Source organism: Peromyscus maniculatus, chromosome 18, assembly GCF_049852395.1.
Source record: "Peromyscus maniculatus bairdii isolate BWxNUB_F1_BW_parent chromosome 18, HU_Pman_BW_mat_3.1, whole genome shotgun sequence".
NCBI lineage: Eukaryota > Metazoa > Chordata > Mammalia > Rodentia > Cricetidae > Peromyscus > Peromyscus maniculatus.
The window spans coordinates 10,130,907-10,275,085 of record NC_134869.1 but is presented as its reverse complement, the minus strand read 5'-3'; the positions used below and the strand labels follow the sequence as shown (position 1 = coordinate 10,275,085).

The window sequence follows — 144,179 nt, the reverse complement described above, 5'->3', positions numbered from 1 at the left end:
GGTTGCAGGACTTCCCAACTATGAAGCAAAGATTTGGCTGCACTGGACATTGAGTATGTCATGAACTGTGCAACCATAGGATCCTGTGCCTTGAAAGAGGAACAGGAAGTGCTGTGGGAGACTGGAGGATTTTAATAAACTACAAATTTTCTAGATTTGTGTCTAATGTGGAAGGACCCACCTGGGAGAGTTTTTTCTCTCTGAGTCTTTTGATGTCTGAACACCCAGTAGGGTAACTGCTAATGTCCTGAAGCCTAGCTGAGTGATCCAGCTAATGAGGGGCTCTGGGAAGGCTTAGCAATCAGGAGCACCAGCAGGAGGTAGTTTACAGGTTCTTTCCAGGATTCTCCTCTGCCTCTGCTGTCGTGAGTTGTGAGGAAGTCCACAAGCTATGTCTTGGTGAATGTTGAGTGATCAGAGCAGGTCTGCTGAACTGTCATTTATGCTGGGACTTGGATGGACCATTAGCCAAAGTGTGGGTTTGTTGGTCCATGTGGTGACCTGGGCAGTAAGTAGAAAGATGGTAGAAAGATGGTGATGTGGACAATCTTTCAGCAATACATGTTTAGAATGCTTCTACCTTTCTGCTACCATCAGCCCCAATGGTGTGATTTAGTTCTGAGGGACAAAGGGAGTTTCTTTTCTGCAGAGATTTCTCAGGAGTGCATGGTGTTGGGTAGATGCACAGGGAAGAATCCACATCTTGTGCCACAATCCATATGATAGGAACCATTTATAACTAATAAGAAGTCTCTGTGTCATAATTTGGGAGCTGGTTGGTGGCTCAAAAGAGAGTTTTCTATATGCCCGTACTTACTCCATCTCAAACTGGTTATCTTTTGCTATTACTATTGCATATATATTTATATGTCTGTGCACATAAATAAATATGAGCTACTGAGTCCATTTGCTGTTTCTTCTATTTATATGATTACAGGGCAGACCACTTTGTTTTGAATAACCAACTAGGGAACTTGTTGCTGGATGGCTTCTCTCCAGGTTCCCCAAGCCCTGCAGTCCCACAATCCACTTATAAAATAATCATTCAGACACTTATATCACTTATAAACTGTATGGCCGTGGCAGGCTTCTTGCTAACTGTTCTTTTATCTTAAATTAACCCATTTTTATAAATCTATACCTTGCCACGTAGCTGGTGGCTTACCAGAGTCTTTACATGCTGCTTCTCCTGGCTGTGGCTGCAGTGTCTCTCCCCTCAGCCTTCTGCTTCCCAGAATTCTCCTCTCTCCTTGTCCCACCTACTTCCTGCCTGGCCACCTACTTCCTGCCTGGTCACTGGCCATCAGTGTTTTATTTATGTAGAGCAATATCCACAGCAGGGACTCATCCCTGGGAAAAACAATTCTCCCCCTCAATAGTCTGTAGTTTCCTGTAGTACTTGGTCTAGGGAGAGGGTCTCATTAGATCCCCTCACACCTTCTGTGTTAGTATGTGTACTGGCCATGATTTGTCTTCCACATGAGATCTTCTTGCAGGGTTCAGAGTCTATCTACTTTGTTAGCTGTGGCTTTGACTTCCCACTTCCTGTATGAATGCACCTCTGGAGGTTCAGGTCTCCTCTTCCAGAGGCCTGTGGTTGTAGTCGATGGGCTTCCATGCTGTCTCCCCAGGCCTTGATCTTAAAGCAGCTCTCCAGTTTAGCTTCCAATCACTTCACACTCCACCTCTTCCTCAAATCTGAGGTCACCACAGGATTCCCAAGTTCTCCAAGTCAGGCTAAAAATAATGTCTGGAAGGGCATTTCCAGAGATAATGAATATTTGTGAGCATGTTTTATGGGTGTGTCTGTGAAGGACTTGCCTGGAGGTGCATCTGATGATTGCTGTTGGGTTTGCCTCAGGGAGAGGATCTTTTTCCCAAGTGATTGGCAGGCTTGGCCCAGGGAGGCAGGGAGGCAGGGAGGCAGGGAGGCAGGGAGGCACGGAGGCAGGGAGGCAGGGAGGCAGGGATGCACAAGCTCACAGGCCCTGTGCACCAACCCAGTTCTTGCCTTGCCTATCTCAAATATCTATGAAGCTGAATGGGGTGTTCATGGAGTGTCACCTGCCCTGATCATTTGCAGCCCTCGAACTAGTCCCTGGAAACTCCCAGGAACTGGATCTAGCTGAAAAAGCAGTCCAACCAAAGCTTTTGATGAAACCCAGATAGGTGGATGTCATAGTGCTGCTACTGTATCTGTTAGGGATAGCAGGATGCTGAAAACAGCACAGGAACAGCTGGCCATGGTCATATATGTGAGAACCTGATGAAGGAAAAGTGAGGCAGGCATCCAACTAGTCTTATTCAGGACCTTCCTGCCACAAGGTTTCCTTCTGAGTCTTTAGTCTCTAAGCCACTCTACAGACCCTTCTTTGAGTCCAAAAGCCTTCCAAATACTTCCTGGTGCCCAGCTGCTTTACAGAGCTTTCCAGGATGGCCCCATTGCCTTCTGAGATTTCAGGTACTGCAAGAGTCTTGGAATGTTCCAGAGACAGCGTGGGTGATATTCATAGGTAAGCTCCTTGGTAAAACTGGAAATGTTATAAGCTAAACAAACTCATAAGTATATTTTGAATCATTATTAATTTTGTATTTAAAAATCTAGTTATATTTGCTAATATCAAAATTATGGAGCTTGTTGATATTATAAATTGCTGCTCTTCCTATAGATTGTGGTTAGACTTTTTGGAAGCTCCCTCTTATATGGAAAACTGTCATGTTTTGAATAATGATTCAATGATATAGAATAAAATGTTTATTGGAATTTTTTTGTTTGTTTTTTGAGAGGGTTTCTCTGTGAAACAGTCCTGGCTATCCTGGAACTCACTCTGTAGACCAGGCTGGCCTTGAACTCACAGATATCTGCCTGCCTCTGCCTCCTGAGTGCCTGGATTAAAGGCATGTACCATCACCACATGGCAAATTTGTCTTATGTTCAATATATATTATTTTATATTTGTTTTATATATTCCATATTTTCAATATGCATTATTTATTAAACTATGCAGTGTAAGTTTTAGACTAACTGGAATTTCTAATGGGACCTTGTCTCAAAAAAAAAAAGTAAGATTATAATCAACATTATTTGTGTGTGTGTATGTGTGTGTGTGTGTGTGTGTGTGTGTGTGTGTGTGTGTGTGCACTATGTAGACCAAATTGAAAGAGATCTACCTGACTCTGCTAACATACTCAAATATATTCATTTATGAAAATGATTTTTCAGAGATCAATGGCTCACACCTATAATGAATTTGAGATATTGTCCTTAACCTGAGGACCTCTGCAGTGGTTAAGCTGGGACCCTTGAGTGCATATTGGAAAATGTTTTCAGGGTGAGTCAATACAAATCAGAGTTGGAATTTTATTTTGAGACAGGGTTTCTCTATGTATCTCTAGTGGTTCCTGAATTCAAAATGTAGGCAAGATTGGCCCCAAACTCACAGAACTGTCTGCCTCTGCTGTACAGGTATTGGAAAAAAAGTTATTTGCTACATCATCCAATTTTAATTTTATTATCTATTTACTTATGATTGTTTGTATGTATGTGCTCATTTATTTGTGGAAAGGTGTGCATATATGTCATGGTTTGGGTGTTAAAGTCAGAGAACAATTTGGAGTGCTGGTCCTTTCCCCTCAGCATGTTTGAGATGGGGTCTCTAATTTGCTATTACATGTAAATAGGCTTGCAGGATTTCTCTTGTCTGCCTTTTCTCTTGCCTTAAAAACACTGGATAAGCCGGGCAGTGGTGGCACATGCCTTTAATCCCAGCACTGGGGAGGCAGAGCCAGGCAGATCTCTGTGAGCTCGAGGCCAGCTTGGGCTACCAAGTGAGCTCCAGGAAAGGCGCAAAGCTACGCAGAGAAACCCTGTCTCGAAAAACAAAACAAAACAAAACAAAGAAAAAAAAAACAAAAACAAAAACAAAAAAACACTGGATAAAAGGCATGCACTCTTGAAACTGTTTTTGTAATGCAGAAGTAAAGGGATGGTTGCAAAGTGAGCACTTCATGTGTTGAACCATTTTCACAGCCCTAAAGTTTATGAAACAGAGAATTTTGGAGTGAGTCTGTTTTGAGACAGAGTCTCACATTCTAACCTTGTCTGGCCTGGAACTCACTATGTAGTGGATGGGCTAGGCCTGGAACTTGAAGAGGTCCACCTGCCTCTGCCTCATGTTATGATACCTGGGTAAAAAGTAATTTTTATTATGGATTTAGCACAGATATTAGTAGAAATATGTTTGGGAAAGTGTAGTCTTGTGAGGGAGAGCCACAGTTAATTGATAGAAAGCCATGTGACAGTGTGTGCCTTTCTAAGATCCATTTCAATGGGTTCTTAGGGAGTTTTTCTCTGTGTCTCTCTTCTTGGTGTCTTTCTTTCACCTTCTCTTTCAAAACAAGATCATAGTTCTGTTCCTGAGGATTCTTGGGTGTGATTCTGTTTTAATGAGGTAAAAGCATGGGTCAGAAGAGTTCTGCACTGTGCCTTACTCTACATGAGGTTCATATTTCTGCCCTGCAATCCTCAGACAATTGCTGCTCATATCTGGGAAAGGAGTAAGTCCTTATTCAAAAGGTTTTACATACTTTGGCTCTAAATATGGCTTATTTGTATTTGAGATATCACTTAAAAAAGGAAAATTTTCTATCTACACAGCAAATTTTATTAATTTTGTGTGACAGTTAATATTGATTTTTCAATTTGATAAGATCTAAAATAAGCCAAGGGAGACTCCTCCAGGCCCACATTTGAGGACTTATCTAGATCATGTTTTTCTCTGGGGTGTGGTTATGAGAGATTATCTTGTATATGAAGTTCATTGAGATGAGAAATCTTTTGTCCCTTCCAGGAGTGATAGCACAATTTCATCCCATTGTCTTGGTACTGGATTATGTAATAAGAACCAACATTTACCATTCTCTGACTCCTGACTGTGGATACAAGGTGATCAGGTTAATAGGAGAATTAACATACAATAGGTTGAAGGAATAGAAACTACCCTTGCTTGCTATCTGACTATAGCCCAGATATTAGGGATTTTGCTGAGATTTTTCTGCCTTGGTGTCTTGACTGCCAATCCAAGATTGAAGGGCTCATGGAGAGCTGATGACCATGTCATAGAATCGAAACACCCGCAGAAAGGTCCTGAGAGGACACTGTTTACAGCAGACACCCAAAGCTGTGGTGGATTCTAGAACCATAGGATAAATAAGGAGAGTTGCCAGTATGGAATAGTATTGGCACTGTAGGAAAGTTGTGTGTACTAGTGTGGTGGTATTGTGTTCCCCAAAATATTGTGTACTCTAATAAATTTATCTGGGGTCAGAGAACAGACAGCCACTAGATACAAAGGCTAGAAAATGGTGGCACTCACACCTTTAATCCTAGCATTCCAGAGATAGAAATCCCTCTGGATCTCTGTGAGTTCAAGGCCACATTGGAAAAAGCCAAGCATGGTGAAACACACTTTTAATCCCAGAAAGCCAGCCTTCAATCCCAGGGAGTGGTGGTAGAAAACAGAAAGATATATAAGGCGTGAGGACCAGAAACTAGAGGCATTTGGCTGGTTAAGCATGTGGCTGGTTAAGCATTCAAGCTTTGAAGCAGCAGTTCAGCTGAGAGCCATGGGGATGAGGACACAGAAGCTTCCAGTCTGAGGAAACAGGACCAGCTGAGGAACTGGCAAGGTGAGATAGCTGTGGCTTGTTCTGTCTCTCTGATCTACCAGCATTGACCCCAATAACTGGCCTCGGGTCTGATTTTATTAATAAGAACTTTTAAGATTCCTGCTACATACTAGGGATGGCAAAATCTAAAACACGGAGCTTCCCTAGTCCATGAGATCCCAGAATATCATTAACAGGCTTAGAATTTGCACAATGTGATACAGGAAGCTGTTCAAAAAGGAAAGAACAGAAGTATTGCTTCCTGATTTGTTTTCCCTTAAATGTGATTGATTATTCCCTATGCTCCTGTTCTTCCCTTTTTGAGAACAGTGGGATGTTACTTATTGTTTTCACAGAATATACATTTAAGAGACTGTAGATTTTTTAAATGTTGGAATTTTTAAAGCCTATGGGACTTAAGAATTTGGAAGTATTTATATTATGATTAACACGAGACTCTGGGGAACAAGGATGGAAACATTTTGTTTGATAGGGATGTATTGTAAAATTTTGAGTCAAATGAATATTATCCGCCAAAGTTACTTTGGGTCAGGTTATTTTATCTTCACCAACCTGTTTGCTGCTCAAAATGAAAAGAAACCAGATTGTCAATTCATGGACATCTACCAGACCTTTAACTTGAAATACATTTTTTTTAAAAAAAGATTTATTTATTTATTACGTATACAGTGTTCTGTCTGCAGCCAGAAGAGGGCACCGGATCACATTACAGATGGTTGTGAGCCACCATGTGGTTGCTGGGAATTGAACTCAGGACCTCTGGAAGAGCAGCTAGTGCTCTTAATCGCTGAGCCATCTCTCCAGCCCCTTGAAATACATTTTTAATCGTGATCTATGAGACACAACTTTGAGTCTTTTTCTGTGTCACTATTGTATAATTCCTTAATGCTTTCATCCCTGCAACCATGTACATAAAAGCTCCAAAAAGTGGACTTAGTAGATTGTCTTCATATATATCAGCATACTGATTCAGACATAGTTTACAAGGAAGAAGTTGGAATGGAAATATTTGAGAAGTGATGGAATGAAGAGAAAACAGGGGAAAGTGGTGTAATATCTTTTAAATAAAATGTATAGCAATATATTTTAAATAAAAAGTGGGGCTAGAGAGATGGTTCAGCAATTAGTAGTATTGGGGGTTGTTAGAGAAGAGCAAAATTCTATTCCAGGAACCTACATAGTAGCTAACCATTTGCTGTAACTCCAATCCTAGGCATCTCCTCTTTTTTTTTTTTTTCCTGGACTCTGTAGATACTGTTCACAGACACATGTAGGCAAAACTCTCACATAACTAAAGTTAAAAACCAGTTAAAGCCGAGCGGTGGTGGTATATGCCTTTAATCCCAGCATTCGGGAGGCAGAGCCAGGAGGATCTCTGTGAGTTCGAGGCCAGCCAGGGCTACAGAGTGAGTTCCAGGAGAGGCACAAAGCTACACAGAGAAACCTTGTCTTGAAAAAACCAAAAAAAAAAAAAAAGTTACAAACAGGAAAAAAAAAATTTCTCTTCAGTGGTTTCAAAGTCCCGAGACAGACAGCAGACAGAAATAGTTATAATGAACTCCTTTTTTCCTGAATGGAAGGAGCTGTGGTCTTCTTCAGAGCCAGCTTCCACAGAGCAAAAGCAGCCTTGTTCTGAGCTGAAAATAGCTCAGCAGAGCCATCCAATTAAGAGCAGTGACCACAGTGCTGATAGGTGACTTTTCCTTGAAGTTTTCTGTTTTTGTGTTCTCTATCTTTTCTGTGAGAATTGTTACATGGTATGTTGTGCCCAGATCGTGACCCCCAGAGAGACCACCGAGGACAAGCATACCATAATGCAAAAGCAGGATTTATTCTGTTTAAGTTTACAAGCTGGGGCAGGGAAGCTCCTTCCAATGCACTCACTCATAGCAGTGAGGCCTGGAGGATCTTGCCCTTTCTTTGTGAGGCTAGTTCTTAAAGGCACAGACCACGTAATTCATTCCCCACAACCCACCTCCCTCTCCTTGGTTAGTATCTGTGGTGGTATTGTGTTCCTCAAAATATTGTATACTCTAATAAATTTATCTGGGGTCAGAGAACAGACAGCCACTAGATACAAAGGCTAGAAAATGGTGGCACTCACACCTTTAATCCTAGCATTCCAGAGATAGAAATCCCTCTGGATCTCTGTGAGTTCAAGGCCACATTGGAAAAAGCCAAGCATGGTGAAACACACTTTTAATCCCAGAAAGCCAGCCTTCAATCCCAGGGAGTGGTGGTAGAAAGCAGAAAGATATATAAGGCATGAGGACCAGAAACTAGAGGCATTTGGCTGGCTAAGCTTTCGGGCTTTGGAGCAACACAGTTCAGCTGAGATTCATTCTGGATGAGGACACAGAAGCTTCCAGTCTGAGGAAACAGGACCAGCTGAGGAACTGGCGAGGTGAGATAGCTGTGGCTTGTTCTGTCTCTCTGATCTACCAGCATTGACCCCAATAACTGGCCTCAGGTTTGATTTTATTAATAAGAACCTTTAAGATTCCTGCTACAAGTATCAGTTTCCTTTTTTCAGTCTTTCATGTTATCTTTATCTTTTGTTTGTTCAGCAACCATGTTAGGAGTTTTAGGAGCTGTCTCCTGGGTTTGAGAAGTTTGGGATGTTTTATGGCCAATTAGCCCCTATCAGTTGTCCGAATATCCTGACTCTGTGTTTTTAAGTCCCTGTAGCTCCTATTACTATCTGGGAACTTGAAAGGGTTCTAAGTTCTTATCTACACTCAGGAATCCTGGTTTAAGCTTCTCTTTGTAGGGCATAGAGTGGGTTTTTTTTTTTACTGAGGTTTCACAGGTACAGATATATCTTTAAGTTCAAACATCAAGATTAACAGATATCATAGGCTCCAAAGCAATCTAATTCCATAGTGTCTTTTCTGCAATTTTCAGCTAAGACCTTGTGGTACACTCTCTGTCAGTTTGAGAATACTCTATTGTATACATTGAGTTCCAGGACAGCCAAGTTGATCACACAGATAAACCCTGTCTTTAAAAACTAAAAGAAAAAATAATATTAATTATACTAATTAAGTAATTATAATAAACTAGGTCATGGGAGACCATGGGGAAAAAATCACTGAAGACCTTAGAGAGGCATGGCTTGCCCTCATGCTTCTTGGCCCCAAACACCTAGGTTTTTCTCTCTGTTGAAATACTTTCATCTGCATCTACTCCACAGAATTTGTCATCCTCAATGGAAGCATCTATGTTGTTTTAGTCAACCACCAAAGAGAAAGAGAATGTGAGGGTCCTCAAGGGTCCTTAAGGCTTCTGAATAACCCCTGTGCTGAACCTCCATTTGAAATGCCCAGCTGGCTCTGCTGGGTGTAGCAGGTTAATTCAATCACATTCCCATATCTATACTAAAGTCCTTCATGATGCTGCTCTGAATGCATGGGAAGAGAACCTTCAGTTTGTTCTGCCTCTGAGAGCCAATAGTGCTCTATATCTTGGCTCTGCTATACAACAGGGAATGTGGTTTGTGATCCTTGGCATCCAGTCTCTGTGTGCGGTAGCAACCATAGGGGGTTGTTGGTGTTTTGGAATCTGAAATATTATCAGGAAGATGAAATTGTAAAATAAAGTTTCCTGAGAGGATCCACATATAAGGGAAAGAGAGATGACATAGTCTCAGGTAAACATATAAATGGAGATGAGATGTGTTGACTGTTGTTACAGAAATGCTTCATTTGCAGTAGCCCCGAATGTTTAATTTCCCCCTTAGTTTTGACATGGCTTTCTTTTTCTTTTTCTCAAGTGGCTGTGGAAGTAAACACTTTTGAACGCATGTCACCTATATGTGTTTGCCCACTTTTCATAGTTCTCTCACCATTTTAGATTTTCTAGATAAATTCTCTCAATTAATACATAATGTATATTTTTTATATTACACTCAAACATGGATACTCACTTCCTACTTATAATGTAATTGGGTCATTTCAATCAGTTAGAAAGGAGACATGTTATATGACCCTTCTGCCCAGGAATCAATTGCTCATTATATAAAAATCAAAGAAAGAAGTACAAAGAAACAGGAAGGAATGTATGCCCAGAAAAACTTAATGTTTAAAGTGGAATTGCTATAAAAGACATACTGTATCATATAGTAAGATGAAGTATTTAAATGTGATACAAACTTCCAAATGGAATTTGTCAGTCATAAGGTGGTGAGAAATTATACTAACAAGAGTCTTTTGTTCTTTTTACTTTACTGTTTTGTTTACTAGATTTAAAGAATCTATTCCATCGTTTCTCTTTGTTAGCTACTCACCTCCTTGTCAACCTGCACTCCCCTTCAGTTGTGCTGACACCTGCTACCAATCTCTCCCACAGGGGCTGATGCTGATTTTCTTGCCCTGGCTGAGCAGAGTCACATTTGCCTTCATCACTTAGACTTCACTGTCTTCTCTTTAGCACTAGTGACAGCTCTGAGGAAATTTACAGAGGAATGTGAAAATTTAATCAGAATTAATGTAGAAACTGAAGTTTCTCTTCAGGTATCATCTTTACTCCCTGTGACACAGGAGGAATGTTCCAACATTCTGTACATGCACTCTAGCTGTTAAAGGCAGAGATGCTGAAGCAGGCCTAAGTTCTATGCCTTTACATTTGTGTTGCTTACTCATGCCTGAAATGAGTCCTACATAGCTCAAAACTCATCCAAGATGAACAACGTCCTTTATGAAGGCAAAACTTCTAATTCTTTCCTAAAGAGACCACCTACTAAGAGAAAAGCGGTCAAATAAATGAGCCTATGGGGGCAATTCAGTGGAAGCCCACACACTCAAAAAGAAGTAAGCCATGCCTTTCACTGGCCCTTTCATTTGATAGGTTGTGGAAATCTATCCCCAAAGAAAGAGGAAGTGCCACTCATGTAGGTCATGTCCACTCAAACTGTGTTTTATACATGTACATACATGTAGATAAGAATATTTCTAGGGTTGGGAGGGGCAGGAGGAGGGAAGAGGGAGGATCTTTGATTGGTATGTAAAATGAAAAAAGTTCCTAATTAAAGCCATTATTTCTGTTGTGCTAGATTTATATTTGTGCCTAGAATCATTATTCTTCCATATAGTTTCTCAACTCTCCTACTCTCCCATCACCCATAAGATATGTAAAAATTACAAACCTTAAAAAAATACTATGCTACGCCAGGGTGGTGGGGTGGTGGTGGGGGGTGGCGCAAGCCTTTAGTCCCAGCACTCGGGAGGCAGAGCCAGGAGGATCTCTTTGAGTTCGAGGCCAGCCTGGGCTACCAAGTGAGCTCCAGGAAAGGTGCAAAGATACGCAGAGAAACACTGTCTCGAAAAACCAAAAAAAAAAACAAAAAAAAAATACTATGCTATCACTAAGTATTTGTTGATGAAAGGATTGGTTTCAACAGCTTTATCTTTCTGTGAAGTACCATGCTCCAAACTGTTTCTGGGAAAGAAGCAGTTGAAAACAGCAGTTCACATCTGAAAATACAGATTGTTTTCATTATGAAACCAGTTTGCAGTCTCCTGAAGGGTTTAGTAATGTTAGATGTTTACTGGATTCTGGATATGACTGTCGAGCATAGCTTACTCCTTTAAAAGAATGTATCAAATCAGGTTATGTTAGAATAGTAACAACAGTTATCTGAAAGCCTGAGATTCTGGTAAATTGAGGCTGGGCACCTCAGCAGATAGAGTAGTCCCACAGTGGCTGTCTCACATTGGAGAGACCCAAAACCCAGTGGTTGCTCAGAGCATGAAACTGGCTACCTGAGCAGTCTGAATGTGGTACTAGAACTTTAGAAGTTTCCTAGAGAGGTGATAGTCTCTAGTCAATGGAGAGATACTGCAAAGATGTTTCTGGTATCAGCAGAGCAATCCTCTGCAGCAGCAACAGGTTAAATCAATTCATGGGCAAGTTACCTGCTGTTTTTTCTGGAGGGTGAGGGAAAGTGTGCTCGGTCACTAGGCAACCTGTGTACAGCTAGATGCCTCTGGTGATAGTAAAAGGGAGATAGGTAAGATTTGGGACAGGAGGTAGTTAAGCTTAATTGGCACGTCCACCAGGTCTTCTCAAACAGGTAGTCTGGACACTTAAGTCTGTACTTAGAGAGTACAGAGGTATCTCTGATAAGCTACTTTCCTCCATCTGGGGATGGACCTGGCCAGATGCTGCCAATTATGATAATTACAGGGAGGCTTGAGCTAGGGTTCTGGCTGTGCATAGCTGTCAGCACAGAAGGTTATCTAAATATTCCTTTAGAAGAGGGGAAATGGTGCCCACAAATGATAGAAAATCTACAATAGCACACAAGAGACTCATAGCAGAAAACAACTGATAATCAAAAGCCAAATATCACCAAGGCTCCCTGAGCCTCAGCTTGACCTCTGGAAGGCCCTTGGCTTCTTGCAGGTGTTAACTTTGTCATAATCAGCTGAAATCCTGATTTGTATATTTTTGTGGCTTGCAGCAATAAAGAAACTGTGTACATACATCTAGCACATTATGTTAATAGTGTCTATTATAATTCCAATCCTGAAAAAATAAATGCCATAGCAAATAGGCAATCAAACCAAGCTAAAAAGACATCCAGCAGAAAAAACTCAATACCTGGTGTTCTAATGAATTTGGAATGTAATATTATGAACTCAGAAATAGACTGGCTAGTAAATTTCTTTGGAGAATAATTGTTTTAGTGTCTCATAACTTATCTTTGATAATATGGATTCATAACATTTGACTGATAATAGTATCTCATTCAATATTGGATTAAATTATAAATAGAAATAAGACAACAATACTGTCTCTTTAATATATGCATACTTATTTTATTAACAAATAGAAAAAGACCATTTATGTTGAATATAATAATTTTGTATTTTTTAAAGCTGAAGGGCACTCACTTTAGGGCCAGTCTCAGATTCATGATCCTCTTGCCTCAGCTTCCCAAGTTGCTAGGTTTAGAAACATGCACCACTATTCCCCGATAAAATGTATTTCTCAAACTGGGAGGTGAGATCTATGTATTTGCTTGTATAAGGCATATGAAATTGGAGTTTATATAGCTACTGCCAGGTTGCTCTCTCTAGAAGCATCTGCAGAGCTCAAAATGTAACATAGGTCTATTTTCCAGTTTCCTGTCTCAAACCTTGCACTTGTGTCTTTCACATGGTCCTACCAATATTGAGTGGAAGTTGGCAAGAACAAAGCTCTGGATGAGATACTTTGATGAAGGTGGAACTTTCTGCCTCCTTTCAACATTATCACCAGACCCAAAATATTTCTCTATCTTGCCAACTGATACAACAACTCTTGCATTCCCCAAAGAGACCCTGATGGAAGACAGAGGAGGCACAACTTGAGAAGTCCCACAGTGACACTAAAACAAAACCTGTTTCCTTAGACACAAACTGTTTTCCTCCTTCCCTTCTGCATGACAGCTCTCATCTTAAAGATCATGAAATCACTCAAACTTATGCTTTTGTCATTTCTCAGCCATGAGCCACTAAGTCATTTGACATGCCCAATATTTACCAAATCACTTGGAGAGGTGAATAATAAGAGTGCAGTCTGACTGATGCAAGCTCCCTGTCCATGCTGAGTCACAGGAAGGCCAAGCTGATGACCTGATACAATGTCAACATTGTTAGATACCACTTCCTCACTGGGACTAAGCACAGCCAGTTCTGCGGAATAGAAGTCAACTCTAATCTGGCTGTCTGTGGAATTGACTTGACTAGAGTCCCTGTCACATACAAGCAGCTGTGTGATTTTGAGAAAGTGACTCTCTGGTTGTCATTTTAATTTTCTCCTCTTTCCAATAAAGCAGCCCTATCTGGTGGCCTCCCAGATAGCCAAATGGGTCTTCTGCTCCAGGTAAGAGGATGTGAGGCTAGGTCAGATAAGATGAGGCAAGGTGAGACAGAACAAGAACTATGGGATGGTATGTGTGCAGCTCTGGCCACAAGGCCTCCCTCTGTAACTTATGAGCAGACCATGGAGGCCTGAGCACCCATTTGTCCTGTGCTAAGCTGGAAGCCTGCGATGTGCAGACCCCTAGTGTTGAGAGGCTCCACAACCTTTGTCCCTTTTGAGACACTGCAGACCATTCTCACCAAATCCACATCCCACCAGAAAAGGCCAGCCTCCAAATAGAGCCACATGCAACACATCCAATCATAAATGGTATGTGAGGCTTAAGCCCGCCCCTGAAGCACTCTGGCCCAATGAACATCCGGGCAGCGACTCAAAACCTCCCCCATTCCACCTTGTTCTTCTGGCCTGGTGCATTGAGCATGCTCAGACTTGAGGAGGTGAAGGAACTGCTGAGGAGCTGCTGAACCGTTGTGGAGGAGGTCTGTGGAGTTCATTCTGGTGAAGGCCGTCCCAGGCCAGCGTGGCCAGGCTCAGGGTCTCTGAGGGGTGGACCACAGGGGTGGGAGACCACCATCTCCTCAGAGTCTGGACTTCCTCACAGCACCGGTTCTGGTGAGGCTGAGGTGAAGGCAAAGGCCTTCTTGGCAGCAGTCTCCTCTTAGGCCAGGTCTAGTGAGGGCTGGAGCAGTCTTCTCAGAGCCTGGAGACTCCTCACAGCCCAGTTCTCCTGAGGCCGCGATGCCTGCTGTGAAGATCCAGGATGGCAGGATGCAGTTCTGAAAGAATGATTATAGGCTTTCCTCCAAATTGTTATAGGCTTAACGTTTTCTGTATTTCTTTACTGCATCTTAGTGCCTGTGGGATCTGCAATATCCCTTTTCTCATTCCTTATGTGAGTAACTTTAGTATTCTTTCATTTTTCGTCGCTAGTGTGCCTAGAGATTTATCAGTGTTATATAGATAGGTGTCTTTCTCTTACTTCTTGTCATATTTATTTTCAATTTACTGAATTTTAAAAATTGATTAGGGGCTTCTTACTCACTTTCTTTTTAGTATTTATGTAAAATTTATGTCACAGATTACAAATTACTTAAGTCAGGTGTTAAGTATTTCATACCTATAATCCAAGCCCTTGGGAAGCCAGATTCCATTAGTTTGAGAACAGACTGGGCTCCACACAGAGCTCTGGCTACACTGGGCTATGCTACCGAGTGAGATCTTATTGTAGAACATACACGCAAAATCCAAATGTATTCACATTCATATAAAATCATTTAATGTTTTAGTTTTTTTCTAATTATGGTTTAGCTTTATTCCATAAATTTTGTTATCTTTTATTTCCACTTCAATACTTTTACTCTCACTATGAGTTTCTTTTTTAATCTATTGATTATTTTAAGATTGAAATGTTTAATTTTCACTTATTGGGGATTATAAGATACTATTCTCCTATTAACTTATATTTTAATTTCCCTGTAGTCACATTGTACACATCACTTTATATCTGGTCTTTTATGTTTATTTAAACCTGTTTAATATCTTGTAACATGGAGTGTGTTTAAAAGTGACCTGTGTGTTCTGGAAATGTTGACTTAAGCTGTCGTTTGAGGAGGTGTTCTGTAAATGTCTGTTAGGTGAAATTGATTGACAGCGGTGTTCATGTTTTCCTTGTCTGCTTTCTTATTTTCTCATTTTATAGTACAATAACTTAATTATAATTTTAATATTTTCTTATTACCCAATCTTATCCTGTGGATATATCAAGAGTAAAATGGAATTTTCTGTTCCAAATGCATCATCTTTAACCCTTGTTATATAGGAACTTTTGTTCCTATGTCAAAATTGTACTGAATTATTCCATATGTTCATATTTTTTAAAAGTCAAAAACCTCATTCATTTGAATTCTTATTGTTTAGTTCATGTTAACAAATGGTAAAAGGTGAAATTTGATTTTTTTAACCTATGCATTTTTTCTTTTTTTATTGATTCTTTGGGAATTTCATACCATGTACCCCAATCCCACCCATCTCCCAGTCCCTCCAATTCTGCCCCTCACTCTTTTAGAGTCCCACCACAAAGGAAAGAAAAGGGGAATATAAATGAGACAACATAAACAATAATTAAAAAGAAGAAAAAGTAAAGCACTTCACTCCCCCGACCCCCATCTTTCCCACCTGTCCATCATCTCTCCATCATCTTAGTGGCATTAGGAGCTGCTGTGTCTCATGCAGGTCTAGCATTGATGGTGTACTGAAGCCAGGGGCCTTGAACCTGACCAACATCTCATTACACAACAAACATTTGCAAGTAAAGGCATTGGACTTTCCCTCCTTTTGTTCTGTCAACTCCCATCTCCAACTTTAATTGTGGATTTTTCAGTTTCTATCCATTTTCTCAACCAGGTTGGAGGATTCATAGTTAAATACTTTTTAAGTAGAGTGTTCTGTCTGCCTAGAAAATTGATCCCTTTTCACCACACACATGTATATTATAATATTTGTGTTATTCATAATAAATACTTTCACTAGTAAAATTTATTTTTCAGCAGTTTACTTTGGTGGTAACATGGGTACTAGGACATTTTAAAGAACTGTGACTTTTCCTGCCTCTTTACTCTGACACTCTGCCCATACATTTATTTTCTATTCATCATAGAGTGAAATCTTTTGTGGTTGTTTATCTAGTCTGGCAATTTCTCCCATCTAGACTTGTATGTTTAATGCAATTACATGGTTAGTTTGAGTCTTCTATCTTGATAGTTTTAACTTCACGGGTTCTGTCCAAAATGTCTTTCTGTGTCTGCTTTTAGGTTTTTATTCTATTTATCCCCTCATGTAGCTTGTTATTTAGACATCTTTTTAAAAAATTAATAGCTTTTTTTAGGCACTGGAGGCCCATGGGCTACTAAACTCAGAGCTCCTTCCTTGGTGACTTATGTCAGAAGCTGCCAGACCTCTGGAGCTCATCCATTGTGTGTTGTGTCAGCCAGACCAAATAAGAGTTTATAGTTTACAGATTAATGATGCCAAAATTTCTGTCTTTTGTTATGGTGGACTTCAAAGCTTTTGTAATCCTTCTTAATTAAATATATACGATGTATGACAATATGGTGATGGAATTTAGGCACACTGTAACTTTCAGTGACTAGAACTAATGAAATGCTAAGAAAGCACTTATAATGTTTAAATTTTATGCAGATTTATTTGCATCAACTTTATACAACTCAGATTTCTTACGTGGTCCAATTATTTTTTATACTGGTGTTAATCTTTTGTGATTCTGGGCTCCAGAATGACCTTATAGTACTTATAATTTATTAATTACACTCCTTTATTCTTACAACTGAGAGTGTGAGAATGAACTGACATCATGTACAGCATCCATGCAACCCTCTCTGCCTCTCTGTTTCCAGAAAACTCAATAGGGAAATTTGGAGAGAATACTTTTAAAATTCCACATATGTATTTATAGTGGGAGGTATGTGCACAGGAGAGCAGTTCCCACAGACATAAGGAGAGGCTCCAGATTTCCTGGAATTAGGGACATTGGTGTTTGATTATGAATCACTGTGATGGGTGATGGAAACTGAACTCAGGTTCTTTGAAAGAGTACAGTGTGTGTTTTTCTGTGAGGCCAACTCTAGCCCCATCATTCAAACATTTTAAGAGAAGTTTAGAAGATAGTAAAAATGTAGTCATTTTGTTAGTTTTATTAAAATCTATATTACTTATGCATATAAGTAATTCTTTTTCGGTTTTTTTACTTCTAAAATTAATCTTGTTATTCTGTACATATTAATTATACAAAGTCACTAATTTGCTCATATACATCCCCTCACTACCCTGTTAAACTCTCTCCATCTAAAATATGTGCCCTCATGTGTAGCTAGAGTTTTCCTGCCCACAGTCAGGACAAATCTTTGTCACCCGCCAGTCCCACAGCCGCTCAGACCCAACCAAGTAAACACAGAGACTTATATTGCTTACAAACTGTATGGCCGTGGCAGGCTTCTTGCTAACTGTTCTTATATCTTAAATTAATCCATTTCCATAAGTCTATACCTTGCCACGAGGCTGGTGGCTTACCGACGTCTTCACATGCTGCTGGTCATGGCGGCAGCTGGCAGTGTCTCTCCGCCTCAGCCTTCTGCTTCCCAGAATTCTCCTCTCTCCTTGTCCCACCTACTTCCTGCCTGGCCACTGGCCAACCAGTGTTTTATTTATTGACCAATCAGAGCAATTTGACATACAGACCGTCCCACAGCACTTCCCCTTTCTTTTTTTTAAAAGGAAGGTTTTAACTTTTACGCATCTCCAAAGTCAGCTTGGTATATTTGGGAATTTGGGCGTAGCTTCTCTTACTACTTCCTGCTGGAGGGGGGCGCTGTATCTTATGGGGACACAAAGAAAATTTTAGGATCATGGAGTAGTCCGTGAGACCGTATTGTCTGAGCCAGTTGCCTTGAAACAATTCTGGATGTTCATCTGGGTCATGGTGTCATCAGAGACCTTTCAGGTGGTCTTGGCTGGTCAAACCTGATGTATCTTAATCTGGAACAAATCCATAGCCTCTGGCTTTCTGTAGAAACAAAAACAGAGCCTCCTTTCCAAAGCAACATATCCTTATATCCAAATTTTGAAGTCAAGGTACCTTTAAAATATACATTTTTGCATAACTCAACAGCTTTTGCAATCAAATGTTTTTCTTCAGTTACAAATATCAAAGAGAACATAATCCAGATTCTCTGGGTGGTAGCCATCTTTACATGGCTTATTTTTTATATTACCTTGAGCCTATTGCTTAAAACTGCAGCCTTTTAAGCCTGAAACAGCGCTGCGGCTGTTGGCTCCGCCCACTTCAGCTTCCCAACATGGCGGTGGTACGTTTTCCGCCAGCTCTGGGAGCCATCAACTCTCGGAAATAGTGGGTCTATGCTTCTTATCAAAGCAGCGTGTAGCCCAGAAACCTCTTTTTGTTTTGTACTAGCAAAAGCTAAATCCACCATGCGGCTTAATGTGCCACTTGCAGAGGCCTCATTCCCGCCATACTGCAGACCGAGCTCTCACGCTAGGAACCCGACAGTAGCTCAAACCAGCAGGCTGCTGCTCATTTGAGAGAGACAATTAGGAAGCTGTTTTTAGCTCCGTTTTAGAATCTTTTCTCAGGTTTTAGGTAGAAACTTTTGCTTTCTTTTTCTTTTTATTAAAATAGAAAAGGGGAAATGTGGTGATAATCTAATTGTACTGAATTATTATTTTGATTGTATGTTAATAAATAAAGTTGTCTGGGAGTCAGAGCTATTAGAGCCATAGCAAGAGTGTGGCGGTGATGGCACACGCCTTTAATCCCATAGATATCTGTGTGTTCAGGGTCAGAGCTATTAGAGCCATAGCAAGAGTGTGGCAGTGGTGGCACACGCCTTTAATCCCATAAGATCTCTGTGTGTTCAGGGATACAGCCAGCATTGGAGACATATGCCTTTAAGACCTAGGGGGCTGTACATTCAGACAGTGACGAGGCAGTCATGTGTTTGGGTTTACAACCAATGAGAAGGCAGAACAACATACTTTAAAAAAAACGAACCGACAGGAAGTAGGTCTCTTTTCGCGAAGCTGGGACAGCAGGAGGAAGGGTGAGATTTTAGCTCTGAGCTCTGACTTCTCGGCTTTCTCTTTTACATTGTTTCTGTGTTTCTTATTTAATAAGACGGTTGGTTACATCTACACTCATGCTTCCTCAAAAATTTTCCTCCTACTTTGATATTTTTTTCTAGATTCCATTTATGAGACAAGATATGGGATATTTGTGTTTTGGAGAATTGTCTATTTCTTAAGTTTGATGATACATAGTTGTAGCAATTTTCTTGAGAATTATATAATTATTTTTTTCTATAGTTTTTACTTCTTTATTGAATTATCTTGCATTATTTATGTATATCATGCTTTCTTTATCCATTAGTATATTGGTAGTCATCTAAGTTCATTCCATAAATCATCTGTGTTGTAGGTAGCACAATGATAAAAATTACACACAAACTCACATACACACATATACATGATCCAGTATAGTGAGTTCACTTTTAGAAGTAGGCACACCCAGGAGTGACACAGCTGGTATGTCTATGTTAAATTTTCATTCATAACCATCATTATAGCATCCACAGTACCCAGGATGTTTTATTTTACAATAAACATAGCATATATGCTCCTTTGCTCCTTTTTACACTTCCTATGCAGCATTAAACAATTAGATTTGGTGAAAATTGTAATCATTAAAAAGACACTTAGAGCTGGAATAATGGGGCAATCTAAATATTATTCATCACCGAAGGATCATTTGTCCTCTTCTGTGTTTACGTTTTTTTTTATTTTACTAGTATGAGAATGGGTTTGGGGACCCAAGAAAATGACCACATAATCTGTAGTGTTTGAGCCAAGCTATAAGTACTACTGCAGATTTATTTTAATGCAAGTGATTGCCATGCCTTTCTTACTCTGAGTGGTCAGAGCTTGACCTCATATTACTGTATGGCTGGTTCCCTCAAAGTGGTCCACTTGGTAAGCAGAATGCACTTGTGAGTACCTAGTATAACTTTGCACACATATTTGTATCTCACATATATGTTGTCATTTGAGATACTGTCTCAGATATGGTCATTATGAAAAATTGTTTTCAGCATGCAGAAAATAAAACTCTGTTCTTTATCTTCTACCATACGCAAGCTCTGCACCTAATGCATCATAGAAGTCAAAATAAGACCTGATACCCTGAAATTGTCAAAGGTCACAGTAGAGAAAATAGTCCCACTTCCAAGAACAGGTAAGGGATTTCTGAGTAGGACTCTCATCCAATAGTAAATGAGACCAAAAATCCACAAATAGGATCTTGTGAAATTATGACTTTTTATTTCAGCATAAGCAAATATAATTGAAGTGGTGGCCTACAGAATATGAGAAAATCACTGGTGCAATAGTGACATGGGAGTCACTGTTTAATTAACTTCCTTCTGATCTCGTGAGGCCTGCACTATAGGAAGGAATTAATACCTAGTACTGTGTACCTGGTCAAAAGTCACTGGCTTGATAGGTCATAACCCTTAAGATGATGCTACTATTGTTACTTTGTGTAATAGCAACTGCTTTGTAAATATTTCTGTTTCTACAACTAGATCTCTTCAGCTCTCAGTCTTGGTCAGAGGTCCTTCTTTCAGTAGCAGGCATCAGTGAATGCACAGCCTCATAACATTAGAATGTTGAAGTGACCATGAATGCTCATTGCTAAATGGAACCTGTAGATTAACCACTTCTGTTAGAAATAGGAAACATCGTTGAAATGGGCCCTGAGTGTCCTGACTGAGCATGAGGGGAACTGCTGTGACATGCTGTCTTTTGGACATGACATAAGCCATTGCTCACTCATAAGAACTGTGATCACCTGCAGCTTCAGGTGACCATGTTCGGTACTGTGAACATACCTATCTGTCCTGAACCAGACTGTGGTGGTATTCTAATTGTACTGAAATGTGATTTTTATTGTATGTTAATAAATAAAGTTGCTCGGGGGTCAGAGCTATTAGAGCCATAGACAGAGTGTGGCGGTGGTGGCGCACGCCTTTAACCCCATAGATCTCTGTGTGTTCAGGGATACAGCCAGCATTGGAGACATATGCCTTTAAGACCTGGGGGGCTGTACATACAGACCGTGACGAGGCAGTCACGTCTTTGGGTTTACAATCAATGAGAAGGCAGAATGACTATGAAACGACTTACACATAGGGAAATAGCTCTCTTTCGGGAAGCTGGGACCATCACAGGAGGAAGGGTGAGATTTTAGCTCTGAGCTCTGATCTCTTGGCTTTCTCTTTTACATTGGTTCTGTGTTTCTTATTTAATAAGACGGTTGGTTACATCTACACCAGATAGCTGGAAGAGGCTGTCTGCTGGTGGAAGACAGAGCTTACTAAGCCTTTGTCTCAGTACGGAAAATAAAAAGGAAGCCAGAAGTTGGCTTTTTGTATTACTTATCAGTTCCCCTTTATCTGTCTGCCTCCCAAGGAAGACTGTGTAATTCCTATTCCCTCAAATTAATGAGTTTATTGAGGTTAATACAGGAGAATAAGTATGGAATTAATTATAAGAATATGAATAACTGTAATGTGTGACATCACAAAGTCTCACATTAGAATGGGTGACTCATGAAGACTAGAATTCTGAATGTGTCTGCATGACTTGTTTGCAGCTGAATGAGACAGAGTGTCTCATTTCTTCAGTTCTCCTTAGTTACCACCTATTTAACCTTGGGAGTGGAAGGGACTTGTTAATCCTGTAAGTTTCAGCTTTCCCAGCCATAGTTTAATTGCTGGGTATTATGAACCTCCATAGAACTTTCTTAGACTTAAGGAAATAGTCCTACCCAGGGAAGAGCACACCAGTTGGATACTCAATATCAAATGATCAGTCCTGAAAACATATATTCTAACTATACAGAATGATTGGTTTACATTTAGGAATATATAACTACATGCATACACACACAAACACACACACACACACACACACACACACACACACACACACACAAGCTTATAACAGCAATTAATGAAAAGGCAGGTCATAAATTAGAAAGAGAGCAAGGAAGAGCATAGGGAAGGTTTAGAAGGATGAATGAGAAGGAAAAAATAATGTGATTATAATCTCAAAAATAACATAAAAGAATATCATGTCATAATAAGGAAAATTGTTATACAGTACTCCACCCTTTCCTTAAACTGTTAATTGTTTCCACAAGATCACTTTCTTCCACTGGGCTCTGCAAAGGCTGGAGAGCCACACACAGGTCCTGAAGTCCCTGATGAAGCAACCATTTAATTTTCATCTCTTCTGTAAGCACAGCTCCATCATGCCCAGTAAATTGGCCATAATGTACTGCTTCTCTCATACATATATTTTTCTTTATTTTTTTAGTAAGAATTTTTTTCATTTTATATAACAAGCACAGATACCCCTCTCTTCCCTCCTCCTGCTTTTCCAGCATTTTCCCCTTCAACCCACCCATATTCCCTCCTCCAACAAGGTAAGGCCTCTTATGGGGAGTCAGCAGAGACTGGTCCATTAGTAGAGGCAGGTCCAAGCCCCTCCCTCTGCATCAAGGCTGTCCAAGGTGTTCCACCATAGGTAGTGAGCTCCAAAAACCAGCCCATGTACCAGGGATGGATCCTGATACTACTGCCAGAGGGCTCCTTAAGCAGAACAAGCTAAACAACTGTCTTGATTATGCAGAGGGCCTATTCCAGTCCCACAGAGGCTCCATAGCTGTTGGTCTAAAGTTCATGAGTTCCCTCTAGTTTGATTTGGTTGTCTCTGTAGTTTTCCCCATCATGATCTTAATGCCTCCTTACTCATAGAATCCTCTTCTCTCTCTTTGGCCGGACTCCCAGAGTTTGGCCTAGTGTTTGGCTGTGGATCTCTGGATCTGCTTCCATCAGTTACTGGATGAAGGCTCTATGATGACAGGGTATTCACCAGTCTGATTACTGGACTTAGACAGTTCAGACACTCTCTCCACTATTGCTAGTCATCTAAGCTTAGGTCATCCTGATGGAGTCCTGGGAACTTCCCTAGTACCCAGTTACACCCTATCCCCAAGATTTCTCCCTCTATCATGGTATCTCATTGCTCTTCCACTATGTCCCTGTTCCAGATCGACCATCCTGTTCCCTTATTTTCTCCTCCCCAACCCCCTACCCTCCATCTCCCCCCTCCTCCGCAGTTTACTCATGGAGATCTCATCTATTTCCCCTCCCAGGGTGATCCATGTGTCCCTCTTAGGGTCCACCTTGTTACCTAGCTTCTCTGGAGCTGTGAGTTGTAGTCTGGTTATCCTTTGCTTTACATCTAGTATCCACTTATGAGTGAGTACATATCATGTTTGTCCTTCTGAGTCTGGGTTACCTCACTCAGGATGACATTTTCTAGTTCTATCCATTTGCCTGAAAACTTCATGCTATCATTGTCTGTTACTGCTGCATATTATTCCATTGTGTATATGTACCACATTTTCTCTTCAGTTGAGGGTCTTCTAGGTTGTTTCCAGGTTCTTGCTATTACAAATAATGCTGCTGTGAACATAGTTGAGCATGCATCCTTGTAGTATGACTGATCATTCATTGGGTATATGCCCAAGAGTGGTATAGCTGGTTCTTGAGGTAGATTGATTCCCAATTTTTTGAGAAACCTCCATACTGATTTCCAAAGTGGCTGTACAAGTTTGCATTCCCACCAACTGTCGAAGAGTGTTCCCCTTGCTCTGCATTCTCTCCAGCATAAGCTTTTATCAGTGTTTTTAGCTTAGCCATTCTGACAGGTATAAGATGATATCTCAGGGTCATTTTGATTTGTATTTTCCTGATGGCTAAGGATGTTGATCATTTCCTTAACTGTCTTTTGGCCATTTGTGATTCTTCTGTTGAGAATTCTGTTTAGATCTGCACCCCATTTTTAATTTGATTGTTCAGTATTTTGATGTCTAGTTTCCTCAGTTCTTTACATATTTTTTAGATCAGCCCTCTGTCAGATGTGGGGTTGGTGAAGATCTTTTCCCATTCTGTAGGCTCTCATTTTGTCTTATTTACTGTGTCCTTTGCCTTACAGAAGCATCTCAGTTTCAGGAGGTCCCATTTATTAATTGTTGCTCTCAGTGTCTATGCTCCTGGTGTTAGATTTAGGAAGTGGTCACCTGTGTCAATGCATTCACGACTACTTCTACTTTCTTTTCTATCAGGTTCAATGTAACTGGATTTATGTTGAGGTCTTTGATGCACTTCGACTTGAGTTTTGTGCACGGTGACAGGTATGGATCTATTTGCAGCCTTCTGCATGTTGACATCGTTATGCCAGCATGATTTCTTTTTTCCATTGTATATGTTTGGCTTCTTTGTCAAAAATCAGGTGTTCATAGGTATGCAGATTAATGTCAAGGTCTTCAATTCAATTGATTGGTCCACATGTCAGTTTTATGCCAATACTAAGTTGTTTTTATTACTGTAGCTCTATAGCAAAACTTGAGGTCAGGGATGGCGTTGCCTCCAGTGGTTGCTTTATTGTACAGGATTGTTTAAGCTATTCTGGGTTATTTGTTTTTCTATATGAAGTTGAGTATTGTTCTTTCCAGGTCTGTGAAGAATTGTGTTGGGATTTTGATGGGGAATGCATTGAATCTGTAGATTGCTTTTGGTAAGATTGCCATTTTACTATGTTAATATTACCTATCCATGAGCATGGGAGATTTGTCCATTTTGTGATATCCCCTTCATTTTCTTTCTACAGATACTTAAAATTCTTATCATACAGATCTTTCACTTGCTTAGTTAGAGTTACCCCAAGGTGTTTTATATTATTTGTGGCTATTGTAAAGGTGATGTTTTTCTGATTTCTTTTTCAGCCCATTTATCACTTGTATATAGGAGAGCTACTGGTTTTTTTTGAGTTAATCTTGTATCCTGCCACATTACTGAAGGAGTTTATCAGCTGTAGGCATTCCCTGTTAAGAGTTTTTGGGGTCACTTATGTAGACTATCATATCATCTGTAAATAGAAAAAGTTTGACTTCTTCCTTTCCAATTTGTATCCCCTTGCTCTCCTTTTGTTGTCTTTTTGCTCTAGCTAGGACTTTGAGTACATTTTGAATAGATATGGGGAGAGTGGACAGCCTTGTCTTGTTCTTGATTTTAGTGGAATCGCTTAGAGTTTCTCTTCATTTAATTATATGTTGGCTGTTGGCATGTTGTAAACTGCCTTTATTAGTTTTACATGTGTTCCTTGTATTCCTGATCTCTCCAAGACCTTTATCATGAAGGGGTGTTACTTTTGAGACTTTTTTGTTCCTAAAAATATCAGTTGAAATCAAGATTTGGAGTTTTATCAGGCTATAACAGCATGCAGTGTAACACCATTTGTATTATGCTATGTCCATATTCATTGGTTACCCAGATGAGAGCTTGGAACATATGGTGAGTTGCACATCCTGGCATGCATGTATTGTGGATGGTATGTCTTGTAAATGAAATGTATGTGTTCCACACAGTTGGTACTCAGGATATCAACTTATATCTGTATATGAAGTTTGAGTGTCTAAGATTTTCAACAAACATTCTTCTGTGTGTCTCTTTTGAGGCCTTGATTGACTATAAAATATCAAGGTCTGGGATCAGAGTTCCCTCTAACTACCAAATATGTTAATGATGTCCATTTGCTTTCATCTGTAAGAGAACCTTGGCTCCATTGAGAACATGGTATTTCTGGCTCCCCTTTGGTTAGAGTGTTGGATGAAGAAGAAAATATTCTGCCTACACATCCTTAAAATTCAGGCCTTCTGGACTTAATTCTTGCTCAGTAGGCTGCAGGTCTCCACTGATAACAGTTTATGATCAGTCATGTTTCTCTTCTTGGATTGCCTGGACTCCTTTCACACAGGTCTTGGTTTTTGGCTACTTGATCAGTGTTTGGTCTAGGAAGAGTTCTTCATTGTGGTTGTGGCAGGCTCCATTTAAATTATCTCTTCAAACTGGACTTCCTAGGGTCAACATTAAGTCTGGCCACATATCTCTCATTGGGTTGGCAGGAGCTCCCTTGACTTTAGGGTTTGTGGTTTCTCTTCATCAATGTCTGTGGTTGGCTTGTAACATTTGATTTTTGCCTAGTTTGTTCAATGAGTTTTGTATGAGCTCTGAATTCTTCCCAGTCAATATTCGCCCCAGACCTCCTTCTTCATTTGGTCCTTGGTGTTTTCAGAATAAGGATTAGACCTGGGCATTAGACTGGACTCAGGCCCACTAATTTTCTTGGTTTTGGCCTGGTCTTTTACAACCTTAAGGTTATGAAGTAGCCCACATTTCTTCTTGCTTAGGCCCATACTTCATCAGGGTAAGGATTATAGACAGACAGTTTTTTTTTTCTTGGCCTCTTTCATTTAAGAGAATGTTCCAGGTATTCTTCTCTCCTTGTTTTATCTCAGGCTTTTGTCAGGGTAAGTGTTAGGCCCCTGTGTTCCCTTTTCTTGTTTTGTCCTGGGCTCTCATTTGAGGGATTGGTCTAGGCCCACGACCTTTCTTCATTTGCCCAGTCTTCAGGGTCAGAGTTATGCTGAGGCCAACTTCTCATCTTGGTGAGGGTCCTGGCTTTAGTCCAGGTAAATTTGAGGCATGGATATTCTCCTTTTCTTTCTTCGAGCCAGGTCTTTTTCCTCTGAGTGGTAGGGTAGTACTAATTTTCCTTTTGGTTGGGGCCAGCCTCCTTCAGGGTCCAGGTTAGGCATGGCCATTCTTTTCTTTTTGTTGCATTTCATTTTGTTACTTTTCCTTCTCCTTTGGCCTTGGCTCTTCCATTTAATGGACTGGCCCAGGATACCTCTGTTTTTCCTCTGGGTCAGAGCTTATTCAGCTTCAGGTTTTGGTGCAGGCCTCTTTTAGGTCAGGGTTTGGCAATTTTATTCTTAGGGTTGGTCTCTGGCCTTTCTGGATAAGGGAAAGCCATTGCTAATTTAGGCTTTATTCCTGGTCTTCATCAGGTCCATCCTCAGGCCTTGGAGTACTTTTGTCTTGACATCTTGGTTTAATGGTTAATCCTGGTCTACTTTCACTTTAGGTACTTAGCATGGGCTTTTTCAGGGACCATGTTGGTGTGGGCTATTTTCAGGGTATGGTGGTATCCAGGCAGTTTTTGTGTTAGAGTTAAGCCTGCTTACATTGATATTCTGGGACTGTGTGGTACCTGTTTCTCTTTAGGGTTGAAGCAGTGGATACATTTGAGTCCAGGTTTGTCTGAAGCTACTTTGTAATTTGTAATTAGCCTTGGATTATGCTCAGCCTTTCTGAAAAAAAAAATGTCATGTGGATATTGATAGAGAACAGTATTTACAGCCCTTCTCTTACATCTCAAGGATTTTCTGAGGAACATTGGCTCTTTCCAAGGGAAATGGGCACAGACACCAACACACAGAGCAGAGACTCCAGATGAAATAAACTACATATTACACAAATAGAAAAGTGAAGTAGGGAGGAGACAGTGGTGCTTGGGAGAGTCCTTGCTGCTGCATTGGTGACTGTAGGCATGGTAAAGAGGCACCCTGAGCTCATGTGGAAAATTGTTGCTTCTGAGTAGAGATAACAAACTAGAGTCCCAACAAGGTCCCTGCTGCCTTTCCTTCCTTCTGTGATCTGCTCCCATGAAGGCATATCACAGGCAGTTAATATAACAGCAGAGGATGGTCCTCCATTGATTTAAGGCTGCCTTCTTAGGCACATGAGGGTTGTGCAGATCTTCATGGGGCCTCTTATGCAGTGTGAGCATGGTGTCCCCTCCTGTATGTCATTCATGGCATGCACTATGAGGGTGCTTCTTTGGTCTTTGCTATGGAAACACTTCTCAAAATGTCATTTGTCTTCTGCCTTGAAAACCCCTGGAACAATGAACTATGTCTTAGTGATCCCTTTCAAGAAAGCTCCTTGTCGTGTTCACTCACTGATGTGCGATCAGGTCTTCCCACAAAGAATGTCTGCACTGACTTACCAGAAATTGATTCCTGCTCACATTATTATTGTTGTGAATCACAGGCCACTTTAAAAGAGTGAGCTGTCAACCTGTCAAGGGCACACATGTAACCATGACAATGATTCCTTATGCAGTGTCACAGAGGCCAGGCTTCACTCTGCTCAGGGGAGCACAAAGGTGGTCAAGCTATGTAGATATTTTTGGAGTGGTAACTAGGGAAGGTGCCTGAAGGCTACAGTTATCATCATTGCTTGGGGACAGCTTCCTATCCAATCATCCTCTCCTACTACAGAAGTTCACTGCTGAGAAAAGGAAGGTCAGTGGGCACGGGGCAGACTCAGGCCATATGTACACAGTTCAAATACTGGTCTATCATTTTTGATGCTCAGTTTATCATCAGGATTCTCTTATCACGAGGCTGGTATTGTGCCATCTGCAGTACCTGGGGCTTGGGGAACAGAGCTGTTTGAAATTTGCCCTCTAGCCTGTCCCTTCACCAACATTAAACACAACTTGAGTGGTATTGACCAGAAAGCAGAAAGCCATGAGGCTTTCCCTACCTCCTCTCCTCATGGTAGTTGATGACTTCTGAGGCTGTCACTCACTGGGTAGCAGTGTAACAGCAGTTCATCCTGTCCCATTTTGGAAAGTGGAGTCCTGGGACAGGTGCTGACTCTGCCTCAGCTATTGTCACCTTTTCTAACAAATGCTAGTGGAGATTAGTAGTAGAAAACAATGGACATATCCCACTTTCAGAAAACCCTTCCCAATCTCCCATTGTCCTTTACCTTCATGCCTCTCTCCTTCCCTGACAGTTTATCTCTCAAGGCTGGCCTCAGATTTCCTGCAATATTTCTAACACAGTCTCCTTAGTGTCAGGTTTCCTATTTATTTATTTATTTATTTATTTATTTATTTATTTATTTATTTATTGCCATGGATGCTTTTTTCTTGCCCTAATATGACATTTAAGGGTTGTGGGAAGGAGGCGTCTTAGAGATCTGAAGAGTTAGTCAAAGCATCACAGTGTTCCATTCCTCTATCTTATGAGGATGGAAACCTACACTTAAGAATTGTGGCATGCAAAGAGAAAGAAAACAAAACTGAACTAACATATTTTTCTACTGGTCCCCAACCAATAAAATCTCAGTTATAAAAGAAAAACTCTTGGGAGTTTCTTCCTGTTATCTCTAGATGCAGTTACTGTAAGCATTATGCTATCCTCAAAGCCAAACAGGATTTAGGGAGGGTGGCCTCAATAAAACCAGCTATCTAATCACAGAGCTTGAAATGCTTTTCCTGTCTGCAGCAGCAGAATCCGGAAGAAGAGAAATTACATGGTTGCCCAGCAGAGATGCCTCTTTGCTGTCTCAGCCTGGATGCCTGTGGTAACAGTTAAGTAGGAACGCCCCACCTGGAAGTCTTCCAGTCAACATCATTGTATCCTGGGAACCCACAATTTCCTGGTCTTCACCAAGTTCTGGATAGCCAGTAAGTGTTTTTAGTTTTACTTGATGGCGATGATTTACTATAATCTGAAAGTGCAGTAGAAGAGGAAAGAGAAACTGAAAACTTACATATGCTTGGTGTCAAATGTTATCTGAAGGACTTAACATGTGACATAGATTGTAGATATCCATCTAAGAGAGATCCTGAAACATGTACACATTGTTAGCAACATCTTAGACAACATCAGTATTCTAGAAGCATGGAAATTCCATGCACAGAATGCAGCATGATCAAGCATGCCCCACCCAAAAGTAATAGTGCCACTAGCCCATCATAAAAGATCAGGGCACCATCAGTGTTGTGCCACAATACACACATGCTTTTTCACACACTATACTCACATATATGTGCCCACATTCATACATTCAGAAACATGTATTTGTCTACATGCACACCCACATGCACCCACACACACCCATATGCAGACACATAGAAATATTCATTAAATTAATTAGATGTACAATAATTTGCATAACAAAAATAAAAAGAAACAAACAACCTTTGTGGTATGCATGTTGGATGCAAAACTATGGGTATAGTTATGTGCATATTTTTACAAGTATCTATGTGGTATATATAATATGAACAACCATATCTAATTGCATATACATGTGTATATAAATATAAAGATAAACTGAAATCTCAACTCCCAGACACCTGCCAAGGAGGCAGCAGAACTTTCCAAATGGCCACCTTGCTGTGTTAGATCTTTTCTACCTTCAACTCTGAGTACCTGTTATGTTTGTTTGAAAGGCATAACTTTTTAATTCACAACAGAGACACTGTTTTGCCTTACTAGAAAATATGTAAAATGTAACTTTCAAAAAACAGAAACATGAGAAATAATCTTTGATTTCAGTATCTAGAAATGAATATCAAAACTTCCTTCAATACTTTTTTCTACAACTGTATATCATTTCAATACTTTAATATTAATCTTATTTTTTAAATTTTTTCTCACCTGAATACTGCAGTCTTCAATATATATAAGTTCTGAGGTATCATTCTCCGTGATGGTAGTGGCCACTACTGTCTCTATCTAAAACATCTTCTAGTTGCCTAGAAGTCGAGTTGTTAATTCCTGCATGGACTAGTTTATGTTTCTGTGTAGACTTAGGAAACATTTATTACACTAGTCTTTGAAGACACGGAGGTAACTTGGGTGAGTAGCATGGGAAGGAGATGGCTTGGGTGGGCTGACTGCATGTATGGGAAAGTTCTAGTTCAATGGGTGAAAGGTCATGTCTGAAGTAATAGGAGGCAAAAAGGCAGAACACAAGAGAAAGGTATTTCTGACTGCACGCTGATAGTGTAGAACAACAGATCAGCTATTACCCACTGCATGACACATGGCTGTCCCAGATTTCTACTTAGCATGGTGAAATGAATGTCCTTGGCTTGCTCTACAGTGGTGTCTATAAAGATGATACAGGTCTAAAAGCATTTGTAACAAATACACCTTAATGTACAAACCCTTATAAGGTATTTTGCATCAGAGCTGGTTTATACCAACGTCCATGCTCAAAGGGTCGTCCAGAAGTAGAATTCTTTCCTGAGTCCATTGTTCTCTGTGATTGTGTTGGATACTTACTGTCTTAGTTAGGGTTTCATTGCTGTGAAGGGACACCATGACCATAGCAACAATTACAAAGGAAAACATTTAATCAGGTGGCTTACAGTTTCAGAGGTTTAGTTCATTATGATCATGGCAGGACAAGGAGGCATGCAAGGAGACATGGTGCTGGAGAAGGAGAAAAATGTGGAGATGAAGCTACATCTTGATCCACAGGCCCCAAAAAGTGCTCTGAGACACTAGGCATTGCTTGAGCATAAGAGATCTCAACCCTCCCCCACTGTAACATAATCCTCCAACAAGGACACACTCCCTCCAACAAAGCCACACCCCCTAATAGTGCCAATCCCTATGAGATTATGGGGCTTCTTACTTTCAAATTAACAAACCTCCAAGATATACTGAGAAGGCATAATAAAACACATTATGGTGGGGCTAATAGAAGATGTTTTTGAGAGGAGAGTACTTTTTTGAAAAAGAGGAGAGTCTTATCATTTGTTTCTACCCATCTTAGTTCCTTGTTAGGGACTCCACAACAAAACAGAGATTACCAAAAGAAAAGCATATTCACTTACCTAGTGCAAACTTTCACAGCACAAGTCTTCCTAAGGTAGAAAAAAAAACCAAAAATTGCTTAGACGTATAATAACTTTTTTTTAAGAATGCTTTTATTGCCGGGCGGTGGTGGCGCACGCCTTTAATCCCAGCACTCGGGAGGCAGAGCCAGGCGGATCTCTGTGAGTTCGAGGCCAGCCTGGACTACCAAGTGAGTTCCAGGAAAGGCGCAAAACTACACAGAGAAACCCTGTCTCGAAAAACCAAAAAAAAAAAAAAAAAAAAAGAATGCTTTTATCCAGAATTAATTGTCATTATATAGAATATCCTGTGCTTAAGAAGTAATCTTTAAATGTGCATATTTTCACATAATATTAAGTGAATATTGTAATTTATAATTAAAAGAGTCAGATACTTTAAATGTACATTAATAGCAACATTTTGACTTCACTTAATCATTATCAAATTAATTAAATATAAAAGCACATAGTATTGATGCCCAGCCATTGAGTGAGCAAAGCACTGTCTTTGAACAGGTCTCATTCTCTGGTCTATGCCACCCCTAGTCAGGCTTCCAAGTGTGAAAGACAAGAACAAAGCCTTCGACACCAACATCTCACTTGTGCCTAAAGTCTCAACAGGAAGAGCAAGCAAACAGGATTAATCCATCCCCAAGAGTCCCCATGCCTCATTCAAATGGCAGTCACCACAAGCTTCACAAACTCCTGCCAAAAACTGTCCCAAGTGACACCCAGCAGCCCCAGAACACTCCTTAGTTTAGTGTGGGGTACCATCCCAGGCGCAGGTCAGAGTGACACATGGAGAACATGGAGATGGTGAAACGGCATCAGTCCTGCTGTGGAGATCATCTCAAGAGGAATTACGGACCCTGCAGGCAGCTAGAGACCTGAACAAGGCTACCAAAGAAAGGGAGTCTTCCAAACACTCATCTGGTCTCATATTAGGCTTCTGTCCCCAAATTCTTCAACATGTAGGGACAGAGGTGCCCATGGCCCCAAAATTATGGGCCCTTACTGTAGATTTTATTATGGTCCTGATTCTTGGAGTGAGCTACAGCCTTCATGTTCACCAGAGTTCCTTCCATACCACAAAATGATGCCTTTATGTATCTCCCATGTTTCCCAATACCCTTACCCTTCTCACCTTGGAGGCCTTTCCTGATACTCAACTCCTGGTGGTCCCAGTCATTTCACCCATGCGGCATGACATTGAGCCATGGGCATTCACCATTGCTCTGGGCCAGCACTGTGCCTCTTAGAGCATGTAGTAGACCTGAGAGTTTATTCTAGAGTTGATGGAAAGTGGAATGTAATGAAACGTGTGTCAAAATGAAAGCAATAGGAGTCAATCAGATGAATGGCAAATAGTGAGGGCTTTTGGATCATGTCCTCTCTGTGTGCCTTCATCAGTCTTCAGATATGAGGCTGCACCTTTCCTCCATGGAGAGACATGTGGTGCTTCTGACCTGCTTCAGGAAATTGTCAGGAAGTCCTTTCTAGGTTTTATGAGCAGTTTCAGGGGAAGATATGAGTCCTTCCTCACATTCATTCATCCACTCAAAGAACTTCCTATGTCAAGCCCCATGTTTTGATATAGCCTATTCTGAATACCAGCAAGTATGAAATAAAGCAAAAGTCTGGGTATAATTAATGACTATGCTCATATTTGATACTGAAGTATAACATTTATATAAATTTAAAGATGCATCCCAGTATATCACGTTCTGTGCATGTCATTTTGCATCAACTTTTCAGTGATTCTCATTTTAAAAGTATATAGAGATTGAAATGTACAAGGTACTTCATCTAAGTGGAATGTTTTTTACTAAGTCTTTGAGACATTAGTATTCTAAAACATGCAGTAACCACAAAGACTATTTAAGTTCTGAAGTGCCTTGCAAATTTTGATCCATGTAGGAAAGTTATATTGGGAGAAGTATGTGATGATTGCTGAAACTGGTTAAATGCTGAAACCTGAACTGTCCACAGTGGTCTCAGAGCACAAATGACCAATAGCCTTAGACCAGGGAAGTTCACGGGGCACATAGGACAGACTCTCAAAGGCACAAAGCCAAGAAGGAACATGGCATTTCAATGACTCACCCTGGAACCTTTCTTGGTGCTTTTTCACTGGTTATTTCCAGTGAACTCACTCACCTGCATGGCAGAGTAACTTCACTTTTGCCTTTTCCCATGAATTACTCTGAATCAGCAGTTTCTTCAAGCTAGACACACAGCAACCCTAATCCCATCAAGAATTCTTCCCACTACAATGAGCTTTTATTAAGAGTGTCATTCATTTGAAACAAAATTCAGCTCAAATTTTTCACAATGCACTTTAATAATAATATTTTCTAACTTTCAGAAGCACAAGAAAACCCTCTAAGGCAGAAATCCATGAGTTGATCATGGAAAGTTGGGTGGAAGGAAAGAGCTTACTCCTCCTAATTTGTTCATTGACCTCTATATAAACAGAATGACAGAATGGCATGATGTGCTGTGTATGTTCATTCTTTGTCATATGTATGTATGTATTTCCCCCTCTCAAAATAAGTAAATCGATATATTTTACTATTTTAAATTTAATCGGTAGATTTCCATACACTCATCATATGAAATAATTAATTTTTAAAATAATGAAAAAATCGATGAAGCTCACAAATGTTTGTAACTCCAGTTCTAAAGGAATCGGCACCCTCACACAGGCATACATGAAGGAAAAATACCAATGCATGTAAATTAGTGAATAAACAATTAAATTTTTGTATTTGATAGTGGTGTCAGGAGCCCCAGAAGCATCCCACAGAACTAACTAACCTAGGCTCATAGTGAGCCACCAACCAGGTAGCTTGCATGGGACTGACCTAGGCACTCTGCAGATATTTTACTGTTGTATAACTTGGTCTTCTGGTGAGACTCCTAACAGTGGGAGCAGGGCTTGTCTCTAATTCCTGCTTTTGGACCCCATTCCTCCTACTGAATTGCTACATCCAGCCTTAATAGAAGAGGTCATGCCTAGTCCCACCACAACTTGATATAACATGGCAGACAGATATTCATAGGAGACCTGCCCATTTCTGAAGAGAAGAAAGAGAAGGAGGAATGGATGTGGATCAGGAAGAGTGGAGGTGGGTGGAGGGTTGAGAGGAGAGGATGGAGGTGAAATTTTGGTTAGGATGTAAAAACAAAAATAAAGAAATAAATAAAAACATTCATTACAAAAGAAGGGAGAATATTGATGTTTATCATATGTAAATTTGAGATACTAAAAAATGTCCCTCAAGGAACATTGCCACTTACTCTAACTTTATAATGTGCTTGCAGTTGTACAAGTTTAGTTAAATCATGTTAGGCATAAGTTTGAGCTGGTCTAATACATAATGTGTTTGCCTTGTACTTGGAATAATTATATCATGTTTAGGCATTATTATGACCTGGTTATTGTTTTACATTTGGAAATTAATCATGACATAAAAAGATATAATTGTGTGTCAAGTTGACATGGGGTGAAGTTGTGATGGCTCTTTTTGGTTGTGAAATTTACTACATCTGCAATTAAGCAAAACCCAAATATGGAGGGGCACACCTGTGAGGTATTTTTGCTTAATTTGAAGAGAGAAGATACACATGTAATCAGATCTTCGCATAAGGAAGACATTGCTTTAATCTAGATATTGATGGAGGAAGAAACACCTTCACCTCAGATGTTTTGAGCCCCAAAAAACCCACCTGTAATCAGCCAGGCCTTGTGCTGGAAGCCCATATAAAGAAATGGAAGAAGGGAGCTTTTGCTCTTTAGCTGCTTGGTCTCACCTTGCTAGCAAGTTCATTCCATCACTGGCATTGGAGCCAAATTCTCTGGCATTCCAGACTATACTACTGATGGGTGAGACATCAAGTGTAGTGGACTGAGAAACTGCTGGATTCTTGGACTTTGTCATCATAGCCAGCCAATGTTCAAATAGCTGGAGCACAGCCTCTAAGTCATTCTAAAAAATAGCCGTCTGTATATATAGAAATTCATTCAATAAGGTGTTAGACCAATGGAACCATGACCAATGCACCAGCCAGGTAGAGAACTTTTAGAGTAGTTGGGTCTCACATCAGCCTTATCTCAGTTATAAATTCCACATGGTCACATTCCCTTAATCTGTGTTTTAGGTGATGATTTGATGCTGGCCTACTAGGTTTCTATACCTTCTGGGCAAGAAAGTAAAATAACACAAGTCTGAAATTTCTCAAATGGAACACACAGTAATCTAATTAAATGAGTAATTATATGAGATGGAGAGATTCTAGCTTAAGTGAGGAATTAAAAACCAGATGTCTTAGCCTCAGTGAGGTAAGACCTGGCACCCCCCTCCCCCACACACAGGAAGATCAGAGGACAGTAGGTTCTTTTTACCCTTGATGTGAGAGCTCCAGTCTGGAGACCCAGGGGATAACTTTCTTTACACATTAAATCTCTGCCTCACTGTCAGTCTCAGGAGTCAGATCTATTCCAGAGGAGCTTCACCAGAGTAAATCAGTCTCTGGAAGAACTTTCTCAATATAATCTGAGATCTGCTGTGGTAATAGAGGAGCATCAACCACTTCTCTCCTTTTTTAGTTTTGCACAGAATCACACTGCACCACAGACATGTGGCCCCTGACACAGACTCCATCCACTCCACCTAGTCATGAGGTTCCTCCCAACATTGCTTATCAGGACCATCAAGAGGGATTTCTCATCCTACCTCCACCACCAAGAGGGTCTTCTCAATTTTTATTACATCAGACAGGCTTAATAGGTGTTGTCAACCTAGAAGAGATCTAGCAAATCTGTTCCATTCTCACAGTCGGTGAGACTTGGGCAGGATCCTGAACCTATGAGAGCCCTGAATGGATGTGTGGCAGCCTAAGACAATTAGCATGCCTGTCCCTACCGGTTCCAAGGAACTACAGTCTTTGGTTGGTAGTGATCCCATCCACCTAATACAGCACACAGGGCTGGGAGGACAAGGGTCTATTACAGGACTGTGGAGATGGCTCACCCATTAAGAACATTTATTCCTGTCTCAGAAGAATCACAGGACAGACAGCTAACAAAACTTTTTAACTTAAAATGCAGGTGGAATCTGCCCTCACCTGGCCTTTGTGGGAATTGCATGTATGTGGTGGCAAAACACCCATAAGTATAAACAAAAGCGCCACAAAATATCCTAAATTGTCTTGCAGGAAATCAGCTCTGCTGTTCACTTATCACTCATGATATATTTCAAGAAAACCAGAGGCAGATTGCTTTTTACTTCCTGATTTCCTTTATACAAGTTTAATGAGCGTTCTCATTTCCTGAGAGGCCTGGAACAATATACTTGTGTTTCCCTTTAATTTGGTCTACATGAAGTTCCATGAACATGTGTGTACAGTGTACAACATTTTACTCGTAGCTAAATATATGACCTCAAGGATACAATATGTCTAATTTTTCTATTACGTAGTTGGTATACGTGAGGTAGGCTATACACCAACATCCAAGTCACCATCCCCCTGTGTAGCCCTGAGGCCCATGGCTGAGAAATCTGTGTGCAGCCTAAGATTCCTGGAACTTACTGAGATACATCCAAGCCTGTGATTTCTGGCTTTGCAGGCATGTGAAACCTCATCTGACTAAAGAAGAGTCTTAGAGTGAAAAGTTTGAAATTTATTTTATTCATAAAATACATTCATTTTACTCAATGGGAGTTTTCAAAACAGCAGTCATTATATACAGTATACAGCCTTAGCAAACTATTAAACCAATGACAAGAATAAAAGTATAACAAAAATTAACACAACCTTAAAGAAAAATGAAGAAAACAAAAAACCAAAGCATAAATATCCTAAGATATAAACCAAAAAAAAAAAAAAAGAGGAAATTTCAGTTTCCCTTGGAATTTCATTATGGAAGAGCAAAAGAGGTGAGGAACTGGCGTATTCTCTGTAGTGAATTATCTTCAGCAACACTTGCCCATGACATGGCATCAGCTTGAAGACTGCATTAGAGAGAATCTTATGCTTATGGTGTGGTCTGTCTGCATGGCAATGTGGCATTAACACCGTATTCCTTGTCAGATTTCCATCACATATGGAGTCAGGGTTCTTAGTAATTTGTGTTGTGTTCCCTGTATATTAGACTTGTTTTTACACAAACTTTTATCTGGGGATAGTGAGCCAACAGATGTGGATCAGATTGTGCCTGCATCGCCTCATGGTAGGTTGATATTTGCCTCACTAGTGAGTTCAAAGCTGAAAAGAGGTGGCATTTTCTGAGGAGGCCTTGAACCTGGAGTGTAGAATGTCATGCCTTCAAGGTGTCTTTGGCTTCTTCCACCCTTCCCAGTCTCCTTAACAGGTACTGTCAGGGAAAATCAGAAAAGAAAATGTGATTCAGAAACAGTTTTGCTTTGCACATGGCAAGAAAATCAGGGCCTATTCACCCCTAGTAAACAAAAGTTAAGGAAGGAAACACACCCCATGAACACCCTGGCTGCTGGGGATGGGGCTTAATGGTGGCTTACTTGCCTGAGACATAGTGTTTCTGCTTCAGCAGCTCCATCTGCAGGAGGCTCTCATCCTGGGCTGTGGTCTGCTCCAGTTCCTGCTGGAGGTTTTCAAACCTAGGGGAGAAAGGCAGCTGGGGCACAAGCCTGGGGGAGCCATCTCCCCCCAGATATACTCAGACATACTAGACAATCAAGCATTACCTTTCAGCTGAGTTCATTCCCTGCTTCCCCAGGAGAAAAGGGTCAGAGAGCACCTGGGCAGGATTTTTTTTTTCTCAACTTTTAAAAACTGCTAGAAGTTGAACTGGAAAATACACACTGTGCTGGATTAGAAAAAAACAGCATATTTCTCCAACAGTTCAAAGACATCATTTTGGAGAAATATCAGTATGACAAGGTCTGAGGCACAGGTCAGGAAAGATGCAGTTGGCCTTGATTAGATACCAGGTGAATGAGAACCTCCTGGAAAACTCTATGCCTGCCCTCTAGTGGAGCCTACATAGCAATGTAGAGAAGGCTCTGATTGAAGGTGCAGGAACCAGGGGAAGATTGCTAATGAACAAAGCAAGCTAAAGCAGGTGGGAAAGGCACAGTTGTGCACTTTCCTACAAGTCCCGGGTTGATAGGTCCACGACTGCAAAAAGAAATCTAAAAAGCTTTCCTATTAGAAAACAGTAAAGCTGAACTGTGTCTGAAACAGTCGTGCTGCTGAGTCAGAACGCTGTCTGGGGAAAGAAATTTGTCAACTCCTACTCTGTTTATAACCAGAGTAAATCTTTTCATAAGAAACTGATAAACACTGCAGAGATCTTGCAATGAGCAGGAGTGTGCTGTATTCAAATCTGCCAAAGGGTAGACAATTATCTCTAAACGTGATGTTCCTGATGGAAAATAAAGTTGCAGGAGGATGCACTTCTCTTCATGATTGATGATTCCCCTTCTAGGTTTCTGGCTACCATGGGAATATTTGTGGGGAGATCAAACATTATATTTGAGATACTCGGAGCATACCAGAGTTCTCAGAAGGGAAGAAGGGGACACAATCCCCATAAGACCAAGGAGAAAGCATATTGCTTCCTGGATGGAAGTTGTTATTGACTGAGCCAGCAATGACACTCTGAGGTGTTCCTTCACTGGCTGTGGTTAGGAGCTTTACCAATTGAACAGAAACTCAAGAGGACAGAGATCCAGGTACAGTGGACCCACTTAGATCCCCCTGCTTCTGGAAGCCCGAGCTCCTACCTCATCTGGGACACAATGAAGTGATGCTGCAGCTTTGCTGCCAAGTCCCTTTGCCGGTTGAGCAGCTCCTTCTGCTTCTTCAGGGACTGAATATTTTCCTCAAGTCTTTGATGTTCCTGTTCATTAGAACATTGTGTTTTTAGGAGAGGGTTGTCTGCACCCCTGGACATATAGACGCATGCACACACACACACACACACACACACACACACACACACACACACACTTGAACACATTCATGTACATGGATGCACACATACAAGCACACTACATTGTCTCCATGTTTGCTTTACCAGATAACACTGATGTAATATGAGATCACCTGGGATACTATGAAGAAGAAAGTGACCTTTCATTAACCCACAGCCTCTCTACCCATATTCCAGCAGAGAGAAATTAAAACACAAGGTCCTCTGAACACAGTGATGTGGAAAAGATTGTGTACTTTTACTCTGTTTAGATAATTTTTCATTTTATTTTTACTTTATATGTGCAGGTGTTGCCTGCCTGTGTGTCTGTATAACACATGCATGCCTGGTGATCTGGGAGAAGAAGTCAGTATGTAGATCAGTCAATGTAATGCTTGCCTTGTAAACCTGTACACAGACAGCTGAACCCCAGGGATCCTTTACGAGTAAACAAAGCTCTCCTAGCAATTTCTCCAGTCTGCGAATTGAAGGCTTAGTTCCCCAGCACAAGACCACTGGATGGCAATGGGCCAGCCCCTCACTCTCACTCAATGCTTCCCAGTGCCTCCAGGAAGAGCAGCTTCCTCCTAAAGAAGCTCTCTAAAGCACATAGCAACATGCTCAGAAACTAGAAAATCTCTAAACTCAGGAGTCTATATTAACCTTTCCTCCAAGTAAGATGACTGTGTCAGGTATTTCTTTGAGTAACAGAAGGTTGACTAACTCAGCGAAAGGATTGCATGTATTATTCCATGTTTAACTATATTCCATGGACCACATTGTATGTTTGCACTCATCAAGGATGTGCATTTGAGTAGTTTCTAGTAGGGGGTGTTCTGATGAGTCCTGCTGTAACCCTGTTGTCCTCTCTTCTCTGTGGACACCTACTTTCCATTCTGGAATCAATGGTTCACTTGGAGGCTGCATTCAACATTCTGAATAATTTTAAAGAGCTTTTCACAGGGCTACAACATCTTACACTCTTACTAATATCTGATAGTTCTCATTTCTCCCAACCCTCCACCAGGCCAATTTTAACTCAGTATGAAGAAGTTTGGAATAAAAACATTTTCTGAGTGCTGCAGACACAACATGGAGTGGTTGCTTTAGAGTATGAGGAGCCTAAAGGGTGCACTGAGACAGCCTCTTCTCAGAACTCAGCATAGCTGTGGGACTTCTGCTGGGCTGAAATGCATCCACAAGACCCTCTGCAGTTCAGAATTCCTCAGGGAATAAAGTCCAGGCCAAGCTCCAAGGACAAAGTTAGCTGAACCAAGGTTAGGGAAAGGTGCAAGGCAAATGGCAGCAGACAATGAGGAGAAGAACAAAACAGGATGCAGGGAAGTCATCAGTGGTCAGCCACCATTCACCCAGAGCAGAGAAGTACACAAACCCTCAGGCAGCCTTTCCTCTTCTCAGTAGCTTCTTTCTCACCTTTATGGACCCTATTACTTTTTTTTATCCTGAGGATTTCTATGCAGATAAATAATTCTGCCTCTACAAATACTTGAAAACCTTTTAGCCTTCATCAGTTTTCTGTGTTTTGTTGCAGTTAGCTGTGTGGACATGCAGAATGATGGACAACATCATCTGTTCTTTGACTGATGCAAAGTGGTACTAACCAGATTAGGCACAGTACTTTCTCATTCAAATCTGTCTTCATCATTCTTAAAGATGTTCTATTGTTCCGTGAGTGAGTGAACATACACATAGAGGCTCAAACACATATTTTCATTCCCACAAAATTACACATAAGAAAACACACAAATACACACACACAACTCTCTTGAACCCAGAAGGGCAAGGGACGAGGCTGGAATGTTGCAACTCCTTTTGTACTACAGGGAGAGGTAGTGGGTCCTTCCTGCTGTCTACAAGCTTCTTAGACACAGCCAGGCTTTTCTGCCCTGTCCTGAAATTATTTCTCCTTCTAGGACAGTTTTTATCACAGACTCACTGATTGTACAGAAAAGTAACAACCTCTGCACAAATGAGTTTGACCACACAATACCAAGTGCCCATGGAAGAGGGCTGGACATGAAGCCTCCTGATAGATCCAAGTTGACCCATCATAGTCTCCTCACTAAACCTGCCCAGATTCTGACACAAAAGACATTGATTGCACTTGAGAATGGAAATCACCATTGTCATTACCCAACAACTTTTGACTGGATTACAGTGCATATTATGTGAAAACAGCCCCAGTTAAGTCAGTAGGAGGCTACTTAGGTCACCCATAGCACTTTCTTGAAATGCAGTATTCAACTAGTAGGAGGAGTCTTTCTAAGACACAGCTATAAATATGATAGAGTGAGCATCAAAATGTCAGGTTCCATGTTGTGTAGGTAGTAAGATAAACCAGACATTTCATGGGACGTTATCCCTATTCAGTGAAAGAAAAGTCTACATTGATTTTTAAAATAGCTCCATTGTTTGATTTTTTTATTTATTACAAAATGCATTTGTTCCAAACCAATAAAAAAGTGCAGAAATTAAGAGAAACCAACAAGTCAGTTTACTTTCTGACCAAATGAATCATTTATCAATGAGATGAGACAGTAAAAGACAGGAAGCTCTAGTGTGAGGAAACAGGGATCCAAAGACCTGTGGCTATCCACTTAGCCAGAAGAGAAATTTTCAGGTTCAGTGAGAGGCCCAGGCTAAAGGGAATAAGGGAGAAAGCAACAGAGGTCACTTGATGTCATCATCTGGCCTTCCAACAAACCCACAAATGTAAGCATCGTCAGGCATGTACACACCACACACACACACACACACACACACACACACACACACACACACACACACACTCACCACAAATCATAAGTGAACAGAATGCAATGAGGAGAACATCAACTGAACGAGGATGGCATTACCAGTTGAATTGAGACTCCTTACACTAGCTGTTTCAAGTGAGACCCACAGTTCTGCTTTCCATCATTTTGAGACTAAACATGCCTGGGGAAACTTGCTGTGCTTCTGCGGGCTATGTTGGTGCACTTGGAGAAATTGTTCTCTTAAAATCTCAAATCTGCCACCCTGCCCCTTGTCTGTCATAAGCCCTGGCCACATCCCTGGTCATCCAGTGAGCTTCCGAGTGTAAGATCCAGGATGGGAGAACTTGCCTTGCCACTCAGAGCAAACAGTACTGACAAGCTGTTACTTAAGTTTCTGTTAGTGTGAACCAAGAGCTTGGCCTGGTAAAGAGAACACCATGGCAGTCTCAGAAGAAGAGGGTAAAATAGTATATGACACCCAAAAAGATGTCCACAAGACCAAGTCATTTGGCTTTTGTAGGGGACGTTCCTCCTTCCATTCTGTTTCTGCCTCTGATCTCATATGACCTATGCCAAGCAAATGAGACCCAGACCCTTGAACTCATTCACACAGATCTCTGTGCTACTCCCTAAGTGGCTCCCATCACAGTACTGCTGCCCCATACTAGCATATTGGTGAGTGACATGTGATTTACCCATCTCCCTCAATGGACTGCAGCTTCTAGCAGAGCAGTAGGGTTCTTTGGCAGTCATGCAGTGCCTTCCAAGAGGCTAACTCCCCAGAAAGACTTGTGAATGATCACAGAAATGAACTATTGGGTGGGATGGGTCAGGTGGATAAGTGAGTAGATGGTTACATGGGCGTGTGTATATGTGTGTGTATGGGTAGGCAAGTGGGGGCTTGGCCCTGCTGCTTCAACCTGCCTGCTGCTGCTTTGTCCAGAGGTCATAGATCTTCTCATGGGCCTCCTCACAGAGCCTCCTGGCCTCCTCACAGGACTCTTGTAGTGAAATCTGCTCCCCATGCAGCTTTCTGTTGTTCTCTTTCAACGTGCTCACTTTTTCCCTTAGCTGAGTCCATTCACTCAGGAGCTGACTGTAGAGGGTGCTGAAATGTCACCAAAAATGATGAGCTCCACCTCCATCTCCCACTCCTGCTCCCTAATACCATGATTCCTGCAAGATCCCTTGTCCCCATTCCCAACAGCCCTTGGTTGGAACCCAGATTAGCCATGGCAGCATCACTTAGGTGCAGGCCAAAGTCAGAGAATAGCCAAATTCCCGAAAAATTCCAACAACTTCTGAAGACCCTGACTGTAAAGGATCCATGTTCCTCTGAAAACTGGATCCCCCGCTTCCCCCACACACACCCTGGTGTTTAATTGTTCACAGTATTGGGAAAACATGAGCAGGTAGAAGGAATCCATGCTCTGAGCGGGACAGAAGATCCAGCAGGAATACATTCCATCTTTGTGTCCCATAGAAACCATTCTGTGAGCTCCTGCCAGAGCCGCAGAAACCATTCATGGTGCAAACCATGTTTTCTGTCTAGAAGCTCCAGAAGTTGACAGGAAAATGTTGAGAGGGGCTGTCAGACTCTTCACTCTTTGGAGAACTCAGTTTAGGAGGCACAAGTCCAAGAAATATAAGGCAGGCTGCTTGCTAAGAGGTAAACAGACTAGAACCACAGCCCAACTTTGTTCTAAGGTGAAGAAGGTGCTGAGGGATGTTTTACTGTATACTGTGAATATGTGTTGCTCCCATTGGTTAATAAATAAGCTGCTTTAGCCTATGTCAAGGCAGGATGGAGCCAGGTAGAAAAATCCAGACGAGACAAAGAAGAAAGTCAGAGGTAGAGCATATGCCAGCTGCCACCCAAGGAGAAACATGCCAGCAGCCTGGCCATGCAGAAGCCATGTGGTAAAATATAGATTAACAGAATGGGTTAAGTTAAGATGATAGAGCTAACTAGCAAGAAACTTAAGCCATCAACCATACAGTTTGTAAGTAATATAAGCCTCAGTGTGTTTATTTGGGACCATTTGATGCAGGAGTTAAATTGGACAGATTCCTCCTGATAGCTGCATCAGGCAGGACTAGAAAAACTTCAGACAGCAGTCCTTATCAATTTTTACTAAATTAGTAAATTACTAAATTAGGCACTCACTGGTAGGAGTTGGTCTGCTCACTCAGCTTCTTGCACTTGTACGAGGCCTCACAAACCTCCTTGGGGAATTTCTTTACATCTGACATCTCCTTCTTATGCTGTGTTTTCAGCATGTCAATCTCAGATTTCAGCCTGTGGTAGGGCATGGCCCAGGAGAAAAGAACCCCATGAACACGGGTGTCAGGGACCACATGAATTAAGGTTCTGTTTTGTACTACACTAGCCCACTGGATGTCACACCCTAAATTCTATACTGGATCTCCTGGTGTGCATTAGACTTGCCTCACTGTCCCATGGCCAGGAAAGGCAGGGTGTCAATACGGAAGGAGACAGGACTACATGAGCTCCCTCAGTAGCCCTGGACGGGTAGACTAGCTCTCTAAGAAGGTCTTGGAGTCTATGGCACAGATCCAGGTCTATCTGAAATCTGCAATGGCATTCCTACTGTCTTGAGAACACAGATTCTTTCTCCTTGTAAGGATACCCAGAACTCATAATCAGTATTGCCATGGAGGAGGCACTACATGAGGATGGCTGTATAAACTCCCATACACAGATAGAATGTCACAGAAATGCAGATAGGGGGCATTGTCTCATAGTGTAAGGAACAAGCTGAGAGGAGCAGAATTGAATTCCAGGCCTTCTGGTCACACACAGATGGACTGAGTGAGATCACCAGGACATTCAAGTTGCTCCCATAGCAATAAGCAAAAGTAAATATCAATTCAGAGCACTGAGCATCTCCTAAAAGCCAATGCCTATCAAGGCCTCTTGAAATGCATGTTGTGATCTTACTCCCTAATGCCCTACTCTGTAGATTGTGATTCAGGCCACAGGCTCTGGTTTTCATTTGGAGGAATCAGAACAGCCTATGTCCTATCTCACTCCTACAGGCTTCAGTTCTGCCTCTCAAATGCACTCAGGACACAGTAGGGTCAAGACAGTCACCAGAGAAAAGGGCATGATGAATACCTGTTGTTCAACTCATTGTTGTTATAAAGGGCCAAGAGTTCCAGCAGTTCATTCCTCTCATTGGTCATCATCTGTAGCTGAAGGGTCAGTTTATCCACCTGGTTCAGCTGCTGCTCCTGCTCAGTGAGGAAGACAGGTGTGGATGATGCCTTCCTAGTAGTCCCTGTAGGTACATAAACACAGTGAATTTGTACAGACGAATGGCATAGGGCCAAGAGAGATCATGTGGAGTCCCAGAGGAGTCCTGAGGAAGAGGAAATGCATGGCACCCGGTGAAGCCCTCAAATATCAGAGCAGATATCCTTAAACTGGGTCCCATAAGCCATGTGTCTGTCTCCAATCTCTAAAGCTTGATATATGCCTTATGACCTACTGCAGCCCCACTGTCCCTGAAAGGCATAAGGTAGGCCAGCCATGTTGGTTTGGAATTGTTAGCCGATACCTGATATGATGCAAAAAAAAGTCCTGGATTGCCTGGTGCTTTGAATCTCCCATCCCTGATAACCTGTGTGCAGGACTAAAGGCAACTCAATGTCTCAGACCTTGGTACATGGACAGTAAGTTTCCCTTCCTGTTATTTATATCAGATATCCATGAAATCTACAGAAATCCACTGAGAATAAAGTGCAGCAACATCCTACCCTGAAATCTCATCAGTGGTTTTTGGCCCCCTTTAGCATTTGTTGACAATCATAATGAACTGAAAAAGGTCCCAGCAAAGCAGCTGCTTCCCTGACATTTCCTGGCCCTTTGCCAACTAATCATCAGATATCCTCCACTTTTGATCTGCTCTTTAGGAACCCAGGTAAGCTTCATAGGCCCATTGCTTCAAATGATCACAGCTACTGAACCCCATTAAGAGAATGATCATGTCTGGCATCAACTGCTGCTTAGAAATCCAGGGCTTTCTATGCCAATTAGTGTGCTCAGTTTTGCCGACATGTTGATTGGTGAACCCTTATACACTTAATGAATGCCTCAATGGCATTTGGCATTGCCACAACATTGGTGATTTCACAAAAGATGCCAATGACACTCAGGATACAATAGAATTTCCAGAGAAGGGACAGTTAGGGTCACTGCTAATGTCGTCACCTATCTGATAACAAACTCTTCTCCAATTCACCAAAAGCCAAGCTGCCCTTTCCAGCACCTTCCCTGAGACAGGGGAGGGCCTTCAGTACCTCGTCATTCCAATCCAGAGATCTCACTGATTCATTAGAATCTAGTTCATTCTAATTCTTTAGTTCATCATGTGTGGAGGGCAAGACTCATCCAAACACTGCCCAGGAATGGCTCTTCTCATCCTGAAGAATGCTAACTAATAAGATGAGAAATAAAGGATGCTAAGAAATTAGCTCAGGATAATGGGAAAGGAAGATCAGTTCCACAAGGTGAACAAACAAATTAGGGAAGACCCACGGGGCAGTTACAATGTATGGGGATGGTGGAGGATTATGTGGGTCCTGTCAGAACAATGATAAGTCACATACATAATGATGAAAGTTTTGCCAAAAGCTTCACCAGAATATATTCCATCCATCAGGATGTTATCAAAGGTGTTATCAACTATTGAAAGATGTGACTGAAAATACCTAAAGACTGGGCTTCCATAGGTGAGCCCTCTGACACCAAGAACAAATACTTACAGAGAGAGTGGTGTCCCAGTCCTGCACTCAAGATAGAGGGAAGATGACTGGCTAGTGAGAAGGCATGAACTCAGAAACCTTAGGGATCACTGACATGCAGCAATACTTGGTGGCTCCTGCCTTGCCAGTGGTTGTTATTTAAAATGTGAGAATCTCGAGCATTGGTCAGGGGACTTTACTCTCCTTGTTATTATTGACACACACCAAAAGGCATCCAGTGTGGGTGAAGTGCAGGGCTGGTACTGAAACCTCTTTAGACCCTCTGGGCTTCCTTCCCACTCAGAGTGAAAGCAGAGGGCCCTCAACAGAGCAGCTGCAGCCTTGACCATCCCTGGCTCTCTGCCAAACTAACCTTGAAAATCCACAACTTTGTTCTGCCCTTGAAGAATTCAGAGGACTAAAATAGTCCCATTGCTTCTCTGAAACTCTCACCTGCTTAGCCTCAATCCTGGAAGGCTCAGATCAAGCCTTCCTCCTTCAGGAAGCTCCCCATCCCTTTCCCAGGACTCACTGCGCTTTCCCCAGAACCATCTATTTCTTGATGTGTGACATGGAGACTGAAGGCCATCTTCCTTCTGCCTCCCTTTGGTCTCCCTGTGCTCTCCATCCTGTCTCCCAAGACTCCTGTTCAGTCTAGACAGCATGTCTGTAGGTGAAACACAAGACACTGCACAAATGCCCCAATGACAGTTGGTGTTGCCACAACACTGGTGACATCACATGGAATGCCAGGGCTCTCCAGGATACAGTAGAATGTCCATGTGCTGATGTCACCTGGTATAGCTATTTCATCCCTGTTATATACCTCACCCAAAAGTGACTTGAAACCAAGGTGCCATTTTCAGGAGCCTCTGGGTTTGCAATGGAAGCCTTTAGGTAGATCCTCCTTCTAAAGCCAGAAATCTAGCCCTCTGATTCATTAGAAATTTTATCTAAGTGAAATTGAAAGCTCACTTTGCATACACTGTCCAGGGTTGGATTTTCCCCTCCTTAAGATTCATAATCAATATTTTGAGAAAAAAGGATGCTCAGAAATTCGGTCAGGACAATGGGGAGTTGTAGGAATGAGAACTCTTAACAATCCCCCAGGGAAGTTCTTCAGAATTGTAGAGATTGGTGGGCTCAAAAATGTTACATAGTTAGTTATGAATATTCCCCCAGAGTGACAGTAGAGCTCCCTCAAGCTATGAGGTCATTAGTGAAGATGTGACTAGCTCTGGACAGGTCTGGTTGGAGCCACTGAGACCAGGTGAGCTCTCAGATATTGAAAGCAAGCAACTCATGGGAAGAGTACGATGACCCAATCCTTGAATTCCTAGACTGAGGAAAATGGAGTGGCAAGTCTAAGTTCAGTGTTGTCTATGGAGAGGCATCATGAGTGAAATGTAAACACACAGACACACACACACACACACAAACCAGGCATACAATTATGGAGTAGAACATGATGTAGATCACTGCTATGGTGCTTCAACCAGTAAACAAAAGCCAAATGCCTATTTTTCTAGCCACATGTTCCAATCCTCATGCTCTTGAAGAGGTGGCACTGTTATCTTTGGGTACAAGATCCATTAGGAGAACATGAGAACGGCAGGCAAGGGGAGAAATTCAAGAATTGTTGCATCATACAGCTTTGTTATATCCAAACCTCACATTTCTTATCGTGACATCGGTATAAAGAGAAGCCAGGTCATGGTCAGCATGTTCTCCAACCAAATCTCTGGACCTAAGCATGATCCTGGCAACCTCGGACTGATGAAACTTTTGGGTGATCTGTGTCATTTCAGATTTTGAAGCTTTAAGCAAATAAATGTGATTGTCAACTTTATTTCCAAATAGAGTCTTGTGAAGACCAAAAAGTTGAGGACATACTGGAATTTGGGAACAAGGCATGTCCCCTAAACTGATATAAAAACTATTTTAAGAACATAGATGACAGTATTGGGGGTAAAGAAATCAAAGAAGAGAGGTGGTATAGAGAGAGTGGGAAGATACTCAGAGAGTGTGATTGCTCACATGAATCCAGAGATGAGGCAGTAGATCTAGATGGAAAAGTATAAAGGATTGCCCACAAATCCCAGTAATTAGAAAGAGGCCTGGAGTCAGCTGTATAGTTGAGACCTCAGACAGCTTGGTCTTTCTAACAATCAATTGTGGAGCATCACACTTCCGTGAACAGATACCCTGCCCAGGATATATAGTTATTCACCCAGCAAAGACAGAAACCCCTTCTGCATGGTCCTGCCTCTTATCTCACTGATGTCCCATCCAGAGGAAGATTCATGGTCTTCCAAATGCCCTGAGATCAAGCTGACAGGAGACATCACCTGCCTTCCACAATGTTCATCTCAGCCCACTCTTGGTAATTGGATCATGTTCAGGAAATGAACTGGGGGATAAGACTTTGCCTAGCCAGTTCTCAAAGTTCAGGCTTGAGACTCCCCCTCTGTGAATGTCAACTTTCCTGTCTTCTACAGGCAGGGAAGTGTCAGGGGTCTACGGGTTTCTTCTCCTTTTCACATGCTTCGGGTGACCCAAGCCTCCTTGAGCTTATTCACAGTTGCACAGGATACAGCCCGGCTTCAGACTCCCCAAATCTGGCCTCAGCAGCCATGAGAATGGTGGCACAGTCAACATGACTTTTTTGAGACACAGGCTCTCCTAGCACTTGCACTGCAGTCAGTCTTCAATTCTCCTCCTCATTTCCCAATTGGTTGAGATCAAGGCATGAATCACTATTCCAAGCTCCTTTTTTCTATTTCTAAATGTTCAAACATCCAGAAAGATCCAAACTCTAAAATGATTGTGTTCCCAGTCCTTTCCCACAGGCCATTCTTGACCTTTGGAAATCCAGGAGCCAGTGTTGTTTGAGTGGCTACTTCATTCCCAGCCTGAGGCCCAGATCTACAAAGGCAGGCTGTGTGAGATGGAGTTTTCCATGGTGTGATGTCACTGGGGGAGTTCCCACACAGCAGAGCTGACTCAGGCTGCATTGTGAGGCTTGTAAAAGTGACTTTGAGCCTGACAATAGGTACCTGATAATTCCACCATTCCCTGGTCCTTAGATGGCTCCTACCTCAGGGCCTTAATCTGATCATTCCTCCTAGTCTGTAAGTCCACTGCCCTTCAGTGCAGTTGCGGAGGCCTAGACATTCTGATGCAGGAAAGTTGTGGGCCTAAAGCCAGTTTGTGCTCTATGGGGAGATGCTTTTTGGTTTGTTTTTGTTTTATTTATTTATAAAAAAGTATTTTTTTCAAATTTACACACACACACACACACACACACACACACACACACACACACACACACACACACATATGTTGTAACTATAACTGCCAGTCTTCAATCCCATCAAAGACCTGAGAAGGTATATAATGGTACCTGACAAATGGAAGATGGATGCAAGCAACTTTCGGGAATCTTGCAAGAGTAGACCAAGACAGCTGGCAGCCTGGAGAGTCACCTAATGTTTCTCAGCATTGTTGGTGCATTCACATTGGCTACAGGCCTAGAGTAGTTGAAGACTAGATAGTTGTAATTTTCCTTAGTTATGAAAAAAAGGTAAGTTAGATATGAAACCTTATACTCACAAATATAGATAGATAGGATATCTTCTTTAATTTTGCCAAATAGAATAATTATTATAAATAGACTAGATATTGTAATTGTAATTCTTGCTTGATAATCGTTTTGTTATTTGTAATTCCACTAAGGGAAAGTTAAAACCTTCCTTTTTGAAAAAAAAGAAAAGGGTAAGTGCTGTGGGATGTTCTGTAAGTTAAATGTGTTGCTCTGATTGGTTAATAAATAAAACACTGTTTGGTCAATAGCCAGACAGGAAGTATAGGTGGAACAAGCAGGGAGAATTCTGGGAAGTGGAAGGCTGAGGTAGAGAGATGCTGCCAGCTGCTGCCATGAAAAGATGTTAAGATACTGGTAATCCGCCAGTCACGTGGCAACTTGTAGAATAATAGATATGGGCTAATTTAAGAGAGAACTAGATAACAAGAAGTCTGCCATGGCCATACAGTTTGTAAGCAATATAAGTCTCTGTGTGTTTACTTGGTTGGGTCTGAGCAGCTGCAGGACCGGCAAGTGAGAGAGATTTGTCCTGACCGTGGGACAGGCAGAAAAATTCTAGCTACAGGTCCCATTTTTTTAATTGATGCTCACAGTCTGTGCTAATTCTCTTCTATCAGGTTCAGTGTAACTGCATTTATATTCAGGTCTTTGGTCCATTTGGACTTGAGTTTTGTGCATGGACATAGATAATGGATCAATTTGCATTCTTGTATATGTCAACATGCAATTATGCCAGCACCGTTTGTTGAAGATGCTTTCCTTTTTTCATTGTATAATTTTAGCTTCTTTGTCAAAGATCAGGTGTTCATATATCTTTGGGTTAATGCCAAGGTCTTTGAATCATTTGCATTGATCTAAGTGTCTATTTTTATGCCAATACCAAGTTGTTTTTAAAAAATAGCTCTATAGGAGTCCATGAGGTCAGGGATGGTGATGCCAGACATTCCTTCATTGTACAGGATTGTTTTGGCTATCCTAGGTTTTGGTTTTCCATATGAAGTTGAAAATTGTTCTTTGAAGGTCTGTGAAGACTTTTGTTAGGATTTTGATGGGGATTAAATTGAATCTGAAGATTGCCTTTGGTAAGATCGCCATTTTTACTATGTTGATTCTCCCTATCCAAGAGCATATGAGAGCTTTCCATTTTCTGATATCTTCTTCAATTTCTTATATAAAAAACTTAAAGTTCTTATCAGACAGGTTGCCCCAAGGTATTTTATGTTGTTTGTGCCTATTGCAAAAGTGGTTGTTTCTTTGATTTCATTCTCAGCCCAATTATCACTTATAGATAGGAGGGCTACTGATTTTTTTGAGTGTGTTAATCTTGTATCCTGCCACATTACTGAAAGTGTTGATCAGCTGAAGGAGTTCCCTGGTAGAATTTTTGGGGTCACTTATATATACTATCATATCATCTGAAAACAGTGGATGTTTGACTTATTCTTTTCCAGTTTGTATCACATTGATCTCCTTTTTTATCTTATTGCTCTAGCTAGAACTTCAGGTACTATGTTGATAGATATAGAAAGAGTGAACAGTGTTGTCTTATTCCTGATTTTAGTAGAATCCCTTTAAGTTTCTCTTCATTTAATTTGATGTTGGCTGTAGGCTTGCTGTATGTTGCCTTTATTATGTTTATGTATGTTCATTGTAGCCCTGATCACTCCAAGAGTTTTAACATGAAAGGATGTTGAATTTTGTCAAAGGTCTTTTCAGCATTTAATGAGATGATCATGTGGCTTTTTTTCTTTTAATTTATTTATATGGTGGATTCCATTTACAGACTTCCATATGGTGAACCACTGAAACAAAAGAATATGGAAAAATAGGAGGAAGGGTAGATTATTAAATATACTCTGAAAAGAAAAAAGAGAGGATATAGATACTTTAAGATAGAAAGGTAGATTATTTAATCTACTTTTAGAATGGAACTACTAGTTTTAAATATTTCACAATGTATTGGATTTTTGTATATTATATATAAATTATGTATATTGATACAAATTTGAGATTGATTTTGTTAGAAAATACTGTACATATACTTCTATCTTGTTCAGTGTATCATTCCTATACAGTTCATTCACAATGCAATGCAATTTTCAGTTCTTGAAAGTTATTGCCAACTATTTAGGATGATAAAGAAATGCAGGTTAGTAGTTTGTCATTATAATGAAACTTGTAGTCATATTAGCTCTGTCCTCAAGGTCAAGCAGAAATATATTTTAGATAGACAGGTCATCTTAAAGCACTTCAGAGATCTGCATAATATGGCATTTAAGATGATAACATATATTTTTTTTCTTTTTTTATGGCTATGAGGCATGTCTGCTCCTGGGAGCATCAGTCTACTTCAAAGAAGATGATTGGAAGTGAAGAAACTCTATATAGTGTTTATTTGTAGCAAATATTAGCCACTGGGTAAGAAAGTGACCTTACATCAACTGCTGACAGTATGCTTTCCAAAATGGACAAGCGGGACACACAAAAAAGGACGGTTGTACTTTACAAAGACAACGTAGGAAGGCCCTTCAGAAAATCTTGCTTCATAGATGAGTCTCTAAAATATGCTAGGCCTGTAGGCCAAAGATGGATGCCCCAATGTTGCAGAGAAATCTTGAGTGACAGTCTACCAATAAGATGTTTGTGTCATTTCTCACATGTTTTGGAAGTTGCTTAGTTATATTTCTTATATACTGAGTTAATATTATTTCCTTCTCGGGTCTCTGAAGGAGTTGAATATTAGATAGTTATAGTTTTCCTTGTTAAGATATTCAGAAAATAAACTCACTAAAGAGGTGTAAAGTATATAAGTTTGAAAGACATCAAAAGCTAGTTTTCGGTTGGTAATGCAAATTAGGATAGAAGGTGAATTAGACACAGTCGTTGCAACAGTTAATGAAAATAGAGGTCATAAATTAGAAACAGAGCAAAGAGGAGTATAGTGAGGGTTTGGAAGAATGAAAAAGAAGAGAAAATAATGTAATTATAATCTCAAAAATAATGGAAAAGTATTTCATGTCATAAAAAGGAAAATTGTTACACAACACTTGACCCGTTCCTTAAAATGTTAGTTTTTTCTACAAGTTCACATTCTCCCATGGAGCTCTGCAAAGGCACTAAAGGCAAACACCAGTCCTGAAGTCCCTGGTGAATCAACCATTTTATGTTGGACCTCTTCTGTAAGCACAGCCCAGTGCTCTATCATGCCCAGTGAATTGGCCGCAAAGCACTGCTTCTCTCATATATATTTTTATCAGGAAAACCCATCCTTCCTTCATCATCTTCCAGTGGGTGTGTGATACCTCTGCTTGTGATAACCAAGCATCCCCAATGCTTCCTGTGAGACAGTCCATCAGGAAATAATTTCTTTCAGGTATCATTAGATTACATAGCCTGTATTTCAAGGAGGTTTAAGTAAGTGCATGACCTACTTTCCCACTTCTATTGCACTCAGATTGATCTCATCTGTTCTCATAGCCTACAATGCCATGAGCCAAGCTTTGCCAGGAGGTTTCTTTGATCTTTTGAAAGTCTTTTCTAATTCAAGTAGTTGAGAGAAAGAATACTTACTCCCTGACTAAGACAAGCTCTTTTTGCAGTCGATTTCAAGGCTATCAAATGAATGTTCTAGCATGGGTTTTCCTTTTCTTTGTGTAAAGGGTTGAATCTAAGTGGCATCTTCTGTCACCGTTATTCCCAACAGAGAATTACATTCTAATTGTATACAAGTGTACTGGATTTTGGCCTAAGGAATTTTAATGAATACAGCAGTTTCATATATGATCTTAACTTTTTTATGTTCCATAAGACTTCTAACTTATGATTAACTCTATTTTTTTGGCTTTGTGTACATCTTTCCATTTCCAGTTAGAAAACTTTACTTATTTTACCTCTTAAAAAATTTATTTAGTCAGAAAACATATTTGTGAACTTCATGGCAGAGAACTAATATACATTAAATATCTCAACTCATTGAATTCATTATATGTAAATTGCATTTGGCATATAAAGAAACAAACTAAGATGGTGTGTTTGCAAGTTCCTAAAGTATAAAGTTGTTAGATGTTTGTTTGGGGCTGGTTTTAAGCACAACTCACATTTTTTAACAAATGTGCTTTTACACAAGATTTTTAGTTTCACAGTGTCAGAGATCTAACGAATGTCACATTTTAGCAAGTTCTGGGGAAGACAGGGATTACAAAAACTTGGGGTGGGGAAATATGGAGAATGAAACCCACAGAGAAAAGTTTTTTTGTTATGATGTAATTAATATTTTCTAAGGCCCTGTAAAAACTCAGGGAGGCAGAAGTGGTTATAATATCCTGGATGAATAAGGGAAGATCAAGAAGAAGGAGTAAACATGAGGATCTGTTCCCCAAAATACCAAGGATGCATTTGCTGTGCCATAGGAACAAATGAATCTCCCCAATTCTAGCCGAGGAAAGAATTGTGTTGTATTTGAAGGGACAAGCTGTTCCTAGCATTGTTGTGAAACAATTTCAACTTGATTCTTCATCTACAAACTGTAATCTCAGTTTGAAAGAAGGCCAGCTTCAAATCAAAGCACTGAGATGCTGATGCCATCTATGATCTGACTGAGTAAATTTATAAATCGTATAATTATAGATATGAACATGATAGATAGTTTGATCAAAGTAAGTGGAATTTATCCTTCCTGGAGCAAATAAAATAAAAGGCATATTTAAAAAAATTCAGCTGTTCATAAAACAAAAAGTCATGAACATTGAAAAGGGACTTGTATAGAGAAGCATGTGATAATGGTGGAGGGAGTTAAGAGAGGGAAGAGGGTGAGCATAATCAATGCATTATATACACATATGAAATTGTTAAAGGACAAATTTAGTGAAATTTTCAAAAAGAGTACTGAGAGTGGACACTTTCCCTGTTCCTGACCTCGAAGGAAATTCTTTCAGGTTTCCCCATTCAGTATATTGTTGTCTATTGATTTGTCACAGACAGCCATTATTGCATTAGGTATAGTCCTTCTATTTCCAGTTTCTTTATGGGTTCCTTCATAAAAGGACATGGCTTTTCTTACATATTTGTTATGCATCTATTGTGATAAGAATTAAATTTGGATCCTTAATTCTTATTTATGTTATGATGTTGAACTGGAATGAAACCAACTTGATCATTGTGTGTGGTCTTTATAGTGTTTTGTTGGTTTCAAGTTGAAATCATTTTATCAAGGTTTCAAGTTGAAATCATTTTATCGAGAGGATTTTGAATCCTGGTTCATCAAAGAAACTGTTCTATAATTTTCATCTTCTCATGTACCTGTTTTTCATTTCATGGTAATGCTGATTTGCAGAGCAACTTTCAAATCATTCCTTTACTTTATAGTTCATGGAATAATTTGATAAAAAAAGTGGTGATTATTATTTAAAGTTATACTTGAATTGGGGGCTGGAGACTTGGCTCAACAGTTAATCACACTTGCTGATATTGGAGAGTGCCAGTTTTGGTTCCTAGTACCCACATAGTTACACACAACCATCTGTAACTCTAGGTCCAGGAGGTCCAATGTTCCCTTCTGGTTTTTGAGGGCACTAGGCATACTTTTGCTGCACTTACATGCTTGCACATAAGAAAAACACTCATATACACAAAATAAAAGTTGTTGAATTCCATGGTTATTGAATCCAGTCCTAGGTTGATAGTCACTCTGTCTTATCCTCTCTTGGAATCTCATGCTTGGAGGGAAAAAACCTCAAGCCCAGGGCCAGCAAGAGGGAAAAGTATTTCAGGGAAAGTGATTAGCAACTTGTCAGGCCCCCTAGCATGCCAAACTGTAGCTGAGACAATGATGGGTCAATGATGTGTAGAACCACACCTGGACCAGGGCCACTTATCTATGCATAACTCTGGCTCTGAACTTGAACCTAAAGTGTCAGGACCCCCAAATAGAATTTGAGTGGTCAATGGGATTTATTTTTTTTCCTAATGTGGCTATATAGAATAAAACTCCCTTTTCTGATTTCTACTGTTGATTTGGCTCTTTTAATGGAATTATTGAGGATGAGTGGCCAAGAATGGCTTGTTAAGGATGCCAGGGCACAGGTGCTAGCCCTAACTCCAGTAATACCCTTTCAGTTTTATACCTTCTGTCTCCCTTTTCAAATATGATGAAAAACATTTATGCTTTCATTTATGATAATAGTTCTACTTATTTTCTTGTAAATGACAAAATTTCATTGTTTGGTCTTGAATAAAACTACATTGTTTAACAAAAAAAGGAGAAATAGAAGAGGAAGAGTAATAGTAGGAGAAGGTGGATGGATGGATAGGGGTAAATAGATGGATGGATTGACAGAGATAGGTGATGGAAAGTTAGATAGATAGATAGATAGATAGATAGATAGATAGATAGATAGATAAACAGACAGACAGAATACATACAGTTTTTTTAGTCTACACACTGCAGTGGTTATTGAGTCCTCCAAAGCGAGAATGGACTCAGAACGTTTGTCCTTTTTTTCACATTGGTCAGAGAGCTAGATATGGGTGAAGAACTCAGAATTTTTTCTTTCAGCATCTGTAGCCCTTTGAATCTGGACAGTGCTATGATTTCTGATTCCCAGAAATAGCTCTCAAATTTATTTCCATTCCAATTGTCTCTCAGGGATCCCACTTTTTTTATGCTGATATGTGAGGTGGGACAAATACTGGTCATCCAGGGAGCTCTGGCATTCTAGTCTCCCAAGAACCTTTCTAAATAAATGTTCCAGGTTTTGTATAGAGCTCTAGAAGGGGAACAAGGAAACCTGAATACAGCAGATGATACAGAAAGGTTGTGACAAAACAGATTGAGTTCTAGCATGGTGATATGGATTATTATAATGGAGAGGCAAGAGTTTCTGGTCCAGAAATATTAACAGGCTAGATACTCTGAAGATTACATTTAGACCACTTTTTTTCTCAGAGCTGAGGACCAAGCCCAAGGCCTTGTGCTTGCTAGGCAAGTACTCTACCACTGAGCTAAATCCCCATTGCCAAATTTTTAAGGACATATTTTAGAGAAAAGTCAGAAGGAAAGGGAGGATTTAAAACTACCAATGTATGATGCCATGTCATAGGCTTTCCTAGAATGTGATTGACTGATCGAATTTGCCTCTGGGGATGTTATTTTTATCAAGACAGCAAACTTAGTAGGGGGTTCCTAGCATTGAGCTCAGCAGCACAAGGACACCCTATTAAATAACTAGTCTGGAATCCTTTAAGTAAAGTGGAGATGCAGCAAGCTGATGGAATGAAATGTAGAAGTGCCTGCAGTTGAAAGGTCAGGATGAGATGGGTCACTCCAGAATGGTAATCAAGAAAAGTCAGAATAAGGAAAATTAAATATAGGAGGAAGTCTGACAATGTGTGAGAAAAGTCTTTATTTGTTAATGCTTTGGTGATTGCCATCACACATAATCCTCGGGAGTATAAAAATAGTACAATGGGATCCTTCTTTGAGAAAACATGTCCACATTTGATATGATATTGTATATTAAGTTCAAGTCTCTGAAATCTTGTAAGAAAAAAAATGGAACATCATGGACCATGTTTCTGGAAAAAGAAATAGAGAAGAATTACTGAAGCAGATTTTGGTTGGAAATATGCTAAACATATATATGTACCCATACATACATATACACAAAATCATGAGAAACAAAATCAGTAAAACAATCCAGACAGGAGTCCAATGGTGTCTGAATATTGATAGACACAATTATCTTGATGCCTACACTATCCACTTAATTCTAAATTCAGGCTGTCAACAAGGACAGTGCTCTTCTGATGAGGATGACCTCAGGGCTCTCTTTCTGCCCTTATTCATGGGGCTGTAGATGGCAGCATTCAGCATTGGAGTGAACACACTGTTTACATCACCAAACCTACTGTAATTCTCTATGTTGATGTGTAAGAGAAGAACTGAGGCAAACTGACAGTCATGTCCCAAATAGCAGGCAGACCAGCTTTCAAGCACCACATGCAAATCATGGTTATCTGAAATATCAAGAGTATGAATATAGCCTCAGCGCAGTTTCCAGTGGTCTTTTGTCACCATCAGCTTTCTGGCTCTGTGTTTTAGAAATTATGTAGACAAAAGAAATTACCTCAATAATTTTCATGTATAAAAAGCAACAGTCAGATTCATGAGGCAGTACTGCCTAGATTCATTTAATTATATTTCACATGGGAATATAATCAGTCAAATAAGAACACTAACACTTTCTTCACAATTCCTCCCAACACATAATCATATTTTATATAAAACCTGATAGCTCTGAAATGCTTGTAGCATATTACAACACTTGAAATAAAACAGTATCTTCTGGGCAGGACAGGACTACTGCACTCATGAGCTCCAAGGTCAAGCGGTCAACATTCTAGTATGGAAGAGAAAGGGGCTCACTGCCCCCACCCCTAACTGAGAAGCTGGTGGTAGTTGGTGGCTTTTGGAGGAGGAAGAGTCAGTTTACTTTAGGGTGCTGATGCCAGGTGGTTTGAACAAACTCAGCGATGACTCTAACACATGAGCATATGGGCATGCAGTGTTGCCCTAGATAGATGATTTAAAACAAAACAAGATAGCCGGGCGGTGGTGGTGCACGCCTTTAATCCCAGCACTCGGGAGGCAGAGGCAGGTGGATCTCTGTCAGTTCGAGGCCAGCCTGGGCTACCAAGTGAGTTCCGGGAAAGGCGCAAAGCTACACAGAGAAACCCTGTCTCGAAAAATCCAAAAAACAAACAAACAAACAAAAAAAAAAACAAAAACAAAAAAACAAAACAAAAAAAAAAAAAACAAGAGGCATGGATTTAGTAATGTTGGGATTAGCAGAGTGGATCAGGGCCCAGTTCAGAGGAATAAGGGGTAATATGATCAAAATACACTGTATGCATAGATGAAATTCTCAAAAGAATTTTAAAACTGAATTATTTAAAAGTTTGCAGTTCAATAGCATTAAAAATCTGATACAAACTTTTATCTTTTTTATTTTATAATTTAATTTAATTTTACATATCTGTCATGGATTCCTCTGTCCTCCCTCCTCCCAGCCCCCACTCCAATCGACCCCCTATTCCCATCTCCTCTGGGGCAAGGACTCCCCTGGGATTCAGCTCAGCCTGGTATATTCAGTCCAGGCAGGTCCAGTCCCCTCCTCCCTTCACCCAGGCTGAGCAAAGTGTCCCAGCATAGGCCCCAGGCTCCAAAAAGCCTGATCATGCACTAAGGACAGGTCCTGGTCCCACTGACTGTGGGCCTCCCAAACAGTTCAAGCTAATCGACTGTCTCACTTATCCAGAGTGCCTAATCCAGTTCCATGGGGGCTCCTCAGCTATTGGTTCATAGTTCATGTGTTTCCACTAGTTTGGCTATTTGTCCCTGTGATTTTTCCAACCATGGTCTCAACAACTTTCATTCATACAACCACTCCTCTTTCTGGGGCCTGGCCATGGATCTGTGCATCCACTTCCATCAGTCATTGGATGAGAGTTCTACCACGAGTGTTAGGGTGTTTGGCCTACCAGAGTAGGTCAGTTCCGGCCAGTAGTCTTTTGTGGAGGTATCTTTGTGGATTTCTGGGGACTGCTCTAGAACTTTGCTTCTCCCTATTCCCATGGGGTCTTCATTTATCATGGTCTCTCTTTCCTTGTTCTCCCTCTCTGTTCTTGATCCAGCTGAGATCTCCTGCTCCCCTAAGCTCTCTTTCCCCCAACCCTTGCCCTTCATTACTGCCTCTCACATCCAGTTTGCTCATGTAGATCTCATCCATTTCTCTGTCATTAGGCGATCCCTGTCTTTCTTAAGGTCCTCTTTTCTAAGGAGCCCCCCTGGAGTTGTAACAGTCTAGTCATCCTTTGTTTTACATCTAGGATCCACCTATGAGTGAGTAAATACCATGCTTGTCTTTCTGAGTCTGGGTTACCTCACTCAGGATGATTTTTTTCTAGATCCATCCATTTGCCTGCAAACCTCATGATTTCATTGTTTTTCTCTGTTTAGTAGTACTCCGTTGTGTATATGTACCACATTTTATTTCTCTATTCTTCAGTTGAGAGTCATCTAGGTTGTTTCTAGGTTCTGGCTATTACAAATAATGCTGCTATGAACATAGCTGAGCATGTGCCTTGTAGTATAATTGAGCATTCCTTGAGTATATGCCTAAGAGTGGTATAGCTGGTTGTTGGGGGAGATTGATTCTCAATTTTGTAAGAAAGTGCCGTATTGCTTTCCAAAGTGGCTGTAAAAGCTTGCATTCCCACAAAAAGTGGAGGAGAGTTACCCTTGCTCCACATCCTCTCCAGCATAAGTTGTCATTAGTGTTTTTGACCTTAGCAATTCTAACGGGTTAAGGTGGTATCTCAGAGTCATTTTTATTTGCATTTCCCTGATGATTAGGGATGTTGAACAATTCCTTAAATGTCTTTCAGCCATTTGAGCTTCTTCTGTTGAGAATTCTCTGTTTAGCTCTATAGCCTATTTCTTAATTGGACTGGTGGGCATTTTGATGTCTAATTTCTTGAGTTCTTTATATATTCTGAATATTAGCCCTCTGTCAGATGTGGGGTTGGTGAAGATCTTTTCCTATTCTGTAGGCTGTGACTTTGTCTTGTTGACTATGCCCTTTTCTCTACAAAAGCTTCTCAGTTTCAAGAGGTCCCATTGATTAATTGTTTCTCTCAGTGTCTGTGCTACTGGTGTTATATTTAGGAAGTAATCTCCAGTGCAATGTGTTCAAGACTAGTTCCTACTTTCTCTTTTATCAGATTCAGAGTAACTGGATTTATGTTGAGGTCTTTGATCCACTTGGACTTAAGTTTTTTGCATGGTGACAGATATGGACCTATTTGCAGCCTTCTACATGTTGACATCCAGTTATGCCAGCACCATTTATTGAAGATGCTTTCTTCTTTCCATTGTACAGTTTTGGCTTCTTTGTCAAAAAGTATATGTTCATAGGTATGCAGATTAATGTCAGGGTCTTCAATTCCATTCCATTGGTCCACATGTCAGTTTTTAAGCCAGTACCAAGCTGTTTTTATTACTGTATCTCTATAGTAAAGCTTGAGGTCAGGAATCGTGATGCCTCCAGAGGTTGTTTTATTGTACAGGATTCTTTTGGGTTTTTTGTTTTCCCATATGAATTTGAGGATTGTTCTTACAGGTCTATGAAGAATTGTGTTGGTATTTTGATGGGGATTGCATTGAATCTGTAGATTGCTTTTGGTAAGATTGCCATTTTTACTATGTTAATCCTGCCTATCCATGAGCATGGGAGATCTTTTCATTTTCTGACATCTTCAATTTCTTTTTTCAGGGACTTAAAGTTCTTGTCATACAGGTCCTCCACTTGCTTAGTTAGAGTTACCTCAAGGTATTTTATATCATTTGTGGCCATTGTAAAGGGTGATGCATCCCTGATTTTCTTCCCAGCCTGTTTGTCAATTGTATATAGGAGGGCTACTGATTTTTTTTAGTTAATCTTGTATCCTGCTACATAGCTAAAGGTGTTTATAAGCTGTATGAGTTCCTTGGTTGAATTTTGGGGGTCACTTATGTATACTATCATGTCATCTGCAAATAGGGGAAGTTTGACTTCTTCCTTTCCAATTTGTATCCCCTTGATCTCTTTATGATGTCTTATGCTCTGGCTAGAATTTCAAGTACTATATTGAATAAGTATGAGGAGAGAGGACCACTTTGCCTTGTTCCTGATTTTAGTGGAAGCGCTTTGAGTTTCTCTCCATTTAATTTGATGTTGGCTGTTGGCTTGCTGTAAATTGCCTTTATTATGTTTATGTATGTTCCCTATATTCTTGATTTCTCCAAGACCTTTATCATGAATGGGTGTTGGATTTTGTCAAATGCCTTTTCAGCATCTAGTTAGATGATCATGTGTTTTTTTTTCTTTCAGTTTGTTTATATGGTGTATACTTTGATGAACTTTCCTATATTGAACCACACTTGCGTCCCTGGGATGAAGCCTACTTGATCATGGTGGATAATTGTTTTGATGTGTTCTTGTAGTCTGTTTGCCAGTATTTTATTGAGTATTTTTGCATCAATGTTCATTAGGGAGATTGGTCTGCAGTTCTATTTCTTTGTTGCATCTTTGTTTGGCTTAGGAATCTGGGTAATTGTAGCCTCATAGAAGCAGTTTGATAATGTTCCTTCTGTTTCTATTGTGGGGAACAATTTAAAGAGTATTGGTATTAAATCTTCCTTGAAGATCTCGTAGAATTCTGTGCTGAAACCCTCTGGTCCTGGGCTTTTTTTGGTTGGGAGACTTTTAATGACTGATTCTATTTCCTTAGGGGTTATTGGACTATTTAAATAGTTTATCTGGTCTTGATTTAACTTAGGTATGTGGTACCTATCCAGAAAATTATCCATTTCTTTTAGATTTTCCAGTTCTCTGGAGTAGAGGTTTTTGAATTATGACCTGATGATTTTCTGGATTTCCTCAGTGTTAGTTGTTATATGTCTCTTTTCATTTCTGATTTTGTTAATTTGGATGCTCTCTCTCTGTCTTTTGGTTGGTTTGGATAAGGGCTTGTGTATCTTGTTGATATTCTCAAAGAACCAACTCTTTGTTTCATTAATTGTTTGTATTGTTCTCTTTGTTTCTATTTTATTGATTTCAGCTCTCAATTTGATTATTTCCTGACATCTATTCTTCATGGGAGACTTTGCTTCTTCTTGTTCTAGAGCTTTCAGGTGTGCTGTTAAGTCACTAGTGTGAGATTTCTCCAACTTCTTTATGTGGGCATTTAGTGCTATGAATTTCCCTCTTAGCACTGCTTTCATAGTGTCCCATAAGTTTGGGTATGTGGTGTATTCATTTTCATTGATCTCTAGGAAGTCTTTAATTTCTTTCTTTATTTTTTCCTTGATCCACTGATGATTCAGTTGAGCATTATTCAGTTTCAATGAGATTGGAGGCTTTCTGTAGCTTTTGTTGTTGAAATCTAACTTTAAACCATGGTGGTCTGATAGAACACAGGAGATTATTCCAATTGTTTTGTATCTGTTGAGATTTCCTTTGTGGCTAAGTATGTGGTCAATGTTAGAGAAGGTTCCATGGGGTGCTGAGAAGAAGGTATATTCTTTTTTGTTAGGATGGAATGTTCTGTAGATATTGAATAAGTTCATTTGAGTCATAACATCAGTTAAGTCCTTTATTTTTCTGTTAAGATTTGATTTGGCAGATCTGTCCATTGGTGAGAGTGGGGTGTTGAAGTCTCCCACTATTAATATGTGGGATTTCATATGTGATTAAGCTTTAGTAATTTTTCTTTTACATATGTAGGTGCCCTTGTGTTTGGGGTTTAAATATTCAGAATTGCAAATTCATCTTGGAGGATCTTTCCTGTGATGAATATTTAATGCCCTTCTTGATCTCTTTTGATTGATTTTAGTTTGAAGTCTATTTTGCTGGATATTAGGATGGCTACAGCTGCTTGCTTCTTAAGACCATTTGATTGGAAAGACTTTTCCCAGCCTTTTATTCTGTGGTAGTGTCTATGTTTGAATTTGAGGTGTGTTTCTTGTATGCAGCAGAAAGATGGGTCCTGCTTTCGTATCCATTCTGTTAGCCTGTGTCTTTTTATAGGTGAATTAAGTCCACCTTATTAAGGGATATTAATGGCCAGTGATTGTTCACTCCTGTTATTTTTTGGTGGTAGTGTGTGTATACTTCTCTTCTTTGGGGTTTATTGCTGTGGTGTTATCTATTGTCTGTGTTTTCGAGGGTGTATCTGACTTTCTTAGATTGGAATTTTCCTTCTAGTGCTTTCTGTAGGGCTGGGTTTGTGGATAAGTATTGTTTAAATCTGGCTTTGTCTTGGAATGTTTTGTTCACTCCAATCACTCCATTATGATTGAAAGTACTGCTGGGTATATTAGTCTAGGCTGGCATTCATGGTCTCTTAGCATCTGCATTATATCTGTCCAGATGGATCCTTCTGGCTTTCAAAGTCTCCATTGAGAAATTGGGTGTTATTCTGATGGATTTGTCTTTATTATTCACTTGGCCTTTTTCCTTTTGTCGCTCTTAATAATCTTTATTCTGTACATTTAGTTATTTAATTATTATGTGGCGAGAAGACTTTTTTGGGTGTGTATGGTCTGTTTGGGGTTCTATAGGTTTCTTGTATCTTCATAGGCATTACCTTCTTTAAGTTGGGAAAGTTTTCTTCCATGATTTTGTTGAATATATTTTCTGTGCCTTTGAGTTGGTATTCTTCTCCTTCCTCTATCCCTATTATTCATAGGTATGGTCTTTTCATGGTGTCCCAGATTTCTTGGACATTTTGTTTTATAATATTTTTGGCATTAGTATTTTCTTTCACTGACAAATCCATTTCCTCTATTGTATCCTCTACACCAGAGATCCTCTCTTTCATCTCTTGTATTTTGTTGGTTATGCTTACATCTGAAGTTCCCATTCATTTACTTAGATTTTCTATTTCCAACATTCCCTCTGTTTGTGTCTTTATTGTTTATTTCCCTTTTCAGGTCTTGGACTGTTCCCCTTACCTGTTTCATTGTTTTTTCATGGTTTTCTTTTAAGGGATTTATTGTTTTCTTCTGTTTTGTCTTTTCCTCTAGTTTCTTTTTTATAGCATTCTTCCCTTTTTTTGTTTGACTTTTCATTTTCTTTATTGATATCCTCCACATTTTTGTTTATCTTTTCCTCAATTTCATTTTTGATTTTTTTCTTTAAAAGCCTATAGCATCTTCATGATGTTATTCTTAAGGTTGCTTTCTTCTGCTTCTTCCACTTTGTGATGTGCAGGTCTAGCTGTTGGAGGAGGGCTAGGTACTGGTGATGCTGTATTGCTCTTCATTTTGTTGTATGTATTTCTGCCTTGATATCTGCCCATCTCCTCGTGGAGTCATTCTTGGTCTTATCAGCTCTCTTGGTCCAGTCAGAGATGATAGATTCTGCTTTTCAGGAAGCCTCTCTTGGTCCAATAAGAGGTGGCAGATTCTACTTCTCAGAAAGCCACTCTTTGTCTAATCAGGGCTGGCAGATTCCCTGTCTCCTGAGTTTATTCTAGGTCCAATGATGGCTCTCTGTCCAATGAGAGCTGTCTCTTTCTCTGGGCTGGATGGGAGCTCTCAGGGGTAGATGGGAGCTTTCTGGGCTAGATGGGATCTCCCTGGGCCAAATCGGAGCTCTCTAGGTCAGATGGGAGCTCTCTGGTTCAGATGGGATCTCTCTGGGCTGGATGGGAGCTCTCTGGGCCAGATGGGAGCTCTGGGCAAGATGGAAGCTTGGGTCTGGTCTCTAAGTCTCAGGAAGTAGCAGGAGTCTCAGGCTGATGGGTGTGGGGGCAGGGCATGTAGATTTCAGGGTCTACTGGGGGCATCTTGGAGAAGGAGATCCTTGCCAAGGGGGCCCTGCCTGCTGGCCTGCAACTGGGGCTGAGTTGGGCAGGTCTTCTCTGGGAACGCCTTGTGCCTAGGGATGGAACCTAGGAGCAGTCTCCCTAGGTATGACCCCAGACACTCACCTCTGGTCCGGATGGGAGCTGGGGACTCATCTCCAATTACCAGGAAGTGGGGGAGGGTTTCAGGTATATGGGTGTGGGAGCAGGGTATATAGATGTAGGGTCCGCTGGGGTGTCTCTAGTTGGGATGGGAGCTCTGTGTGGAATGTGAGCTGGGGCCTGGTCTCTTGCAGGACATTTACCCACCAACCCCACAGCTCCTCAGAGTTTTCTTGAGTGTGAGCAGCATAAAATATTAGATAGAAGGATTTAGATTGTGGAGATAAACAGATAGAAAATATAGGATAGCTCGAGAGTGCCTGGAACCTATTCCAAAGAACCCTGACTGTCTCTGCCCTAAGGTATTTATAGAGACACCAAGGGGTGGAGCAAAAGACCTCCCGCTCCGAGCACAGCCAAGTGCGGACCATCTCAGAAGCTTGCACTTGACCAGTAGTCCAACCATCCTCTCTATGCAGGCATGCTGGGTAAAGCCATGAGGAACCTGAAAACAGGCTCCCACAGTCTCTAAGTCAGGAAGTGGTGGGGGGAAGGTGTCTTGGGCAGATGGGTGTGGGGGCAGGGCATGTAGATTGCAGGGTCTGCTGGCAGGTCTTGGAGAAGGAGAAACTTCCCTCAGAAGCCCCACTGGATGGCCAGCAACTGGGGCCAAGTTGGGCGGGTCTTCCCCAGGAATGGTTAGTGCCTAGGGATAAGACCTAGGGGCAGGCTTCCCTGTGTATGACCCCAAACACTCACCTTTAGGCTGGATGGGAGCTGTGGACCAGATGGGAGCTGGTGGCTGGTCTTTGTTTCAGTTTCTTAATGTAATTTTGGGGACTATCAACATCATCTCCACCACCTATTTCCAGCCTCTAAGCACAGATGTGTCAGGCATCCCAGGCTGGACCTTGCCTGCTCAGTGAGAAGGCAAAAGAAATAGGGCAATGAATGTTCTAGCTCAGCCTAGGGTTTTTAATGTGGACTGGCATTGCAGAGGTACTTGTATAAGAATGGGAATTCATTGTCCACATGTTACAACCAGTGATGGTCACAGTACAGAAAAGGAGTGGTGGGAAGGAGCCATAAAAATTTCCAGTTTTCTCTGCAGTTTGGGTTGCCAATGTGCAATCAATTAATCAATTATAGGTGATCATTAAGTGTCCTGAGTGGCCATTTCTTGGGCTCCACAGACTAGGATCCTTGGCCAAGTAATTGACCCATCCCTATTCAAACTTACATCTACACCCAGAACAGAGATTCTATTCTCCTGTCCAGGGGCCCTTTTAACAGGCCTTCATAACTACTTTTAACTTTCCTCCTTCCTAAGGCACCAAGAATCACTCATCATCAGAGATGAGAGCTCCCAAAATGCTTTTGGCATATTTGGCTTCTGTCAAGGATGAAACTTCTCAGAGTCCCAGTGATACTTCTGACTGTTAGTTAAGAAAGCAACTGCTTGCTTTTCTTTGTGGTTTCTTTTTACCCTAAATTTTCTGGATGATTTCTACCTCCAGTTCCTTTCCTTCCTCCATCTGAAGGTTTAACCCTAACTGCCATTATGGGATAGAGGCAGTGACAGGTTTGTCTTCCAACTGAATTTGAGTTATCAGGTGGAAGTGTTAGGATACCCTTCCAGAGGGCCACTTGTCAAGACAAAACTCTCCATTGTAGACAGGAAAGGAATTGCTTTACTGGTGTTTGGGAAGGACTAAAATGTCCAAAGTCTATAAGACATTCTAGATGGGCTTGCAATAGCCTCCATCTATTAGACATTTCACTTTATATTCTACAGTTTGTTTCCAGAGTCACGAACCCACAAACAGCACTGACATCCTTTCATAGCTGTTTCATCAGCCAAAAGTCACAATGAAGCCCTCCCCAGTTGCTTCTGGATAGGGAGAGAAAATGTATTTAGCATCAATTAATTAGGAGGTTAAAACAATCATTAGCCTGTCTTCCTTGATATGAGCCAGTGCTTAGGGAGCCAAGGTCTTAAGTGTCACATCTTGGCAACATCATTTATCAAGAAGAATATATTAGTGAGGTTTGTTGTCTAAATAACATTTCATATGGACTTACATGTAATGGCTGTGGAGTGTGATCTCTTGAGATGTTACCAATTTTCTTAACCGTTGGTTAAACACTCTTCCTAGTGTTCAAGACTATGTGGGTGGTCAAAATTAGTCTTTCTTTATGTCCTATCAAGGCCAGTTAAGCAACTAGTCTTCAGGGGTCACTTGGGTGTGAAAGGAACCACAGAGTCTTCTAGTCTGTCTTTTACCAGTTGTCCATCAATGTGAAGATAAATCAAAGTGTTCTCTTTGTATGTTGTGGCTTCCTTTGAACCCTTGAGGAACTTCTTCCCACATTGACCCTCTGTTTGTAGACTTGATAAGGTTTTAAATTCATTGAGTGGTATCTCCAAGAACTCCACAAACAATACAACAAATGATCAATGGCTTTTGTTCCCAGGGGACTTGCTGAGCTTGTATGGAAAGGGAGAAATATTCTCCCTTTCTGTCCATCTAACCACATTAGAATAGCCTCCAAGAATGATTAATAAACATTAAGAATATAAGTTTTATACCAGTTTGCTACTTTTAACTACTGTATGATATTTTAATAACCAGATATAACACAATAAAGTTTGTTTTACATGTATAGTCAGTCCTTGAAATAGTTGATATATAATCTTGCCAACTTTAATAAATACATAATCTCTAAATCTCATCCTTTATGTACCTTAAACAACATACTCAAACTGTCATAACTTGCAAAACCTCTCCATTCTTCTTTATGATGGAACCTTCCATGAATCATAATCTTCATATAACTAAGTCCTTCTTTACTAAGGTCATTTATATTCTTCTAACGTTTTCTTTTAAGTATTGCTTCCTTTTTAATAATACCATGAGACATAGGAACATTAAAAGATGTGTTTATAATATGTTATGATTTTTCCCATGTGGGAGGAGAAGAAGCAATGTCTGTCCCATCCACATAATTCCCAATGATGATGCAAAGTACAATGTCACTGAAGTCCATCCTAGGGAATCAATAAATTGATTGAGCTTACTTACTGAACATGAATGAAAAGATACTTACAAAGGTTTTGATACTGTGGTGGTTTTAATCAAAATGGCCCCCAAAGTCCCATAGGGAGTGGCACTAAAGAGGTGAGGCCTTGTTGGAGTAGTTGTGGCCTTGCTGGAGGGAAGTATGTCACAGTCATTTCTGCTGCCTGCTGGTCTGCGTGTAGAACTCTCAGCTCTTCCTCTAGCACCATGTCTTCCTGCATGCCACAATGCTTCCAGTACAATACAACTAAGATGGCTCTCTTAAAAGTATGATGCTCTGCCTTACTGTAGATAGATTTTTACACAGAGGGTCTCTTTATCCTCTAAATCTCTAACAACCCTGGTTAACATACTATTCGTCTTTGGGTAATTTTAGAGGCAGTCCTCTTTTAGCTAAATTGTACTTTGTGTAAATTACTATTTTTTTAAGCATTGGTAAATCCTTTATATCACCAATTATAATCTTCGGCATTGGAGCTACTAGGTGGAGTGCTACCCAGTATATGAGATGCCATTTACAACCTCCTAAAATCAACTCCAAATGGGTCTTACACCTAAATGTCAAAAGCAATATACAGAACTTTGAAGGTACTTGAAACTAGGCCTCTCTGAGTTTGGCAACCTGCATAGGCTTTGGGAGGTTTGTCTAAGAACCTGGTGTATAGAGCAAAAACATCTCCACCTCTAATACTAGGAACAGACTTTGGAGATCGGGGGCCTGGGACTTTGGAAATGGTTTCTTCAGATCCTCAGAACCCAACATTTTCCACACAAGACACTGTGGTTATCAGTCCCAACACCACTGTGGACTTTCTGTATAATGTTCTTGAGTTACCCTCGTTCCTCTTTTGCAATGTTGTCTGATTAGCCTCCTTTTGAATTTGTATACTTCATTTTAAAACGGAACCCATTGATTTCCATTAACAAGAGACTTGCTGTTGAATTTGGTACAAATCTCCAGCGATTTGGAAAATGTCTGTCCTTAGATTGGGAGCCCAGTCTGGGAACCACTGTGCTGTGTCCCTTCTGCTTACCTGATCCTGTCACTCAGTCCTCACTAGCCAATCAGAGCTTCCAGCAGACCTGCCAGTCAGATGGGTGTGTTCTTCCAGGAGCCAGGCATCTGGTTCAGCTCATTTCCTTAGGAAGTCGGAAGTTGTCATGTATGCTGAGTCTTGAGCTCCATTGTGGAGTGAGTCAGCTCAACAGCAGCACCATGGTGAGTGAGGGGCTGCTCTCCACAGATGGGGAGGAGCACTGGGCCAAGATGAGTGAGGGGCCACTGTCCCCAGGTGGGAAAGAGTGGCCAGCCATGGTGAGTGAGGGGATGCTGTCCCCATGCAGTGAGGAGTGCCTAGTATTGGTGAGTGCCTTGCTGCTGTCCCCAGACTAGGTGGAGCAGCCAACTGAGGCTGCTGAACTGGTTTGGTGGATCCTTCCCTGGCTAGGATGGAGCAAGCTTCTAGACACAGAGTTCAGCATGTTCTTGCCTGGTTCTGCCTAGTCCAGCATGGTCCTATGTTGTCCTTTAAATCACTGGGTGGGGTTGTCAGCTTCTGAATAACTGTACTGCCTGAGCTGTATCTGCACAGAGCATTGGGAGCAGATCTGTACTGAGACCTATCCTTGTTTTTATCTTCACTGTGAAATTCTAGTGCCTTTAATACTTATATTGTCAAATGTGGAGAAATATCACCAGATTTGCCCAACTTGGAGGGTGCTGTGCCTTGGAAGAGAAACAGGAAGTGCTCTGGGAGATGGGTGGATTTTACACTACCAAATCCCCAGATTAGGGTCCGGTCTGACCATAGTGTAGAAGGACAAACCTGAGAAGGATTTGCTCTCTAAGTCATTTGATCTCTGCTCACCCAGTAGAGTAACTTTGAATGTTCTGAAATGCAACTGAGTAGTCCTAGCTAATGAGGGACTCTGGGAAGGCTTAGCAGTCAGGAGCACCAGTAGGAGGTAGCTTACAGGTTCTTTCCAGGATTCTCCTCTTTTTGTGCTGTAGGGAGTGGTAAGGAAGTCCACAAGCCATGACATGGTGAGTGTGAGGACCACTGTCCCCAGACCAGAAAGAGTAGGTTGGCTGAGATGTCAGAGCTTCTTGGACTGGGATGGACCATGAGCCAGACTGAAGTCTGTTGCTTCTCTGGTAACCTGGGTAGTGGCCCTTGTCCTCTGAGCTTTGTTGAGTATGGGTTCCCTGGGGAGGGGAGGCTCTGCCATCCTGGCATGGGAGACTACAGCTTGTAATATCACCACATCATACTATGTAATTGAGGATAGCTTTGAATACCTAATCCTGCCTCTGCTGCTTAGTTCTAGGTACATAGTCCTGCAAACCTTACCAGTTTGAATAATAGAATGTGCACAAAAAGGACCCTGTGTTTTGAATGAGGAACAGGATGTGCTCTAGGAGAATAGAAGAATGTCTACTAAAATGCATACTTTCTTGACTAGGGCCCTGTCTGCTGGGCTGGAAGGGCAGAGCTGGAAGAACTATGCTTTCTGAATTGTTTGATCTCTGATTACCCAGTAGGGAAGCTGTTAATATTTTGAGGCCCAGCTTGGTAGCTCTAGCAAATAAGGGACTCTGGGAAGGCTTAGCAATCAGGAGTCCTAGTGGCAGGTAGCTTGGAGATTCTTTCCAGGATTCTCCTCTGCTTCTGCTGTAGGGAGTTGTAAGGTAGACCACAAGCTATGCCATGGTGGGTGTAGGGTGTTCAGAGCAGGTCTGCTGAGCTGTCATTTCTGCTGGAATTCGCATGGACCATGAGGCAGACTGTGCTTCTGGTGGACCATACGGTGCCTGTGGCAGTTGTCCTTGTCCTCTGAGCCTGCTTGTGGATGGATTTCCTTGGGACGGGGAGACTCAGCAGCGCTGGAGTGGGGGGATATGATGCTTGTAGTATCACTGTCCAGTGTGCACACATGGGCATGCTTTTGGTGTGCTGTGATAAGACATTGGAAAACTGCAGGTCTGGTATCTAGAAGTTCTGACCATTGCACTTCTCTTTCATGTTTGTCTTATAAGTGATATCAATAATTTAGAATCTGGTAGAAAGATGGAGATGTGGACCATCTTTCACCAAGACATGATTAAAATGCTTCTAACTTTCTGCCACCACCAGCCACAATGGTGTTTTTCAGTGAAATTTCATTCTAGAGGATAAAAGGGGTTTCTGAGCTGCAGTGGTTTATCAGGTGTGCATGGTGTTGGGTGGGTGGCTAGAGCAGAATCAACATCTCAGGCCATAATTCATGTGACAGGAAGCATTCATAAGTACTAAGAAGTCTTTGTTTCATGATTTGGGAGCTGATTGGTGGCCCAAAAGAAGGCCTGCTATGTGCCCCCACTTACTCTGTCCAACTGGTTGATTCACTTTTCTAATTTATATGTCCATACACAGAAATGAATATGAGCTGCTGAGTCCATTTGGTATTTCTTCTAGTTACATGATTTCAGTGCAGGCCACTTTGTTTTGGATAATCAACTAGGAGGCTCATCCCTGGGAAAAACAATTTTCCCTCTCAATAGTCATTAGTTTCCTGTAGTACTTTGTCTAGGGAGAGGGTCTCATTAGATCCTCCCCCCCACCCCGAACCTTGTATGTTAGTATGTGTATTTGGCCATATTTTCTCCTTCACCTGGGATCTACTTGCAGGGCTCAGCTGTGACTCTGGGTTCCCAGCTCCTGTATGATTCCAGCTCTGGAGGTCCATGTCTCTTCTTTCAGAGCCATGTGTGTGCAATAGATTGATTGTCCTGCTATCTCTATCTCCACTGGTCTTGATCTTAGAGCAGCTCTCCAATTTAGCTGCCAAGCACTTCCCATTCTTTGTCTTTCCTCAAAACTGAGGTCACCATAGGAGTGCCAGGTCCTCTGAGTCAGGCTAAAAATAATGTCTGGCAGGGCATTTCGAGGGAGGGGGAATGTCTGTGAGCATGTTGTGTGGGTGTGTCTGTGAGGGTCTTGCCTGGTGGTGCATCAGTAGATTGCTGTGCTTGTGAAGAGAGGAGTGAAGGAATTGCTCTATTATTTTCCTAAAGATGGTCTTTAGGTATTTTGCTTTCCTTCAGCTGTGTTGGAATATCCAGGGCTTCTGTAGTAGGGTATCTGGGCTTTGGTGGTGACATGTTGCCCTGGCTGTTGTTGATTGTGTTCTGAAGGTAAAGTCTAGGTATAAATCTGGGTTTGGGGTGATGATGGGTCTAGGTGCCTATTTCCCAGTTTGTCTTGGTTGTGTCGGTGCTTTGAATTTAGTGTATATTTACTCTTCGCTTCTGGTCTATATGTCCTATGGTTGAGCCGCAAATGGGCACCTGAAATCTGGTGGCAGGCTTGGCTTCTGTTCCCTCAGGGAGTTTCCATTCAAGTTGGGGGCAACAATGAGGCAAAGAGGTTAAAGGGAACTGGGGGTAGTGTGATGGGGGTACTGCAAGAGTGGGGAACATTTGTGGGCAGGTGACTAATATGGACTTCTGGCAGCTGTTGTGTCCTTTGATCCAGCAGGGCATTTCTGCCCGAACTGGGGTCTGGGACACAGTGACAAGGAAGGAAGTGGGTTGGGTATAGTGTTGGGGAATACTGAAAGAGTGGAGGAGTTCCATGGCTGGACAGCCTACCTGGACTTCTGAGGGCTGTCATGGCCTCTGGTTCAGTAGTGTATATTCAACTGAGCTTACTGTCCTCTTCTTTGGGCTGGCATATCCTGCACTTGAGCAGAGGATGTCCACTGAGTAGGGGGCAGGCACATGACTACAGGGGTGTTGGCTAGAAGGTTGGTAAAGTATTTTGTCTGTGGGAGCTGAAGGAATGGGGAAGTTCCACGGGTCAGTAGCTTACCTGTAGTTCTGGCTGTTGTGGCCTGCTCATGAGCATGGGATGTCTGTCCAAATTGGAGGCTGTAACAATGCCACATTCCTCTCATTTTGAATGGGTACATATGTTGGAAAGATTTAATTTCTTTTCTTGATTTTAAAAGATGTCACAGTCAAGAGATTTGAGTATCAGAAGACATTTGTACAGTGTTGTGACTGTTACAGACTATGAGTATCATTGAAGTTAGTCTAAATGCATTTTTATTTATGTTTTCTTTTTATTTATTCTTCTCTTATATAATACATTCTGATCTGAGACTCCCCCTCTCTACTCCTCCCAGTTTCTACCCCCCACTATCCCACTCACCCAGATCCACTGATCCTCTGTTTCCCTTCAGAAAAAGAGTAGGTATCCCAGGGATATCAACTGAACACATCATAACAGGATTCAATAAGACTTGGAACAATCCCTCATGTGAAGGCTGGATTAAGCAACCCAGTAGGAGAAGTGTCCTAAGAGCAAGCAAAAGAGTCAGAGACACCCCTAATATACAGTTAGGAGTTCTTCAAAAGCTCCAAGCTAAGCAACCATAACATATATGGATAGGACTGGCCACAGATCCATGGAGGCACCATGATTGCTGTGATCCCTGCTTAGTTGATTCTGTGGGCTGTGTTCTCCTTGTGTCCTTGACCCTTCTGGCTCCTACAATCCCTCCTCCTCCCATCTTCAGCAGGGTTCCCAGCACTCCAGCTGGTGTTTTATTAGGATCTTTGCATCTCCACCAATCAGCTGCTGGAAGAAGCCCCTCTGATGACCATTGGGTAGGCATCATTCTCTGATTATAGTGGAATATAGTTAGGAATCATTTCATTGACTTTTTCCTTTTGGGTTGATTGTATTTGGTTCTACCCTAATTCTCTGAGCCATTCAACTTCCAGATCCTTGCCCCGCCTGCAGGGCTTCAATGGGTTCTCGACCACCCTAAGGAGGGAATGTAGGGACAGGAGATACAAAGGAAAGACACCAAGTCTGGATTCTGATCAAGGTGCACTTTATTTTTCTTCCACAAAGGTTTATATAGTTCAGCAGGGTGGGGGGAGCAAGAAGAGGTCATCTACATAAGGTGGGGCAAGCTAACAGGATGTTTGTATAGGATGTTTACAGGGTGAGAGGGTCAAGGGCTCTGACTCAATGTCCTGTTGCTAGGCAACCTGACTGTAAGATGATCTAGTTACCCATCTTATTGGGGGTCTGTATTTTTCCACTAACTAGAGATTCTGTCCTTGTCCCTGACATCTCCCCCTGCTTAGTAATAATCTAAGGGCCAACATAAACCAGGTTCGAATGGTCTAAAAGGAGGGCTCTGAAAGAGGCTTTGCATGGAGGATTACAGAGGCCCTATCCCTCTAAAGGTTGTGGAAAGGTCCGAGAGGGAATGTGTCTCCAGACTCAAGCACCACAGGTGTCCCCATAGTGTGGGAATCAATGGACCGTGCAGTTTTTTGAGGGAACAGAAATGGGTAAACACAAGGCTGCTACTGCACAACTGCTATGCAACAGGGCAAATAATCCAGGCTCTCGGATTTTGAGGTACCATGGTCCCCAGCCTGTGCAGTCCCAGTTGCACTCCAATCATGCCTTAAGTGAGCCCTTTTCCCACACACAGGTGCAGCCTCCCCTGAGTGAAGGGGTCTGTGTGGGGCATCTCCTCAGGGGAAATTTCAACCCTGGAGTCCTGCATATCAAAGCAGTGGTAATGAACCTGGATCTGCCTGGCTGGCAGGTCTGTTATTTGGCTTCGGATGAACCAAGTGAGCCAGGAAAGTGCCCAAAGGCAAGGACCAGGAACATGCCTACAAACAGGTCCTAGGAGGGAGGAAAGAAGGGTCGTTAGCCAAGGGGAGTTTGAAAACTAACTCTAGAACCACCCAAGCTCTTGTTCTCCTTTTCTTTTTCTCTTTTTCTAGTCCTTTTTTAACCTTTACTATACTATCTCTGACTACCCCGGTGTAGTCTGCAAAGAAGCAACATTTCTCTTTGAGCACAGTGCAAAGGCCACCCTGTTGTGAAAAGAGGAGATCCAGGCCTCTCCTGTTCTGTAAAACTATCTTAGCTAGGGAGGAAAGGGATGACTTGAGGGCAGAAATTCCCTGTTCAAATTGGGCAATATCCTCATCTATGGACAGGTGAAGCTCAGAGTAATGTTGGTTGAACAGGACCAGAGAGGCAATTTCTGTGCCTATTTCCACTGCTCCAACCCCCAGAAGGACTGCTAAGGTGATGGCAGTAACAGCCTCCTGTCAAGGCAGTCGTCTCAGCGCGGCTTCTCTTCCTAGAGAGAATTGATCTAGGAATTGATCTGAGGAATAATAGGTTAGTCTAGGTGGAAGGGACCTAAGTGTCCTGAGGGGCTTCTCTGGTGCTACCCTGTTTGCTGTGCTACCTGCCAGCCACAGGATGTGTCAAGCTGGCCCAACATGGCTATGACCACCTGTGACGTCAAGGCCAGCAAGTCCAACAAGCCTTTCTGACACTTTGGATTGAAAAATTCAGCACTGCCCTTGGAAACATGACCCCTGCTATCAGACTTGACAAGCAGTGTCCCTGCTCAGCCCAGAACGTGATTGACTATGGGACTTGTATACTGTGTGAAAGGTCTCAAACACAGTTTGCTGTAAAGTTCCCGCTGTCCCCCCACAGGAACTCTGAGCAGAGTGATAACAGAGCTAAAGGGCTGGTGGGGTTTGCTGTGGGTGAGAACCACAGCCTGGATTGCTTGCCAGAGGGACAGCATTTAAAACAGAAGACGTTTCCTCAGGAGAGGGGCTATCTCTCCTGGGCAGATCAGGTATATTTACAGCTCCAACCAGGTGTTCTGGTAACCATCTGGGAGCAGAGTGTATCTGGTCAAGAATGCAGGCCGAACCTCGTCCCCAAATAAGGACCGGGTCAGGGCCTTTCCAACTCCTCGTGAGGGGATCTCGCCACATGGCTAGAGGCCGGGTGACATCTGGAGAAGGGTGCCAGTGCCTGTCAGCGGCAGAGTGCCCTGCAGCATCTAAGGTGAGGAAGTTGAGAACAAACAGAGCATGGCTCAATTGATCTCTGGGGGAGGTAAAATGAAGGTTAGAAGACTTGAGACAAGCCAACCAGGTCTTTAGGGTCTGATAGGCTCGTTCTATTATGCCCTGTCCCTGGGGATTGTAAGGTATCCCTGTGGTATGAATAATTTGTAGACTATCACAAAAAATTTTGAAGCCTGTGCTGGTATAAGCAGGACCATTGTCTTTATCTTAGCTGGTTTTCCCAAGGCAGAAAAAGCAAGAATCAGGCGAGAAGAACATCCTTTGTTGCTTCCCCAGCATGAGGAGAGGCAAAGATAAAGCCACTAAAGGTGTCTGTAGAGACATGGATAAATTTTTGTCTGCCAAATTCAGGGCAATGAGTAACATCCGTCTGCCAAATTTGGTTGGGAAGGAGGCCTCGAGGGTTGACTCCCAAGTGTGGGGCAGGGTGAGAAACAACACAACAGGGACATTGTTTGACAATTTCTCGGGCCTGTTGTTTAGAGATCTTAAAAAGAAGATGGAGGGTCTGAGAATTTAAATGGTGGATCTTACGGGCAGCTTGGGCTTGTAGGACTGAGCCGACCATGACAGGGAAAATTAACCTGGTGACAGCATCGGCCTGTGCATTGCCATCGGTTAACGGTCCAGGAAGATCACTATGGGTTCTAATATGGCCTATAAAAAATGGATGTTGGTGAATCAGGACAAGCTGTTGAATCTGGGAGAAAAGTGGGGTGGCATTGGAGGTAGGCCTTATGGCTGGAGAGGTTTCTAACAAGGGGATGGAAAAGGTAATATAGGCACTATCTGTACAGATATTAATAGGTTGATCAGAATAGGTCTGAAAAACCTTTAAAATTGCTGAAAGTTCAACCAACTGCACTGACCAGAAAGGCATCAGGAAGGAGGTAGGGCGGCCTTGGACCACGAAGGCTGCAACACCATTAGCGGGACCATCAGTAAAGACTGTAAGTGCACGAGAAATCGGACCGGTTTTTGTAATTTTTGGAAAGATGAAGGGATGTAGCCGGGCAAAATGGAGCAAGGGGTCATCTGGGAGGTGATTATCCAAGGTCCCCATAAACCCTGCCAAGGCAACCCCCCACTTATCTAAGGTTTGGAACAAAAACTGGGTTTGATCCTTGGGATAGGGTGTGAGTATGATATCAGGATCCTTACCAAAATATTGGCGAGAGGTCTGTCGTCCTTTCATAATGAGTGAGGCCACGTGTTCAGGGTAGACGGAAATGACTCTTGAAAAGTCAGCGGGCATGTGGACCCAGAGGAATATCTTGCCTTTAAGTTTTGGTTCCTGAGCATGTTGCCAAAAGACTCCTGTGGGGGTGTGTGGTGTGGGCAGAACTATAAAATATAGTGGTATGGCATAGGAAATCTGAAAACAAGACTGTTGGTTAATGGCAATGGCTATCTGAATCAAAGCCTCGTTGGCTGCAGGGGAAAGCACATGGGGTGATGTGGGGTCAGGGTCGCCCTGGAGGATCTCGTAGAGGGGAAGGAGAGAGTCCGTAGGAAGTTTAAGATAAGGCCTAAGCCATTGGATATAACCGAGCAATTGTTGGAAATCATTTAGAGTATGGAGATGGTCAGTGCGTAACTGGACACGAGGAACGAGGACCCGGTTTGAATGGAGTTCCAACCCCAGGTAATTGAAAGGGTCCTGGGTTTGGACCTTATCTGGAGCAATCTGTAGTCCCAATTTATTAAGGGGTCTACTGAGTTCTGAAAAACATCGCTCAGGGGAGATGGGGTCAGGTGCAGGGAGGAGAAGGTCATCCATATAATGTAAGATATATATCTGGGGCCAATTAAGTTTAACAGGGTCCACAGCCTGAGCCACGAATTTCTGGCTGAGAGTAGGGCTGTTGGCCATGCCCTGGGGTAATACCTTCTTCCATTGATATCGAAGCATGGGTCCCTAAAAATTGGGGCGGGGAAGGCTGAATGCAAAATAGGCTCTATCCTCAGGGTGCAAGGGAATAGTAAAGAAACAATCTTTAAGGTCAATGACCATCTTGTAAAATTTAGCAGGAATGGCCACAGGCGAAGGCAATCCAGGCTGAAGTGCCCCCATAGGCCTCATTACCTTATTTACTGCCCTTAAGTCTTGAAGGAGCCTCCATTTTCCCGACTTCTTTTTGATAACAAATATAGTTGTATTCCAAGGGGAGTTGGAGGGCTCAATGTGGCCAGCCATAAGCTGCTCCTGTACAAGCATAGTGGCGGCCTGTAGCTTTTCTTGAGTAAGGGGCCACTGATCCACCCAGACAGGGGTCTGGGTTATCCAGGTAATTTTGTCTGCATGGGGTACAGGAGGGTCAGTGGCCACTACTAAAAACCCGAATATCCCAGCCCATGTCTATCCTCCTTGGGAATGAGCTGAATTGGTTGGACTCGCCCCTGAGCTGCCTTGCCCAAGCCTGTGCCAGGGATATAATCCATCCTTAGCATTTGTTGTGTGACTGTAGAGTTTGGGCTATATAAGATTACTTGCATTTGTGAAAGTATGTCCCTTCCCCAAAGATTAACAGGCAGGCCCGGAACCACAAAAGGAGTGACAGTCCCCTGGTTTCCTTCCTCGTCCTTCCAGGAAAGTGTCCTTGAACTAATTAAAGGATTATTAGACTGACCGATTCCTTTTAAATCGGTGAGGGATGGAACCAGTGGCCAGGCAGATGGCCAGTGAGACTGAGAAATGACTGTGGTATCTGCCCCTGTATCCAAGATCCCCTGAAACTTCTTTCCCTCTATGGTAAGGGTGAGAGTAGGGTGATCCTGAGTAACAGGCTGGACCCAGTAGGCATCCGAGGAGCCCAATCCAGCTGACCCCTGAGGGGTGTTTGTAATTTAGGGATTATCACAGACAGACGAGGGTAGAGGAACCAGCTGTGCCAGGCACGTACCTTGAGGAATCGTGACCATGCCATTTACAGCAGTGGCCAGAATCTTAATTTCACCTGTGAAATCACTATCTATTATGCCAGGGTAAACCTGGACCCCTCGGAGGGCTGCAGAAGCACAGCCAAGGACAAGCGCACAAACCTTAGGAGGCAAGGGCCCTGTCACCCCTGTAGGGATGACCTGAGCCCCTTCAAGGGAGTTTAATACTGTTTCGGTGGCGGCGGCGGCGGCGGCGGCACACAAGTCCAATCCGGCACTCCCTGGAGTTGCTCTCTGGAGCGAGGAGAATGGAACTGGGGCAGGAGAATTTGTTGAGGCTGGGGAGGCAGGAGGTGAGAGGACCTCAAGGCCCCAGGGTGCGCTCTTGGAGGCATTGGGGCCAGGGGCTGGCCCCTTTAGAAGTTTCCTGGCACCCGCGGAGGAAGGGGCTGGCCGAGATAATTGCTTTTTGACCTGCATTCTGTAACCTAGTGGCAGCCTTTGTAGCAGTGGGGGCAGAGAGTGGGAGGCAGGGGCCTCATAGAGGCGGCCTCCTGAGCCGGCTGGGCTAAGGGCACGAGGCTGTGACCTTTCTGGGGACATTCCCTAGCGGAAATGTCCTGGTTGTTTATAGAAATAACAGGTGCGGGCCCCAGGCTGTTGTGAAGACCTCAGGGCAGCCCCTATGGCTAATCCCATGGCATGGACAGTGCCAACACCTGAACAGAGTCTTACATATTCAGACAGGTCCGCTCTGTTTTTATGAGGGTGGAGGACTTCCTGGCAGGCAGGATTTGCGTTTTCAAAGGCCAAGTGTTTAACAAAGGTGCTTTCATGTTCGTTAGGCCCAAAAAGTCTCTCAGCTGCATCATTTAAGCAAGCAACAAAGTCACTAAAAGGTTCATCAGGGCCCTGACGAATCTTTGCTAATGAGGTGGTAGCTGAACCCTTTTGGGGCAGGCATTTCCAGTCCTGGACCCCCGCGTTTTGAATCTGGGCCAGGAGGCCAGGAGGGAATTTTGCCTGTGCTGCATTTGTATCATAAGGGGGGGTTGCCGAGGAGTTTCTTTAGCGTCCAAGTTTTTGAGGACGGCTGTTCAATATTTTTTTTGAGCAACTTCTCGACAATTTTCTGTAAATTCTGTTTTCCAGAGGAAAAAGTCACCCCCAGAAAGAGCCGCACTGGCAAGGAAATACCAATCATTAGGAGTTAACCAATGTTCGCTCTGGTTTTCCACTAAGGCCAGTGTAAAAGGAGCTGTAGGACAATACTGAGCACAGGTGGATTTCAGCTTTTCAACAGGGCGGAAATTTAATTTAATTTCTAGGTCCAGGAGATCTGATGTATTCTTTGAGCCTGCAATGGTACCAGATATACAAATGATGAATATATATATATATATATATATATATTCATATATACACACACATATATGATACCATAACTTAAATATTTTCTTCATGTATATGTTATTTTTGAAAGGAATGAAGTTTAATTTAGATGTGTAAGTTTTGCCAGTGTGAATATCAAGAAGTTGCCAGGTAACAATGGAGTTCATAAGAGAGGGTCTGATCCCTAGCGCCTGTAGTTAGAGATTGTTGTTGAAGAACCAAAGCACCCCCATTTCAAGCAAGACCCTCACCCCATCTTGAAATAGGACTGAGTTTTGAAATTCTCAGAGCTGCTGCCATAGGTCCCAGGAACTCAAAAGTACAAAGTCAGGATGTTTGAAGGACTATCTAGTAGCAATTGATTAACCATAGAATGTCCCAATGCTGGTGATAGTCTATAAAGTTTGACAAACAAACGGTCAAAACTGCAAAGTAAAATAACACAGAAATTCTGGGAAGCCCCTGAAATGTGAGTCAATCAGAATTGTACCCATACTAGCAACCCTAACTGATGTAACCTTGTGATTTCTGCCTTTAAAAACTGAGTTTGCAGGGTGGTGGGGATCTCCTCTAGCCTCCACTGTATTGGGGTGCTCGACAAGGTCCCTGCTGCGGGGCTTGAACTGCTTCAGTAAACCTTGCTTTTGCATTGTGTGTCTCTGGTGGTCTCTTTGGGGGTCTCTTGTCCCAGGCACAACAGTTGTGAGCTGGGAATCAAAGTCAGGGCCTGTGAATATATAGTCAGTGCTCTAGGTGTTGATCCATTGATTTTGCCCCATGAACATGTCATTATAGCAGTAAGGTATGAATGGATGATCCTGATTTCATCTTTACCTCTGCTTTGAACACCCAAAAAAATACAAAATTGATGGCTTCTAAAACTAACTTAGACATAGTTCTTAAAGAAGTTTCCCAGCCCAAATCTTCAGAAAATGAGGGAAGAATACAAAAAATGATGAGGAGTGTAATTGACAATACAAGCCTTAAAAAGTGTTTGATTGCTGGACCAAAGCCACAAGACTTGAGTTTGTCTCCTGTGAGATCAAAATGAGCCATCTTAGAAATAAGACCAAAATGCTTTCACCCTAAAACTAAGGCCTAAGATTTCTCCTTTTAGGTAAAGGCCATGAGTTACTAGAATAGGCCATGAGTTACTGAAACCAGTCAGTCCAGATTCCAGAAACCAGGAAGTGTAATGGTACAGACAGAGGTAATGACTGCCTGACTATGGAATGTCCTCTCCCTGGTTTCCAGGGTAACTGACCACCTGAGTGCAGCCAATGAGAAATGGTGGCAGGCAACCACCCCCTTAGAAGCCATGATTTTTAGAAAGCCCCTAGAAGCGAGCCAATCAGAATTTTACACATCCTAGTATCCCTAAATGATGTAACCTTGTGGGTTTTGCCTTTAAAAACCGAGCTTCCAAGAGGTAGGGTACTTCTTCCAGCCTCCACTGTGTTGTATGTATTGGATGAAGTCCCTGCCTAGGCTTGTATTGCTTTTGGATATTCCAAATTAAATCTTGCCTTTGCATTCCGGCATGTCCGTCTTTGGTGGTCTCTCTGGGGGTCACGATCTATGGAATAACATCTCCAATGCCAAAAAATGAGGAGCAATGTGAGCTCACAAGGACAATTGTCAGATATACCCATGCTTTAGTTTATACATCCTGTAAGGAGAGGAGAGGAAATAGCAGGCGCGAAGACTGACTTGTCTGAATGGGATGATATTCTGCTTATTTGATGATTGTAAAACTTTCAGTTAGGAGCCCTGAATGGTGGTGAGTCCAGATGACATCTGGCTTATCAGGAGATCCTGAGACTTAAACAGAAGTCACTGGAAGGTAGGGCAATCAGGCATTTACAAAGAGCTGTAGAGTATGGAGGAAGTGTTAGGGAGGGAGCTTCCATCATGAAAGCCCAGGATCAAATGACAAGAGAGGAATGCTTGGGGTGTACCTGAGGACCAGCTGGCTTCTATTGTGCTTTCTGTGTCTACTCAGCTGGGGTGAATCAGTGCACTCCAGGTCTTTAGCTCTCTCCTGTTTCTGACAACCACATGTAGCTCTCAGTGACAATTTCCTGCAGCCCCCCCTCCCTGCTTTGTGGTCCTCACTTGGGCCTTAAAGCTCCTCAGTCCCCACCCTGTCAATCCCTGTAACCTCCATTCCTGGTAGGAATAAGGATATTATAAAGAGACACTTACATCTCTCCCTTTGGCTAACAACTAGTGGAACTGCAGACCCCATGCAATTCTAATTTCACTGGGCATCTCATTGTGGGAAAAGACTTGAATCCTCCAGATGAGAATGCAGGAGGGTTTTATAGATGGGGAAAATTAATGACATGTCTTCATTAGATTACTTAGTTTTGCAAATCTTTTACCTTCTATCTAAACCTCTTAGGACACCAAGGATGGATTAGTTATCTTATATTTACTTTATTGTTCCAAATTAGTCAATTGAAATAAATATCATGTTTTAAATTTTCGTTAATTATTTGCTTTTTTCCCTTCTCTCTCTCTCTCTCTCTCTCTCTCTCTCTCTCTCTCTCTCTCTCTCTCTCTCTCTCTCGTAAAGAATAGTATTACTATGTCTCTTTGGCTGGCCTGGAACTCAAACACAACAGACTAGGCTGTCATAGCACATCAGAAGATCTGTTCACCTTTCCTCCAGAGTGCCTGCATTATAGCTTGGCATGTCATTCACTGGATATCTTGCGTCATTTATTTTGCTTACTGAGAATGAGTGGGTGAGCCTGCCTAGTTAGAGTAGCCAGGGCACAGGTTTTGGTCCTATCTCCAGAACAGAAGAAGGTTCTAATCAAATGTAGCCTTCCTGGCTTAATGTCCACTGTCCTCCAACTATGAGAAATTTTATTTTTCTTTATTATTGAGTCTGTTATAACTCATCAATGACCTAGGAAGAGTTCTTTCCTTATTTTGCAGATGGTGAAACTCAGGCTCACAGAGATAAGTAGTTTTTGAATATAGTTAAATGTAACTGCTCTGGTTACTCATCCGTCATTCTAATTCCTCACTAAATGCAGTTGAAGCCACCTAACCCAGGCATGGTGGCCACAGGCCTGTAATCATGGTACTTAGAATGTGGAGGTAGGAATTTCTGGATTTCAAAGTAATGCAAAATAAGAATAGTTATTGGAGTATGGGGAGAGAACCACAGAACCATGGGCAGCTGTAATTGTCTCAGGACAATGTCCATAGCCTTCCCTGCAGCTCCAGAAATTCAGGGCCATGGCCCCAACAATTGCTAGCTGAGGTACTTACTACCTCAAGTTTACTATTCTTTTGTCTCATTTTGTTTTCCGAGACAGTGTTTCTCTGTGTAGCTTTGTGCCTTTCCTGGAACTCACTCATTAGCTCTCACTCTGTAGCCCAGGCCGGCCTCGAACTCACAGAAATCTACCTGCCTCTGCCTCTTGAGTGCTGAGATTAAAGGCATGCGCCACCACCGCCCACCTTTCAAATTTACTATTCTTGATAATATTTTCTATTCTTGAAAATGTTTCCTGTCCAAGGCACCTAGATCACTTGGGGATAAGACTCTTATTGCTCATTAAATAGTGGAGTTCTCCTGCAGGTAGGAGAATTAGCCTCAGGCAGGAATGAGCTCCCTATTTGCATATCCATTACAATGTATTCATCCTTGAATCCCTATAAACACAACCAACAGAAATGGACTCAGCAGATTTTATTCATATATTTGTGCATACATATGCTTACATGCTTAACAAGGAAGAAATTGGAAGGGAAGAGTTTGAGAATGGATGAAAAGAGGACAAGGAAGTTGGACATTGACTTAATACATATTAAACCCTAATACTTGTGCTAGAAACCCCATCCAAGGACTGAGGAATCTGGATGCAGACATCCATGGCTAGGCCCTGGGTGGAGCGCTGGGAGTCTAATTAGTGAGAAAGAGGAGGGTTTATATGAGCGAGAATTGTTGAAACCAAGGTTGGATAAAGCACAGGGACAAATAACCAAATGAATGGAAACACATGAACTATGAACCAAAGGCTGAGGGGCCCCCAACTGGATCAGGCCCTCTGAATAGGTGAGACAGTCGATTGGCTTGATCTGTTTGGGAGGCATCTAGGCAGTGGTACCAGGTCCTGGGCTCGCTGCATGAGTTGGCTGTTTGAAACCTGGGGCTTATGCAGGGACGCTTGGCTCAATCTGAGAGGAGGGGACTGGACCTGCCTGGACTGAGTCTATCAGGTCGATCTCAGTTTTTGGGGGAGACCTTGATCTGGAGGAGGTGGGAATGGGGGGTATGCTGGGGGGAAGGGGAGGGGGGCAGGAAGGGAGAGAACAAGGGAATCTGTGGCTGTTATGTAGAACTGAATAGTATTGTAAAATAAAATAAAAAAATATATAAATAAAAAATGTTAAAAAAAATAAAAAATAAATAAACAAAATAAATAAATAAAATTCTCTGCAATGTTGTCACAGCCCTGAGACAGACAGCAGGTAGGGCTAGTTAAAATGATCTCCTTCCTATCCTGCATAACTGTAAGACAATCTATGAAATCAACTTGTTTGTGATCTAAGTTCCTGCTTTTCTTTGCTGGTTGTCTGAAGTCCCTGTTACAACCAGGTAAAAAACACCTTTAGTTTACCTGATGTTAGTGTTAAATCACACAACAAACGCTCTCCTTGTGTGTCTTTAAATATCTCTTTAGTTGTTAACATTCCGGGTACCCTTCTACCTCTGTGACAGGGAATCACCCCATCCCACATAGTATAGTGGTCTGTACAAGCTAGCTAGCCACATTGTGTCCTGGAGGAAGAAGGGGAAGGGCCTATGGAGAGTAGGAAGAGAGCAGGGTCTGCTTTTGCAATCAGGGGCAAGTGCTATTGATATGCATATTTCTGCTGATGTACAAAACATCTTTGTCTGGGGTAGAAGGGAGGGACAAGAACCATTGTACTGTGATTTTAACACATTGTAACCCTGTGGGAGGTGCTCTTGTCACTCAAGTCTCACTAGCCAATCAGGTCCCCCAGGTGACCTGCCAGTCATAAGTGGTACAGATCCTGTTGCAACCCCCTTCAGACTTAGCTTTCAACAGGAGCTGGTGCTATTGGTTTTGTGTGCTGTGCTGTGAGTGCTGCTTCAGGGAGCTAAGCAGATATCATGGTTGAGCTGGGAAACCCTGACATGGTGAGTGAGGGGCTGCTGTCTCCAGTGGGCTGGAGCAGATGGTAAGGTGTAGGATCCAGTGTGGTGGGTCCTCCCTGGAATTGGGTGGGAACAGAACGCAATGAGGAGGACATCAACTGAATGAGGATGGCATTACCAGTTGAATTTAGACTCCTCACACTAGCTGTTTCAAGTGAGACCCACAGTTCTGCTTTCCATCATTTTGAGACTAAACATGCCTGGGGAAACATGCTGTGCTTCTGCAGCCTATGTTGGTGTAGTTGGAGAAATTATTCTCTTAAAATCTCAAATCTGCCACCTTCACCCCCGCCTGTCATAAGCCCTGGCCACATCCCTGGTCATCCAGTGAGCTTCTGAGTGTAAGATCCAGGATGGGAGAACTGGCTAATGTGACTCACAGCAAACAGTATTGAAAAGCTGTTACTTAAGTTTCTGTCAGTGTGAACCAAGAGGTTGACCAGGTAAAGAGAACAGCATGGCAATCTGGAAACAAGGCAGTAAAATGCCATATAACACTCAAAAAGATGTCCACAAGACCCAGTCATTTGGTTTTGTAGGGGGCATTTCTCCTTCCATACTCTTTCTGCCTCTGATCTGATATGACCCCTGCCAAGCAAATGAGACCCAGACACTTGACCTCACTCACTCAGATCTCTTTGCTGCACTTAGATCCCTAAGTAGCTTCCATCATAAAAATGGCTCTACCATACTGACATGTAGGTGAGTGATATGTGATTGACCCGTCTCCCTCAAGACTGAAGCTTCTAGCAGAGCAGTAGGATTTCCTTGGCAGTCATGCAGTGCCTTCCAAGAGGCTAACTCCTCAGAAAGACTTGTGAATAATCACAGAAATGAACTATTGGATGGGATGAGTCAGTTGGATAAGTGAGTAGATGGTTACATGGGTGTGTGTATATATGTGTGTGTGTGTGTGTGTGTGTGTGTGGTTAGACAGGCGGGCAGCTTGGCCCTGCTGCTTCAACCTGCCTGCTGTTGCATTGTCCAGAGGTCATACATCTTCTCATGGGCCTCCTCACAGAGTCTTTTTGCCTCCTCACAGAACTCTTATAGTAAAATCTGTTTTCCCTGCAGCTTTCTGTGGTTCTCTTTCAACATGCTCACTTTTTCCTTCAGCTGAGTCCATTCACTCAGGAGCTGACTGTAGAGGGTACTGAAATGTCACCAAAAATGATGAGCTCCACCTCCATCTGCCACTCTTTCCTCCTAATACCTACATTCCTGCAAGGTTCATGTCCGCATTCCCAATAGCCCTGGGCTGGAACCCACATTAGCCATGCCAGCATCACTCAGATGCAGGCCAAAGCCAGAGATTAGCCAAATTCCAGAAAGATTCCAACTAATTCTGAAGATCCTGACAGTAAAAGTTATTTATGAATCTTTGAAAACTGGATCCCCCATGTCCCCGACACACACTCTGGTGCTTAACTATTCACAGTATTGGGAAACATGAGCAGGTAGAGGGAAAACATGCTCTGATGGGACAGAAGGCCCAATGGGAATACATTCCATCTATATGTCCCATAGAAACCAGCTCTGTGAGCTCCTGCCAGAGCCACAGAAACCATTCATGGTGAAAACCGTGTTTTCTGTCTAGAATTTCCAGAAGCTGACAGGAAAATGTTGGGAGGGGCTCTCAGACTTTTCACTCTTAGGAGAACTCAGTCTAGGAGGCACAAGTCCAAGAGCTATCAGACAGGCTGCTTGCTAAGAGGTAAACAGGCTAGAACCACAGCCCAACTTTGTTCAGAGGTGAAGAAGGGTAGAAGCTACTGCAGGATGTCTTTTCCTATACTGTGAATACATGGTACTCCCATTGGTTAATAGATAAGCTGCTTTGGTCTATGGCAAAGCAGGATGGAGCCAGGCAGAAATATCCAAGAGAGACAAAGAAGAAAGTCAGAGGTGGAGGAGATGCCAGCTGCCACCCAAGGAGAAACATGCCAGCAGCCTGGCAATGCAGCAGCCATGTGGCAAACATAGATTAATAGAAGTGGGTTAATTTAAGGTGATAGAGCTAACTAGCAAGAAACTTAAGTCATTGGCCATACAGTTTGTAAGTACTATAAGCCTCTGTGTGTTTATTTGGGACCATTTGGCTTCAGGAGGTAGGTGGGACAGATTCCTCCTGCCAGCTGGGTCAGGCAGGACTGGAAAAACTTCAGACTACCAGAAGGAGTCCTTAACAATTTCAGGGGTCTCATCTAAATTAGGCACTCACCTGTAGGAGTTGGTCTTCTCACTTAGCTCCTTCTACTTGTATGAGGCCTCACAGTCCTCCTTGGAGAATTTCTTTACATCTAACATGTTCTTCTTATGCTATGTTTTCAGCATCTCAAGCTCAGAATTCATCCTGTAGTAGGGCATGGCCCCAGGAGCAAAGAACCCCATGAACCCAGGCCTCAGAGACCACATGAATTAAAGTTCTGTTTTATACTACCCTAGTCCACTGGATGTCACACCCTGAATCCTATGTACTGGACCTACTGAAGTGCATTAGACTTTTCTCACAGCCCCATGGCCAGGAATGTCTGGGTGTCACTAGGGAAGGAGATAGGGCTACATGTGCTCCCTCAGTAGGCCTAGAGGAGTAGACTAGCTCTGTAAAAAGGGCTGAGGAGGCTGTGCCACAGATCCGGGTGTATCTGAAATCTGCAATGACATTTCCACTGTCTTGAGAACAGAGATTCTTTATCCTTAAAAGGATCACCAGAACTCATAATCAGTAGTCCCATGGAGGAGGAACTACATTAGGATGTCTTAATAAACTCCCAAGGGGATTTCAGTGAGGAACAGGGTGGCCACAAAGCTGAGAGCAGTGATGCTCAAAGTAGGGCTCAAGGCCTGAGTATTTATATCACCTGAAATGTGAGAAATGCACATACTCAGAACTGCTATCAATCTTTGACTCACTTGGTCTGGAAGAACACACACACACACACACACACACACACACACACACACACACACAACTGTAAGGGAGCCTCTCAGAGACAGTAGAGAACACACTCAGACACTAAATCCTCTGCATAAAGAGATTTCTTACCCCAGAAGGGCAAGCATGGCATTGGGAACCTCTGCCATCAGGTGAAGGCAGACAGTAAGCAGCAGGCTTTTTTAAGCACTGGGTTTTTAGGTAGAAAAGGTTAAGTCTGTGCTAGGGTGAGTTGTTGAGATCTGATTGGACAAGTTAGCCAGTGTAGCTAAGCAATGTATTTTGATTGTTTGTCTTTGGTGTTTAGTTTCAAGAATGAGTCAGTGTCCACTAAAGGGAATGAACTCTGGAGTCTAAATATAGGAATGTAATCTAATGGTTTATCAAGGGAGAGGGAAGTGAAAAGGGCAAGACCTGCCACCGCCATGTTTGCAAAGTTTGGACCCCTTAGAGAGCACTTCACACATATAAACCCACACACAGTTAGGATGTCAGAGAAATGCAGGTAGGGGGCATTGTGTCATAGTATACAAAACAAGACCAGAGAGGAACAAGGATGAACTCCAGGCCTTCTGATCACACACAGATGGACCAAGTAAAACCACAAGGCTGCTCCCATAGCAAAAAGCAAAAATAAATATCTATTGAAATATATAAACTCAATTCAGAGCACCAAGCATCTCCTAAAAGCCAATGCCTGTCAAGGCCTCTTGAAATGCATATTGTGATCTTACATCCTGCTGCTCTTCTCTGTAGATTGTGATTCAGGCCACAGGCTCTGGTTTTCATTTGCAGGAATCAGAACAGCCTATGAATCATGCAGGCTTCAGTTCTACCTCTCAGGACACAGTCAGGACACAGTAGGGTCAATATAGTCACCAGAGAAAAGGGCATGATGAATACCTGTTGTTCAACTCATTGTTGTTATAAAGGGCCAGGAATTCAAGCAGTTCATTCCTCTCATTGGTCGTCATCTGTAGCTGAAGGGTCAATTTATCCATCTGGTTCAGCTGCTTCTCCTGCTCAGTGAGGAAGAAGGGTGTGGATGATGCCTTCCTAGTAGTCCCTGTAGGTACATAAACACAGTGAATTTGTACAGATGAATGGCACAGGGCCAAGAGAGATCATGTGGAGTCCCAAGAGGAGTCCTGAGGAAGAGGAAATGCATGGCACTCAGTGAAGCCCTCAAAAATCAGAGCAGGTATCCTTAAACTGGGGACCATAAGCCATGTGTCTGTCTCTAATCTCTAAGGATAGATATATGCCTCAGGCCCTACTTCGGCCCCCCTATCCCTGAAAGACATGACCAAGGCCAGTTATGTTGGTTTGGAATTGTCAGCCAACACCTGATGTGATGCAAGAAAGTCCTGGACTGCCTGGTGCTTTGAATCTCTCAGCCCTGATAACCTATGTGCATGACAGCAACTGAATGTCTCAAACCTGGGTACATGGATGGAAAGTTTCCCTTCCTGGTATTTATATCAGATATCCATGAAATCTACAGAAATCCACTGAGAATAAAGTGCAGCAACATCTTACACTGATACCTCATTAGTGGTTCTGGGCCTCCTTTAGCATTCTGTGCCTATCATAATGAACTGGGTCCTAGCACAGCAGCAGCATCCCTGACGTTTCCTGGCCCTCTACCAACTAATCATCAGAGATCCTCCAATTTGGATCTGCCCTTTAGAAACCCAGGTAAGCTGCATAGACCCATTGCTTCAGATCATCACAGCTACTGAACCTCATTAAGAGAAGGACCAATTCTGGCATCAACTCCTGCTTAGAAAACCAGGGCTTTCTATGCCAATCATTGTGCTCAGTTTTGCCAACATGTCGATTGGTGAACCCAGTAAGTACTTAATGAATGCCTCAAGGGCAGTTAGCATTGCCACAACACTGGTGATTTCACAAAAGATGCCATTGACTCTCCAAAATACAATAGAATTTCCAGAGGAGAGACTGTTAGGGTCACTGCTAATGTCGTCACCTATCTGATAACAAACTCTTCTCCAATTCACCAAAAGCCAAGCTGCCCTTTCCAGCACCTTCCCTGAGACAGGGGAGGACCTTCTGCATCACGTCATTCTAATCAAGTGATCTCACTGATTCATTAGAATCTAGTTCATTCTAATTCAATAGTTCATCATGTGTGGAGGGAAAGACTTGTCCAAATCCTGCCGAAGAATGGCTCTTCTCATCCTGAAGATTGCTAACTAATAACATGGGAAATAAAGATGCTAAGAAATTAGCTCAGTATAATGGGGAAAGAAAATTACATATAACAAAACAATTATCATTCAAGAATTACAGTTACAATATTAAAGAAGATGTCCTATCTATCTTACATTTGTGAGTTTAAGGTTTTATTTCTAACTTATCTTTTATCATAACTGAGGAAATTGTAACTATCTAGTCTTCAATCACATCAAAGACCTCAGAAGGATATAATATTACCTGAGAAATGTGAGAAGGATGTAAGCAACTTTCGGGAGTCTTACAGGATAGACAGACAGCTGACAACATGGCCAGTCACCTAATGTTCCTTTGTAAAGTCGGGGCATCTGTCTTTAGCTCATAGGCCTAGAGTCTCTCTGTCATTTTTTTTCAGTGTCCTGTAGAATGTCTGGCAGTTTTCTCTGTGAAGCAGGAACCTGAAGGACCATCTTGTCAAGCAAAGTTTAGTGGTCATCTTTCCATGTGTCTTGCATGTCCAGTCGATCAAGCAGTCTAGGCAAGAACAGTTTCTTGCCCAAATGGCTATCTTTGCCAAGGTGTTTTTGATCCCCATTCTCCTCTGTGAAGTAAATCCAGTGCTGTCAGGAGCAGACTTGTCTCACTGTCCAGAACCTCTAAATTTTTAAAACATTTTAAATGCCATATTCTGTAGGTCTTTGAAGTGTTTGAAAAATACCTATCTATCTGAAATATATCTATGTATACCTAGAAGACTTATCTAACATGGCTATAAATATGATTATCATAGATGACTAATTATTTATCTATTTATTAATTATCCATTACAATTTTAAATGAGTTACATAAACATAATACCTCAAACAAGAATAGAAATATATATACAGTATAACAAAACTAACTTTAAGTTTGTATCAATAAACTAAAATTTATACCAATGTAAAACATTTTAAACATAAACTAAAATCTATACCAATGTAAAACATTTTAAACAAATTGTTCTTTAAAAGTAGGTTCATTAATATACCCTTTTATCTTATCATCTCTATATCCTATACATCTATATCATATCTCATTTTTTTTAGAAAGAGATCGCATTTATAATCAACCTGATTTAAATAACAATATTGTTTTTTTTTCTGTCCCACACCAGAGGGCTCTTTTGATTTGGGACACAAGAATCTCTTAACCATTTTTTTAAAGGAATATATCTGGGTTTAGATGGGGAGTGAGCCAATTCCACCTCTAAAACCAGCTTGGTATATTTGGGAATTTGTGCATCAACTTTCCTGTCTTCTACAGGCAGGGGAGTGTTTCAGGGGTCTGCTGGTTTCTTCTCCTTTTCACATGCTTCAGGTGACCCAAGGGACAGCCTCCTCAATCTTATTCATAGCTGCTCAGGATACAGCCCAGCTTCTGACTCTCCAATTCTGGCCTCAGAAGCCATGAGAATGGTGGCACAGTTCAACATGTCTTTATTGAGTGAGACACAGGCTCTCCTGGAACTTGAACTGCAGTCTGTCTTCAGTTCTCCTCCTCATTCCCCAAATGTTTGAGATCAAGGCATGCATCACTATGCCCAGATTGTTTTTTCTATTTCTAAATGTTCAAACATCCAGAAAGATCCAAACTCTAAAATGATTGTGTTCTCAGACCTTTCCCACAGGCCATTCTTGACCTTTGGAAATCCAGGAGCCAGTGTTGTTTGAGTGGCTACTTCATTCCCAGCCTGAGGCCCAGATCTACAAAGGCAGGCTGTGTGAGATGGAGTTTTCCATGGTGTGATGTCACTGGGGGAGTTCCCACACCTTACTCAGGCTAATCTGTTAGGTTGGCAAAAGTGACTCTGAGCCTGACACTAGGGGCCTATTAACCCCAGGATAACCTGGTCCTTAGATGGCTCCTACCTCAGGCCCTTAATCTGATCATTCCTCCTAGTCTGTAAGTCCACTGCCCTTCAGGGCAGATGGAGAGGCCTAGACACTCTGAGGTAGGAAAGTTGGGGGCTTAAGGCCAGTTTGGGCTCTATAGGGAGATGCTGTTTGGTTTTTTTTTTGTTTTGTTTATTTATGAAAAAGTTTTTTTTTCCATTTTACATACCAGTTCCAGTTTTCAGTTCCTCCACTTTTCTCATGCATCATCACTCCCCAGCCCACCTCCCATCTACTCTTCAGAGAGGGTCAGGTCTCCCTTGGGTAGTCAACAAATTCTGGCATACTAAATTGAGGCAGAATCAAGCTACTCCTCTCTGTGTCGACGTTGAACAAGATATCCTACTATAGGAAATGTGTTACAAAAAGCCATTTCATGCACCTGGGATAAGTCCTGGTTCCACTGCCAGGGCCTACCCAAACAAATCTAGCCACATATCTGTCACCCACATTCAGAGGACCTAGTTTGGTCCTGTGCTTGTTCCAGCCAGAGTCCAAGAGTTTCCATCTTGGCTAAGCTGTCTCTGTGGTTTTTCCCCATCATGATCTTGACCTCACTTGCTCCTGTGGTTCCTCTTGCCACTCTTCAATGGAAATCTAGGAGCTCAGCCCAGTGCTTGGTTGTGGATCACTGCATCTGCTTCCATCAGTTACTGGATGCAGGTTCTATTTTGACGATTAGGGTAGTCCCTAATGTAATTATAAGGAAGGTATGTTCAGGCTCACTCTCCATTATTGCTTGAAGTCTTAGCTGTGGTCATCCTTGTGGATTACTGGGGATTTCCCTAGTACTGTGTTTCTCCCTAACAACCTAATGGTTCCCTCTATCAGGGCATCTGTTTCATTACTCCCCCTCTTTATTCCTCCCTCAACTGGGCCGTCTCATTCTCTCCTGTTCCCATCCCCCAGCCCCTCACTTGTACCCTCTCCTACTTTATCCAGGAGATCTTAAGTATTCTTCCTTTCTGGGGCTCCTCATGTGTGTCCATCCCTCTTAGGGTCCTCCTTTTTACCTAGCTTCTCTGAGGATAGTAGCCATGTTACCCTTTGCTTTGCATCTAATATCCATTTAAGAGTGAGCACATACCATGTTTGTCTTTCTGGGTCTGGGTTACCTCCCTCAGGATTTGGTTCCATCCATTTGTCCACAAATTTCATGGTGTCAATATTTTTTACAACTGAGTAATATTTCTTTGTGTAAAGGTACCACATTTGCTTTATCCATTCTTCAGTTAAGAGCCACCTACGTTGTTTCCAGGTTCTGGCTCTTACGAATAATGCTGCTATAACAATGGTCGTGCAATTGACTTTGTGGTATGATTGAGCATCTTTTGGATATATGCCCAATAGTGGTAATACTGGGTCTTTAGAATGGTTGATTTCCAATTTTCTGAGATACTGCCATACTGATTCCACAGCGGCTGTACAAGTTTGTACTCCACCAAACAGTGGAGGCTTTTCCCCCTTGCTCCACATTCTCACCAACAGAAGTTGTCATTAATGGTTTTGATGTTTTTTATTCTGATATATGTAAGATGGTATCCCAGTGTCATTTTGATTGGCATTTCCCTGATGGCTAAGGATTTTGAGCAGTTCCTTAAATGTCTTTTGGCCATTTAATATTCTTCTGTTGTGAATTCTCTGTTTAGATCTGTTAAGTTGGATTATTTGGTATTTTGATATCTAGTTTCTTGAGTTCTTTATATATTTTTGAGATCAGCTCTCTGTCAGATGTGGGTTGGTGAAGATATTTTCCCATTCTCTAGGCTGTCATTGTGTCTTGTTGACCCTGTCCTTTGCCTTACAGAAACTTATCAGTTGCAAGAGGTCTCATTTCTTTATTGTGGCTCTCAGTGTCTGTACTAATTCTCTTCTATCAGTTTTAGTATAAGTGGATTTATGTTGAGGTCTTTAATCCATTTGGACTTAAATTTTGTGCGTGGGCATAGGTAATGGATCAATTTACATTCTTGCATGTGTCAACATACAGTTATGCCACCACCATTTGTTGAAGGTGCTTTCTTTTTTTCTTTGTATACTTTTAGCTTCTTTGTCAAAAATCAGGTGTTCTTATGTGTTTGGAGTAGTCCCAGGTCTTTGTTTGGGGATCATCTTTAAGATTGATGGAGACAGATTTAAATGAGAAGGTACTCTGCCTAATCTGGTTAGTAACACTTTGCATCAGTCAAAGAAGAGATGGAGCTGCCCATTACTCTGCATGTCCACATAGCTAACTACAACAAAAGACAAAAAAACTAATGCAAGCTAAAATGTATTCCAGGCATTTGTAAGGGCAGAATTATTTATCTGCAAAGAAATCCTTGAGAGAAAAACAAAGTAATGGGGTCCATGAAGATGAGAAAGAGGCTACTGAGAAGAGGAAAGGCTGTCTGAGAGTTTGTGTCCTTCTCTGCACTGGGTGAATGGTGGCTGACCACTGATGACTTCCCTGAATCCTGTTTTGTTTTTCTCCTCATTGCCTGCTGCCATTTTCCTTTCACCTTTCCCTAACCTTGGTTCAGCTAACCTTGTCCATGGAGCTTGGCCTGGACTTTATTCCCTGAGGAATTCTGAACTGCAAAGGTGCTTGTGACTACATCTCAGCCCAGCAGAAGTCCCACAGCTATGCTGAGGTGTGAGAAGAGGCTGTCTCAGTGCACCCCTTAGACTCAAAATACTCTAAAGCACCCACTCCATGTTGTGTCTGAAGCACTCAGAAACTGCTTTTATTCCAAACATCCTCATACTGATTTAAAAACTTCCTGATGGAGGGTTGGGAGAAATGAGAACTCTCAGACATTGCTAGTAGTGTAAAATGGTGCCGCCCTGTGAGAAGCTATGTACAATTATTCAGAAAGTTGAACTGCAGACTCTGGATGGACCATTGATTCAGAATGTAAAGTAGGTGTCCACAGAGAATATTGGGGACAACAGGGCTACAGCAAGAATCATCAGAACACCCCCAGCTAGAAACTCTTCAGATGCCTTTCATTGATGAGGGAAAATGTACAATGTGGTCCATGGAATATTGTGAAGCATGGATATTATATGCAATTATTTGGCCATGAGTTAGTCAACCATCTGTTACTCAAAGAAATCCTGACAAATTCATCTTACTTGGAGGATAGGTTAATATAGACTCCTGATTTTAGAGATTTTCTAGTTTTCTGACTATTTGCTTTGAGACTAAATTGAGGCAACCTGTGGTTTAGAGAGCTTCTTTAGGAAGAAGCTGCCCTCCTTGGAGGAATGAAAAGAACTGAGAGAGAGAGCAAGGGGCTGGTCCACTGCCCTCCAGGGGTCCAGTGCTGGGAACTAAGCCTTCAATGCACAGACTGGGGAATTTGCTGGGAGAGCTTGGATTACTGGTCAGGAACCCTGGGGTTCACCTGTCTGTGTACAGGTTTACAAAGTAAGTACTACACTGACTGATCTGCCCACTGAGTTCTTCTCCCAGGTCTCCAGGCATGCTTGTGTTATACAGACACACAGGCAAGCAGAGCACCCGCACATATAAAGTAAAATGAAATGAAAAAAATATTAAAACAAAGTAAAAGTACACAACCTTCTCCACATCCCGGTGTTCAGAGCATCCTCTGGGATGAAATAAGGGTAGAAAATATGTGGGTTAATGATAGGTCACTTTCTTCTCCATAGCATCCCAGGTGATCTTGTTTTACAATAGTGTTATCTGGGAAACTAAACATGTATGCAATGTGTGTGCTTGTATGTGTGCATCCATGTACATGTGTGTGTTCAATTTTGCATGTGTGTGTGTGTGTGTGTGTGTGTGTGTGTGTGTGTGTGTGTCTATATGTACAGGGGTGCAGACAACCCTCTCCTAAAAACACAATCTTCTAATGAACAGGAACATCAAAGACTTGAGGAAGATCTTCAGTCCCTGATGAAGCAGAAGGAGCTGCTCACCCGGCAAAGGGACTTGGCAGCAAAGCTGCAGCATCACTTCACTGTGTCCCAGATGAGGTAGGAGCCCAGGCTTCCAGAAGCAGGTGGATGCAAGTGGTGCGGCTGTACCAGGATTTCTGTCCTCTTTGAGTTTCTGTTCAATTGGCAAAGCTTCCAGCCACAGACAGGAAGAGAACACCTCAGAGTGTCATTGCTGACTCAATCAATAGGAACTTCTGTCCAGGAAGCAATATGCTTTCTCCTTGGTCTTGTGGAGATTGTGTCCTCTTCTTCCATACTGAGTCCTCTAATATGCTCTGAGTATCTCATCTCCTAGATTAGATCTCCCCACAAATATGCCCATATTAGCCAGAAATCTACAGGATCATCAATCATGAAGGAAAGAGTGTCCTCCTGCAACTTTATTTTCCATCAGGAACATCACATTTAGAGATAACTGTCTACCCTTTGGCAGATTTGCATACAGCAGTCTCCTGTTGATTGTAGACTCTCTGCACTATTTATCAGTTTCTCACAAGAAGATTTACTCTGGTCATGAGTAGGAGTTGACAAGTTAAACCCATGCAGGTGTCTGGGCTGTAGGATTAATCAGAGCTTTCTCTGCATTGCTGTGTAGGCTCCACTAGAGGGCAGGCGTAGAGTTTTCTAGGAGGTTCACCTTCACCTGGTATCTAATCAAGACCAGGTATATCTTCCCTGACCTGTGTCTCAGACCTTCTAATACTGATATTTCTCCAAAATGATATCTTTGGACTGTTGGAGAAATATGCTACTAATCCAGCACAGTGTGTATTTTCCAGTTCAACTTCTAGCAGTTTTTAAAAGATGAGAAAAAAAAATCCTGCCCAGGTGCACTCTGACCCTTTTCCCTTGGGGAAGCAGGGAATGAACTCAGATGAAAGGTAATGTTCGATTGTCTAGCTGAGCAGATCTGGTAGGGGCTCAAAAGCTGACATGGCAGGTATCCACCAGGCTTGTGCCCCAGCTGTCTTCCTCCCCTAGGTTTGAAAACCTGCAGCAGGAACTGGAGCAGACCACAGCCCAGGATGAGAACCTCCTGCAGATGGAGCTACTGAAGCAGAAATACTATGTCCGAGGCAAGTCAGCCACCATTAAGCCCCATCCCCAGCAGCCAGGGTGTTCATGGGGTGTGTTTTCTTCCTTAACTTTTGTTTCCTAGGGATGAATAGACCCTGATTTTCTTGCCATGTGCACAGCCAAACTGTTTCTGAATCATATTTTCTTTACTGATTTTCCCAGAGAGCACCTGTTAAGAAAACTGAGAAGGCTGGAAGAAGCAAGAGACACCTTAAAGGCATGACATTCTAAACTCCAGGTTCAAGGCCTCCTCAGAAAATGCCACCACTTTTCAGCTGTGAACTCACTAGTGAGGCAAATATTAACCTACCATCAGGCGATGCAGGCACAATCTGATCCACATCTGTTGGCTCACTATCCTTGGAGAAAAGTATGTGTCAGAAATAAGTCTAATATACAGAGAACACAACACAAATTACTAAGAACCCTGACTCCATATGTGATGGGAAATCTGACAAGGAAGACTGTGTTAATGTCACACTGCCATCCAGACATACCACACCATAAGCATAAGATTCTCTGTCATGCAGTGCAGAAGCTGACGCCATGTCATGGGCAAGTGTTGCTGAAGATAATTTACTATAGAGAATAAGCCAGTTCCTTACTTCTTTTGCTCTTCCATAATGAAATTCCAAAGGAAACTGAAATTTCCTTCATTTTTGGTGTTATATCTTGGGATATTTATTCTTTGCGTTTTGGTTTTCTTCATTGTTGTTTAAGGTTGTGTTAATTTTTGTTATACTTTTATTCTTGTCATTGGTTTAATAGTTTGCTAAGGCTATACACTGTATATAATGACTGCTGTTTTGAAAACCCCCATTAAATAAAATGAATGTATTTTTATGAATAAAATAAATTTCAAACTTTTCACTCTGAGAGTCTTCTTTAGTACATGAGGTTTCACACTCTTGTAAACCCAGAAATCACAGGCTTGGATGTATCTCAGTAAGTTTCAGGAAGCTCAGGCTGCCCAAAGACTTCCCAGCCATGGGCCTCAGGGATACACAGGGGGATGGCAACTTGGATGTTGGTGGTATAGCCTACCTCATGGATACCCACTACATAATAGAAAAATTAGACATATTGTATCCTTGAGGTCATATATTTAGCTAACAGTAAAATATGGTACACTGTACACACATGTTCAAAAAATCTCCATGTATAACAAATTAAAGGGAAACACAGGAAATGAGAACATTCATTAAATTTGTATAAAGGAAATCAAGAAGTAAAAAAAATCTGCCTCTGGTTTTTTTGAAATACAACATGAGTGATAACTGAACAGCAGAGTTGATTTCCTGCAAGACAATTTAGGATATTTTGTGGTGCTTTTGTTTATACTTATGGGTGTTTTGCTAACACATACATGCAATTCCCATAGAGGCCAGGTGAGGACAGAGTCCACCTGGAATTTAACTTAAAGAAGTTTGTTAGCTGTCCTGTGGGTCTTCTTAATAAATAAATGCTCTTCCAATAAATGCTCTTAATGGATGAGCCATCTCTCCAGTCCCTGCAATTGACCTTTGTCTTTCAAGCCATGTGTGCTATATTATTTTCATTGGATCACTCCCAACCAAAGACTGAAATTTATTGAAAACTTTAGGGACAGGCATGCTAAATATCTTAGTCTGCCACACATCCATTCAGGGATCTCATAGGTTCCGGATCATGCCTAAGTCTCACTGACTGTCAGAATGGAACAGACTTGCTAGATCTCTTCTAGGTTGACACCTATTAAGCCTCTCTGATGAAATGCAGAATTGAGAAGACCCTCCTGGGGGTAGAGATAGGTGAGGAATCGCACTTGATGGTCCAGATAAGCAATGATGGAAGGAACCTCGTGACTAGATGGAGTGGATGGAGCCTGCATCAGGGGCACATGTCTCTGGTACAGAGTGATTCTGGGCAAAACTAAAAAAGGAGAGAAGTGGTTGATGCTGCTCTGTTACCACAGCAGATCTCAGATTATATTGAGAAAGTTATTCCAGAGATTGATTTACTCTGGTGAAGCTCCTCTGGAATAGATCTGACTTCTGAGACTGAGAGTCAGGCAGAGATTTGATGTATAAAGGAAGATATCCTGTGAGTCTCTAAACTGGAGCTGTCATTTCAGAGGTAAAAAGAACCTACTATCCTCTGATCTACATGTGGACGGTAGGGTGTGTGGCTGTGTGTGTGTGTGTGTGTGTGTGTGTGTGTGTGTGTGTGTGTGTGTTTGTATATGTGTGCCAGGTCTTGGCCCACAGAAGATAAGACATCTTGTTTTTCATTCCTCACTTAAGCTAGAACCTCTCCATCTCATATAATTACTCATTTAATTAGTAACTGTGTGTTCCATTTGAGAAATTTCAGGCTTGTGTTATTTTACTTTCTTGCCCAGAAGCTATAGACACCTTGTAGGCCATCATCAAAGCATCACCTGAAAAACAGGTTAAGAGAATGTGACCATGTGGAATTTTTAACTGAGATATGGCTGTTGTGAGGCCCAAACTAATCTAAAAGTCATATACCTCTTTGGTACACTGGTGAGGGCTCTTTGGGGTAACAACATATAGAATGAATTTCTACATATACTAGAGGCTACTTTTTAGAATGAGTTGCAGGCTGTAGTCTGGCTGATTGAACCTTGGCTGGCTATGATGACAAAGTCCAAGAATCCAGTAGTTGCTGAGTCCACTATGCTTGAAGTCTCAGCCCATGAGTATTATAGTCTGGAATCCCAAAGAAGTCGGCTCAAATGCCAGTGAAAGAATGGACTTGCTAGCAAGGTGAGAGCAAGCAGCTGAAGATCAAAAACTCCCTTCTTCCATCTCTGTATATGGGCTTCCAGCACAAGGCCTGGCTGAGATTACAGGTGGGGTTTTGGGGCTCAAGATATCTGAGTTAAAGGTGTTTTTTCCCTCAATAATATCCAGATTAAAGAATGTCTTCTTAACTCAAATTAAGTGTGGATCAGGATTACGTGTGGATCTTTTCTCTTCAAATTAAGCAAAAATACCTCACAGGCATGCCCAAAAAATTTTGAGTTTTAGTTAATTCCAGGTGTATTAAATTTGGCAAACAAAAATAACTATCACACCTATACCCATTCTCAACTTGATACACAATTATATCTTTTTATTGTTATTTTAATTTTATAATTGAATTTAATTTTACACATCAGCCACAGAGTCCCCTGTCCTCCCTTCTCCCATCCCACCCCGTGCTTCCCCCAATTCACCCCCCATTCCCATATCTTACAGGACAAGGACTCCCCTGGGGATTCAGCTCAGCTTGGTAGATTCAGTCGAAGCAGGTCCAGTCCTCTCTTCCTTTCACTCAGGCTGAGCAAAGTGTCCCTGTATAGGCCCCAGGCTTCAAAAAGCCAGCACATGCACTAAGACAGGTCCTGGACTCACTGCCTCGGGGTCTCCCAAACAGTCGACTGTCTCACTTATCCAGAGGGCCTGATCCAATTGGGGGCTTCTCAGCTATTAATTCATTGTTCATGTGTTTCCACTAGTTTGGCTATTTGCCCTGTGCTTTTTCCAATCATGGTCTCAACATCTCTTGCTCATAAAATCCCTCCTCTTTCTTGCCGATTGCACTTCCGGAGATCCACCTGGGGCCTGGCCATGCTTCCATCATTCATTGGATGAGAGTTCTACCACAACAGTTAGGGTGTTTGGCTATCCGAGAACCAGTTTAGGTCAGTTCTGGCTATCTCTCAACCATTGCCAGTAGTCTATTGTGGAGTTATCTTTGTGGATTTCTGGGGACCTCTCTAGCACTTTGCTTTTTCCTATTCCCATGGGGTCCTGATTTATCACAGTCTCTCTTGTTCTCTCTCTCTCTCTCTCTCTCTCTCTCTCTCTCTCTCTCTCTCTCTCTCTGTCTCTGTTTTTGATCCAGCTGGGATCTCCCGTTCCCCAAGTTCTCTTTCCCCCAACCCTTGGCTTTCATTTCCCTCCCTCATGTCTAGTTTGCTCATGTAGATCTCATCCATTTCTCTGTCATTGGGTGATCTCTGTGTCTTTCTTAGGGTCCTCTTTACTAGGTAGCCTCCCTGGAGTTGTAATTAGCAGTCTAATCATCCTTTGCTTTACATCTAGTATCCACCTATGAGTGATTACGTACCATGTTTGTCTTTCTGAGTCTGGTTTACATCACTCAGGATGATTTTTTTCTAGATCCATCCATTTGCCTGCAAACCTCATGATGTCTTTTATTTTTCTGCTGAGTAGTACACCATTGTATATATATACAACATTTTATTTATACATTCTTCAGTAGAAGGGCATCTAGGTTGTTTTCAGGTTCTGGCTATGACAAATAATGCTGCTATGAACATAGCTGAGAATTTTCCCTTGTGGTATGATTGAGCATTCATTGGGTATATGCCCAAGAGTGGTACAGCTGGGTCTTTGGAGAGATTGATTCCCACTTTTGTAAGACAGCACCATATTGATTTCCAAAGTGGCTGTACAAGCTTGCATTCTCACCCACAGTAGAGGAGAGTTCCCCTGGCTCCACATTCTCTCCAGCATAAGCTGTCTTCAGTGTTTTTGATCTTAGTCATTCTGACAGGTGTAAGGTGGTATATCTCAGAGTCAATTTTATTTGAGTTTTCCCGATAATTAGGGATGTTGAGCGATTCCTTAAATGACTTTCAGCCATTTGAGCTTCCTCTGTTGAGAATTCTCTGTTTAGCTCTATAGCCCATTTCTTATTTGGACTGTTGGGCATTTTGATGTCTAATTTCTTGAGTTCTTTATATATTCTGGATATCAGTCCTCTCTCAGATGTGGGGTTGGTTAAGATTTTTTCCCATTCTGTAGGCTGTTACTTGTCTTGTTGAATGTGTCCTTTGCTTTACAAAAGATTCTCACTTTCAAGAGGTCCCATTAATTAATTGTTTCTCTCGGTGTCTATGCTACTGGTGTTACATTTAAGAAGAGACCTCCTGTGCCAATGCGTTCAAGACTACATCCTACTTTCTCTTCTATCAGGTTCAGAGTAACTGGATTTATGTTGATGTCTTTGATCCATTTGGACTTAAGTTTTGTACACAGTAAAAGATATGGATCTATTTGCAGCCTTCTACATGTTGATATCAGGTTATGCCAGCACCATTGGTTGAAGATGCTTTCTTTGTTCCATTGTACAGTTTTTTCTTCTTTGTCAAAAATTATATGTTTGTAAGTGTGTGGGTTAATATCAGGGTCTTCAATTCAATACCATTGGTCCACATGTCTGTTTTTATACCAGTACCATTCTGTTTTATTACTGTAGCTCTATTGTAGAGATTGAAGTCAGGAATCGTGATACCTCTAGGGGCTGTTTTATTGTACAGGATTCTTTTGGCTATCCTGGGTTTTTTTGTTTTTCCATATCAACTTGAGTATTGTTCTTTCCAGGTCTGTGAAGAATGGTATTGGTATTTTGATAAGGATTGCATTGATTGGCTATATTGCTTTTGGTAAGATTGCCATTTTTACTATGTTAATCCTGCCTATCCATGAGCATGGGAGATATTTCCATTTTCTGACTTCTTCAATTTCTTTTTTCAGGGACCAAAGTTCTTGTCATACAGGTCCTTCGCTTGCTTAGTTAGAATTACACCAAGGTATTTTATATTATTTGAGGCTATTGTAAAGGGTGATATATCTCTGATTTCCTTCTCAGCCTGTATTTCAATTGTATATAGGAGGGTTACTGATTTTTTTTAGTTAATCTTGTATCCTGCTACATTGCTAAAGGTGTTTATAAGCTGTATCAGTTCCTTAGTAGAATTTTTTGGGGGTCACTTATGTATACTATCATGTCATCTGCAAATAGGGAAAGCTTGACTTCTTCCTTTCCAATTTGCATCCCCTTGATCTCCTTATGTTGTCTTATTACTCTGGCTAGAACTTCAAGTACTATATTGAATAAGTATGGGAAATGCAGACAGCCTTGCCTCATTCCTGATTTTAGTGGAATCGCTTTGTGTTTCTCTCCCTTTAATTTGATATTGACATTAGCTTGCTATAAATTCTCTTTATTATGAAGGGGTGTTGGATTTTGTTAAATGGCTTTTCAGCATCTAGTTAGATGATCATGTGTTTTTTTCTTTCAGTCTGTTTATATGGTGTATTAGTTTGACAGACTTTTGTATGTTGAACAAGTCCTGCATCCCTGGTATGACGCCTACTAGATCATGGTGGATAATTGTTTGATGTGTTCTTGGAGTCTCTTTGCCAGTATTTTATTATTTTTCCATCAATGTTCATGAGGGAGGTTGGTCTGTAGTTTTTTTTTCTTTGTTGCATCTTTGTTTGGCTTGGGAATCAGGTTAATTGTAGCCTCATAGAAGGAGTTGGGTAATGTTCCTTTTGCTTCTATTGTGTGGAATAATTTAAAGAGTATTGGTATTAACTCTTTGAAGATCTGGTGGAATTCTGCCCTGAAACCATCTGCTCCTGGACTGGTTTTGGTTGGGAGACTTTTAATGACTGACTCTATTTCCTTTTGGATTATTGGACTAATTAAATAGTGTATCTGGTCTTAATTTAACTTAGGTATGTGGTGTCCAGATAATTATCTATTTCTTTTAGATTTTCCAGTGTTGTTGAGTAGAGGTTTTTGAAGTATGACCTGATGATTTTCTGGATTTTCTCAGTGTTAGTTGTTATATCTACCGTTCCATTTCTGATTTTGTTAATTTGTATGCTCGCTCTATCTATCTATCTATCTATCTATCTATCTATCTATCTATCTATCTATCTCTATCTCTGCTTTTTGTTTAGTTTAGATGAGGGCTTGTCAATCTTGTTGATTTTCTCAAAGAACCAACACTTTCTTTCATTAATTCTTTGTATTGTTCCCTTTGTTTCTATTTTTATTGATTTCAGCTCTCAACTTGATTCTTCTTTGGTGACTTTGCTTCTTCTTGTTCTAGAGTTTCCAAGTGTGCTGTTAAGCCACTAGTGTGAGATTTCTCCAATTTCTTTATGTGGGGATTCAGTTCTATGAATTTCCCTCCTAGAACTGCTTTCATAGTGTCCCATAAGTTTGGGTATGTGGTATATACATTTTCATTGATCTCTAGGGAGTCTTTAATTTTTTTCTTTATTTCTTCCTTGACCCATTGGTGATTCAGTTGAGCATTATTCAGCTTCCAATAGATAATAGGTTCTCTGTAGTTTTTGTTGTTGAAATCTAACTTTACATGATGGTGGTCTGATAGAACACAGGAGGTTATTCCAATTTTTTTGTATCTGTTGAGATCTGCTTTTTGGCCAAGTATGTGGTCGATTTTAGAGACAGTTTCATGGGATGCTGAGAAGAAGATATATTCTTTTTTGTTAGGATGGAATGTTCTGTAGATATGGATTTAGTTCATTTGAGTCATAACATCAGTTAAGTCCTTTATTTCTGTTAAATTTTGATTTTTGAGATCTGTCCAGTGGTTAGAGTGGGGTATTGAAATCTCCCACTATTAATGTGTGGGGTTTTATATGTGGTTTAAGCTTTAGTTGTTTCTTTTACATTTGTGGGTGCCCTTGTGTTTAGGACATAATGTTCAGAATTGAAACTGCATCTTGGTGGGTCTTTCCTGTGATGAGTATTTAATGCCATTCTTGATCTCTTTTCATTGATTTTAGCTTGAGTCTATTTTGCTAGATACTAGGATGGCTGTACCTGCTTGCTTCATAAGACCATTTGACTGGAAATACTTTTCCCAGCCTTCTATTCTTAGATAGTGTCTATCTTTGAATTTGAGGTGTGATTCTTGTATGGAGCAGAAACAGGGGTCTTGCTTTTGTATCCATTCTGTTACCCTGTGTCTTCTTATATGTGAATAATTCCATTGATATTAAGGAATATTAACTACTAGTGCTTGTTCATTCCTGATATTATTTGGTGGTAGTTTGTGTGCTTCTCTTCTTTGGGGTTTACTGCTGTGCTGTTGTCTATTGCCTGTGTTCTCATAGGTTTCTTTCCAGTATGTATAATTGGATGCCTGTGAAGTTGACTGGGTCAAACAAAGACTTTACCACATTGATTGCATTCATAGAGTTTCTCTCCAGTAAGTGTTCTTTCATGAACTTGGAGATAACTGTCTTCTGCAAAGGCTTTACCACACTGAATACATTCATAGGTTTTTTTCTCCAGTATGTGTTCTTTTATGCCTTTGAAGATGACAGTGATATGAAAAAGCTTTGCCACACTGATTACATTCATAAGGTTTCCCTCCAGTATGTGTTCTTTTATGCCTTTGAAGATCACAGTGATATGAAAAGGCTTTGCCACACTGATTACAATCATAGGGTTTTTCTCCAGCATGTATTCTTTTATGCCTTTGAAGATAACGCTGACATAAAAAGGCTTTACCACACTGATTACATACATAGGGTTTCTCTCCAGTATGTATTCTTTTATGCCTTTGAAGATAACGCTGACATAAAAAGGCTTTACCACAATGATTACATTCATAGGGTTTCTCTCCAGTATGTGTTCTTTTATGCGTTTGAAGATGACAGTGATATGAAAAAGCTTTACCACACTGATTACATTCATAGGGTTTCTCTCCGGTATGTGTTCTTTTATGCCTTTGAAGATGACTGTGACATATAAAGGCTTTACCACACTGATTACATCCATAGGACTTCTCTCCAGTATGTGTTCTTTTATGTCTTTGAAGATGACTGTGACATATAAAGGCTTTACCACACTGATTACATCCATAGGGCTTCTCTCCAGTATGTGTTCTTTTATGCCTTTGAAGATGACTGTGACATGTAAAGGCTTTACCACACTGATTACAATCATAGGGTTTCCCTCCAGTATGTGTTCTTTTATGCCTTCGAAGATGACCGTGACATAAAAAGGCTTTACCACACTGATTACATTCATAGGGTTTCTCTCCAGTATGTGTTCTTTTATGCCTTTGAAGGTCACAGTGATATGAAAAGGCTTTGCCACACTGATTACAATCATAGGATTTCTCTCCAGTATGTGTTCTTTTATGCCTTTGAAGATAACTATGACATAAAAAGGCTTTACCACACTGATTACATTCATAGAGTTTCTCTCCAGTATGCGTTCTTTTATGCCTTTGAAGATGACTGTAACATATAAAGGCTTTACCACACTGATTACATTCATGTGGTTTCTCTCCAGTATGTGTTCTTTTATGTGTTTGAAGATAACTCTGACATGAAAAGACTTTACTAAGCTTTTTACATTCATAGAGTTTCTCTGCAGTATGTGTTCTTTTATGTGTTTAAAGATAACTCTGACATGAAAAGGCTTTACCACACTGATTACATTCATAGGGTTTCTCTCCTGTATGTGTTCTTTTATGTGTTTGAAGATGACTGTGACGTGTAAAGGCTTTACCACACTGATTACATTCATAGGGTTTCTCTCCAGTATGTGTTCTTTTATGCCTTTGAAGATTACTGTGACATGAAAAGGCTTTACCACACTGATTACATTCATAGAGTTTCTCTCCAGTATGTGTTGTTTTATGCCTTTGAAGATAACGCTGACATAAAAAGGCTTTACCACACTGATTACATTCATAGAGTTTCTCTCCAGTATGTGTTCTTTTATGCCTGTGAAGACTACTGTGATATGAAAAGGCTTTACCACACTGATTACATTCATAGGGTTTCTCTCCAGTATGTGTTCTTTTATGCGTTTGAAGATAACGCTGACATGAAAAGGCTTTACCACACTGATTACATTCATAGGGTTTTTCTCCAGTATATGTTCTTTTATGCCATTTAAGATAACTATGACATAAAAAGGCTTTACCACAAAGATTACATTATAGTATGTATGTCTTCTTTCCTGCCTTTGAGGATGACTGGAACATGTAAAGGTTTTAAAATATTGATTACATTCATATGGTATATTTCCAGTATGTGTTCTTTCATGCTTTGGGAGAAGACTCTGACATTCAAAGGCTTTAACACATTGAGTATATTCAGAAGGTTTCTCTGTAGTATGATTTCTTTTATGCCTGAAAGGAAATTTAGTGCATGTAAAAGATTTACCACATTCATTACAATGTTGAATCTGTATATCTATATGCATTTATTTTACAATTTGGTCTAAATGTAAAGAGCAATAAGATCTTAATATTTTAACCCATTATTTACACTTATGTTTTTCCCCTTCATTAAGGATTGTTTTGCATATTTGAAGATTCCTGTGATAGTTAGATCCTTCATTACCTGGCTCATATTGATGGCATCTGTTTTCTTTATGAGATTTTTCACACCATTGAAGAGAACTGGATGAATTCAGGCGTTTATCTCAATTCTTCCCTTAACAAATTTTCCTATACTGTGAGTCCTGCTATATTTCCAAAGTGAACCAGGACAAACACAAACATTACACAATCCTGGCACTCACTGCAGTGTGTTTGTTACTGGATTAACCAATGAAGCTGAAAAATCATTCTTTTGTAAGCTTGTATCACATTCAACAAGTCTACTCAACATGGGGATTACCACATATATTCTGATTGTTCTCAGATAGAGAAATGTATATTGCTTTTTTCCGTGTCCATATGTTCATATTTTTAAAGTGACATATGATATAGCAACTAAAGGAAGAATAACAACTAAAAGATTTCCACATTTCATTTACAGGTGGACTTTCTGTTCTTCATCAACATGTGGTATGGGGATTAAGTTTCCTCCACAACAACCACTTCTTAACGCTTTACTCTTAACTACTCTTCTCATTAAATTTAGCAAAGTCAGAACAAATATACAAGTAACAATATTTTACTATGAACTGTTTGCTTATTAGAAGGTTTTGGACATAATCTTATTACATCTTTAATGAGCATAACTTTTTTAATATAAATGGTAGGAAACTAAATGGATAGTCAGTTCTACATCATAGCTGTGATGGAGCTACGGTTCTAGTGGTGATATCTGTTAAGACACTGATACCTTGTCTTCATTCTTCAAAGAATGACATGAAAACACAATTAATTTGTCATTGAGGTATATGGTATTGAAATCATTTAATGATGATCAATGTACTTTAAACTGTAATTATTTATACTGATGCAATTTTTAAAAGTTACAGATACATTAAAGTATCTCCAGAGGAACATTTGTATCAGGTTGCACATGAAAATTACCTTCCATGTCTTCGAAAACTTTGACAGTGCTCTTCAATATTATCTTCCCACTTGTACCCTAGAATATTTTACCAGGAAATATATGAAACATTATTGGAAATTGTGCAAAATTAAAGTAACTCTCTTCAATTATCCTTAAAACCATGCTTAATATCTTCACCTCATTCTTCCTCAGACTCAATCAAATTATAGAAGAGTATCTATAACCAGGAACTTGTTGTCCCCTTATTTTAAAATATGAAGGAAATTTTACAGTATTACCTATAACAGTGAGGTTTCTGTAAGTTTCCACCATCACATCTTTGTAGAGATTCTTCTGGGAAGGATCCAGCAAAGCCCACTCTTCATGAGTGAAGTTGACATGCACATCATCATAGGTTACTGCATCCTAAAATTTGCATACATAAATGTGTCATGCCCATGCATACAACAAGACATATGATACTGACATAATTGTAAATGCAGGCTTCTTTAAAAATATAGTCATAATAATTCTGGTGTTTCAAACACTTATTCTATGATAGAAATATAATAATATTATCATTTAGTTATCTTAGAAGGAAATTGAATTGGGAATTTACCTCTATCATTTCTGAATGATTTGAATGGGATATCACCTTGTAATAGGATACATATTACTGGATAGAGTGACAAGATAACCCATCATCATTACTGACTACATGTTATAGAAACTGTATGAATAGTTACTAACTACAAAAAAGATGAGCAAGCTGAATGTATTGACTCATGCCTTTAATACCATCATGAAGATGAAAGAGGCAGGTATAACAGCATCTGAGTTGAAAGCTAACCTATACTATACAATCAGTTCTAGGAGAGCAAGAAGTAAAAATTAAAAACCTGTCTCCTCTGTGAAAACCAATCAAACAAACAAAAATGATAGGAAGAACTCAGAGGTTTTTTAAATGAAGTTTCTACAAAAAAATACATAATCGCTTGAGTTCTGCATTCATTTTCTAGACCCTGAATTCCTTCAGTTTAAATGGTAACCTTAATAAATCTTACCAAAAGGAACTATGCATTTAAACAGCTACACATAGAGAGATGAAACCATTAGCAACATAAATGTTGATCATAAATAATCAACACAGTACAAGAGAGACAGCTCAGAAGTTAAGAGTTCTTGTTGATCTTGCATATAAGTGGGCCCAATTGCCAGTACTTACATGGGAGCGTCTGAAGCATGTAAATCTGGATGGATATATTTAACCTTTTACCAAAAGTCATCATGCCCTTGTCCTTTGCAGGAACAAAATCACTTTTGGTGTACCACATTATGTTCTATCTTGTTTCTTGTTGTGATTGAGTTATCTACCCAAAAGCACCACAGGTAATGAATGGGTTTATTTGGCTGATTCTGCCAGGTCACAATCCATCATTGCGGGAACTTAGAATAGAAGTTCAAGCTAGCAAATAGAGACAAAAATCATTTAACTAAACTATTGTTTAGTAGCTTTCTCTGTTACTTGGTCATTGTGTCATGCTCAGCTAGCTCTCTTATCCAGCCCAGGCCAACTTTCTTAGGGATATTGTGCCATCACTGGGAGGGCCTTCATACATCAATCAGCAATCAACAAAATCTCTCAAAGACATAGCACCCAGCCATTCTGATGGGTCACATCCTCAACTGAAGTTCCCACAGATGACGATAGACTTTGTATGTTGACAGCTGGAAGTAACTAGGACACAGACAAAATAATATATGAGAAGGTTTAAAAACCAAAAGCCAATTTATCAACAATGTCAATAACTTAAATACCAACAATGCAAACATTGATGATAGTAACAACTGGAAAACACATGTATGCCAAGAAGTGAGGAGAAACAAGCTTCTAAGATCAAAAAGAGTAAACAAATGCTGTTTCTCCTCAGAAAGTCTCCAAACCAATAAACTCAAGGAACTCATAACATAATATAGTAATTTTTCAGAAAATAAAAATAGGTGGAGGTCCATCATTTTGCCAAAAAATATAACCAGATTATAACTAATAAAAAATTGACAAAACCTAGAAGGTACAACTGAATAAAGGAGACACAAAGAGAGACCTACATAGTTAACATGGTCTCTTGAACAAGAACTGTAAGATTATAATGAAAATCAAAATAAAAAAATCACTGACCACCACTCATATTGTGCACCCCAGTTCTCTCCTTAGCCAATAATAGAAAATAGGTTGAGTGAGGACTGTTCTAGCAAAATTGGATGGATTCACTTGAAGTCTGATAGTTCTACATTGTAGAAAAAGGTTTTAAGTACTGAAATTATCTCATTATCTTTTAATAAAGAAAAGAATGTCTGTTAGAATCATTTCCAAACCCTTTGGTTTCCTATGATTGATGATTGGATGTAAGTCTGCATCAGAGTTGGAAAATGAAAATTTTTCTAATCAAGTACTAGATAAGAGATTTTTTTTAATTTGATTTTACAATACTATTCAGTTCTACATAACAGCCACAGATTCACTTGTTCCCTCCCTTCCTACCCCCCTCGCTTTCCCCCCAGCACACACCCCATTCCCACCTTCTCCAGATCAAGGTCTCCCCTGAGGACTGAGATCAACCTGATAGACTCAGTCCAGGAAGGTCCAGTCCCCTCCTCCCAGATTGAGCCAAGCGTCCCTGCATAAGTCCCAGGTTTCAAACAGCTAACTCATGCAACGAGCCCAGGACCTTGTACCACTGCCTAGGTGCCTCCCAAACAGAGAAAAGAGATTTTTAAATCAATGTTGTATGATTTGTATCATATACCTAAAGCAACCTGTTTTCCTCTAATTGTTTTATAAGTCATAAGCATTTTGGAAACAAGTATATCCTCATTTTTATTTATAGGTTTAAGTGTGAAAGAGGTTTTCTATGTATGTACAAGTGATACACCAAAGAGTGTGTTGGATCCCTGGATCTGTAATATCAGGTGGTTATGAGCCCCTCAACTTGAGTGTTGGTTTCTGAACTAAGGTCAGCCCCAAGAAGAATATTTGCTGAGTGTCATGCACAGTCCACAGAGTACTTTTTATCCAATAAGCTAAGTCTTTTTTAAAAAAGATTTATTTTTAATTGTGTATACAGTGCTCTGTCTGCATGTATCCCTGCAGGCCAGAAGAGGGCACCAGATCTCATGATAGATGGTTGTGAGCCACCACGTGGTTGATGGGAATTGAACTCAGGACCTTTCGAAGAGCAGCCAGTGCGATTAACCTCTGAGCCATCTCTCCATCCAATAAGCTAAGTCTTTTACAGATTAAATAATGACAGAAACAAAAATAAAGAAAGAAGTAAATAAATGAACCCCAGGAACTTGATGAACCAGTATTAAGAGGTTGGGTATGAGACCAGGTAGGCTAACCATAGACCTTCCCCAATCTCTATTACCCAAGATCCAATACTCAGTGTTGTCCCTAGGGCAGGAACAGAACTTCAGCTGCAGGTTCTCCTCCACCTGTTCATAATTCCAGTGAAATCCAAAGACTATTCCCACCTGATCTTTCCTTCCCACCTCATATCTGTGTCAAAGCACCCAACTGGGGCAGCACCCTTGATCTACTAATTGTCATATCTTCCAAAATATATAAAGAACTCAAAAAGCTAGATTTCAAAATACTGAACAATCCAATTAAAAAAATAAGCTACAGAGTGTAACAGATTTCTCAACAGAAGAATCTCAAATGGCTAAAAGGCATTTAAGGAATTACTCAACATCCTTAGTCTTCAGGGAAATGCAAATCAAAAGTTCTAGCAGCAAGTGTTAATTAAGGGTAAGAACACCACTCTTGTGCTATTCTGGCCTTACACAGTGTAAATTACATTCGCGTCTGTTCCCAGCAACTACACTATTGGACTGAAGAGAAGCTCTTGTTTTACTTAGTTTCCCATACTGAGTTTTACAAGATATGCCCCGTTTATGGAGGAAGCACAGTTCTTTTGTTTTGAGTTCGCTCACTGTACTGGCACTATGGGAAAAACAGTATTGTGCAAGAATACCCTTTTCTCAAAAGCAGAGTGTTTTTCTTGTAAGGCAAACTAGGTTTCAATTAAACTTCCTAAACGAAGTTGAATCACATTCACTTTCAAGTGCTAGCAGCAAGTGTTAATTCAGGGTAAGAACACGACTCTTGTGCTATTCTGGCCATACACAGTGCAAATAGCTTTCGAGTCTGTTCCCAGCAAGTACAGTGTATTGTAATGAAGACAAACTCCTGTTTTACTTAGTTTCCAATACTGAGTTGAACTAGATATGCACCGTTTGTGTAGGAAGCACTGTTCTTTGTTTTGAGCTAGCTCACTGTACTGGACCTATTTGAAACAGATTAGAGTGCAAGAATGCCCTTTTCTCAAAATCAGAGTGTTTTTCTTGTATGGCAAACTAGGTTTCAATTAAACTTCCTAAACAAAGTTGAATCACATTCACTTTCAAGTGCTAGCAGCAAGTCTTAATTCAGGGTAAGAACACCACTCTTGTGCTATTCTGGCCATACACAGTGCAAATAGCATTCGTGCCTGTTCCCAGCAATTACAGTGTATTGGACTGAAGAGAAGCTCCTGTTATACTTATTTTCCAATACTGACTTGAACTAGATATGCCCCGTTTGTGTAGGAAGCATAGTTCTTTGGATTTGAGCTAGCTCAATGTAGTGGCCCTATAGGAAACAGAATAGAGTACAAGAATGCCCTTTTCTCAAAAGCAGAGTGTTTTTCTTGTATGGCAAACTAGGGTTCAATTAAACTTCCTAAACGGAGTTGAATCATATTCAGTTTCAAGTGCTAGCAGCAAGTGTTAATAAAGGCTAAGTACACCACTGTTGTGCTATTCTGGCCATACACAGTGCAAATAGCATTCGCGTATTTTCCCAGCAAGTATAATATTGGACTGAAGAGAAGCTCCTGTTTTACTTAGTTTCCAATCCTGAGTTGAACTAGATATGCACCGTTTGTGGCGGAAGCACAGTTCTTTTGTTTTGAGCTAGCTCACTTTACTGGACCTATTGAAAACACAGTAGAGTGCAAGAATGCCCTTTTCACAAAAGCAGAGTGTTTTTCTTTATGGCAAACTAGGTTTCAATTAAACTTTCTAAACGGAGTTGAATCACATTCAGTTTCACGTGCTAGCAGCAAGTGTTAATTAAGGGTAAGAACACCACTCTTGTGCTATTCTGGCCTTACACAGTGCAAATAGCTTTCACGGCTGTTCCCAGCAAGTACAGTGTATTGGACTGAGGAGAAGATCTTGTTTTACTTTGTTTCCAATACTGAGTTGAACTAGATATGCCCTGCTTGTGTAGGAAACACAGTTCTTTTGTTTTGAGGTAGCTCACTATACTGGCCCTATAGGAAACACAGTAGAGTGCAAGAATGCCCTTTTCTCAAAAGCAGAGTATTTTTCTCGTATTGCAAACTAGGGTTCAATTAAACTTCCTAAAGGGAGTTGAATCACATTCAGTTTCAAGTTCTAGCAGCAAGTGTTAATTCAGGTTAAGAACACCACTCTTGTGCTATTCTGGCCATACACAGTGCGAATAGCAATCGCGTCTGTTACCAGCAAGTACAGTTTATTGGACTAAAGAAAAGCTCCTGTTTTACTTAGCTTCAAATATGGAGTTGAACTAGATATGCCCCGTTTGTTTAGGAAGCAAAATTATATTGTTTTGAGCTAGCTCACTGTACTGGCCCTATAGGAAACACAGTAGAGTGCAAGAATGCCCTTTTCTCAAAAGCAGAGTGTTTTTCTTCTATGGCAAACTAGGGTTCAATTAAACTTCCTAAACGGAGTTGAATCACATTCTGTTTCAAGTTCTAGCAGCAAGTGTTAATTAAGGGTAAGAATACCACTCTTGTGCTATTCTGGCCTTACACAGTGCAAATTACATTTGCGTCTGTTCCCAGCAACTACACTATTGGACTGAAGAGAAGCTCCTGTTTTACTTAGTTTGCCATACTGAGTTGAACTAGATATGCCCCGTTTATGGAGGAGGCACAGTTCTTTTGTTTTGAGTTCGCTCACTGTACTGGCCCTATGGGAAAAACAGTATTGTGCAAGAATGCCCCTTTCTCAAAAGCAGAGTGTTTTTCTTGTATGGCAATCTAGGGTTCAATTAAACTTCCTAAACGGAGTTGAATTACATTCAATTTCAAGTTCTAGCAGCAAGTGTTAATTCAGGGTAAGAACACCACTCTTATGCTATTCTGGCCATAAACAGTACAAATAGCATTCATGTCTGTTCCCAGCAAGTAAGTGTATTGGACTGAAGAGAAGCTCCAGTTTCACTTAGTTTCCAATACTGAGTTGAACTAGATATGCCCCGTTTGTGTAGGAAGCACTGTTGTTTGTTTTGAACTAGCTCACTGTACTGGACATATTCAAAACAGATTAGAGTGCAAGAATGCCCTTTTCTCAAAAGCAGAGTGTTTTCATTGTATGGCAAACTAGGGCTCAATTAAACTTCCTAAATGGAGTTGAATCACATTCAGTTTCAAGTGCTAGCAGCAAGTGTTAATTCAGGGTAAGAAAACCACTCTTGTGCTATTCTGGCCATACACAGTACAAATAGCATTCGTGTCTGTTCCCAGCAAGTACAGTGTATTGGACTGAAGAGAAGCTCTAGTTTTACTTAGTTTACAATACTGAGTTGAACTAGATATGCACCGTTTGTGTAGGAAGCACATTTATTTTGTTTTGAGCTAGCTCACTGTATTGGCCCTATAGGAAAAACAGTAGAGTGCAAGAATGTCATTTTCTCAAAAGAGGAGTGTTTTTCTTGTATGGCAATCTACAGTTCAATTAAACTTCCGAAACGGAGTTGATTCACATTCAGTTTCAAGTTCTAGCAACAAGTGTTAATTCAGTGTAAGAACACCACTCTTGTGCTATTCTGGCAATACACACTGCAAATAGCTTTCCAGCCTGTTCCCAGCAAGTACAGTGAATTGGACTGAAGAGAAGCTCCTGTTTTATTCAGTTTCCAATACTGAGTTGAACTAGATATGCCCCGTTTGTGTTCGAAGCACAGTTCTTTTGTTTTGAGCTGGCTCACTGTACTGGGCCTATTGGAAACAGATTAGAGTGCAAGAATGCCCTTTTCTCAGAAACAGAGTGTTTTTCTTTTATGGCAATATAGGGTTCAATTAAACTTCCTAAATGGAGTTGAATCACATTCCGTTTCAAGTGCTAGCAACAAGTGTTAATTACGGGTAAGAACACCACTCTTGTTCTATTCTGGCCATACACAGTGCAAATAGCATTCGTGCCTGTTCCCAGCAATTACAGTGTATTGGACTGAAGAGAAGCTCCGGTTTTACTTAGTTTCCAATACTGACTTGAACTAGATATGCCCCGTTTGTGTAGGAAGCACAGTTCTTTTGTTTTGAGCTAGCTCATTGTAGTGGCCCTATAGGAAACACAGTCGAGTGCAAGAAAGCCGTTTCTCAAAAGCAGAGTGTTTTTCTTGTATGGCAAACTAGGATTCAATTAAACTTCCTAAACGGAGATGTATCCCTTTCAGTTTCAAGTGCTAGCAGCAAGTGATAATTCAGGTTAAGAATACGGCTCTTGTGCTATTCTGGCCACACACAATGCAAATAACTTTCGCGTATGTTCCTAGCAAGTAAGTGTATTGAACTGAAGAGAAGATCCTGTTTTCCTGAGTTTCCTATACTGAGTTGATCTAGATATGCCCCGTTTGTGGAGTTAGCATTGTTCTTTTAGTTTGAGCTAGCTCACTGTACTGGACCTACAGGAAACAGATTAGAGTGCAAGAATGCCCTTTTCTCAAAAGCAGAGTGTTTTTCTTGTATAGCAAACTAGGTTTCAATTAATCTTCCTAAACCGAGTTGAATCACATTCAGTTTCAAGTGATAGCAGCAAGTGTTAAATCAGGGTAATAACACCACTCATGTGCTATTCTGGATATACACAGTGCAAATAGAATTATCTTCTGTTCCCAGCAAGTATAGTGTATTGGACTAAAGAGAAGCTCCTGTTTTACTTAGTTTCCAATACTGAGTTGAACTAGATATGCTCTGTTTGTGGAGGAAGCACAGTTCTTATGTTTTGAGCTAGCTCACTGTACTGGACTTCTTGGAAATATATTAGAGTGCAAGAATGCCCTTTTTTCAAGCGCAGAGTGTTTTTCTTGTATGGCAAACTAGGTTTCAATTAAACATCCTAAAAGGACTTGAATCACATTCAGTTTCAAGGGCTAGCAGCAAGTGTTAATTCAGAGTAAGAAAACCACTCTTGTGCTATTCTGGCCATACACAGTGCAAATAGCATTCACGTCTGTTCCCAGCAAGTAAGCGGATTGGACTGAAGAGAAACTCCAGTTTTATTTATTTCCTATACTGAGTTGAACTAGATATGCCCCGTTTGTGTAGGAATCACAGTTATTTTGTTTTGAGCTAGCTCACTGTATTGGTCCTATAGGAAACACAGTAGAGTGGAAGAATGCCCTTTTCTCAAAAGCAGAGTGTTTTTCTTATATGGCAATATAGGGTTCAATTAAACTTGCTAAACGGTGTTGAATCACATTCACTTTCAAGTGCTAGCAACAAGTGTTAATTCCGGGTATGAACACCACTCTTGTGCTATTCTGGCCATACACAGTGCAAATAGCATTCATGCCTGTTCCCAGCAAGTACAGTGTATTGGACTGAAGTGAAGCTCCTGTTTTCCATAGTTTCCAATACTGAGTTGAACTAGATATGCCCCGTAGGTGGAGGAAGCACAGTTCTTTTGTTTTGAGCTAGCTCACTGTAGTGGCCCTATAGGAAACACAGTCGAGTGCAAGAATGCCGTTTCTCAAAAGCAGTGTGTTATTCTTGTATGGCAAACTAGGGTTGAATTAAACTTCCTATACGGAGTTGAATCACATTCAGTTTCAAGTGCTAGCAAAGTGTTAATAAAGGCTAAGTACACCACTGTTGTGCTATTCTGGAAATACACAGTGCAAATAATATTCGCGTCTGTTCCCAGCAAGTACAATATTGGACTGAAGAGAAGCTCCTGTTTTACTTCGTTTCCAATACTGAGTTGAACTAGATATGCCCTTTTGTTGAGGAAGCACAGTTCTTTTGTTTGGAGATAGCTCACTGTACTGGACCTATTGTAAAAACAGTAGAGTGCAAGATTGCCCTTTTTACAAAAGCAGAGTGTTGTTCTTGTATGGCAAACTAGGTTTCAATTAAACTTCCTAAACGGTGTTGAATCACATTCAGGTTCAAGTGCTAGCAGCAAGTGTTAATTCAGGGTAAGAACACCACTCTTGGCTATTCTGGCCATACACAGTGCAAATAGCATTCGTGCCTGTTCCCAGCAAGTACAGTGTATTGAACTGAAGTGAAGCTCCTGTTTTCCTTAGTTTCCAAAACTGAGTTGAACTAGATATGCCCCGTAGGTGGAGGAAGCACAGTTCTTTTGTTTTGAGCTAGCTCACTGTAGTGGCACTATAGGAAACACAGTCGAGTGCAAGAATGCCGTTTCTCAAAAGCAGTGTGTTATTCTTGTATGGCAAACTAGGGTTGAATTAAACTTCCTAAACGGAGTTGAATCACATTCAGTTTCAAGTGCTAGCAGAAGTGTAATAAAGGCTAAGTACACCACTGTTGTGCTATTCTGGAAATACAAAGTTCAAATAACATTTACGTCTGTTCCCAGCAAGTACAATATTGGACTGAAGAGAAGCTCCTGTTTTACTTAGGTTCCAATACTGAGTTGAGCTAGATATGCTCCGTTTGTGGAGGAAGCACAGTTCTTTTGTTTTGAGCTAGCTCACTGTACTGGCCCTATAGGAAACACATTAAACTGCAAGAATGCCCTTTTCTCAAAAGCAGAGTATTTTTCTATATGGAAAAGTAGGGTTCAATTAAACTTCCTAAACGGAGTTGATTCACATTCAGTTGCAAGTGCTAGCAGCAAGTGATATTTCAGTGTAAGAACAGCACTCCTGTGCTATTCTGGCCATACACAGTGCAAATAGATTTCGCATCTGTTCCCACAATATTAGTGTATTGGACTGAAGAGAAGTCCTGTTTTACTTAGTTTCCAATACTGAGTTGAGCTAGATATGCCCCGTTTGTGGAGGAAGCACAGTTGTTTTGTTTTGAGCTACCTCACTGTACTGGCTCTTTAGGAAACACATTAAACTGCAAGAATGCCCTTTTCTCAATAGCAGAGTGTTTTTCTGGTTTGGCAATCTAGGGTTCAATTAAACTTCCTAAAGGGAGGTGAATCACATTCAGTTTAAAGTTCTAGCAGGAAATTTTATTTCAGGGTAAGAACACCACTCTTGTGCTCACCTGGCCATACAGTGTGCAAATAGCATTCGGGCCTGTTCCCAGCAAGTACAGTGTATTGGATTGAAGAGAAGCTCCTGTTTTACTTAGTTTCCAATACTGAGTTGAACTAGATATGCCCCGTTTTTGTTGGAAGCACAGTTCTTTTGTTTTGATCTAGCTCACTGTACTGACGCTATAGGAAAAAGTGTAGAGTGCAAGAATGCCCTTTTTCAAAAGCAGAGTGTTTTTCTTCTATGGCAAACAGGGGTTCAATTAAACTTCCTAAACGGAATTCAATCACATTTATATTCAAGAGCTAGCAGCAAATGTTAATTCAGTGTAAGTACACAACTGTTGTGGTATTCTGGCCATACACAGTTCAAATAGCATTCTGGTCTGTTCCCAGCAAGTACAGTGTTTTGGACTGAAGAGAAGCTCCTGTTTTACTTAGTCCAATACTGAGTTGAACTAGTTATGGCCCGTTTGTGGAGGAAGCACTGTTCATTTCTTTTGAGCTATTTCACTGTACAGGACCTTTTGGAAACAGATTAGAGTGCATGAATGCCCTTTTCTCAAAAGCAGAGTATTTTTCTTGTATGGCAAACTATGGTTCAATTAAACTTCATAAACAGAGTTGAATCACATTCAGTTTAAAGTTCTAGCAGGAAATGTTATTTCAGGGTAAGAACACTACTCTTGTGCTATTCTGGCCATACACAGTGCAAATTACATTCGCTTCTCTTCCCAGCAACTACACTATTGGACTGAAGAGACGCTCCTGTTTTACTTAGTTTCCAATACTGAGTTGAACTAGATATGCCCCTTTTGTGTAGGAAGCACAGTTATTTTGTTTTGAGCTAGCTCACTGTATTGGGCCTATTGGAAACAGATTAGAGTGCAAGAATGCCCTTTTCTCAAAAGCAGAGTGTTTTTCTAATATGGAAAAGTAGGGTTCAATTAAACTTCCTAAACGGAGTTGATTCACATTCAGTTGCAAGTGCTAGCAGCAAGTGTTAATTCATGGTAAGAACCCCACTCTTGGGCTATTCTGGCCATACACAGTGCAAATTACATTCGTGCCTGTTCCCAGCAAGTACAGTGTATTGGACTGAAGAGAAGCTCCTGTTTTGCTTAGTTTCCAATACTGAGTTGAACTATATATGCCCCGTTTGTGGAGGAAGCACAGCTTTTTTGTTTTGAGCTAGTTCACTGTACTGGCCGTATAGGAAACACAGTAGAGTGCAAGAATGCCCTTTTCTCAAAAGCAGAGTGTTTTTCTTGTATGGCAAACCTGGATTCAAATAAACTTCCTAAATGGAGTTGAATCACATCCGGTTTCCAGTTCTAGCAGAAAGTGATATTTCAGTGTAAGAACACCCGATCCTGTGCTATTCTGGCCATATATAGTGCAAATAGATTTCGCATCTCTTCCCACAATATTAGTGTATTGGACTGAAGAGAAGCTCCTGTTTTACTTAGTTTCCAATACTGAGTTGAACTAGATATGCCCCGTTTGTGGAGGAAGCACAGTTCTTTTGTTTTGAGCTACCTCACTGTACTGGCCCTATAGGAAACACATTAAACTGCAAGAATGCCCTTTTCTCAAAAGCAGAGCGTTTTTCTGGTATGGCCATCTAGGGTTCAATTAAACTTCCTAAAGGGAGGTGAATCACATTCAGTTTTAAGTTCTAGCAGGAAATGTTATTTCAAGGTAAGAACACCACTCTTGTGATCATCTGGCCATACACAGTGCAAATAGCATTCGCGCCTCTTCCCAGCAAGTACAGTGTATTGGACTGAAGAGGAGCTCCTGATTTACTTAGTTTCCAATACTAAGTCGAACTAGATATGCCCCGTTTTTGTTGGAAGCACAGTTCTTTTGTTTTGATCTAGCTCACTGTACTGACGCTATAGAAAAAGTTTAGAGTGCAAGAATGCCCTTTTCTCAAAAGGAGAGTGTTTTTCTTGTATGGCAAATTAGGGTTCAATTAAACTTCCTAAACGGAGTTGAATCGCATTAAGTTTCAAGTGATAGCAGCAAGTGTTTATTCAGGGTAATAATACCACTCTTGTGCTATTCTGGCCATACACAGTGCAAATAGCATTCATGTCTGTTCCCAGTAAGTAAGTGGATTGGACTGAAGAGAAGCTCCAGTTTTATTTAGTTTCCTATACTGAGTTGAACTAGTTATGCCCCGTTTGTGTAGGAATCACAGTTATTTTGTTTTGAGCTAGCTCACTGTATTGGCCCTATAGGAAACACAGTAGAGTGGAAGAATGTCCTTTTCTCAAAAGAAGAGTGTTTTTCATATATGGCAATATAGGGTTCAATTAAACTTGCTAAAAGGTGTTGAATCACATTCACTTTCAAGTCCTAGCAACAAGTGTTAATTCCGGGTAAGAACACCACTCTTGTGCTATTCTGGCCATACACAGTTCAAATAGCATTCGTGCCTGTTCCCAGCAAGTACAGTGTATTGGACTGAAGTGAAGCTCCTGTTTTCCTTAGTTTCCAATACTGAGTTGAACTAGATATGCCTCGTAGGTGGAGGAAGCACAGTTCTTTTGTTTTGAGCTAGCTCACTGTAGTGGCACTATAGGAAACACAGTCGAGTGCAAGAATGCCGTTTCCCACAAGCAGTTTGGTATTCTTGTATGGCAAACTAGGGTTGAATTAAACTTCCTAAACGGAGTTGAATCACATTCAGTTTCAAGTGCTAGCAGAAGTGTTAATAAAGGCTAAGTACACCACTGTTGTGCTATTCTGGAAATACAAAGTTCAAATAACATTTACGTCTGTTCCCAGCAAGTACAATATTGGACTGAAGAGAAGCTCCTGTTTTACTTAGGTTCCAATACTGAGTTGAGCTAGATATGCTCCGTTTGTGGAGGAAGCACAGTTCTTTTGTTTTGAGCTAGCACACTGTACTGGCACTATTGGAAACACATTAAACTGCAAGAATGCCCTTTTCTCAAAAGCAGAGTGTTTTTCTTGTATGGCAATCTAGGGTTCAATTATAATTCCTAAAGGGAGTTGAATCACATTCAGTTTAAAGTTCTAGCAGGAAATGTTATTTCAGGGTAAGAACACCACTCTTGTGATCATCTGGCCATACACAGTGCAAATAGCATTCGCGCCTGTTCCCAGCAAGTACAGTGTATTGGATTGAAGACGAGCTCCTGATTTACTTAGTTTCCAATACTGAGTTGAACTAGATATGCCCCGTTTGTGTTGGAAGCACAGTTCTTTTGTTTTGATTTAGCTCAATGTACTGACGCTATAGGAAAAAGTGTAGAGTGCAAGAATGCCCTTTTCTCAAAAGCAGTATGTTATTCTTCTATGGCAAACAGGGGATCAATTAAACTTCCTAAATGGAGTTGAATCACATTCAGTTTCAAGTGCTAGCAGCAAGTGATATTTCAGTGTAAAAACAGCACTCCTGTGCTATTCTGGCTATACACAGTGCAAATAGATTTCCCATCTTTTCCCACAATATTAGTGTATTGGACTGAAGAGAAGCTCCTGTTTTACTTAGTTTCCACTACTGAGTTGAGCTAGATATGCCCCGTTTGTGGGGGAAGCACAGTTGTTTCGTTTTGAGCTAGATTTCAAGTAAACTTCCTAAACGGAGTTGAATCACATGCAGTTTCAAGTGCTAGCAGCAAGTGTTAATTCAGGGTAAGAACACTATTCTTGTGCTATTCTGGCCAAACACAGTGCAAATTATATTCGCCTCTGTTCCCAGCAACTACACTGTATTGGACTGAAAGAAGCTCCTGTTTTACTTAGTTTCCAATACTGAGTTGAACTAGATATGCCCCGTTTGTAGAGGAAGCACAGTTTTTTATTTTGAGCTAGCTCACGGTACGGGCCATATAGGAAAGACATTAAAGTACAAGCATGCCCTTTTCTCAAAAGCAGAGTGTTTTTCTTGTATGGCAAACTAGGCTTCAATTAAACTTCCTAAAAGGAGTTGAATCACATTCAGTTTAAAGTTCTACCAGCAAGTGTTATTTCAGGATAAGAACACCACTCTTGTGCTATTCTGGCCATATACTGCAAATAGCATTCGCGTCTGTTCCCAGCAAGTACAGTGTATTGGACTGAAGAGAAGCTCCTGCTTTTCTACTTTTCCAATACTGAGTTTAAGAAGATATGCCCCGTTTGTGTAGGAAGCACAGTTCTTTTGTTTTGAGCTACCTCACTGTACTGGCCCTATAGGAAACACATTAAACTGCAAGAATGCCCTTTTCTCAAAAGCAGAGTGTTTTTCTTGCATGGAAACCTAGGGTTCAATTAAACTTCCTAAAGGAGTTGAATCACATTCAGTTTCAAGTTCTAGCAGCAAGTGTTAATTCAGGGTAAGAACACCACTCTTGTGCTATTCTGGCCATACTGTGCAAATAGCATTCTCGTCTGTTCCCAGCAAGTACAGTGTATTGGACTGAAGAGAAGCTCCTGCTTTTCTAAGTTTCCAAAACTGAGTTTAAGTAGATATGCCCCGTTTGTGTAGGAATCACAGTTCTTTTGTTTTGAGATACCTCACTGTACTGGCCCTATAGGAAACACATTAAATAGCAAGAATGCCCTTTTCTCAAAAGCAGAGTGTTTTTCTTTTATGGCAAACTAGGGTTCAATTAAACTTCCTAAAGATGTTGAATCACATTCAGTTTCAAGTTCTAGCAGCAAGTGTTAATTCAGGGTAAGAACACCACTCTTGTGCTATTCTGGCCATACACATTTCAAATAGCATTCGTGTCTGTTCCCAGCAAGTACAGTGTATTGGACTGAAGCCAAGCTCCTGTTTTACTTATTTTCCAATACTGAGTTGAACTAAATATGCCCCGTTGGTGGAGGAAGCACTGTTCTTTTGTTTTGAGCTAGCTCCTTGTCCTGTACCTATGGGAAACTGATTAGAGTGCAAGAATGCCCTTTTCTGAAAAGCAGAATATTTTTCTTATATGGAAAATAGGGTTCAATTAAACTTCCTAAACGGAGTCGATTCACATTCACTTTCAAGTGCTAGCAGCAAGTGTTAATTCATGGTAAGAACACCACTCTTGTGCTATTCTGGCCATACACAGTGCAAATACCATTCACGACTGTTCCCAGCAAGTACACTGTATTGGACTGAAGAGAAGCTCCTGTTTTACTTAGTTTCCAATACTGAGTTGAACTAGATATGCCCCGTTTGTGGAGGAAGCACAGCTTTTTTGTTTTGAGATACTTCACTGTACTAAAGGAAACACAGTAGAGTGCAAGAATGCCCTTTTCTCAAAAGCAGAGTGTTTTTCTTGTATGGCAATCCTGGTTTCAAATAAACTTCCTAAACGGAGTTGAATCACATTCAGTTTCAAGTTCTAGCAACAAGTGATATTTCAGTGTAAGAACACCACTCCTGTGCTATTCTGGCCATACATAATACAAATAGATTTCGTGTCTGTTCCCATCAAGTACAATGTATTGGACTGAAGAGAAGCTCCTGTTTTACTTAGTTTCCAATACTGAGTTGAACTAGATATGGCCCGTTTGTGGAGGAAGCACAGCTTTTTTGTTTTAAGCTAGCTCACTGTACAGGACCTATTGGAAACTGATTAGAGTGCAAGAATACCCTTTTCTCAAAACAGAATATTTTTCTTGTATGGTAAACTAGGGTTCAATTAAACTTCCTAAATGGAGTTGAATCACATTCAGTTTCAAGTTCTACCAGCAAGTGATATTTCAGTGTAAGAACACCAGTCTTGTGCTATTGGGCCATACACAATGCAAATAGATTTCATGCCTGTTCCCAGCAAGTACAGTGTATTGGACTGAAGAGAAGTTCGTGTTTTACTTAGTTTCCAATACTGAGTTGAACTAGATATTCCCCGTTTGTGTTGGAAGCACAGTTCTTTTATTTTGATCTAGCTCACTGTACTGACGCTATAGGAAAAAGTGTAGAGTGCAAGAATGCCCTTTTCTCAAAAGCAGAGTGTTTTTCTTCTATGGCAAACAGGGGTTCAATTAAACTTCCTAACGGAATTCAATCACATTTATATTCAAGTGCTAGCAGCAAAAGTTAATTCAGGGTAAGTACACAACTGTTGTGCTATTCTGGCCATACACAGTTCAAATAGCATTCTCGTCTGTACGCAGCAAGTACAGTGTATTGGACTGAAGAGAAGCTCCTGTTTTACTTAGTTTCCAATACTGAGTTGAACTAGATATGCCTCGTTTGTGGAGGAAGCACAGCTCTTTTTTTTTGAGCTACCTCACTGTAGTGGCCCTCTAGGAAACACAGTAGAGTGCAAGAATGCCCTTTTCTCAAAAGCATAGTGTTATTCTTGTATGGCAAACTAGGGTTCAATTAAACTTCCTAAACGGAGTTGAATCACATACAGTTTCAAGTTCTAGCAGCAAGTGTTAATTCAGGGTAAGAACACCACTCTTGTGCTATTCTGACCATACACAGTGCAAATAGCATTCGCGTCTGTTCCCAGCAAGTACAGTGTACTGGACTGAAGCAAAGCTCCTGTTTTACTTAGTTTCCAATACTGAGGTGAACTACATATGCACCGTTTGTGTAGGAAGCACAGTTCTTCTGTTTTGAGCTAGCTCATTGTACTGGACCTATAGCAAACACAGTAGAGTGCAAGAATGTCCTTTTCTCAAAAGCAGAGTGTTTTTCTTGCATGGAAAATTAGGGTTCAATTTAACTTCCTAAACGGAGTTGAATCACATTCAGTTTCAAGTTCTAGCAGCAAGTGATATTTCAGTGTAAGAACACCACTCCTGTGCTATTCTGGCTATACACAGTGCAAATAGATTTCGCATCTGTTCCCACTTATTAGTGTACTGGACTGTAGAGAAGCTCCTGTTTTACTTAGTTTCCAATACTGAGTTGAGCTAGATATGCCCCGTTTGTGGACGAAGCACAGTTCTTTTGTTTTGAGCTACCTCACTGTACTGGCCCTATAGGACACATATTAAACTGCAAGAATGCCCTTCTCTCAAAAGCATAGTGTTTTTCTGGTATTGCAATCTAGGGTTCAATTAAACTTCCTAAAGGGAGGTGAATCACATTTAGTTTAAAGTTCTAGCAGGAAATGTTATTTCAGGGTAAGAACACCACTCTTGTGCTCATCTGGCCATACACAGTGCAAATAGCATTCGTGTCTGTTCCCAGCAAGTACAGTGTACTGGACTGAAGCGAAGCTCCTGTTTTACTTAGTTTCCAATACTGAGTTGAACTAGATATGCCCCGTTTGTGGAGGAAGCACTGTTCTGTTGTTTTGAGCTAGCTCACTGTCCTGGACCTATTGGAAACTGATTAGAGTGCAAGAATGCCCTTTTCTCAAAAGCAGAGTGTTTTTCTAATATGGAAAAGTAGGGTTCAATTAAACTTCCTAAACGGAGTTGATTCACATTCAGTTGCAAGTGCTAGCAGCAAGTGTTAATTCAGGTTAAGAACACCACTCTTGTGGTATTCTGGCCCTACACAGTGCAAAAGCATTTGCGTTTGTTCCCATCAAGTACAGTGTATTGGACTGAAGAGAAGCTCCTGTTTTACTTAGTTTCCAATACTGAGGTGAACTACATATGCACCGTTTGTGTAGGAAGCACAGTTCTTCTGTTTTGAGCTAGCTCATTGTACTGGACCTATAGCAAACCCAGTAGAGTGCAAGAATGTCCTTTTCTCGAAAGAAGAGTGTTTTTCTTGCATGGAAAGCTAGGGTTCAATTTAACTTCCTAAACGGAGTTGAATCACATTCAGTTTCAAGTTCTAGCAGCAAGTGATATTTCAGTGTAAGAACACCACTCCTGTGCTATTCTGGCTATACACAGTGCAAATAGATTTCGCATCTGTTCCCACAATATTAGTGTATTGGACTGAAGAGAAGCTCCTGTTTTACTTAGTTTCCAATACTGAGTTGAGCTAGATATGCCCCGTTTGTGGACGAAGCACAGTTCTTTTGTTTTGAGCTACCTCACTGTACTGGCCCTATAGGAAACACATTAAACTGCAAGAATGTCCTTTTCTCAAAAGCATAGTGTTTTTCTGGTATTGCAATCTAGGGTTCAATTAAACTTCCTAAAGGGAGGTGAATCACATTCAGTTTAAAGTTCTAGCAGGAAATGTTATTTCAGGGTAAGAACACCACTCTTGTGCTCATCTGGCCATACACAGTGCAAATAGCATTCGTGTCTGTTCCCAGCAAGTACAGTGTATTGGATTGAAGAGAAACTCCTGTTTTACTTAGTTTCCAATACTGAGTTGAACTAGATATGCCCTGTTTGTGTTGGAAGCACAGTTCTTTTCTTTTGATCTAGCTCACTGTATTGACGCTATAGGAAAAAGTGTAGAGTGCAAGAATGCCCTTTTCTCAAAAGCAGAGTGTTTTTCTTCTATGGCAAACAGGGGTTCAATTAAACTTCCTAAACGGAATTCAATCACATTTATATTCAAGTGCTAGCAGCAAATGTTAATTCAGGGTAAGTACACAACTGTTGTGCTATTCTGGCCATACACAGTTCAAATAGCATTCTCGTCTGTACCCAGCAAGTACAGTGTATTGGACTGAAGAGAAGCTCCTGTTTTACTTAGTTTCCAATACTGAGTTGAATTAGATATGGCCTGTTTGTGGAGGAAGCACAGTTCTTTTGTTTTGATCTAGCTCACTGTACAGGACCTATTGGAAACTGATTAGAGTGCAAGAATACCCTTTTCTCAAAACAGAATATTTTTCTTGTATGGCAAACTAGGGTTCAATTAAACTCCTAAACGGAGTTGAATCACATGCAGTTTCAAGTGCTAGCAGCAAGTGTTAATTCAGGGTAAAAACACCGCTCTTGTGCTATTCTGGCCATACACAGTGCAAATTACATTCGCGCCTGTTCCCAGCAAGTACAGTGTATTGGACTGAAGAGAAGCTCCTGTTTTACTTAGTTTCCAATACTGAGTTGAACTAGATATGCCCCGTTTGTGGAGGAAGCACAGCTTTTTTGTTTTGAGCTAGTTCACTGTACTAAAGGAAACACAGTAGAGTGCAAGAATGCCCTTTTCTAAAAAGCAGAGTATTTTTCTTGCATGGAAAACTAGGGTTCAAATTAATTTCCTAAACGGAGTTGAATCACATTCAGTTTCAAGTTCTAACAGCAAGTGATATTTCAGTGTAAGAAAACCACTCCTGTGCTATTCTGGCCATACAGTGCAAATAGCATTCGCGTCTGTTCCCAGCAAGTACAGTGTATTGGACTGAAGAGAAGCTCCTGCTTTTCTAAGTTTCCAGTAGTGAGTTTAAGTAGATATGCCCCGTTTGTGTAGTAAGCACAGTTCTTTTGTTTTGAGCTCCCTCACTGTACTGGCCGTATAGGAAACACATTAAACTGCAAGAATGCCCTTTTCTCAAAAGCAGAGTGTTTTTCTTCTATGGCAAACTAGGGTTCAATTAAACTTCCTAAAGGAGTTGAATCACATTCAGTTTCAAGTTCTAGCAGCAAGTGTTAATTCAGGGTAAGAACACCACTCTTGTGCTATTCTGGCCATACAGTGCAAATAGCATTCGTGTCTGTTCCCAGCAAGTACAGTGTATTGGACTGAAGAGACGCTCCTGCTTTTCTAAGTTTCCAATACTGAGTTTAAGTAGATATGCCCCGTTTGTGTAGGAAGCACAGTTCTTTTGTTTTGAGCTACCTCACTGTACTGGCCGTATAGGAAACACATTAAACTGCAAGAATGCCCTTTTCTCAAAAACAGAGTGTTTTTCTTTTATGGCAAACTAGGGTTCAATTTAACTTCCTAAAGGAGTTGAATCACATTCAGTTTCAAGTTCTAGCAGCAAGTGTTAATTCAGGGTAAGAACACCACTCTTGTGCTATTCTGGCCATACACATTTCAAATAGCATTCGTGTCTGTTCCCAGCAAGTACAGTGTATTGGACTGAAGCCAAGCTCCTGTTTTACTTAGTTTCCAATACTGAGTTGAACTAAATATGCCCCGTTTGTGGAAGAAGCACTGTTCTTTTGTTTTGAGCTAGCTCCTTGTCTTGTACCTAATGGAAACTGATTAGAGTGCAAGAATGCCCTTTTGTGAAAAGCAGAATATTTTTCTTATATGGAAAATAGGGTTTAATTAAACTTCCTAAACGGAGTCGATTCACATTCACTTTCAAGTGCTAGCAGCAAGTGTTAATTCATGGTAAGAACACCACTCTTGTGCTATTCTGGCCATACACAGTGCAAATAGCATTCTCGTCTGTTCCCAGCAAGTTCACTGTATTGGACTGAAGAGAAGCTCCTGTTTTACTTAGTTTCCAATACTGAGTTGAACTTTATATGCCCCGTTTGTGGAGGAAGCACAGCTTTTTTGTTTTGAGATAGTTCACTGTACTAAAGGAAACACAGTAGAGTGCAAGAATGCCCTTTTATCAAAAGCAGAGTGTTTTTCTTGTATGGCAAACCTGGTTTCAAATAAACTTCCTAAATGGAGTTGAATCACATTCAGTTTCAAGTTCTAGCAGCAACTGATATTTCAGTATAAGAACACCACTCTTGTGCTATTCTGGCCATTCACAGTATAAATAGATTTCGCGTCTGTTCCCAGCAAGTACAGTGTATTGGACTGAAGAGAAGCTCTTGTTTTACTTAGTTTCCCATACTGAGTTGAACTAGATATGCCCCGTTTGTGTTGGAAGCACAGTTCTTTTGTTTTGATCTAGCTCACTGTACTGACGCTATAGGAAAAAGTGTAGAGTGCAAGAATGCCCTTTTCTCAAAAGCAGAGTGTTTTTCTTCTATGGCAAACAGGGGTTCAATTAAACTTCCTAAACGGAATTCAATCACATTTATATTCAAGTGCTAGCAGCAAAAGTTCATTCAGGGTAAGTACACAACTGTTGTGCTATTCTGGCCATACACAGTTCAAATAGCGTTCTCCTCTGTACCCAGCAAGTACAGTGTATTGGACTGAAGAGAAGCTCCTGTTTTACTTAGTTTCCAATACTGAGTTGAACTAGATATGCCTCGTTTGTGGAGGAAGCACAGCTCTTTTTTTTTGAGCTACCTCACTGTAGTGGCCCTCTAGGAAACACAGTAGAGTGCAAGAATGCCCTTTTCTCAAAAGCATAGTGTTATTCTTGTATGGCAAACTAGGGTTCAATTAAACTTCCTAAACGGAGTTGAATCACATACAGTTTCAAGTTCTAGCAGCAAGTGTTAATTCAGGGTAAGAACACCACTCTTGTGCTATTCTGGCCATACACAGTGCAAATAGCATTCGCGTCTGTTCCCAGCAAGTACAGTGTACTGGACTGAAGCGAAGCTCCTGTTTTACTTAGTTTCCAATACTGAGTTGAACTAGATATGCCCCGTTTGTGGAGGAAGCACAGCTCTTTTTTTTGAGCTACCTCACTGTAGTGGCCCTCTAGGAAACACAGTAGAGTGCAAGAATGCCCTTTTCTCAAAAGCATAGTGTTATTCTTGTATGGCAAACTAGGGTTCAATTAAACTTCCTAAAGGAGTTGAATCACATTCAGTTTCAAGTTCTAGCAGCAAGTGTTAATTCAGGGTAAGAACACCACTCTTGTGCTATTCTGGCCATACAGTGCAAATAGCATTCGTGTCTGTTCCCAGCAAGTACAGTGTATTGGACTGAAGAGACGCTCCTGCTTTTCTAAGTTTCCAATACTGAGTTTAAGTAGATATGCCCCGTTTGTGTAGGAAGCACAGTTCTTTTGTTTTGACTACTTCACTGTACTGGCCGTATAGGAAACACATTAAACTGCAAGAATGCCCTTTTTTCAAAAGCAGAGTGTTTTTCTTTTATGGCAAACTAGGGTTCAATTAAACTTCCTAAAGGAGTTGAATCACATTCAGTTTCAAGTTCTAGCAGCAAGTTTTAATTCAGGGTAAGAACACCACTCTTGTGCTATTCTGGCCATACACATTTCAAATAGCATTCGTGTCTGTTCCCAGCAAGTACAGTGTATTGGACTGAAGCCAAGCTCCTGTTTTACTTAGTTTCCAATACTGAGTTGAACTAAATATGCCCCGTTTGAGGAGGAAGCACTGTTCTTTTGTTTTGAGCTAGCTCCTTGTCCTGTACCTAATGGAAACTGATTAGAGTGCAAGAATGCCCTTTTGTGAAAAGCAGAATATTTTTCTTATATGGAAAATAGGGTTTAATTAAACTTCCTAAACGGAGTCGATTTACATTCACTTTCAAGTGCTAGCAGCAAGTGTTAATTCATGGTAAGAACACCACTCTTGTGCTATTCTGGCCATACACAGTGCAAATAGCATTTGCGTCTGTTCCCAGCAAGTACACTGTATTGGACTGAAGAGAAGCTCCTGTTTTACTTAGTTTCCAATACTGAGGTGAACTACATATGCACCGTTTGTGTAGGAAGCACAGTTCTTCTGTTTTGAGCTAGCTCATTGTACTGGACCTATAGCAAACACAGTAGAGTGCAAGAATGTCCTTTTCTCAAAAGAAGAGTGTTTTTCTTGCATGGAAAACTGGGGTTCAATTTAACTTCCTAAACGGAGTTGAATCACATTCAGTTTCAAGTTCTAGCATCAAGTGATATTTCAGTGTAAGAACACCACTCCTGTGCTATTCTGGCTATACACAGTGCAAATAGATTTCGCATCTGTTCCCACAATATTAGTGTATTGGACTGAAGAGAAGCTCCTGTTTTACTTAGTTTCCAATACTGAGTTGAGCTAGATATGCCCCGTTTGTGGACGAAGCACAGTTCTTTTGTTTTGAGCTACCTCACTGTACTGGCCCTATAGGAAACACATTAAACTGCAAGAATGTCCTTTTCTCAAAAGCATAGTGTTTTTCTGGTATTGCAATCTAGGGTTCAATTAAACTTCCTAAAGGGAGGTGAATCACATTCAGTTTAAAGTTCTAGCAGGAAATGTTATTTCAGGGTAAGAACACCACTCTTGTGCTCATCTGGCCATACACAGTGCAAATAGCATTCGTGTCTGTTCCCAGCAAGTACAGTGTATTGGATTGAAGAGAAACTCCTGTTTTACTTAGTTTCCAATACTGAGTTGAACTAGATATGCCCTGTTTGTGTTGGAAGCACAGTTCTTTTCTTTTGATCTAGCTCACTGTATTGACGCTATAGGAAAAAGTGTAGAGTGCAAGAATGCCCTTTTCTCAAAAGCAGAGTGTTTTTCTTCTATGGCAAACAGGGGTTCAATTAAACTTCCTAAACGGAATTCAATCACATTTATATTCAAGTGCTAGCAGCAAATGTTAATTCAGGGTAAGTACACAACTGTTGTGCTATTCTGGCCATACACAGTTCAAATAGCATTCTCGTCTGTACCCAGCAAGTACAGTGTATTGGACTGAAGAGAAGCTCCTGTTTTACTTAGTTTCCAATACTGAGTTGAATTAGATATGGCCTGTTTGTGGAGGAAGCACAGTTCTTTTGTTTTGATCTAGCTCACTGTACAGGACCTATTGGAAACTGATTAGAGTGCAAGAATACCCTTTTCTCAAAACAGAATATTTTTCTTGTATGGCAAACTAGGGTTCAATTAAACTCCTAAACGGAGTTGAATCACATGCAGTTTCAAGTGCTAGCAGCAAGTGTTAATTCAGGGTAAAAACACCGCTCTTGTGCTATTCTGGCCATACACAGTGCAAATTACATTCGCGCCTGTTCCCAGCAAGTACAGTGTATTGGACTGAAGAGAAGCTCCTGTTTTACTTAGTTTCCAATACTGAGTTGAACTAGATATGCCCCGTTTGTGGAGGAAGCACAGCTTTTTTGTTTTGAGCTAGTTCACTGTACTAAAGGAAACACAGTAGAGTGCAAGAATGCCCTTTTCTAAAAAGCAGAGTATTTTTCTTGCATGGAAAACTAGGGTTCAAATTAATTTCCTAAACGGAGTTGAATCACATTCAGTTTCAAGTTCTAACAGCAAGTGATATTTCAGTGTAAGAAAACCACTCCTGTGCTATTCTGGCCATACAGTGCAAATAGCATTCGCGTCTGTTCCCAGCAAGTACAGTGTATTGGACTGAAGAGAAGCTCCTGCTTTTCTAAGGTTCCAATAGTGAGTTTAAGTAGATATGCCCCGTTTGTGTAGTAAGCACAGTTCTTTTGTTTTGAGCTCCCTCACTGTACTGGCCGTATAGGAAACACATTAAACTGCAAGAATGCCCTTTTCTCAAAAGCAGAGTGTTTTTCTTCTATGGCAAACTAGGGTTCAATTAAACTTCCTAAAGGAGTTGAATCACATTCAGTTTCAAGTTCTAGCAGCAAGTGTTAATTCAGGGTAAGAACACCACTCTTGTGCTATTCTGGCCATACAGTGCAAATAGCATTCGTGTCTGTTCCCAGCAAGTACAGTGTATTGGACTGAAGAGACGCTCCTGCTTTTCTAAGTTTCCAATACTGAGTTTAAGTAGATATGCCCCGTTTGTGTAGGAAGCACAGTTCTTTTGTTTTGAGCTACCTCACTGTACTGGCCGTATAGGAAACACATTAAACTGCAAGAATGCCCTTTTCTCAAAAACAGAGTGTTTTTCTTTTATGGCAAACTAGGGTTCAATTTAACTTCCTAAAGGAGTTGAATCACATTCAGTTTCAAGTTCTAGCAGCAAGTGTTAATTCAGGGTAAGAACACCACTCTTGTGCTATTCTGGCCATACACATTTCAAATAGCATTCGTGTCTGTTCCCAGCAAGTACAGTGTATTGGACTGAAGCCAAGCTCCTGTTTTACTTAGTTTCCAATACTGAGTTGAACTAAATATGCCCCGTTTGTGGAAGAAGCACTGTTCTTTTGTTTTGAGCTAGCTCCTTGTCTTGTACCTAATGGAAACTGATTAGAGTGCAAGAATGCCCTTTTGTGAAAAGCAGAATATTTTTCTTATATGGAAAATAGGGTTTAATTAAACTTCCTAAACGGAGTCGATTCACATTCACTTTCAAGTGCTAGCAGCAAGTGTTAATTCATGGTAAGAACACCACTCTTGTGCTATTCTGGCCATACACAGTGCAAATAGCATTCTCGTCTGTTCCCAGCAAGTTCACTGTATTGGACTGAAGAGAAGCTCCTGTTTTACTTAGTTTCCAATACTGAGTTGAACTTTATATGCCCCGTTTGTGGAGGAAGCACAGCTTTTTTGTTTTGAGATAGTTCACTGTACTAAAGGAAACACAGTAGAGTGCAAGAATGCCCTTTTATCAAAAGCAGAGTGTTTTTCTTGTATGGCAAACCTGGTTTCAAATAAACTTCCTAAATGGAGTTGAATCACATTCAGTTTCAAGTTCTAGCAGCAACTGATATTTCAGTATAAGAACACCACTCTTGTGCTATTCTGGCCATTCACAGTATAAATAGATTTCGCGTCTGTTCCCAGCAAGTACAGTGTATTGGACTGAAGAGAAGCTCTTGTTTTACTTAGTTTCCCATACTGAGTTGAACTAGATATGCCCCGTTTGTGTTGGAAGCACAGTTCTTTTGTTTTGATCTAGCTCACTGTACTGACGCTATAGGAAAAAGTGTAGAGTGCAAGAATGCCCTTTTCTCAAAAGCAGAGTGTTTTTCTTCTATGGCAAACAGGGGTTCAATTAAACTTCCTAAACGGAATTCAATCACATTTATATTCAAGTGCTAGCAGCAAAAGTTCATTCAGGGTAAGTACACAACTGTTGTGCTATTCTGGCCATACACAGTTCAAATAGCGTTCTCCTCTGTACCCAGCAAGTACAGTGTATTGGACTGAAGAGAAGCTCCTGTTTTACTTAGTTTCCAATACTGAGTTGAACTAGATATGCCTCGTTTGTGGAGGAAGCACAGCTCTTTTTTTTTGAGCTACCTCACTGTAGTGGCCCTCTAGGAAACACAGTAGAGTGCAAGAATGCCCTTTTCTCAAAAGCATAGTGTTATTCTTGTATGGCAAACTAGGGTTCAATTAAACTTCCTAAACGTAGTTGAATCACATACAGTTTCAAGTTCTAGCAGCAAGTGTTAATTCAGGGTAAGAACACCACTCTTGTGCTATTCTGGCCATACACAGTGCAAATAGCATTCGCGTCTGTTCCCAGCAAGTACAGTGTACTGGACTGAAGCGAAGCTCCTGTTTTACTTAGTTTCCAATACTGAGTTGAACTAGATATGCCCCGTTTGTGGAGGAAGCACAGCTCTTTTTTTTGAGCTACCTCACTGTAGTGGCCCTCTAGGAAACACAGTAGAGTGCAAGAATGCCCTTTTCTCAAAAGCATAGTGTTATTCTTGTATGGCAAACTAGGGTTCAATTAAACTTCCTAAACGGAGTTGAATCACATACAGTTTCAAGTTCTAGCAGCAAGTGTTAATTCAGGGTAAGAACACCACTCTTGTGCTATTCTGGCCATACACAGTGCAAATAGCATTCGCGTCTGTTCCCAGCAAGTACAGTGTACTGGACTGAAGCGAAGCTCCTGTTTTACTTAGTTTCCAATACTGAGTTGAACTAGATATGCCCCGTTTGTGGAGGAAGCACTGTTCTTTTGTTTTGAGCTAGCTCACTGTCCTGGACCTATTGGAAACTGATTAGAGTGCAAGAATACCCTTTTCTCAAAACAGAATATTTTTCTTGTATGGCAAACTAGGGTTCAATTAAACTCCTAAATGGAGTTGAATCACATGCAGTTTCAAGTGCTAGCAGCAAGTGTTAATTCAGGGTAAAAACACCGCTCTTGTGCTATTCTGGCCATACACAGTGCAAATTACATTCGTGCCTGTTCCCAGCAAGTACAGTGTATTGGACTGAAGAGAAGCTCCTGTTTTACTTAGTTTCCAATACTGAGTTGAACTAGATATGCCCCGTTTGTGGAGGAAGCACAGCTTTTTTGTTTTGAGCTAGTTCACTGTACTAAAGGAAACACAATAGAGTGCAAGAATGCCCTTTTCTAAAAAGCAGAGTATTTTTCTTGCATGGAAAACTAGGGTTCAAATTAATTTCCTAAACGGAGTTGAATCACATTCAGTTTCAAGTTCTAACAGCAAGTGATATTTCAGTGTAAGAAAACCACTCCTGTGCTATTCTGGCCATACAGTGCAAATAGCATTCGCGTCTGTTCCCAGCAAGTACAGTGTATTGGACTGAAGAGAAGCACCTGCTTTTCTAAGTTTCCAATAGTGAGTTTAAGTAGATATGCCCCGATTGTGTAGTAAGCACAGTTCTTTTGTTTTGAGCTACCTCACTGTACTGGCCGTATAGGAAACACATTAAACTGCAAGAATGCCCTTTTCTCAAAAGCAGAGTGTTTTTCTTCTATGGCAAACTAGGGTTCAATTAAACTTCCTAAAGGAGTTGAATCACATTCAGTTTCAAGTTCTAGCAGCAAGTGTTAATTCAGGGTAAGAACACCACTCTTGTGCTATTCTGGCCATACAGTGCAAATAGCATTCGTGTCTGTTCCCAGCAAGTACAGTGTATTGGACTGAAGAGACGCTCCTGCTTTTCTAAGTTTCCAATACTGAGTTTAAGTAGATATGCCCCGTTTGTGTAGGAAGCACAGTTCTTTTGTTTTGACTACTTCACTGTACTGGCCGTATAGGAAACACATTAAACTGCAAGAATGCCCTTTTTTCAAAAGCAGAGTGTTTTCCTTTTATGGCAAACTAGGGTTCAATTAAACTTCCTAAAGGAGTTGAATCACATTCAGTTTCAAGTTCTAGCAGCAAGTTTTAATTCAGGGTAAGAACACCACTCTTGTGCTATTCTGGCCATACACATTTCAAATAGCATTCGTGTCTGTTCCCAGCAAGTACAGTGTATTGGACTGAAGCCAAGCTCCTGTTTTACTTAGTTTCCAATACTGAGTTGAACTAAATATGCCCCGTTTGTGGAGGAAGCACTGTTCTTTTGTTTTGAGCTAGCTCCTTGTCCTGTACCTAATGGAAACTGATTAGAGTGTAAGAATGCCCTTTTGTGAAAAGCAGAATATTTTTCTTATATGGAAAATAGGGTTTAATTAAACTTCCTAAACGGAGTCGATTTACATTCACTTTCAAGTGCTAGCAGCAAGTGTTAATTCATGGTAAGAACACCACTCTTGTGCTATTCTGGCCATACACAGTGCAAATAGCATTTGCGTCTGTTCCCAGCAAGTACACTGTATTGGACTGAAGAGAAGCTCCTGTTTTACTTAGTTTCCAATACTGAGGTGAACTACATATGCACCGTTTGTGTAGGAAGCACAGTTCTTCTGTTTTGAGCTAGCTCATTGTACTGGACCTATAGCAAACACAGTAGAGTGCAAGAATGTCCTTTTCTCAAAAGAAGAGTGTTTTTCTTGCATGGAAAACTGGGGTTCAATTTAACTTCCTAAACGGAGTTGAATCACATTCAGTTTCAAGTTCTAGCATCAAGTGATATTTCAGTGTAAGAACACCACTCCTGTGCTATTCTGGCTATACACAGTGCAAATAGATTTCGCATCTGTTCCCACAATATTAGTGTATTGGACTGAAGAGAAGCTCCTGTTTTACTTAGTTTCCAATACTGAGTTGAGCTAGATATGCCCCGTTTGTGGACGAAGCACAGTTCTTTTGTTTTGAGCTACCTCACTGTACTGGCCCTATAGGAAACACATTAAACTGCAAGAATGTCCTTTTCTCAAAAGCATAGTGTTTTTCTGGTATTGCAATCTAGGGTTCAATTAAACTTCCTAAAGGGAGGTGAATCACATTCAGTTTAAAGTTCTAGCAGGAAATGTTATTTCAGGGTAAGAACACCACTCTTGTGCTCATCTGGCCATACACAGTGCAAATAGCATTCGTGTCTGTTCCCAGCAAGTACAGTGTATTGGATTGAAGAGAAACTCCTGTTTTACTTAGTTTCCAATACTGAGTTGAACTAGATATGCCCTGTTTGTGTTGGAAGCACAGTTCTTTTCTTTTGATCTAGCTCACTGTATTGACGCTATAGGAAAAAGTGTAGAGTGCAAGAATGCCCTTTTCTCAAAAGCAGAGTGTTTTTCTTCTATGGCAAACAGGGGTTCAATTAAACTTCCTAAACGGAATTCAATCACATTTATATTCAAGTGCTAGCAGCAAATGTTAATTCAGTGTAAGCACAAAACTGTTGTGCTATTCTGGCCATACACAGTTCAAATAGCATTCTCGTCTGTACCCAGCAATTACAGTGTATTGGACTGAAGAGAAGCTCCTCTTTTGCTTAGTTTCCTATACTGAGTTGAACTAGATATGCCTCGTTTGTGGAGGAAGCACACCTCTTTTGTTTTGAGCTACCTCACTGTATTGGCCCTATAGGAAACACAGTAGAGTGCAAGAATGCCCTTTTCTCAAAAGCAGAGTGTTTTTCTTGTATGGCAAACTAGGCTTCAATTAAACTACCTAAAAGGAGTTGAATCACATTCAGTTTCAAGTTCTAGCAGCAAGTGTTAATTCCGGGTAAGTACACCACTCTTGTGCTATTCTGGCCATACACAGTGCAAATAGCATTCGCGTCTGTTCCCAGCAAGTACAGTGTATTGGACTGAAGCGAGGCTCCTGTTTTACCTAGTTTCCAATACTGAGTTGAACTATATATGCCCCGTTTGTGGAGGAAGCACAGCTTTTTTGTTTGGAGCTAGTTCACTGTACTAAAGGTAACACAGTAGAGTGCAAGAATGCCCTTTTATCAAAAGCAGAGTGTTTTTCTTGCATGGAAAACTAGGGTTCAAATTAACTTCCTAAATGGAGTTGAATGACATTCAGTTTCAATTTCTAGCAGTAAGTGATATTTCAGTGTAAGAACACCACTCCTGTGCTATTCTGGCCATACACAATGCAAATAGATTTCGCATCTGTTCCCACAGTATTAGTGTATTGGACTGAAGAAATGCTCCTGTTTTACTTAGTTTCCAATACTGAGTTGAGCTAGATATGCCCCGGTTGTGGAGGAAGCCCAGTTCTTTTGTTTTGAGCTACCTCACTGTACTGGCCCTATAGGTAAGCACATTAAACTGCAAGAATGCCCTTTTCTCAAAAGCATAGTGTTTTTCTGGTATGGCAATCTAGGGTTCAATTAAACTTCCTAAAGGGAGGTGAATCACATTCAGTTTAAAGTTCTAGCACGAAATGTTATTTTAGGGTAAGAAAACCACTCTTGTGCTCATCTGGCCATACACAGTGCAAATAGCATTCGTGTCTGTTCCCAGCAAGTACAGTGTATAAGATTGAAGAGAAGCTCCTGTTTTACTTAGTTTCCAACTGAGTTGAACTAGATATGCCCCGTTTGTGTTGGAAGCACAGTTCTTTTGTTTTGATCTAGCTCACTGTACTGACGCTATAGGAAAAAGTGTAGAGTGCAAGAATGCCCTTTTCTCAAAAGCAGAGTGTTTTTCTTCTATGGCAAACAGGGGTTCAATTAAACTTCCTAAACGGAATTCAATCACATTTATATTCAAGTGCTAGCAGCAAATGTTAATTCAGGGTAAGTACACAACTGTTGTGCTATTCTGGCCATACACAGTTCAAATAGCATTCTCGTCTGTACCCAGAAAGTACAGTGTATTGGACTGAAGAGAAGCTCCTGTTTTACTTAGTTTCCAATACTGAGTTGAACTAGATATGCCTTGTTTGTGGAGGAAGCACAGCTCTTTGGTTTGAGCTACCTCACTGTAGTGGCCCTCTAGGAAACACAGTAGAGTGCAAGAATGCCCTTTTCTCAAAAGCAGAGTGTTATTCTTGTATGGCAAACTAGGGTTCAATTAAACTTCCTAAACGGGGTTGAATCACATTCAGTTTCAAGTTATAGCAGCAAGTGTTAATTCAGGGTAAGACACTACTCTTGTGCTATTCTGGCCATACACAGTGCAAATTACATTCGCGCCTGTTCCCAGCTAGTACAGTGTATTGGACTGAAGAGAAGCTCCTGTTTTACTTAGTTTCCAATACTGAGTTGAACTAGATATGGCCCGTTTGTGGAGGAAGCACAGCTTTTTTGTTTTGAGCTAGATCACTGTACACGACCTATTGGAAACTGATTAGAGTGCAAGAATGCCCTTTTCTCAAAAGCAGAGTGTTTTTCTTCTATGGCAAACAGGGGTTCAATTAAACTTCCTAAACGGAATTCAATCACATTTATATTCAAGTGCTAGCAGCAAATGTTAATTCAGGGTAAGCACAAAACTGTTGTGCTATTCTGGCCATACACAGTTCAAATAGCATTCTCGTCTGTACCCAGCAATTACAGTGTATTGGACTGAAGAGAAGCTCCTCTTTTGCTTAGTTTCCTATACTGAGTTGAACTAGATATGCCTCGTTTGTGGAGGAAGCACACCTCTTTTGTTTTGAGCTACCTCACTGTATTGGCCCTATAGGAAACACAGTAGAGTGCAAGAATGCCCTTTTCTCAAAAGCAGAGTGTTTTTCTTGTATGGCAAACTAGGCTTCAATTAAACTACCTAAAAGGAGTTGAATCACATTCAGTTTCAAGTTCTAGCAGCAAGTGTTAATTCCGGGTAAGTACACCACTCTTGTGCTATTCTGGCCATACACAGTGCAAATAGCATTCGCGTCTGTTCCCAGCAAGTACAGTGTATTGGACTGAAGCGAGGCTCCTGTTTTACCTAGTTTCCAATACTGAGTTGAACTATATATGCCCCGTTTGTGGAGGAAGCACAGCTTTTTTGTTTGGAGCTAGTTCACTGTACTAAAGGTAACACAGTAGAGTGCAAGAATGCCCTTTTATCAAAAGCAGAGTGTTTTTCTTGCATGGAAAACTAGGGTTCAAATTAACTTCCTAAATGGAGTTGAATGACATTCAGTTTCAATTTCTAGCAGTAAGTGATATTTCAGTGTAAGAACACCACTCCTGTGCTATTCTGGCCATACACAATGCAAATAGATTTCGCATCTGTTCCCACAGTATTAGTGTATTGGACTGAAGAAATGCTCCTGTTTTACTTAGTTTCCAATACTGAGTTGAGCTAGATATGCCCCGGTTGTGGAGGAAGCCCAGTTCTTTTGTTTTGAGCTACCTCACTGTACTGGCCCTATAGGTAAGCACATTAAACTGCAAGAATGCCCTTTTCTCAAAAGCATAGTGTTTTTCTGGTATGGCAATCTAGGGTTCAATTAAACTTCCTAAAGGGAGGTGAATCACATTCAGTTTAAAGTTCTAGCACGAAATGTTATTTTAGGGTAAGAAAACCACTCTTGTGCTCATCTGGCCATACACAGTGCAAATAGCATTCGTGTCTGTTCCCAGCAAGTACAGTGTATAAGATTGAAGAGAAGCTCCTGTTTTACTTAGTTTCCAACTGAGTTGAACTAGATATGCCCCGTTTGTGTTGGAAGCACAGTTCTTTTGTTTTGATCTAGCTCACTGTACTGACGCTATAGGAAAAAGTGTAGAGTGCAAGAATGCCCTTTTCTCAAAAGCAGAGTGTTTTTCTTCTATGGCAAACAGGGGTTCAATTAAACTTCCTAAACGGAATTCAATCACATTTATATTCAAGTGCTAGCAGCAAATGTTAATTCAGGGTAAGTACACAACTGTTGTGCTATTCTGGCCATACACAGTTCAAATAGCATTCTCGTCTGTACCCAGAAAGTACAGTGTATTGGACTGAAGAGAAGCTCCTGTTTTACTTAGTTTCCAATACTGAGTTGAACTAGATATGCCTTGTTTGTGGAGGAAGCACAGCTCTTTGGTTTGAGCTACCTCACTGTAGTGGCCCTCTAGGAAACACAGTAGAGTGCAAGAATGCCCTTTTCTCAAAAGCAGAGTGTTATTCTTGTATGGCAAACTAGGGTTCAATTAAACTTCCTAAACGGGGTTGAATCACATTCAGTTTCAAGTTATAGCAGCAAGTGTTAATTCAGGGTAAGACACTACTCTTGTGCTATTCTGGCCATACACAGTGCAAATTACATTCGCGCCTGTTCCCAGCTAGTACAGTGTATTGGACTGAAGAGAAGCTCCTGTTTTACTTAGTTTCCAATACTGAGTTGAACTAGATATGGCCCGTTTGTGGAGGAAGCACAGCTTTTTTGTTTTGAGCTAGATCACTGTACACGACCTATTGGAAACTGATTAGAGTGCAAGAATGCCCTTTTTTCAAAACAGAATATTTTTCTTGTATGGCAAACTAGGGTTCAATTAAACTTTCTAAATGGAGTTGAATCACATTCAGTTTCAAGTTTTACCAGCAAGTGATATTTCAGTGTAAGAACACCACTCTTGTGCTAATCTGGCCATTCACAGTACAAATAAATTTCGCGTCTGTTCCCAGCAAGTGCAGTGTATTGGACTGAAGAGAAGCTCCTGCTTTACTTAGTTTCCAATACTGAGTAGAACTAGATATGCCCCGTTTGTGTAGGAAGCACAGTTCTTTTGTTCTGAGCTAGCTCACTGTACTGGCCCTATAGGAAACACAGTAGAGTGCAAGAATGCCCGTTTCTTAAAAGCAGAGTGTTTTTCTTGCATGGCACACTAGGGTTCAATTAAACTACCTAAACGGAGTTGAATCACGTTCAGTTTCAAGTTCTAGCAGCAAGTGTTCATTCAGGGTAAGAACACTACTCTTGTGCTATTCTGGCCATACACAGTGCTAATTATATTCGCCTCTTTTCCAGCAACTACACTGTATTGGACTGAAAGAAGCTCCTGTTTTACTTAGTTTCCAATACTGAGTTGAAATAGATAAGCCCCTTTGTGGAGGAAGCACTGTTCTTTTGTTTTGAGGTAGCTCACTGTACATGACCTTTTGGAAACAGATTAGAGTGCAAGAATGCCCTTTTCTCAAAAGCAGAGTGTTTTTCTTTAATGCAAACTAGGGTTCAATTAAACTTCCTAAAGGGAGTTGAATCACATTCAGTTTCAAGTGCTAGCA

General features: G+C 41.0%; 3 protein-coding genes across 5 annotated transcripts; 1 reads left to right on the top strand and 2 right to left on the bottom strand.

Annotated features, from left to right (window-relative positions):
* Positions 1–29,081: 29,081 nt before the first annotated feature.
* LOC143269384 (disks large homolog 5-like) lies at positions 29,082–99,794 on the top strand. Of its 3 annotated transcripts, none has more exons than XR_013045788.1 (4): positions 29,082–29,592; positions 97,768–97,883; positions 98,829–98,923; positions 99,087–99,794. XR_013045788.1 is itself a non-coding variant. In XM_076554481.1 (4 exons), the coding sequence occupies exons 1-4, from the start codon at positions 70,613–70,615 to the stop codon at positions 99,098–99,100; spliced, it is 279 nt and encodes a 92-aa protein (XP_076410596.1). In that variant the 5' UTR covers positions 70,586–70,612; the 3' UTR covers positions 99,101–99,794. The 3 variants fall into 3 exon arrangements, 2 of the variants coding, with proteins under 2 accessions (XP_076410596.1, XP_076410597.1); XM_076554481.1 differs by lacking the exon at positions 29,082–29,592 and adding an exon at positions 70,586–70,666; XM_076554482.1 differs by lacking the exon at positions 29,082–29,592 and adding an exon at positions 85,950–86,819.
* LOC143269383 (disks large homolog 5-like) lies at positions 41,033–47,970 on the bottom strand. Its single transcript, XM_076554480.1, has 4 exons — positions 47,789–47,970; positions 45,629–45,791; positions 44,657–44,788; positions 41,033–43,597 (listed from the first exon to the last, which is right to left on the bottom strand). The coding sequence occupies exons 1-4, from the start codon at positions 47,919–47,921 to the stop codon at positions 43,405–43,407; spliced, it is 621 nt and encodes a 206-aa protein (XP_076410595.1). The 5' UTR covers positions 47,922–47,970; the 3' UTR covers positions 41,033–43,404.
* A 6,687-nt stretch (positions 99,795–106,481) lies between the features above and the next one.
* Positions 106,482–110,432, bottom strand: LOC143269381 (uncharacterized). Its single transcript, XM_076554478.1, is given in 5 exon segments — positions 106,482–107,051; positions 107,053–108,709; positions 108,784–108,915; positions 110,053–110,110; positions 110,314–110,432. Coding segments are annotated over 5 exon segments (2,007 nt in total). The 5' UTR covers positions 110,348–110,432; the 3' UTR covers positions 106,482–106,925.
* Between the last annotated feature and the right edge of the window lie 33,747 nt (positions 110,433–144,179).

Excerpts from the sequence above, each read along its gene's own strand:
- LOC143269383 (XM_076554480.1), bottom strand. The coding sequence starts at position 47,921 with ATGCTGTCTAGACTGAACAGGAGTCTTGGGAGACAGGATGGAGAGCAC. Across the intron at positions 45,792-47,788 it reads ATGGTTCTGGGGAAAGCGCA|GGACTACTAGGAAGGCATCA; the intron begins GTGAGTCCTGGG and ends ATGTACCTACAG. Across the intron at positions 43,598-44,656 it reads GAGCAGACCAACTCCTACCA|CACCCTCTACAGTCAGCTCC; the intron begins GTGAGTGCCTAA and ends GTGACATTTCAG.
- LOC143269384 (XM_076554481.1), top strand. The coding sequence starts at position 70,613 with ATGCTGAGTCTTGAGCTCCATTGTGGAGTGAGTCAGCTCAACAGCAGC. Across the intron at positions 70,667-97,767 it reads AGCTCAACAGCAGCACCATG|GAACATCAAAGACTTGAGGA; the intron begins GTGAGTGAGGGG and ends TCTAATGAACAG. Across the intron at positions 97,884-98,828 it reads TTCACTGTGTCCCAGATGAG|GTTTGAAAACCTGCAGCAGG; the intron begins GTAGGAGCCCAG and ends TTCCTCCCCTAG.